The 144,179-nt window shown below is 42.4% G+C and overlaps 2 protein-coding genes across 5 annotated transcripts in view; one reads left to right on the top strand and one right to left on the bottom strand.

Annotated features, from left to right (window-relative positions):
* Positions 1-13,361, bottom strand: part of NTMT2 (N-terminal Xaa-Pro-Lys N-methyltransferase 2) — a 21,936-nt gene extending 8,575 nt beyond the window's left edge. Inside the window, exons 1-2 of the mRNA XM_067532526.1 lie at positions 13,208-13,361; positions 4,337-4,512 (exon numbers count right to left, since the gene is read on the bottom strand). Of these exons, the coding sequence (XP_067388627.1) occupies positions 4,337-4,512; positions 13,208-13,361 (330 nt within the window). The remainder of the gene's footprint in view (positions 1-4,336; positions 4,513-13,207) is intronic.
* A 20,083-nt stretch (positions 13,362-33,444) lies between these two features.
* KIFAP3 (kinesin associated protein 3) lies at positions 33,445-137,796 on the top strand. 4 transcript variants are annotated; one of them, XM_067532441.1, is made up of 21 exons: positions 33,445-33,500; positions 38,302-38,433; positions 39,833-39,987; positions 42,500-42,555; positions 43,059-43,200; positions 44,558-44,657; positions 45,655-45,779; positions 46,277-46,375; positions 48,319-48,497; positions 51,213-51,375; positions 69,512-69,612; positions 74,304-74,412; positions 76,560-76,672; positions 77,808-77,973; positions 78,218-78,343; positions 78,771-78,869; positions 81,750-81,835; positions 95,193-95,382; positions 102,613-102,712; positions 130,141-130,190; positions 134,933-137,796. In XM_067532441.1, the coding sequence occupies exons 1-21, from the start codon at positions 33,469-33,471 to the stop codon at positions 135,097-135,099; spliced, it is 2,490 nt and encodes an 829-aa protein (XP_067388542.1). In that variant the 5' UTR covers positions 33,445-33,468; the 3' UTR covers positions 135,100-137,796. The 4 variants fall into 4 exon arrangements, with proteins under 4 accessions (XP_067388542.1, XP_067388538.1, XP_067388541.1 ...); XM_067532437.1 differs by lacking the exon at positions 130,141-130,190; XM_067532440.1 differs by lacking the exons at positions 130,141-130,190; positions 134,933-137,796 and adding an exon at positions 134,726-134,925.
* Positions 137,797-144,179: the final 6,383 nt, after the last annotated feature.

The following is a 144,179-nucleotide window of genomic DNA, read 5'->3' as shown; positions in this document are numbered from 1 at the left end:
TACATATAAAGCTCTGGCAAGCAGCAGAATGAGGTGCTCATGGAGTGCCCTAGGGTATGACAGTGTAAAAGAGTATCTCTGGGGCACCTCCCTGGTGAGGCTCTGGACTCTTTCCATGCCCACTTACCACCACGGGGTTAGCCCAATACAAGCTCCAGCCTCTTAGTCTGTTTAGTGGGTCCTGCCCTTGTTTGCCTTGCTTGATTTATGGGTGGGGGAAAAGCAAAGGTGCAACTTCAACACAGAACAAGCCCCTCCTGAGATCAATGAAAAGCAGAAATGTCTGAGGCACTGCCTAACTTCAGGGGTGTCCAGATAGCAGCTGGGTAGTGGAGTAAGCCTTTACCTATCGGGCTTGCCCCTGAAGTTCACTGGACTCTTTGCAGAGTTGAGGGCATTTCTGGCATGAAGGTTCTTCCAGCTGTTTTGGGTGCTACTCCAGTCACTCCCTTCTTAGGGCTTCCCCCTTGCAGACTGCAGCTCCCTCCTTTTAAAACTCTTCTCCTTACCATGCATGATCGGCAGGATTACCTTAGCAACTATGGACTGAGGACCTTCCAATCTTTTGGAAGTTACCAGAGAGACTTTATAAGCCAGTAGTCTATTCTATCACTGTTACAAACCTGATATAAACGCTTTGCATTTATTTGTATTTATAAGATCTATTAGCCATTATTAACTCTCTTCTTCTTTTCTTTTATTATTAAACCTTTAGTTTATAATTACTAAAGGATTGGCATCAGTGTGATTATTGGGCAAGATCTGAGTTATATATTTACCTGGCTAAGTGGCTGATCTCTTGGGATTGGTAGGATCCTATATTTGATTAAATTAGTTTTCAGTAACCACTCATCATAATGTCTAGTGTCTGGGAGTTGAGCCAATGGTTGGAATACCTAAGGAGACTGCATTTTTGACTTCTTGTTAACCAGTGGAGTGACACAGTTCACCTTTGTTACTGGCTTGGTATAATCTAATAATAGAATAACCACCAGTTTGGGGAGAGTCTGCTCTATTTGTCCTGAATTTGGTAGTCTCAGCTGTGACCCACTGAACCACGGTGACACCATGCGCTATCCTTCAGTGTTCAGATCCAACAAATGAGCCATGGCAATGGACATGTAATAAACATCTATGGAAAACGTGAAGATAAGATACAAAAATCCATGTTAGAACCCCTTGCCCTATCCTGCAAATGGCTGCTTGCATCCTACAGAACTTCTCTATGCATCCACCTTCTGCTGATGGGATGGCCACGGAACCTCCAGTGGTGCTTGGCCATGCAGGGGCAGAGCACAGCGGCCCCCAATGCCCAGGGCAGCCAGGCTGTTCTGCCCCCTCCCCTTGGACACAGAGCGGCTGGCCAGAAGCTGCTCCAGTGCCAGCCGTGCCCCCAAGCAGCGCGGTGGCCTGACCCTTCTGCCCCCCAGACACACAGCGGCTGGCCAGGAGCCACTCCGGCACTGGCCCTGCCCCCAAGCAACACAGAGGCCACTCCCCCCTCCCAGCTCCACCCCTTCCCTCCACCCGTCTCCCACGTGGGCCCAGCACCATGGCCAGAAGCTGCTTCTGTCCCAAACAGCACAGCAGCCGGCCCTACCCCTCTTGGTGGTGGTACTACAAGGGGTGGTGTTTTATGTTGGTGGTACGCAACATGGTAGAGTTTGGGAACAACTGCTGTAGCACATTGCCCATTCTAATGTCAAAAATCCAAGCAGTGGGGCTTCCACTACTTCCCTTGGGAGATTATTCCACAGCCTCGTACTGTCAGACTTTTCTTTACCCAGCCTATATGTTTCCATTCTTATTTTCATCCCATTATCTCCTTGTTATACACTATGTACCTTCCTAAACAATCCCTCTCTCTTTGGCGTTTAAATAATCAGTAAATCTCTTAGCAAAATCTCCCTTTAGCCATTACTTGGTCAAGCTAATCTCTTTCAAGCAGTTTTACTCTATCCTCATATAGCCTTCCTTCCAAATAACCCTGGTAATTCTTACCATCACTATTTGAATACTGTTTGTTGGATATATTATTAGATGAAGTGCAGCGTAACTAACTGACAAATGCTCAGATCGTATATTTTCTTCTGTTACCCAACCAACTCATGGTTTTGTTCTTCTTCTCTGAATTCACTTCATTTTGTCAATATTTTGCTGATAACCAGCTGCCCCAAATTCAGTGCAATATTCCAGGTGTGTTAGCACCAGAGCTATACAGAAAAGAACTATTATCTCTTTGCCCTATTACATTATGCCTTCACATATACAGCCCAGAAATGTGGATTTATTGACCACTTTCCTCAGAGGTCTCTCTAGGTATTAGGTCTCCCAGACTTTTCCCTCCCATTGAGCATGAGTTTCTTGGTTTATTTTTAACCACCTGTATGAGTGTATTTTGTACACCCCAGAGAGGTAGGAAAGTAAATGTTGTTAGTTTCATGTTACACAGAGACACAGCACTCCAGGTAATGCCTTGATTCCACTAGGGCTGCCTAGGCTGTTGCTATGGGCAGAATTTGGCTAAGGGAGGTCATGTGACATATTAAAAGCTTCTCAGCAAGTCACTGGCACAGCTGGGGTTGAAATGCAGGAGTTCTTGACTCCCAGGTCTATGAGCAATAAACCAGAGCACACAGCCTCTCAGATAAAGTATGGTGCTACCTTCAGTGTAAAGCATCAGAGAACTTCAAAGTGCAAGGTCATAGTTAGTCATCTGATTTTATCCTGATCAGCACGCGAGCAAACCCACTGCAACGCAACCCAGCACGAGACATCTGAAGTGAAAAATCATTCTGCTGCTCTCGATTGCAACTTTATGACCATTCATTAGACACTTACTTAATGTGAAGCGAGCGCATCTAGCTATATAAGTGCAGCATGGTCTAGTGGATTGGGCGGTAGGGTGGGTGTCATCGGAATTGGGTTTGATTTCTGGCTCTGGTGCTGACCTCCTCTTTGACTTTGGGCCAGTCACTTTCTCCCTTGTCTATTTAGGGCAAGGACTTTTTCTTATTATGTATTTGTACAGCACCTAATACGCGGGGGTCCTGATCTGTTTTGGGATCCTTAGCTGCTAGTGTACTACTATTACTACTAAATATTATTACTAATATAGATATACCCATTCAGGCAATTCTGTTGCACTGACCTATTCCCCCAGTAGTTTCTATTGGATGCAATATTCTCCCTCACTTCCTGCCCTACATTGCTATGTAGTGCTGCTGTGTGTTGTTAAACCACCACCACTTTCCATTCCAATATATTTAAACCTGATAAAGGAACATACTTCTTTATGCAAGGCCTAATTAACTCATGGAACTCATTGCCCCAAGATATCACTGAAGCCAAGAGCTTAGCAGGTTGCACAATTGTTAAAGACATTTGTATGGAAAATGAAAACATCCACAGGAAGGTGCTTTTGAAAAACCCCTTGGCCCCCATCTGCATCTTTAGGCACCTAAATAACTTTAAAAATCTGGCCCTAAGTTAGGTTAGGAAAAAATGTCTCTATGGGCAGCTTATTTCTTATTTCCCTAATATGGGTTGTGATGCGGCACTCCCCTATCCCAATCAGGAGAAGGCTAATAAGCTCCTCTGGGCTCAAGCGGTACTAAATAGGCACACCTGCAGAGCCTGCTCCACATGTAGGAAATGAGTTTACAAGGGAGAGTCTGCCACAGGAAGGGGTGGCAACCAGAGGAAGGCTGCTGTGCCCCAAAGGTAGCTGACTCTTGCAACAGAGCTGCTGGAAGGAAAATGGCTTGCAAACCTCTGCTGCATGCAAGGACACTCCAGACCAGGTACAAGCCAACTACAACAGGGAGTGGGTGGAAATAAGCCCTGGGTCTTTAACTTTAATGACAAACCAGACCTCTACCGACTCTTTTGGAAGACTCAGACAGCGAGCGTCCCTGTAAAACTTTTAAGTGGGAAGGGTCTCTGAAAAAACCCTATCACATAGGGTAACTCACAACTTAACATTCAGAAACAGGCTCTGAGAGAGGCAGGATAGTGGGTTAGATGGAGCATTAGACTGATCTGGGATATGATTTCCTACTTCCTAGAACAAATTAGGTCTGACCTGGTAGTAGTTACACAGGTGAAACTCCCACTGAGGCCAGGGAGAATTTTGCCCATGTACGGCCCGATCCTATAAATAGAACCTCCACTGAACCTCCATAGAGCTCTGGGGCTCTATGCAAATCCTTGGGACCACCTACGTGGTGTGCTGTGCAGGACAAGGACATAAGAGTTGAAGGAGGACTGGGCCCGATGCATGTGAATTCTAACCCACGCATCAGCTTCTTACAGAAGACGGGAGTGGATGACTCACCCCAACAAACTTCCTAAGAAATTCCCTGGAGGATTCAATGTCCGTACTGGACAACTCAATGTAATCTCCCATCATGCCCTCTTCCGTCGCTGGCACCTCCCGGTAGAAATGTTTGGCTCTGGCATAGAACTGCATCTCTCCGTTGATCACTTCACTTGTTAAAGCATAAAGTTTCACTGCAAACAGAAAGTGTGTTAATATTTATTTATAACGGGATATTTCATTGGCTGATTGGGGTCTTATTGGAGTTTGTGCGTGTGTCTGGGTAAGATATTTGAATTCAGGAATAAACCAAGAATTTGCAATATTCTCTTCCTAATTAAAAAAGAAAAAAAAAGGATGATTAATTCTGGACTGGCTCTGGCAAGGTGCTGAGATCCCTCAACTCACATTAAAGTCAATGGGAACTGAGGCCACTTGGCACCTCCTGGGAGTTCTCAGCACCTTCCAGGATCAGGCCCTATTTGTGTAAACACATCTCTGCATTCCCAAAAGGCTCCATGTTAACTCAAAATCACAGATTTCAGATCTGACAGCAAACATGCATGCAAATTAGAATCAGAGAGACTGTTTGCTGCACAGCAAAACCATGGATAGCATTAACTGTTGTGCGGTGCCACTTTGTAGACAATGGGTGTGTCTACACTGCAATTGGAGGTGTGACTGCGCACATATCAACATACCAGAGCTAGCTTTGATCTAGCTAGCTTGAATAACGATAGCAATGAAGTGCCAGCAGTACGTACCCAGGGTCCCGGGCGGGGATTGTACAGCCTGTACTGTTGCGGCTTCACTTCTGTAGTTATCTGAGCTACTTCAATCAAAGCCAGCTCAAGTATGTCTACATGTGCTGCAGTCACATCTCTGATTGCAGTGCAGAGGTGCCCCGAGATGAGGCTAATTGGTCTGTAGAGTCCAAGGCCCAGCATCTTGTGTGTTTTCAAAACTGCAAAGTGTGTGACAAGTTGGACTAAAACAGTCCCATCGGTGTGAGTGAGTGAAGAATTCTATGATCTTTTTGGTAATATTTTCTTCCTGCTTGGCACAGGTGTTGGGGTTAATTGCAGGGTCAGGCCCCAAATGACTATATAAGGTGCAAGGCAGTAGTACATCAGTCTCTAAATCTTCATCTGCCACAGATCAAAAAGGATGAGAGATGTGTAATGATGGGGACACAATGAAAAGCTCTTACGTGCCAGAGTTTGGAGTTAGTTTTCACTGTTTAGTTTTTAAATGTTTGGGCTTGATATTATTATAATATGTTATGCTGGTGACCAGGAATACTAGGTTCACAGCTGCCTAAGAAATATGAATCCTCAATTTGATATTTGGTACTTTTCCCTTTCTCTTTCCTTAACGGAGATCTGTACTAAATGTTCTGGGTGTTTTGTACTTACCCTTTTTGAATATTTTTAGGAACTTACAATCTAAGTCAAAGGCAAGGGACGATAGATAGATACAGACAGATAGGGACTACAAGGAGACAATGAGACAACATTGGTCAACGTACGAGGCAGTAGTCTCCTCACACCAGCAGCCTAAATGTTAAGTATTTTTCATAGGCATCAATGCAAAGGAGAGTTGTGAGGAGGACTTTGAAGGCAGATGCTGTAGCTTCTTCTTGCACGAAAAATAGCTGTTCCCGAACATTCCTGTGAATGAAGACCCAATCACATGACTGCCTGTAACTAGCAAGTCATAAAGAGGTAGGGTTGAATCTAACACCGGTTCCGATTTGGAACAAATACTGGTGAGCAGTTTTGCAGTATGTGCCCAGTCCTGCTGTAGATCATGTGTCTCCAGCACATGCAGAACTGGAAGTGAGCAAGTGTCAATGGCCATCTGGTTAGGTACCTTCAGCCACAGTATAACACAGACCTCCCGGTAGACTAAATAAATAAAATGATAGGAAAGGAATGCAGTTTATGTAGCTTGTAGCTGTTATGACTTTGTCTTCTGTGCACTGCACCTTTAAATTTCTGAGGAGTCATTGGCTGTATTATTGCCCGGGCTCTGAACAGGCCCATGAGAAGACAAACAGAGGAGCAGAGTAGGCCACAAGCCATGGATGAGCAGGGGTTGTATTTATTGAGGGCAGGGAGCCTAGTGGTGAATAAGTGTGTGCTAGCCCGTCCTGAGCACCAGAATGACATCCTGAAGGCAAAGGAGGGAGGGGCAAAGGAAGTAAAATAGAGAATAATTACCACCAAAGACCCCTCGGAGCAAAACAGTGCTATTAGGTTACACATCAGCAGCATGCCAGAGATATCCTTTATCCAACAAAAGCAGCACTATCAGCCGCTCTTGTCATCACCTGCTTAAGTTGACTGCCACGTGGATGCTATTAAAGCTTTAATCCATTACACATTTATGTTATGCCTGAGAAATTTATACCACAAGCGAGTGCTGAACCCAGCAAGGGTCCAACCCAGGTTTGATACACTCTGCTGATTATTTTCCATACTCCAAAGAAACATTTTATGAAAGGAAGAAAAATAAGGGCGTGGCAGCTGCTCCCCTGCAAATCCTGACCAGGGTGATTGTCAAACCCTGGGAAAGAGAAGGATCCACTGGCTGTTGTCTCTTCTTCAAGGGGCTATTGCCATTCTTCCCCTGCATCCTCTTTCTCTCTATACTACAAGGGGCTGTTTATGAGACTTGTGGCACTGAGCCCCCAGGATGCTGGCTTTACAAGATCTCACTTAAGAGATTCCATTGATGATTTCTAGAGCAATTTTATTAGGGCTTGTCAAGACTCACGCTCTTCTGCTGGGATGGAAAGGCAAGGAATGAACAGGCAGCTTGTGCATCAGGGCTGGGGTTTGTGTACAAGGGGCAGCACATGTTACTGCTGTTCAGAGCAGTAACACTCGAAGCGTGACCTCAGTGAAAGGGATCACATTGGCATGACATGCTGCTCGGGATCTCAGATCTTTGGGGTCTGGCCCTGAGTTTCTCATGCCCCCTCAGCTTCACACTTGCTGGCTTCCTCTCTCCACTGGCATCACCCCCAAGACGAGCGCAGATCATGGTTTTGCCCACTCATCAAACCAACCAAGGGTTGTGTCAGATACATTCACGTTGTTACTCCTGTTAATCTCCCATTACAACTAAACATGAGAGAGACCAGATCTGACAATGCACACTGAGACTACAACAAAAGACACAAACAAAGATGTCAACATCAACTTTTCAGCCACTAAAAATCATTAGTTTCAATGTGGAGGGGCTCTCTGCGGAGAAGGCCGACAAGCTAACTGGCATGAAAGCAGACGTGATGTGCTTGCAAGAGATGGACAACAAGACAACAGCACCAAACACTCCTGGAGTGCATATTGCTGCGAACATCGAAAGCAACATCTATGGCGGTACAATACTTATACATGACAAAAGACTGATGGGAAAACACTGCTGTGAAACATCCCGGTACAACAGCACTTACCATGGCAGCAGTTTTTGTTTACAAACCACGAGCAGTTTGCATGGCCAACTGACTTTCCCTTGCTAGTAAAACCATATCTTGTCACAGGCGATTTCAGCGCACCAGCTGGGGATTGCTCAACAATGGGGAAGAAATGGAGAAGGGGGCGGCAACTAACAAGCTGACCTTGCTTTTTGATTTCCAAGACAAATGTGCTTTCCAAAGCACATGATGGAACAAGGGTTACAATTCCAACCTACCCTTTGTCACCTCTGAAAATGCAGGCAACTTCAGAAGGGAGGTTATAGCAGCAATAGACCAGTGCACGTGACAATAGAGGATGTAGTGCAATCCAGGAAAACAAAGTAAAAAGTACCTGCCAAAATTCTACTTCAGAAACCAGGCTATCAGGCCCCATAGCCTCAGAAAAGATACAATCCTTGAGCACTATGGCTATCTGGTGTGCCTTGGTGTCAAATTGGACCAAATGCTGACATTCAAAGAGCACATGAAAAAGCTGAAAAAGAAAGTGAGCTCAAGGAATTGTGCAATCCAGAAACTGGTGAACACAAACAGGAACCCAAAACACTCTGAGCAACCACCCTGTGCTACTCAGCTGTGGAGTACCGTGCCCAGTTTGGTCACACTTGAGCTATGCACACAGAATTGAAACAGAACTCAGTTTTGTACGATCGTCACAGGGACCTTGAAACCAACTCCCACACTGTTGCTATACTGCCTCACTGGGATTGCACTGCCATCATTGAGACGGGATGTCTTCAATATAAAGAAGAGACAAAAACAGGTACATGGTCCAAGATGCCCATTGAATGGACACATTCCACCACCTGAGAGGCTGAATTCCAGGAACAGCTTTGCCCTGAAAATCCCTTACCCCAAAATACCACTGTGGAAGGCTACAGAGTAACAAAATGTCAGGAAATGCCAATAACTTTGGAGAGCCTGCTTCCTTCAGAACCCAAGCACAGACCTAGAACAAAAACACTGGTGTGCTCTAAATCAAGCAAGAGCAGGGTTAGCAAAGTTTGGTGACAACATGACCAAGTGGAAGTGAGGAATGACCCCAAATGTGAATGTGGAGAGCCTAGGCAAACATTTGAACACCGCCTGATGTGGTGTCCCCTTCTTGATATCCTATACTCCCAAGGAATTATTCCACATAAAGGGACAATACCACATCTTGGGTGTGGGTTTGGAGTGACAGGTGGTGATGATGATGATCAAACCAACCACAGCTCCTTTCATGTAAGTCCTCCACTTCTGTGCATTCAGGGAAGGACATAGGCTAAAGTTCCTGATTAGACTGATTTGATTGCTATGGGATTATTGATTAGAAGTGAATGAGGAAGCATATTCATTGATACAATGTTTCATTGCAGTGTATGTGTAAAATGGGATCCAGCATCCAGGCCTGAATACCAGACCCCATAGCCTCAGAGAGATTTGGAAGGTTGTCCCTGTTTTTCATGTGTAGAGTTTTCAGGGGTGAATTGCTTTCTAAGTCCTGTTGCTGCTTTTGAGAAGTCATAAATGTTTCTAGTAAAGTAAGACATAGCATTTTTCTATACATTTTTGGTCTCTTAAATGAACGTGCTGGCAAGGATTCCAAGCAGCAATGGTTATGATGTGCCCACTGGAAAGGAGATAGAGACTAGAAATTCATTTCATAAAGATCACTGAACAGTCTATTTTAGTAATTTTTAGTCACTGCCAATATGGTCTGGATGCAAAGTGGTGGCCAAAAGGTGAATTCTAAGCCTATGAGCTAGACCAATGAACATTTGCTAAATGCTTTGCCTCTGCAAAGTCCAGAATGTGATCCTTATTCTTTTCTTATGCATCAATTTAGGATTTTCTTTCACAGACTTCTGAAGTGCCTTTCCTCTGATCAGCGAAATGGTAGAACCTAGTAAGGGTATTGGAGGCACTCCTGGTCTCAGACATAATATCTCACATTTCTCAGCTGTGAGATTCACTCATCTAAAATTGCCTGATGGGAAGAGAAGTTTGCATTTGTGAGCCTATTTTTGTGGCTCCAACCAATGTCCATGAGATACTGATCCAGTTTCACTGTGTGCATTCAGCCACGTGGCCAATTCTTGGTGCATCAGTTTAAATATACATTCAAGGACGTAGGGTGAATTTCATGCCTGCACATCAGGCCGGCACAAGGTCTAGGGGCCACCTTTGTTTTGTCCAAAGGTGAAGTTCATCCCCAAAAAGCCAATTTTACATACAGATCTGGGGTTCTTGGTCCGGAATATTCAGCCCTACAAATGGACAGCATTTTGTTTTGTTTGCCACGGATATCACTTTCTCAGCACTGAGGCCCTGATCCAGCAAAACTCTTAAGTATGTTCATAACTGTAAGCATCTGAGTAGTTCCATTGAAGTCCATGGGTCTGCACATGTGCTTAATGTTATACATGCACTTAAGGGCATTGTTGGCCGGGGGCCAATATTCACTCCCATAATGTATTTATACATGGGAAAAGTGTTCTTACAGTCTGTAAAATCATGACATGCTGATTTTTTGTAAATGGAATAGACACTAACAGGCTCACCTCACATGTAACTCTAGGATGAGAGTCTATGCTGCACCTGTAAGAGGCCAGCACAGGACATGTAGCTAAGGTGACCACCCATCCTGAACTGGACAGGACAGTCCCAAAATAGAGAGTTCAAGTCCCGATCCCTGGGCTTAATGACTCCAGGACAGTATTTGTCCTGGATTCCCTGTGGCGCCACTCCATGCCTACCTGAGGCTCAGGGGCAGCGCCAGCCTCTTCTGAGTGGGGGGGAGGGGGCAGGGCTGAAGTAGGCCTTAGCTCACCCTCACCATGAGGCCCTGCCACTGCTCCTCTTCTTCCCCCCGAGGTGCTGCCCCTTGGCCAGGCCAGAAACCAGAGCTAGGCCATGGTAAAAGCCGCCCACGGAGCTAAGGCCACTGTGGGGAGCCCTGGACTCTCCACCTGCCCTGGGCAGCATGGCTCAGGGGGCAGAGAGATGTGCTGGAGGCTGCTCTCAGCCCCGGACACCCTGCTCAGGGCAGGTCTGGGGCCCCACACAGTGGCCAGGGCTTCCTGGGCAGTTCTGACCACAGCCTGGCTCTGGTTACTGGCCTGGCCAGGGATGGGACCTTGGGGGAAGAGAAGGAATGGGGAGCGGGGCTCCTGCATATGTCCCGCTTTTGCCTTTTGAAAAGGTGGTCACCCTACATATAATCCAGAGAGAAGGGCAACTAACGTGGCTTTAAACCAGCTTTGCACCTTCCTGACTCACCTTGACTTCAACAGGACTCCTCCCCTGTAAAGCTAAGCACGTGCTTACGGGCCTTGCTGAATTAGGGGCTCAGTCCTGTTGCGTAATATTAAGGTTAAAGAAAAAATCTAACCCCACAGATGCTGTGACTCAGTCTGAGACGTTTTACATAGGGTTCCACTCCGGCTGTCCATCCTGCTCAGTCATTTCCATCCTCCATGGAACTGAATGTGAAACAATCATACTGCCTGGCGTTCAGAGCTGTACCCTACTGCCCACCTCCCCACTCAGAGACGCAGCAGAAATAGTTGCTAAATCGGACAAACTGACAATAAGTTGACAAATTGGAAAGGGGTTAAAAAGAGCTACAAGAATGACTCGGGGACTGGGAAAGCTGCTTTACAGTGACAGACTCCGGGCACTCCATCTATTTGGCATAACAAAGAGAAGATTAACAGGTGACTTGGTCAGTCTGTACATATATTTGTGGGGAGAAGATATCTGATGGCAGAGGGCTCTTCAGCCTAGCAGACAAAGGCATAATAAACCCAACAGCTGGAAGCTGAAGCTAGACAACCAACTAGACACTAGACACAAGACTAGAAATGAGGCACAATTTTTTTTAACAGTGAGAATAATTAATCATTGGAACAACTTACCCAGGGACATGGGGGATTCTCCCATCACTTGAGGTCTTTAAATCAAGAGGATGTCTTTCTCAAAGATCTAGTGTAGAGGTTATGGGCTTGATGCAGGAGCTACTGTGAAATCCTGTGGCCTGTACTATACAGGAACTCAGACTAAATGATACAATGGTACTTTAAGGCCTTAAAATCTGAGTCTATTTATAGTTATTTTTGACAACTAAACTGTCAGAAATCTGGCTGAGTTTCTAATACTTTGCGCTTATTTTCAGAACAAATGGAAGGGCTAACATTTTAATGGACTTTTAGGAATTATGTAAGGCAATAACTAAGAGGATCTTTCTTTTTTATTGAGATCCCCCGGAGTTCTTACCCTTTCTCTCATCCTCTCAGAATGACAAGAATTTATTTTCTATGGGACACTTCAGATGGCTGCAAATTTTGTTTGTCTTTTTAGAATTGCCTACACTCTTAAGGGACTTATAAATCCCTTGGTCTCTAGCAGAATTCACACTGGTGTCAATCATGGCAAGTGTTCCATGTTCAGCGAAGGTGATCTGTTGCCATGCACGTGTGCCTGGGAAAGTGGATGAAGCCCTCAAGAACGAATGCCCTGTCAATGCGATAAACAAGATGTGACCTAAAAGGTTCTTTCCATCTCTAACTGGTGTGATTCTAACATTCATTGCAGCCTTCAGAATGCAACTGGCAAAGTGATCATCTTTAAAATAATATGGACCTAAGTCAAAACCTGGCTTCTTTTTGGTTGTCATGAGGACAACTGTGACTTTTGGGAATTAGAGTAGGACATCCTAAAACGTAAATATTCAGGGCCAGACATTTCAGTAGAGCTCAGATCTTATTTCAGCACTATTTCCTAAACAAGTGGCTCAGCACTGGCACTCAGCAGCTCCTGTTGAAATCTGGCCATAAATTAACTCTTCCATCCAGAAGTACTTTGAGACCAAATAAATAATTGGAGTGGGTGACTTGCCAGAGATTTGGGATGACAGAGACGCTTGATAACAGACCCACCCAGCATTATTTCGCAAGCACCTTTCCATCCTGCAAAGCAAGAGTTGGGGTCAAAGATACGGACATATGGAAAGATAACAAATATGGACATCTGACAGCCAGAAAGCAAATCAAGTGTGCTCCAGTTTCTCTCCCGCTTTCTCTTTCATACTCACACACAATACAGCTTTTCATCCTTAAATTGCCAGCAACCCAACACATTTTTTATTTTAACTGTGACCGGAAAAAAGTAGCATTCACTCTATCTGCAACCAAAGGTGAGCTCATCTGCCCAGCCATCTATTTCTATTGTGCTCACCATTGTGACATCAAGGTACAATAAACTGTGATGCCCGATCAGTGGTTGCTGAAGGATAGAACAGGCTAGTTTATTGTCTGTCTTAGAGCTTTACAGAGCTATTTATCATTATTATTAATTTATTTGTATGCTGGCAGCTTGCACAATGCGCTAGTCACTGTTTCCACAGACAGACAACGCAGATAACTCACCAAGGGGAAGCCTCTCCAGCAGACAGAGGTAACTCTGAAAGAAATCATTTCGTATGGCCTTGTGCAGGATAAAAGACATGCTGTGTCGACAGAGCTCCTCATCCGTCTTGTGCCAGCGTGACTTAAAGGCTAAATGGGCTCCCTCACCTTCCATGGTGATGATGGTTTATAGTGGGGGTGGGGGAAATAGCCTGGATGGTGCTCTGAATAGGACCTGTCCTTCCCAAGAGGCTGAGACTGTCATTTAAACCGGGGCAGTCTGCTGTGATTCTAAATTCGTGGGGGGAGTGTCTGGGAATGGAGGGGGGAGAAGTGCTGGCTCTTGGCACTTGCTCAGAATAATCTCTGCAGTGTCACCCTCCTATGCTAGCAGCTGCTGGAAAGTGCTAAAAACCCAAACTGGGATAGTGCTTAGCCAGGGTAAAAGTATATGTGCTCCCTAAAGGGATTGCTCTAATTCGATTAGTTTTTTAAAATCTCTTTAGCTTCTACATCAAAGGATCACAGCCGTTGTGCAGTGGCTCCATCTCCCTCTTTAATATCAGAGAGTGATTTTTGTTTTTCAGGCTCCGGGTCACCTCCCAGCCACATTTGTTATGCATTTCCCAGAGAAGGCACAAAATGGGGAGAGTGCTGCTGACTCTAGAGAGGCAGTGTGGTCTAGTGGACCAAGTCGTGAGATGGCATTTAGGAGACATAGGGTCCTAATACCAGCTCTGCCACTGTGTGATCTGGGGCCAGTCACTTTTCGTGCTCTGTGCCTCAGTTTCCCTCTGCCCTTTGCCCATCTTATTTATTTAGACTACAAGCTCTTCAGGACAAGGGCTGTCTCTAAATTATGTATATGTACAGCATCTTGTACAATGGAGGCTTGATCTCAGCTGGAACCTTTAAGACCCACTATAATATAATTAATACCTCTTCTCAATTCCACTGGTGTAAATAAGGAGTAACTCCACTTGGAGTTAAACTGGGGTGTAAAATCAGTGCCAGTGAAAAAAGAATCAGGCCCTCTGTATAGAGCCTGAATTAATTAAAAAATACATGAATGGAGTTAACATAAAGTCAAGGATGAGAATTTAAACACACACAAAAATGTGTTCAGCCAGGTTCCTTTAGGAGCCCAGGATGTTGCAGGGCCCACACGGACACGTGATCTCTGCCCCTTTGCACACCCGTTCACATCCGGTTCCCTGTTTACATGGGAATTGCACTTGTGTAATTCTAGGCGGCACGGAGCCCTCTCCAACGTAACCCCAAACTTCCTGGACCAGAATCATCCCTGGCACAACTCCTTGGACGCCCCTCTGGCCCCAGGGGTTGAATGACACTTCATGGGTTTTTTTATCTATTTTCGGCCCTATGTTGTGTGGTGTCCAGTGAACTATGTTGCAGGACAGATCTTCTACTGCCTTGGAGGGATGTTGGGTAGGGTCATTCTGCAGCTGACAAAAGAAGGTACTTAGTAGCTCAGAGCCCCCACACGTCTGCTTACACCCCTCTGGTTTGGCAGTGCCCATTGTGCAGCAAGGTGACCTCTCCATTAAAGATAATGGTACCTCCAGATTTCTGCCACTGGAGACAAACTGGCTGGTTTTCTACCTGAGTCCAGGCTTGGAATGGCATCGGGGAAGAAAGCTGTGTGTTCCCCAGGGGAATCCTGACCCTGTGGGAACCTTAACCAAGAATATCCTGGCCATTTTAGTCTGGAAAGTCTCTATTATGACATTAAATTCATCGGCCCACAACATGCATTGTTCTTCCAGCTTCCACATGGAAGTGAGGCTCAGCTACCTTTGTGGCATTGTTCTTACACTCTCCTCTGGTCCCCATGGAGGCTTCTTCATAGAGTCCAAGGTCTGTGACTTCTAGGAAGCTATCGTAGTTTATACTAGCTGCGGATCTGGACAGGTACCATAATGCAAACTCACCAGGGAGTTACAGTTGTGAGGGGATTTTCTACCTCATGAGTCCTTGATTGTGGATTCTTGACATTATTATTTTTTAGCATTTTATTTTTCTGTCTGTGAATGTTTCTGATAAGCTGGGGGTTTTCTGCAGACAGTGTTGTTTGCATAGCTGTGAATCAGGCCAGTCCTGCCCTGCACAGCGACACCGAGGATCCATATAACACTGGAGAAACAGATACTATCACTGTTTATTTTTCGCATTGCGTTAGCGCCTAGAAGCCACAGTCCCACTGTGCCAGGTGCTGTACAGACATATTAACCAAGAGTTGGTCCCAGTCCCAAAGAGCTTACAATCTAAGCAATGCCATTCACATCTGTGCTGCACTAAGCCTCCAGATACGAGCACAGTCAAGTAGGCAAGTGATACTGCTGTGCTAGGAATTTCATCTCCGTTCCTCCTGTTGCTGCCAAAGATGAGAAATGGACCTGGTTGTCAGAGAGAACTGACGGCGGTGAGTGAGTGAGATTGTGCTATTAGAGAAGGCAGCTGCTACACTAGCAAGATTCTCTGCGTGTTTTTTTCAGGAACAAAATCTAAACATTTCTAGCAATGGGCAACTAAATATAACTTTGGTGGCCTGGTGGTGCTGCCTCTGTCTTGTTTTGGCTAGTGTTAGTACATCTCATGGCCTCAACCAGCTGATGGACCCATTGTGCTACGTACTGTACCAGCATATAGTAAATGACAGTCCATGCCCTGAAGAGTGTACAATAAAAAAGGGAGTGTGTTTCTGTTTAAATGGGAAAACAAATGAGTCTGTCCCCCCATCGTCTTCCTCTTGGTGAAACCATGCAGTCCTGGAATGGAGGAGTCATCACAGGTTAAGGTGGGGAAGTCACTGAGGAGAACTTCTGGTTAAAATTTTGACAGCTCCTCTCTACCTGAGAATAACAGGATAAAAACAAGTGATCAGATGAGTCATTACAAGATCCCATGCACTTCCACCTGTCTACGAGTGTATTTAAACCTCCACAGTGTACCTTTACAATATTAAATACCTACCTACTCTGGATTTACCTACATGCACTTGCATGATTCATGTTTAGTCTAGGCTTGGTTAGTCTTGAGAAAGAAGACTGAGGGGGGACCTGATAACAGTCTTCAAATGTGTGAAGGGCTTTTATAAAGAGGCTGGTGTCATCTGGTCTCCATGTCCACTGAGAGTGGGATAAGGAGTAATGGACTTAATCTGCAGCAAGGCAGATTTAGGTTAGATATCAGGAAAATCTTTGTAACTCTCAGGGTAGTTAAGCTCTGGAACAGGCTTCCAAGGGAGGCTGTGGAATCCCCATCACTGGAGGATTCGAAAAACAAACACCTGTCAGGGATGGTCTAGGTTTACTGGGTCTCACCTCAGCGCAAAGGGCTGGACTTGAAGATCTCTAAAGGTCCCTTCCAGCCCTACATTTCTATGATTTAATGATGATGTACATTCTCTTTTGGAGCCACAGTAGCATTCCCATATGCCCACATTTGTAACTGTGATGTAAAAATAACTAGTAGAAAGGAGCATGTGGGGTAAAAGGGTTAATTTCTGGGACCTTCCCCTTTACATAATTGCTCTCTGCCTACAGTATTCTTGATATGCAGTGTGGTTTCTGGAAGGAAAGTTAGTCCAGATTATTTTAGCAGTTTCCTTATTTTAAAACAGGCTCTGTTTAAATCCTTATCCCTCTCCTCACTTAAGACAGCTCACGGTATCAGAAGTAGCCTTGTTTAGAAAACGGAGGTGTTTTCCCATGGATAATTTTGCCTCTTTATTAAAAAAAATATGGAAAATTTTGGGTTTTTACCAAAAACTGAAAGAAAAAGCTGAAAACTACCAAAAATAATCAGTTTTTGGCTGAAATTTTTTAAGTTTGGGTTTTTTGACAAACTATCAACAAATTTCCAGGAAAGTGGACAACTTCCATGTGAATCTTCCTTTTGTCAAAAACCCAATTTGTCCATGGAAAGAAAGTTGACAGTTAATTCTCCCAACAGCCTTATTTGGAGTACGACTACACTGCCATGTAGGAGGGGAATCGGTTCTAGAGAGTATAAGGTTCATGCATACCTGGGCAAAGTGGAGCCATCCACTTCCAGAAGAAGAAGGAGAATTCGGCTTATGAGTCAGTGGTCATACTATTTGTGAGTGTCTGAGCCTGTAGCTGTGAAAAATGAACACAGTCATATGCCAAGGTTATTGCTACTGTCCATCATCAGAGCTGCACCTACTGGGCATCCTTTGTGATTTGTATTTCAGAAGGGAAGTGTAGCAAGGCGCTGTGGCCTTCCTGGGCCTGAGGAAGGGTCACGACGCCCCTGCTGGGAAGAACAAGGCCCTGCAGGCCGAATACCCTGGAAGCAGAGAGGCAGATCCAGGGCAGGAAAGGGAAATATAAAAGGCCAGCCCAGCATCTCAGTCAGGGGGAAGTGGCCACCAGAGACAAACATGTCTTCCCAGAGGCTGCAGTTTGTGCCTGACACAGACCCTGCGGCTGTTCGGAACAACCGCCCCACCAACCGGAGCCTCCCAGACCTGCCGGGCCCGAGTGACTGGAGAGGGCTGCCTAGTGACTGGAGGGGGCTGCTGAGCCCTAGTGATTGGGTAGGGCCGCTGGGCCCTAGTAGCTGGGAAGAGCCACCTGAGACCACTGTGTGGGAAAACCCCCCTAAGGCCGGCCCTGACCTGGAGGAGCTGCCCAATGTTGGGGATCCCCTGGAGCTGCCTGAGCCTACTGAACTGGAAGAATCCCTGGGACTCTGTGACCTGGAGGAGCTGCCCTCCGCTGATGACCCCGAGGAGTTTCTGGACCTGTTGATGGTGAGGAACTCATGGGGCTCCCGCTTGCTGTCTACTCCAATGACCTAGAGGGAGACACCTGGGTGCAGGTACCCAGGGACAGGGTGGGAAGAAGTAGCCCAGGAACAATTGACTAGAGAGTGGCTGAATCAGGGGCTAAACCCATCTGCGTATTGTGGCTGGATCCCTGCTGACTCAGTGGCAAATCACTTTGCCACTGATAGGGCCCTGGGCTGGGACATAGTGGAGTCGGGTGGGCTTGCGTCCATCTCCCCCCTTCCCTAACCACCCTGGGAGTGCTTGGCTACCTTGGAACTTGCCTATCCAAGGATACCGAGCTTTATAAGCCCCACCTGCCTGCAAGGCCGGGGACTCCAGACTATTTTTGCTTGTCACGCCCGCTGGAGGGCCAGGGGCTACTGATTACTTCAACAGCCCTGCCCGACTAGAGGGCTGGGGGCACCAGACTATTTGCTAGCCCTGCCTGTGGGAAGGCCAGGGTCTATAGACTGCTTAACAGCCCTGCCTGTTGGAAGGCCAGGATTATCGATTCCTTATCAACCCTGCCGAACGTGAGGGCCAGAGGGCTACAGACTGTGAGGGAAGCCACCCCGCCCCCACAGGGGCTGGGACTAAGGGCTTCTAATTGGCAATGCTTATTCCCCTAGACCACGGCACTGTGGCCTTCCTCGGAGCCTGGGCCCGAGGAAGGGTTGTGACGCCCCGGCTGGACCATGCCACCAGCCTATAGGAAGTTAATTGTCACAGGTGTTTGGGCATATATCTCTTTGGGTAGGGGCTGTCCCTGACTCTTTGTTTGAACTACATTAAACACAATTGGGCCCTCCTGATCTTGGTTGAAGTCTGTAGGTGCTACTATAATACAAATAACAGCAGGGACCACTGTGATAATCTAATCTGATCTCCTGTATAACCCAGGCCAGATAACTCCCCCAAAATAATTCCTAGAGCAGATCTTTTAGAAAAGCATCCAATCTAGATTTTAAAATTGCCAATGATGGAGAATCCACCACAACCCTTGGTAAATTGTTCCGATGGTTAATTACTCTAACTTTTAAAAATGTTCGCCTTATTGCCGGTCTGAATTTGTCTAACTTCAACGTCTGGCCATTGGATCGTGTTAGACCTTTCTCTACTAGACTGAAGAGCCCATGATTAAATATTTGGGGAAGATTATGTCTGTACCTTGGCTGTGGTGTGTGGTTTGTTTGGATCTGGTGAAGGATTTTCAATTCTGGGTGGGTTTCCATGTGAAATTGCGGGGTAGTTCTTGATAATTCTTGATAAGAAGCATGCTAGCTCTGCCCACAATATCTGGTTTTCACTGAGTTCCAGGGAGACTCCCTCCCTCATTCTGTCCCCACATTTCGTCCCCTGTATGAGGTGGCTTAATTGATGGAGTCTGGAAGGTTTTCAGGGTCCAGCATGGAATGTCTCCTTTCACTGGGATATGGGACTCCATATACAGTACAGGATGAGTTATTTATCTGTTTCTTTTTAAAGCATTTCTTCTAGGAAAGGGGAAGTTAGTGAATAGCAAGCTACCCATCATGCTTTGCACATCTTAACCCCAAACCTAAAGATGTTGGCAGATAGAGAACAATATAAATAGAAAGGTGTTTTTGGCATAACACTTGTCTTGATTTCTTTTCTTCTATAGTCCCCAATATGGCAAGTCATTTAAGACCATGCCTAACTTTAAATCCATCCCTATTCAACAACACCTTTAAGCATCTGCTTAATTTTAAGGATGTGCTGAAGTGACATTGAAATCAACCGGTATGATTTTCAAAAGTACCCAATACTGCAGTATTTAAGGGCAAAGGTGGAGGCCCTTTTACTATGAACATTTAAAACTAGATTGGAAAAAACCATTGTGGGGAACAATCCCAATGAGTTAATCTAAGGGGCCTTTTCCATCTTTAACCTCTGTTGTTGCATGAAAGTGAAGAGAATCTAGTTTTTAGAAGCAGAGAGCCACTACAGATGGACACCTAGGGAACAGGTCAGTGGTACCAGACAATGCCACTACTATCACAGTAGTAGTATCCTTAGTATAATATATGTGATATTTAGCAGATTAATTGGTAATGCATAACTAGGAGATTGCTGGCTTGGACATTCTTCAAGTCTACTTCTTTTATGAGTTGTGTGGGATTTGATCACATCAGGAATTCTGTGGTTAAATCCTACGCACATCTTGGAACATTCAATTAGCATCTGGAAAACTATGTGCTGGCTAGCAAGAGGCAAGAAGACCAACCTATGGACAGCATAACACATGGGAACATGGTTTCCAAGGAATCCAGATGCCATCTCCTGTAAAATACAGTTCATATACAGAGGAACGACTCAGAACCTGGAAAATACACCTTAGTTCAAAACTGGAAATAAAATCTAAAGGAACAATATTGGAAACCATTTTCTTTGAGTGACTGCATTCCAACCTACTCCAGGACTAATGATGTTAAAAAGTAGAATCTGCACGAAATTGTAAAATAATCAAGACATGAAACGTTTGAGATGGCTAAAGGCTTCCTCCCGAAGCTGGGGATTACGGGTCTGGGCAAGTAGCAAATAAGAGTTTCTTCTTCTTTTTTTTAAGTGACCTGACAAGGGAAACTTAAATCTTCTTTTTAAAGGGTTATGTCGTACTAAGCCTTAAAAAATTAAATCCCCAGCTGTCTCCAGAGAACTATATCTCACTAAAAGAGCTTCATGTAAGTTTATCATGTATCTAACACTTAGACATTGGGATGTGGGGATTGCTAGGATAATATTTCCTCTGGATTAGCAAGAAAGCTAGCCAATAACATTTGTATGAGGCAAACATTAAACATGGGGCTTTTTTTCCTGTTACAAAATGATAACATTAAAAAAGTACTTACTTCAAAGGAAAGTTGTTATGGTTTCTAATAAGACATCCCCCACTTTTTTATTAAAAAAAATCTTTCTCTCTCCTAAATGTGTTTAATTTGGTAACATCACTGATTGAGTTATAATGTTTTGGGTCTGTTTTCTTCCTTTGACATTGACTAGTCCCAATGTCTTTTTATGAGCAATCTTGTTAATTCCTTTCATGAGAAATGCTTTTGATTTCAGAGACCTTTGAGATTGGCCGTCAGACAGCATAATACGAATGAGAAAAATTCAAAAAAAGATGCTGTAGTAAACATCTCTGGATTGGTTCTTCTGGAATGGACCTGACAATCTTCCACTATTTCCTTTTTCAACCCTGAAAAGCCAGCAACTCACCTGGCTGTCAGACAATTAATTATGTCTTGAGACCCTTGGGAAATTTTATATCAAAGAAGTTGCAATACTTAGGCTGAGCTGGTTGAACTAAGGATAGAGTTTGTATGTTGCATCTAAAATTTGAGATCCAAGGATGAAAAGTGCTATATAGATGAAAAGTCAAACTCCAACTTAATACATGTGTGCGTGAACATGCCAAAGTGTCTTTTAGTGTGGATGTGTATAGGAGTACATGTGGGTAGGTAGCTGTTTAATGTTCACTGGTGTGTGAAGATAGGCACACAACTGTGCCTGTGGCTGGTGTGCCTATTAGTACTGAAGACGAGCTAGCTGTGCACATATGCCTATGCATTACTCTGCCTATACAGATATAAGACTAGGAGAACATGTATCAAACTGGAGGCATATGTAGCAGCTAAAATTAAACAGAAAAGGCTAAAAGAGAGGAATTACCCAAACAATTCACAGATGGTAACTGAAATAGGGAAAAACATGAGGATCATTTTTTCCAACACACAACTCAACTGAGCAGTGTAGTTTTTGTTTTTATAACCCAGAAGCTCATGAGAAATGGTCACAGCAAGGGCTGAACTTTCAGGTCCAAGCATTGCCAGCTGTGGTGTACGTACGATCAATAGTTCCCCTCTCGCTGACTCTGGCATATCTTCACTGGCTTCAGGTGGTGAATGAACACCGGTGTAAGGAAAAGGAGAATCTGGGACTCAATCCCAGAAAAACACTCCTGAAATAGTGGAGAAATATACTTCTCTGTGTGAGGCACCTTTATCTTCATCCCCATTGTATTCAGCCTTCCCTGTCATTGCTTTATTTTGCCTCTTGGCCAATAGCCTCATTCTTATCAACACATTCTACTTCTTCCTAAGGACTTTTCTCATCTTCACCAGCACCAAGCTCATTGTCACCAACCCCATCTTCATCTGCATCACCATCACTGCTATGCTCATCCTTTGCACCATCATTGCACCGTTGCCACCATTGGACTGGCCAGAACAAAGCAACAAAAAAGAAAAGCATGAAAGATCTCTGTGATACCCTCTTCTTCTTTACTCTTGTCTCAAATTTCTTCATAGATTCAGATACTTTAATACCAGAAGGGACCATTGTGATTATCTAGTCTGATCTCCTAGGTAATGCAGGCCAGAGAACCTCACCGAGTAACTCTGCGTCATGTCCATAACTACCGTTTTAGCTAGAGCATCTCTTTCAGAAAGAGATCAAGTCCTGGTTTAAAGACTACAAGAGATGGAGCATTCACAATTTCCCAAGTGAGTTGTTTCAGTGATTAGTTATCTTCAGTGTTTAAAAAAAAAATTGTGCTTTATTTCAAGTCTGAATTAGTCTAGCTTATGCTTCTAACCGATGGATCTCATTGTGCCTTTTTTTGCTAGGTTTCATATGTGCCATTGTTAAGAGATGGGAATAAAAGGCAAGATTGCCATTGACTGGAAACAGCCTTCAGCCTGGCATTAGACAGGGCTCAATGAAGAATTTTCATCAATTTTTTTTATGAAATGTTCTTTTGAACAACATGAACATTTCTGAGAAAAAAATTCATACTCTAAATTCTCTGATTATTTTTATTAAAATTATTCAAATGTAAAAAATTCATTTTGAACAGATCTGAAACAAAAAAAAATTTGTGGTTTGATTAAAATTGAGTGAAATCAGAGCAGAGCCATTTCGGTTTCTTCCCACTCTTACTCTCACTGTCTCTTCCTTCTTAAAAGGAAATTTTTCATTTTAAATTGTTTCATTGATAACTCAAAAAAACACTGGGGAAAAATTGAACAGAGCGAAAAAAAGGTTAATTTCATTTGAATTATTTTGTGGAAAGGAATTCCCATTTTATGGTCAGCTTTAGGCTTGGTCAGAGGTAACAGATCCCATTCCTGAAAACACATGTGCTTAACTTTTGCAGGATCAGTGCCATGATCAGCCTTTGTGGCTGTGTGCCTTTTTTCTGCATACTGCATCTTTAGATATGAGGTGAAATCCTGAGTCCATGGAAGAAGGTGACCCAAGAAGTCTTGTCTATGGAGGCCCGGGGCTGTGAGATGATATTATGGAATGAGAGAGCTTTCCTCAGAGCCATTTAATTTTATTTTGGATGTTTCTATGTTTCCCTTAATCTAATCTTAAATTAATTTAGACTGAAAGTACATTTTTAGCTCTTTGGGTAAGGAAAACATATTGCATGTTACATTGTTCCGAGTGAGAAAACTAACACAAATGAGATGCATGCATTCTATTGCACTGTGCAGAGAATATACTGAGAATAAACAACCCACTGCTTCTGCTCCTGGGGCAATAGGAAAACTTTTGTTAAGGGAAAAGACTCTTATTTAAAGGATCTGATTCTTCTCTTATTCACACTGGCTTTATACCAGTATAGCACCATTAACTTCAAGGAAGTTACTCTGGATTTACATTGATATTGATAAGCAAGAGGAGACTCAGGGCCAAAGTCTGCTATGTCTGGAAGTTTCTAACAGTATGACAGTTCCCTCTTAAAGTTAGTTCTGCCCTCAAAAGCAAATCTGTAAAAAGGACTTTGTGTACTTATCTGTCTATTGTTTCTCAGCACTGCCTCTGTCAACATTGGAGCGAGAAGGTGGGTGAGGTAGTATCTTTTATTGGACCAGCTTCTGTTGATGAGAGACACAGGCTTTCGGGCATACACAGAACTCTACTTCCTATCAGCATTGCTCAGTTTGATTGCACAGATATTTCTTCCTAACTGCCAGCCCAGAAAACACAGCCTGAGTTTTGAAAGTCAGCCTGGTCAAATTCTTTCTCCCATATTGTTGCTAGCAATCAAGATCCTACACACTAAACTCTGCCCTCCCTGCCACCTCATGGCTGTCTCATTGCCGTCAGTGGGGCTACACAGCCGTAATGGGCTAGAACTTAATAAACAATAGTCCTGGTGAGGCACCAGAAGGAAGAGAGTCCACTCCCACCCCACTAGTGAGCAGATCAGCCTCTGAATACACAGGGGGAAGCAGATTTGCTGAGGAAAATTGCTATTTTTCATATAGTCACTATTGAGAATAGAGCCCTGCTTCAGTGTGTGAGAACTCGGTTTCTTTTCACTTTTTTCACTTTTCTTTTTAAAGGTGAAATGATAGCAATGATAGTCACTTCTTCTTTCTAGTATAAATATTTAAGATGAGGGTTTGCTACTCAATCAGTAAAGGTGAGACTGTCCATGAGAACACCAGGAATTCAACCCCAGCGACAGGCCTGATGCAATCCCTCACTGTGTTTAGTCAGTCACCTTGTCAGATTGCATTATTTTATTTTAGCTAATACAGTTCCATGAGGATTTTTATGCAGATGGTTCATTTAAAAGAGGGTCACAGAAAAGACATGGCAGTCACTTATTTCCTTGAGAGATAGGCCTTGGATTTACCATGCAGAAATGGGTGCAGATGGAGAGATCTTAGAAGTGGAGACTATAAGTCTCAGACTTTATCCATCCTACAAGATAAAATTAATCTATTAAATCTGTAATAGTTTTATTTTCTGGAGAAATGCAATGTTGATTGATTGGTTTAGTTTATTTTTAAGTAAGATCCTGAAATAACTAGAATGGATTCAGACAGGCTCTGAAACAAATCCGATCCAGGCAATCACAGTCCTAGCACTTGTTGCCATGTTTTTTCATACATCAAGGGCCTGCGTAAAACCACTGATGTTCAATGAAAGATTCCTATTGACTTCAGCAGGTTTTGGATCATGACCAAAATGCATCCATATCCTTTCAGTCAGAATGACCTTTGTTTTATATGAAAAGAACAACAAAACAAGAAAGAACGAATATAAAGTCTCCATTAAAGAACACGGTACGTGAGCCTCCCCTGCAGCAGACTGTGTCTGAACTAGAGTTGGCGGAGAAATTCTATGTTTTCAAAAAAAAATTTCAAATGGGATGAGAAATTTTCATTTTGTTTGAAAGTTTGATGCAAGTTTTTGGTCTTTTGAGTACATGAAAACAAAAGAAATGTTTGGTTTTCAGTTTCTGAAAACCAAAAAAAAAGTTGGTTGCTCATTTCCCTTTCAACTTGCTCTCCCATTTATCCTTCCTCCTGCCTTTATTTCTGCCACTGGAAAAGTGGGGAGGAAGGAAAGAAAGCAGAGGAAAGGATAAAAGACAGATACTTTTCTACTCTAAAATTGTAATATTTTGACCAGAGTAAAATTTTCATTTTGGTCAAAAAGCTATTTTTCATTTTAAAGAAAAGTTAGTTAGTTAGTCCCGCATTATGCCTCTGGCATTTAGGCCAGCAATGAAGCTCCTCCACTCCTGTCTGTTTCTGGCAAGTCTTTCAATGGTTCCCCAGCTGCACCCCAGGTGATTCAGCTCAGCTTCCACAGCTCTTCACCATGTTGTTTTCAGTCAGCCTCACTTTCACTCGCTTTCATGTGTCCATCTCCTTGCTATTCTGGTGATGGCATCCCGTCCACAATACAGCAAAGTTTCTCCCAAGGCTATTGTTAATCTTCCTGATCCCATTCATCTACTCTCACTGACACCCAGGATGTGTAATCTCTATCATCTCATCTCTGCTGTGACCTGAGCTAGTTTCCCTGTTTCGCACATTGTCCATATGGTCCAAAAATCAAGTTTGTTTTTTGTCTTGGTGTTGAGCGTTTCAGTCTTCATTCCAGTGGCTTCCTTTCAGCTTTCACTACTGGCAGTCATACGGGTCATTGAATCCGGAAGGCCATCGCACACACACAATGGCTGATTTCTCCGCCGCTGTTTCCGTAACATATTTTGTTTTTTACAGGACATGTTTGTTAGTCCTGTGCCTACCCGCCAACCTGGAGGACCCTGGTGTCTGTTTTTGTCTGGCCTCTCCCGCACAGACCGATCCAGGATGGTTGAACCTACCAGGAGCAAAAAAGCCCCCACCAACACAGACTCTGAAATTGTTAGGGCACGCAAGTTGTCCCGCCACAACAAGGCACAGACACCAAGGGACGGTTTAAAAAAAATGTTTCAGCAGAAACATTTTGACCAGCTGTGGTCTGAACAAAAATGGCAGCTGCATCTGCAGTTAGGATGGAAGACTTCCCTCTGTTTAAGGAACAGTACATAACAAATAGAAAGCAGATCCATCCTACATACAGCACACACACCTATAATCTATAACCATAGTTGGTTAGGGATTCCTGTCTTAATTCGAGATCATTCTTCAGTTCTTACACTCTCCCAGTTTCTCTTTCATCCATTGCACATCTTTTTTTTTCCCCCTCCATCTCCATACACATCACAACATTTCCTTCCACTTTAAATTCTCTCCCTCCTTTCCTGCCTTGTTTCTTTCAATAATACCCACCCTCTTTCCCACTCTGCTCTATTTTCTCCCATTCATAACTCTTTTCTTTCAGCTGCCTCCAACACTGTTTTATTTACAATCAGCTGGTCTGAAATCTAAAAAACCCACACCACCCCCCCCCCCCCCCCCATAAGCATTCAGAGAGCATATTGTTCAAGATACTTTTGTTGTGCAGCACCTCTCCTTTGCAGCCAGCTCTGCTTTAGATTTCACTCCACCAGCCCCATCCGTCCTTATGTGTGCCATTGATATACACCATAAACTGTATGATGTCACACCAGAATGAATGGAGCAGCAGGGACCGTATGATGCAACATGATCAAGAGAATGTCTGTGGAACTAGCACTAGTGCAGCAATTGCCTGGCAACATGATTGTTAAAGAATTTGCCACACAGGGTAAGGTTTCTGATGTTTATGCAGCGTGATCATCCAAACCCAGCATCCTCTGATTCATGGGGAGAGGATTATCTGTTTTTAGCACCACATGTGGCTCAACTGCTACAAAGAGGGCAAAACGGGGGTCATTTTATTCTAGACTCTGTCGGGCTGAGATAGTCTCACTGGCCTTTCAGCCCTGCCAAACAAGACTGCAAGTATCCTGCTTTTGCCCTTGCATGATGATGCACATGCATTACAATACTTGCATTACCAATCACCTTTAGAATGTTCTTTCCCTTGCATTTCTCATGTTTCATTCCATTTTGCATCTTCTGAGTCCTATAATCGTGGGCTAAGTTTTTTAAATGAATGCCTAAAATTAGTTTCCTGTGTCCATATTTCAGCACCTGGAAAAGTGGCCCTACTTTAAAAAATATTGAACACCCCACGGATCCTACTGAAATCAACGGAAACTGGAGCACAAAGCATGTCTGAAAAATGGGCTTATTTAAAGATTTCTTTAGGTGCCTACGAGCTTAACTTTAGGCTCCCACTTTTGAAAAATCATAGTCCTTGTCTGCAGTCATTGAGACCAACTGAAGAAAGCTAGGTTTGAACATGTAGTTACACACAATTTACTTTGCTCCGTAATAGAAGATAACTGAAAATCTCACTGTGCTAAAGAGAATGACGATAACGAACAATATTTTGTTCTAATAAGGCTTTATAGATTGGGTGTTCAGGGGTAGTCCTTTAGATCATATAGTGCATTTTCATTAATGGGATAGGTGCCCAGGGCACAGGATGGGTGCTAATAGATATTTTTATAAATCTGAAGGAATAAATAATGAAAATTGAAAAAGCTGTAGTTTCTATGATATTGTTAGATGTTCTGTTTTTATTCTTAATATCTTGCTACAGTAAAAGATCACATATCTATTTATGTGCCTATTATATATTTCTGTATTCACTATTTGACTCTGGATGAATATTATTTCCAGTTATTTACTCGTTCCAGATCTATCAGTTGAGGCCCTGATACTGCAAAGAGAACTGCACACACATGGGGATCTGCCCCCCTGTTCACTTTGCAGGATTGGGACCTTACACATTTGTTACTTGCTAATAGATACTAGAGCCCAACACCCTCTTCTGCCATCAACCCCCAATCAACTGAAAAAATCCAAACAAACCCTGACATGAATTGTCTCCAAAAATCCCAAATAAATGTAAATTAATAACATTACTAAAAACCAACCAGAAATAAAAATCCGACTCCAAGTGGGATCTTTTCCTGGAAAAGGAAGAAAGGCCAGAGTCTATATGCAGTCCACTAGAGATTTCACTATTGCTATGGATTTCACATGGAAGGTGCTCAGATACTAAGATGATGGGCAACAATACAAAATCCATAGATGGAGAGATACGGTATGCTCACGGAATACACACAGATACTAGATAAAAACATCAAATACCTTTGCTGGAGGATTGCAACATAACCTTACTTTATTCCTTAGAATTTGGAACGATAACACACAAGAACACAAAAACAAAGAGAGAGAAAACAGGCTGCTCCCTACGGCAGGGAGGTACAACTCACTCCACCTTGCTTCAAGCTGGCTCTTTTTGGAGTCACTGTGATCGCACACTTCCCTACAGAGCTCCCACCTTAGCCAGCAAGCAGGACCAGGAAAACCCTTGCTTTTAAAGTGGTAGCTTGCAATTCCAACACATTCTCAATACTCCCCAGGATGAGTCTGAGCTGCCAAGTTCAGATCTGGAGTCCAGTTTTGGTACAGGCCCATCTCAAACAGAGATGTAAGAAAAGGCTGGAATAACTCACAGGGATCCCCAGAACTGGACTGGAAACAATTCCAATAGGAAAAAAGCTCAGTGAAAGGCAGTTTGTATGAAGACATCCTCATTAAAAATGTCTCCTGCCATATCAGGATAATGTAACCCAAATTTGCTTTCGAAAAGACATGCTGCGGATGTTCTATAGGTTGGCTGGGAAGGGGAAGGTATGGAGAAAAGATGGAAAATTCAGTAGCTGCTTGCACAGTGCAGCTTTCTCCATCCTACCCACAGCTTTGATTTGCAACCACAGCTGTGAGTCATAGTGACGTCACAGTTCAGCCAGTTGTGTGCTGGGTATGAGCACTGGTGCTGGTAATGAAGGAAGAGGATTTTGCTTTAAAATGCCTTTTCAACTGAGGCTACGGTAGGGTTGGGATCAGAAATGTGAGCTAAAGCGACAAGCACGGTGGAAAGATGACAGCACAGCTAGCCATAATGGGGGGAATACCAGGACAGGAAGAGACCCTGGATCCTCTCCCAAATATTGTAACCAGGTAACACTAGCCAGCCCTATGAGAACTGGCTGGCCAGGGTGGAAACACATATACAGCTGGCTCCAGTGCTTACTTTGTAATGAGGGAGGTGCCATGGCTCAAGCCATTTTCTTTTTTTTTACATTCATAACTGATGCAGCAAGCCCAGAGGTGCTGGGGCTCAGCCCTGACACAAATTAACCACTCGCTGGCTGAGGCTGAGAACGTTGCTGAGGGCAGGATTCCAGACTGGATAGACCAATGATCTGACCCTGCATGGCAGTGCTATGCTCTTTGTGGTTTCAAGGGATTTCTCCCATCAGCAGGATTCCTTTTAGCCTCTCTCAGAGCTCCAAAGAGGCTGATCATTTCTCTCCTTTGACTCTACATTCACCCTTCCCATCTTTAGCCCTCTACATTATGCAGATTTTTGGTTACTTATTAAGTATATTTATGTATGTTTTTAATAAATTTTTCAGTGAAATCTGTATGAGAGATCATACTTATTAGGCAATCTCTTGTCTGTAGAGAGCTCCTGACAGCATACACAACTATTCATGATTCTACTCCACGTTTATTAGAAGGCCGCCCCAGTAAAGGAGCCTGATCTGGTTGGTCCCTGAGACAAGGTTTTACAAGGTATATTTACATCATGCTTTACAAACACAGAGCAAGACACATCCCATACCTGTTGTGTCTTTGCTTTTCTAGACAACATTACGAATACAAGGAAACCGCAGGGACATAATTGGGTTCCAAATAATCATAGTTCACTAACTATATACAAACATACAAGGCCTAGTAACCTATATACTCTGCTTCTCTGTTGGGTTCTGATGGCTTCTGCAACAAAACACAGGAAGGTATAATAGAGGGCTCCCAAACTAGATAAAGGGACACCACCCAGTTCCTATACATTAAGTGACCTAAATGCTTTACAATCTGAGACAAATAAGAGAAGATATAAGACAACAGTTTAGGTACAGGAGGTTGTGGGAAGACTCTTGGTGAGTAGAGAGTAGGAGTGAAGTTGGACTAGGTCACTAGGACACAGTTCATGCCAGAGTCCAAGTAGCGTGACTGTTGGACCACAGCCATATACTGCAGCCAGTGACAAAGGACAGAGGCTGTATCAGAAAGTTTAGAGACATTTTTGAGACGCATTTCTAGTTTTGTTGGGTCATAATTACTGAAAGCCCAACCTTTCTCAGTGAATTGTGATAAGTCTGCACCTAACTTAAAGCAGGAAATACAGAATGGAGGGGTTAATTTTTCTTCGTTGGAAGGAAAAACACTGACCTGGAATTATGCAGCTAACAACCGACCAGTCTTTATTAGAGTCTGGCTGGGGACACTGGTTATCCAAAGTTGCATTCTGATTGGCCAGCCGGGTCTTTTTCAGGAAGCCACAGCTGTGACCCAACTCCCAAAGGCACTAACTGGGACTCATCACCGATTCCTGCAGCACGGTGGTGTGAAATTGTGCCATGAGAAACTGATGATAAGAAGTTACAATGTGGGCAGGAAAGGAGTTGCGGGGGGGGAAGTGAGGGAGTGAAAGAGGAACAAGTGACAGCTTAAAACTGCCAGGCTGCACTTCCGGCAGCAATTGTGTAAAAGCTAACTTGGGAGCTTTTGTCCAATAGTCCAAATGTACTTTTTGATGAAAGCAAGTGAATTAAAACTAGCAGCTGACCCACAAATTGCTGCTGAAAAGGCAGCTAGGTTTCTGGGGTTACACTGGCACTCTCCCAAAAAAATGTATCTTCTAATATTAGTATTGTGAAATGGATATGGGCAGCTTTCTCTGTATGGTATGGGCATAGCCAGAGCAGAATCTAAAAGGATTGAAATTTTAAAAAAGATGGTATTTGCCCAATTACCCACCTGGAAATTCTTCTACATTCTGTCCTTGTTTGTGTGAAGTTGCCCTCATGTTTTGCAAGATCAGGGCTATGATACTTTCTTAGATGGTAAGGTATTTAGAGCTTACAGTCCCCATCTTTTTGTGCTGAGTTTGTACAGTGCCTAGCAGAATGGGTTCCTGGTTCATGATTAGGTCTCTTAGGTGCTACCGCAATACAAATAATAGTGCATATAAGTAGCATGGACTGCCTTGTTTAAAATAGTTAGGTTGAGAAACAAGAATGTGCATTATATTTGTCTATTTGAGAACAGTTGTGTTTTTTTGTATTGAGAGCCTAATTGGTCTAGTGGACTGAGTGTAGGGCTGGAAGCCAGCAATGCTAGAATGCTAATCTAAATTCTGACACATGTGATGGCCACAGGCAAATCGCTTCACTTCTCTGTGTGTCAGTTTTCCATCTGTAAATTACTACAAATCAAAATTGCTCACATGCATATATTTTGCGGCATCAGGGCCTATGTTTGCACGTGTATATAGCTGTGCTTTTGAGAATTTAAATGAACCTGTTTTAGTATTGCTAACCACAAATGTTCGAAGACCATGAGTCAGGTGCCCAAAAATCCTGAGATTGGCTTACAAATCATTAGATAGATAGATAGATAGATAGATAGATAGGTTTTTTTTTTTTTTTTGGTCTTCAGGTTTGTGGGTCTTAAGGAACACTCAGGTCATTTTCAATCTTTTCTGTGCAACCATAAGAGATAGAAACTTTGTTTTTAAGTGAAAGCTGAGAGTCTCACCTAATAACATGCATCCAGGTAATGGGGCTTTAAGAAAAACACCAGCTATTGTAAGACTTCTGATAAAATTGCCAGAGTTCAGTTATTTGAACGCAAATGAACAAAATATACCATGGAGCTTTCAGTAACCCCAAAGGGAACTTTAACAAACTGCTGCTAATCACAAAACTCTTTTCCTTGCTGTGCAAAAATGTGAGAAATTTCAGGCCAAATGTGATTTGTTTGTTGTTTGGGATTATTTTTTATTTACACTCCGAAGGTTTTTTTAAAAAGCCCTGCACAGATCAGAAATGGTAGCTTAGTGGCTCAAATATCAAGTTTATACTTACACTTCACCGAAACCACCAGGTTAAATGCCCAGGGCTTCTTCTTAGCCCTTCATCCATCCAAGACAGATACATTGAGTTCCTTCACTTTACTCTGCAGGTAGGAGAGCAGGATCAGGAGAGGTGCCGGTTTGGCAGACATCATAGCACTCTGAGGAAGAGTAGCTGTTTGTCCTAGCGTCCTTGCCTCAGGGGCCTGTCTGCAATGGGGATGTTTTCTAAGCTGTTTTAAAAATGGTTCCCAGTGTTGCTGACTCTCACAATTTTATCACAAGTCTTGTAATATTTGGTGTTTTCCCTCAAGCCTCCACTCCTGGAGACAAGTGATTGCATTAGAATCTCAGCTGTCATTAAAAGATATTTCCTAGCCTTTAGGATTGAGGCGAAAAGCTGGAAAATGTCACGCAAGTGTAACCTAGAGTCTCAAAAAACAGAAGGCAAAGAAAAAGGCCCTGAGTTATTATTTATGAAAAGACTCACATTTTTTTCTGCCAGTCATTATTTTTATGGTGCTTGACTCATGAGTGTTGAATGCTAGAGGTTGGCCATATCGGGTGCGACTTACACTGGCCACAGGTACAGTGTAGACCTGGTGCTAAGCAGTTTAAGGCAACCTGAGTTGTTTGTACTAAAACCAGTTCAGTATGTCACATAGGGTGACCAGATAGCAAGTGTGAAAACTCGGGACACTTTTGTTTGGAGAGGGGCAGGCGGGGGGGAGTATAGCTGCCTCCATAAAACAAAGCCCCTAATCTCGGGATATCTGGTCACCCTACCTCGATACCAGGTCTGTCCTATGACTGGAAGCAGGCAGCTGAACTGACCTTCACACCAGTTAGGCAGAGCCCCCAGCTGATGTGTCTTGCTCCACTGCCTGCCCACAGGTGGCACTCGTGGCGGATGTCGCCTGTGTCTCCTCCCTGTCTCCAGAGGGCGATATGCAGCTCCCTTGCCTCTGCGCCCAATCTCGCTCTGCACACGCAGCGCCAAATCAGTCCCACAGCGACCGACGCGCCGGGCCCATCGTCTCGCTGCGCCTGCGCGCTAGGGAGAGCTTCCCGGGCCGGGCGCTGTGTGCGGGCGGGGCTGGCGCTGCTCTCACCCTAGTAACAGCGGCCGCTGTGGACGGAGCCGCCCGCGCCCGCTCGGCCCGGCGCCACCATGCAGGGGGAGGACGCCAGATACCTCAAGAGGTACCGCCCGGGGGCCCCTCAGAGGCCGGGGCAGCGCGAGGGGAGGGGAGGGGAGGGGTTGGGTGAGGTTACGGGGCTGGCAGGAGGGGATGGGTGGGGTTACGGGGGGAGGATGGGTTGCGGGTGGTGGTTGGGTTGGGTTTGGAGCGCATAGCTGGGTGTGGGCTGTATGGGTGAGGTGTGGATAAGGGAGGTGGCTGGGGGTCACTGAGCAGGTGGGATGGTGGCAGAGTAAGGAGGTAGGTAAAGGGAAGTGCTGCATTGAGGAAGGGTGCATCTGAGGGATTGTGTGGATGGGCTTTTTGGCAGGGCAGGGCTGGAGTGGTGAGTAGATGGTGCCATTGTTTGCTAACACCATTGTTTAATGGTGAGGCTGCTCCAGTTAGAGATCAGGGTCCATCTAGTCCAGTGTCCTGTCTTTCAGCAATGACCGATACCAGCTGCTTCAGAGGAAAATGCAAGCAGCCCCAAAAGAACAGTTATAGAATAACCTATCCATTGGGAAAGTTTCTTCCTAGCCCCTGTCAGTTAGGCCTTGTGTACACTGCAAAGATAAGTTGACCTATGTTAGTTGACTTACAGCCACTGCATTAAATACTGCAGTGGCTGATGTCCATACTACCATCCTTGGGTCGGTGGTGCGCATCCTCATGATCAACACTTCCACTGACCTAAGAGGGGCAGCGTGGGAGAGCTGAGAGTTCAGTCTCTGGGCTCTGCTGGCAGCTCCTTGCTGGGAGCCCAGATGCCCCACAAGCTCTTGGGATCCTGGCAGGCTGTCCCCCTCACTCCCCACTCCCCGTTCCCCACCAGGAGCCGGGGGGGAAGCCGCCTGTGCTTCTCCCCTCCCCATTCCCCGCTGGGAGCCGGGGCTAATGCTTTTCCCCTCCCTGTAAGCTGCCTGGGCTTCTCTCCCCATTCTTCTCTGGTAGATGGGGCCTAGCTGCTCACTGGGCTTTAGCTGACCAGCTTTCTTGTCAGAGCTGTGAAATTTGCAAGAATGACAGCCAACAGCCTATGTAAGGAACACAGTGTCTAGTCACCCTAACTTCACTGACATAAGCCCTACACACTTCTCATTGAAGTGGTATTTTTATGTCGGCATAGCAGGGGAGTGACATCAGTGAGAGGAGCATTTCAGTGTGTACACCTCCACTGTTTTGTCGACAAAACTCTGTAGTGTCGACCAAAAGCTGATTTTTGTCGACAAAACTTTGGTGTAGTCCAGCCCTTTGTGGCTCGTTTAGCCTCTGAAGTGTGAGCCCTTATCATTTTTTCTCATCCTGTGTAACTTTGGATATTCTCATTATCCATCATGTTTTGAACCCTTCTTTGCTCCTGGTGGTTCTGTTTCCCCCCATCCCACCCCCATTTTCTGCTTATCTTCTGCATTGTTCAGCAGCATTTGCAGAGGTTTGGTAGGATCTGATGGGACACTCCAGCCACACACAGAGTGCTGTCACTCCGCTGTTGCTTAGACTCTTCACTTGTACACATCAAATGGTTAAGATCCTTGGTTTTACAAATGCACTGAAAACTGTCAGTGATTTCTGATGGCCATTGATTCTGCTGTGAAGATATGATCACAGCTGAAAACTGAGTGATCATCTGTGGTTAAAGTGACAGTGGCCATCTCAAAGTAGTACCTATCTTTAAATGAGCTTATTCTATGCAGACCACTTTTGTGATCTCCGAGGAATTTTCTTTTTAGCGTTCTTGGCAGCAGACGTTAAATTTTTGTGTTATAGGGAAACCCTGCTAAAGCAAGCCCAAGATCACAAGAATATTCAGCCTTGTATATGCACAAAAGTTACACCAGTTTAATGAAAATAGGTTTTGATTTAAAAACCAGATTTAAACTGGAGTAAACCCCTATGTGGATCCTCTTAATTCAATTGACATTAGAGCTAAATTGGTTCAACTTTTATGTACAAACAAGACTTTCCTCTTTTAAGCCTTAATAGAGAGAGATTCTTTTCAATTTCAAGATCCAACTAGGCAGGTGAAGTGAACAGTCAGCATGACATGGCCATATACCAGCAATCTGGCACAATCTTTATCCTGTGATCCTTGATGATGATCCAGCGTTTTAATTTTTTTTCTAGTAGGTGGATGACTGACTACAAAACTTAATAAGAATAGAAATGTTTCATTTATTTTAAAAAAAATTTCCTTTGTGGCATTGAAGATCCAAATACAAAAATTGTTCTGGTGGATAGTAAATGTTGATAAATGCAAAGTAATGCTTAGCGCTTATGTAGTGGATTTTGACTGTAGATCTCAAAGCACATCACAAAATTTAGGCCTTCAGATTGGGAAACCAAGGTATGGGTGAAAGAGCAACTTCCCTTTCAAGGATTGAGCCTGAGTAGCTGCATAGATGCTGGGCCTATGCACATGCATGGGGAGAAAATGGCCCCCAGGCCACAGATGAGAGGCTACTCTAGCCTGATAAGTAGAGCATGGCCTGTAACCCATATGTGGTCCCCTCCATGACATGAAGGAAGAAAAACAGAGGATCTCCACAGCAATAGGTCCCATGCTCACCCATGCCTCCATCCTAGATGTGGGCAGGTTCCATGCGGAAAAAGCTTGAAGGCAGTGCTAAAACTCTTTGTGGGACAACTAATTTGGGGTGGCTAGCTCTTCAACCTGTTCATAAATAATACCAAGTGTGACAGTTAAAAATGGTTTTTGACTCTGTATAGAATATCTAAGGAGAAGCAATCACAGTTAGTTTCTCTGTGTGTAAACATGGGGAAAATTTGGAAGAGAATAAAAAAGCTGGCTTCCTTTGACTATCATCTTGCTACTAAGGCCTTGATCCTACAAGTTATTCCATCTGGATGTACTCCTGCACTTTAGGGAGCCCACCCACACTGAGCAGCTTGCAGAACCAGGTCTGAAGTACAGGATCCACTTCAAAGAATTGTGAATGGTAAAAAGTTGCTTATTTAAAAAAAAAAAATCAAAATTTGGAAAGCTTGTGCAAAATTTGGTTGTCTGTTATAGAGTCAGTGGGGGAAAAATAACTGTTCAGCAATCAGGTTACTTTGCACCTTTGTTTAATTCTTTACGAGGTACCTAGTTCAACAAAAACATCATAAATGCTCACAGTCCAGCTCTTTGTGTGTTTCTTTGAGCTACTACAATAATAAATAATTCAGTGATGTGTCCATCTGCAAAAGAGAAAAAATATCCTGGATAGTAGCGAGAAAATAAATAGAATACATACCTTAGACAGGAGAGAAACATCTGACAGCTAAATTCAGATTGTTACTAGGGTCATACAACTCTTTTAGTCAATAGCTACTCAATACCTTTCTGCGTTTGGCCCTAAGTGAACGTTCTTGGCTGTTTTGGTATGACCTGAGGGTAAATATTGAAGAATGAAACCAAATTTCAACCTTGTAGACAGGTTGTAGGGAAAAAGTGTTGGATATTATAGACTGCAGTTGCCTAAGGGGCCTAAACGAGATAAGCACCTAAATCTCCTCAACTTTTAATGGGAGCTGGACATCCAACTCTCTTAGGCTCCTTTGAAAATCCCTACCTGAATGTTATGTTTGAGATATTTTGTGTGATTTTATAACTAAAGACTATATAGAAATGCACACAGTTAAGGTTTCCTGTGTAACTTTAAATATAGCATTTCTTGACTTTGAGTGTTCAGCCGCACAGTCTGAAGTTGTCTGTTAATGTTTTTGTATGGAAATATAGCTGTAAGGTGCAAATGTACTAAGCCGGGCCCTATTATAAATTCCTTCTACCCTCCGAAGAGTAGACCCTGAATGAAGCAGTCCAAATAATTCCACAAATCTCACTTCCTCTCCCAAACTCCCTCACTCAAGCCCTAATATCTTAAGGGGCTAAGCACAATTAGTTCCCATTGAGTATAACAGGAGCTGAGGATGCTCAGCCATTTATAGGATCAAGCTCACAGAGTTTTCCTGAAATAGCCTCTCACCAAATATCTATATATATATAGTGAAATGGGTTTGGACTTGCTTGATTTATATCTCATGGTGGTGGTGAATTTTAAAAATCAGACAACCCCGGTAACAAACCGTCAAAATCATCCTGAGACACTGAAGTTTGTCTCTTGGAAAAATTGGTACTGTAGGGGGTGTGCTCCAGCAGGAGGGATTTGTGAGTTCTTGTAGAAACAACTTGGTGTTCTTTGTTCTTTTTTCTTGGTAGTGTTTCAGTTTTTAAGGTTTGGCTTATCCTACCAGCACGATATGTACGAAACATTCCTTTAGAGATATATGAGTAATTGCTAATGGCATCAGTCTCTGGGGAAGCTGAGGATTTGGAATACAGGCTTTCAAAAAACGGGGATATTTAGGAAATTAAACCCCTTTTTTATCCTCTGACTTCTCTATGAGGCATATCTTTCCAATTCAATGATTGATCCCTCTTAGTTTTGGCTAGTATAGTTTTATCTAGGCAGGTAGGAGCTTTGAAAGTCAAAGGCACATCCTCCTTAATTACTTAACTTCTCTTGTAACTGAGACCTGATACTGTACTTAGTATTTTTGCACATACTAGAGCCGGTATACGTAGAAATGCCTCCTGTGTTAAGATTCCACCCTGCTGTGTAAGTTGAAAGAATGTGGGAAAGAGAGAGCATGGGCTAATGCAAAGAGGACCAAGAGGTTTATGCTACATAGGTAGAATCTGTTTACTCAGTTATGTACACTGCTTGATCAGAGATGTCCAATTCTCATTGACTCAAGCTCCCAGATAATTCTTGGGCTTCTCATTTGGTCAGTGATTAATTTTTTTTTCTGCTTTGCAGGAAGGTGAAAGGAGGTAACATAGATGTACATCCCTCCGAAAAGGCCCTTATAGTTCATTATGAAGTGGAAGCAACCATTCTTGGAGAGATGGGGGACCCCATGTTGGGGGAACGCAAAGAGTGTCAAAAAATGTAAGTTCATGGCACACTCTTGGGGTTATTTCTTAAAGTTAAAATTTCTAGCCTATGAGTTCTTAAAATTAGTGTTCTATTATATTATTTCTTTTATGTTACCGATACTTTTTCAAACTTTGAAACATTTTATTAAATTAGTGTTAAGTTTGGGAATAATGTATTTGCATAGTTGTTTGCATTGTTCTTGTAGCATATATGCATCGTAATATTAAACTTTAGTTCTTACATAGTGTTTTCCATCTGTATAGCTCATGGTACTTTGTAAAGCAAAGTAATTATCATTCTCCCCATCTTACATATGAGGAAACTGAGGCTTGGAGAAGTGAAGTTACTTGCTCAAGGTCACACAGTGGTGAATGGCAAAGATTGGGATAAAACCTAGATCTTCTGATACTTGCTGTGTTGCTCTATCCATTGGAATACATTGCCTCCCTTATTTGGAGTCTGTGTATGTCCAACTACTGTTAGCAACTTCATTATGCCATCTGCATTTTCATTATACAGACCACAGTTGTTGTGCCTTCTGTAGTAAAGGTTGCCTACGCATATCTGTTGTAAAAGGCCCTTTTCCAGTTTCCTGTTACTTCCTCAGATTTTCACTTTGAAGGTGAAACTTTTCAGGTCTGTTTTTTGCTTGAGAGTGAATCTTTTTTTAAAAAAGATTGAGCATTCTTATAAGAATAAGGAGCAGAAAAAAAACCTTTTCCATTGTATAAGAAAATACTACTATTGCAGATTTTTTGAACACACTAAAAATGTGTGTCTGCTTTGCAGTGAATCCACGCTATTCCATCTAGGACTCAACAGAAATCCTTTCGTTCCACCTCCTGGTCTGTGCTTACAGATATCTCCTCTTGCTCACTCTGTCATGATCTGAGATTTTTGAGTGCCTTATGGCAAAGTAGACTTCTCTGTATGGCTGTCTAATGCAGTGTGGGGAAACTCTTGCACAATCAATACTGACAGCAGATTTTATTTCTGAAAGGTATTTTTTCTATGTTGTACTCTGAGAGTTTCATATTAATAAAGGAAACTGCATGTTACCTCCAGAGAACTCTTTTGGAAATAGACTCCATACTCCTTATTTGCTGCCATGTCTAAGCTGCATGTGAGGCATTTGCTAATGCAGCCATCTCTAAAGCTGCTATTTGATCAGCTGGTGAGAAATGGTCCTACCCTATTAAGGCCATTAGACAGACAGTTGCTTGCTGTTCTGAACTTCAGGGTACGACTGCTTTCTGATCTCGGCTATTCCAAACTGTAGCATGAGCATAAGATGTCTGTAGATCATCTCTGCCTTGACAAACTCTTGATTATACATGTTTAAAGTGAAGTGTTGAAGATATACAAATCTTACATCAAGTGGGGAGAAAACCATCTGACCTGTGTCTTGCAGCATTCGGCTGAAGAGTCTTAACGCAAACACAGATGTTGCTTCCTTGGCTCGAAAGGTGGTGGAAGAATGCAAGCTCATTCACCCCTCCAAGCTAGCAGAGGTGGAGCAGCTGCTATACTACCTACAGAACCGCAGAGATGCCTCTTCCGGGAAAGGTAAGTGGTAGAGAAAACCAGAGTGGATGAGGAGCTGAAATGTAGCAGCTCTAGACATACCCTGTATTTTGAGGTTTCTAATTCAGATGCTACTTTGCCTGATACTCAGAAAACCGAGGAGGGAAGAGGAGTACTTGTTTTATGCTGCACCTGGAATAATTGACAGAATCTTGTGGAAAAAGAGTTGTCATTTTGATGATCGAAGTACATTTTGACTTTTGATTTGTCAAACTTAATGTTGATGCTTCTCTTCCGATTTGTGTATCAGTCTTCTGTTCTAAATGGTGCAGTGGATTATTTCTGATAGTGCTATAAAGAAGACTGATGGAATTATTTCCATGAGAATTACAACCTCCTCTTCTCTTTTCTGTTACAGTCAGTTAATAGGATAGATGCTTTTAAATGCTTTCCTCTGGACGTGATGGGTCAATGCCTGTTAAATTGCAGAGCCAACAGGTTCTTTATAATACCATGAGTCCTCACCCTGTCTGCTGAAAGGGCTGGACTGTTACACTCTCGCTTTGTTTTAGCCTCTGTTTAACATCCTGTGCAGCAGCCTTCAGTCCTGAGGCATGTGGAGATTTAATAACATTGAAAGAATTCTAGCATTTTCAGCTTTGTCTCTTGGTAAGGCACAAAGAAGGCAAAAAATCCTGGAGAAATTTCCAGGCAAGTCCTGGATTCCTTTTCAAAGCAGTTAATTGTTAGGCGCTTACAGGCATATACCTACAAACCCGTGTTCTGGAATAGGAGGTATAAAAGCTTCCAATCCCCAGCAATCTCCTATGTGATTGCAAGCCCAGCTCTTTTGTTATATGGGCACAATGTTCGGTTTTCTTAACTTTTTTTCTGCTGTGTTCTTTTGTGGCTTCTTCTTAGTCGGTTGCATAGTTCTTAACGCAAAAGCAAAAATACTGAGCTTGTGCCAGTTTATAATTTTTTTCTTTTTTTGATGTCTAAAGAATGTCTTGAAATTAAATTATTTTTAAATGCTATTTTTCTGCTTCTTATATATCTTAGAAATGTAGGTCTTGTCTACCTATTATATACTAGAAAATGCTATAGGTGGGTGACCTGAGAATGAATACTTTTTGAAATCATGGATTCAAAGGAAGCAAAACTTGATTAATTGGGAGGAGAGCTGATTTTTGTTCAGACTGTTTAAAACTCTTTCGTTTTCCTCTTGGTCTTATTACTAGGCATTTAGCTCAAATGCTTAGTAAACAATAGGAAGAAAAGCTTTTTTGGATAAATACTCAACACCCTTCTCTTCACCTAAAGCTTGAGGGAATGCCCAGCCCTTTTCTCGCAATCCTTAAGTAGAGTGTGTCAGCAGAAAGCCAGCCACTTGACATTCGACATCGCTATGATAAAAAAAAAAAAACAAGCAGCAAATTTTTCTTGAATCAAATAAAAAAAATCCCCAAACCTTTCAGGCCTTTGTCATAACTAAGCAGAACAGCCCCATGCCCAATGTTTTACCCTTTGTCAGTCACTTTAATGTTTGAGATGCTTTTTGTGTGTGTGTAGAGTTTTGGACTTGCCATACCACAGCATGAGCCAGAACACGGTTTAAAAAGTACACTTCTTACTCCACAGAGATGTCTATTGTGGACCAATGTGTCACGTGCTTGGGTGAAGGTCATTCCATAAAACGGTGCGACAGGCTTTACACACAGGCCTTGATGAGAACGAAGTCATAGCTTCAAGGCCTTCCCCAGAGACAGTCAGAAACTTTGACTATCTTGGTCCATCACAAATGCTTCTTGTCAGTGACCAAAAAACCTGGAATGCTTTACTCTTAAATATTTTGTCAATTTCACCCTTCACCATCATGCACATGCCACAGGAAATAACTTTGGGCCTGGTTCAGCATATCACTTAAGCAGTACTTGAGTCCCATTGAAATCAATAGGGCTTGACTGTTTTGCTGAATTGAGGCCTACTTTACAAAGTGCTGATTAGACAAATAGCCTACTGACAGCCGTTGTTTTCCACCCTTGTGGCGTATATGCCAACAGAAGGCATATACACCACTTTAAGTCTGACCTAAGCTTTCTAGTGGCCCTCAGCACAGGGATAAATTTAATCCTGAAGTTCCAATCCTACATTAAAGTGAGGGTATCCAGGGTCTTGTGATCAAGTCATGACAGACTCTGTTCTAAAGCACATATATGTAAGGGAGCTTCACTCTGAAGTTTTTAATTCTTATGCAGTTAAAACGTTAAGCTTTTAAAGATGCATTCCTTTTTTTAAAAAACTCACAATTTCTATTTGCAGTATGTGATTCTGTAGTGGCAGAATTTTCACCCTGGCTCATTCTTTGCTCTGGCTACAGAGCTGAGCTAAAACAAAGCTTGAGCTTTGTTATATACTTAGATTGTACGCTCTTTGGGGCGGGGATCCTCTTTTTGTGCTATGTTTGGGGCTCAGGTGCTGTGATAATACTGAATATGCTATTGTCAGTGAATATGCACAACATTAGTTATAACCATGTCTTTTATCACTATAGACAAGAAAGAGAAATCCAATAAGCCGAAAGATCCACCACCTTTTGAAGGAATGGAGGTAGGAATCTAAGCTAAAATTTAAAGGAAGCTAAATACAAAGACTTCTACTCTTCTAGAATTGCTATATATATATATATATATATATATATATATATATATAAGATGCAAATCACATGAGTGAAACATTGAATAATTTCTTATTAAACAAAGACCTTGCTTTCAAGTTATAAAATAATAAAATAAAAGTCCTCTCCATAAGTGGTAAAATACTTAACTTGCACATTTACCCTTGGGTTTTTATACGTAGAGGGTCATATGAGTGAGGTTCTGGAATATGGTGCTGGAGACGACAAAGCTGCTACTTAGTTTCATTTGTTTTTGTAATGAAATCTCCTTGTGCAATGCTTCTGTACATAGTGTTTGGTTTTGTTGTTGTTTACATCTTAAGTCTTAGCTACATACTCTCTTTTTCTTTTTCTGCCAAGTAACACTGTTTTTGCTGCATGTTGAGTGAGTTCCTTTTTCTCTGTTAAAGCCCAGCTATGTCTTTGATGCTTTCAGATTGATGAAGTAGCTAATATCAATGACATGGATGAGTACATTGAGTTACTGTATGAGGATATTCCTGATAAGGTGCGTGGCTCTGCCCTTATCCTACAGCTTGCGAGGAACCCTGATAATTTGGAAGAATTGCTGCTCAATGGTAATTTCCAAATCCTCTCATAAAGTTATGCTGGTTTTTTTCCATCTCTGTGGAGCTGTTTCTCTGCTCGGAGAGACTCCTACATCTTTCATTTGAGATGGGCTGTGGTTCTAGTATGAGTTTGTTCTTAGAGCAAAGCAGAGCCATCATACAGAGTTTACTGTTTATATCTTGATGTTGCAGTGGTCCCCACAATGTGTTATGTATGGAGTGGGGTCGGGGAGATAGAGAGAGAATTATAGAGGAAGGCATTTCTTGCCCCAAAAACCTTACACTCTATAAAGACAAACATTAGATAAGCAAGATCCAAGTTAAGGGTTTGTGATAATGTTAGGTTGATGCTCTTTTTCCCTTTCTTTTCCCTTGTCCCCCTTTTCTCTCTCCAGCCATTCCTTCTATCCCTTGGTGCCTCAGCCAAACTGCTTCACCACTGATACTCCAGTTATGTCCTCTACCCTGCATGCCCACCCCATGTCATAAAACAGGATTAGTCTGAGATAGTGACACAGAAAACATCGGGCTGTCGAATGGGGTCATGTTAATGAAAGTGTCTGAAGGTTGAGGACACTCTGCTGGCAGGGGCCTACATGGCCTCACCTGGCCCTTGCACTGATTGTCAGATCCTGCTGCTTGAAAGAATCTGATTGGCAGTCAGGTTCAGTCAGTCAGAACCCATCACTTCCCATTTTCATTAATCAGCAGTAATTAGCATTGGATGAGAGCAAGGGATGGATCAGCATGACAGAAGGGAGGATGGAATGGCTTGGGAGAGGGGATGGAAGAGGTGAGAGAGTTGGGAGAGGGGAAGGGGAAAACAAGATAAAGAGAACGGAAAATTACCAAAGGGCAGGGAAAGGGAAGAAAACAAAGGAGAGAGCGGTTGAAAAATAAATGAGACTTGGAAGTTGCAGGGTGCAGTTTGAGGGCACTTGGACAAGGAGCCCCATGTGGCTGTGTCACAAGCAGGAGGCCTAAAACCTAAAGAGGTTGGGAGCTGCTGGTGCAAATAGGGGACGCTGCCATGCCACTGACCTTAATGATAGTGGCGTTTTCAAAGCTCTAAGGACTTTGGACCTCCCATTGGGGATGATGTTCTCAGCCTCAGTGCTTTCCTCTCATCTCCAGATTTGTGACTGGAGTACCACTTGAATCAAAGCACACACTAGTATTTTAACATAGTCCTCAAATGGAGAATCCCTAAACAGTGTGGCTTGTTAGCAGCTGGACAGGATTCTCCAAGTCTCATGGCACAAAACAGGCAGAATCCAGTGAAAGGTGTGTTCAATCTGTCTGCCTAGCAGGTCGGAGTGAAAGAGGCACTACAGACGTTTATCTAAATCTTGTTTGGTTTTTTTAGAAACTGCACTGGGTGCATTAGCCAGAGTGCTGAGAGAAGACTGGAAACAAAGTGTGGAACTTGCTACTAATATAATTTATATTTTCTTTTGCTTTTCAAGGTAAGTGCAAGAATTTATACACAGAGGTGAGGCGCTTATTCTATCAGTTGGCTTGAATTTTTAGTTATTTTCTGCTCTAGTGTAATTCAGACTGCATCTTAAAGCACTTTTACTAAGAAATATCACTACAGATGGGGAAACTGAGGCACAGAAAGTAAACCTATGGGGATATAGGCCTCAGCAGAGCCAGGAACACAGAACTCCTAGTTTTTGAGTCCTTGTCCTGTCCCCTGGGCTCTTTGCTGTCTTCCCTATAATATCCCACGTAACTCCCCCATCAATGAAAACAGTATTAAAAAAACAGGTATTCAATTGAAATATGAAATGTTCAAGTGTTAGTAACGTTACAGCTTCATTACATCTAGAGTACTGGTGAAAAAGTAGTTGTAACATAGGTGGATTATTACCTCTTCCCCCCATATTTGTGAGAGTGGCCTGTCTGAACCATTTTATAACATACAAGGTAGAGCTGGTTAGAAAAATGGAATTTTCATTCCAAGAGAAATTCTGACATACCAGAATTTTTTTTTGTTCTAAATCAGAACAGAAAAAAAATCCAAAATTTCCTGTGGAAATGAAAATTTCAAAAAAATTTAGTCAGGTCCATCAAATCATTTAGTTTAGATAGCTGCATTTTGTTTTGCCTTTTTGTTTTGTTTAGACATATTAAAATATGAACTGTTATTAAAAATCTAAACAAAATAAATTGAAATGACAAAGTAGAAATGTTTTTACTATATATATCAAAATGAAATGAGTCAACTTGTTCCTATCAAAAGTGTCGTCAAAATTGACAAGTTTTTGCAAAATGCCTCTATTTTGGCAAAACTGCATTTTTTTTATTTTTAAAAAAACTGTTCCATTGACTTTTTTTTGACCAGCTCTAATGAAAACAGTTCAAGTTGTGAAGATTCTATGAGCTCTTACTACCCCAGTTATGAACACAGATTCTTGGCTTTATTTCTGTCATACACTACATATCTTTTTTTTAACTTAGTTTTTCTCAGTTTCATGGACTAATCACACACTACAAAATCGGAGCTCTTTGTATGAACATCATAGATCATGAACTAAAGAGACATGAGCTGTGGCAGGAGGAACTCACCAAGAAGAAGAAAGCTGATATCCTCTCTGTGTGGCTGGGCAACTGTTAGCTTTTCTGGTTCCTAGTGGGTGAAGCAAAATATATGTGCAATAACTCACCTGAGTGCAGCAGATAAGTAAGAGAGAGCAAAATCTAGTTGCAGGACTAGGACCAGATGAAAACCAAAAGTGAAAAATTTGGTTGGAGAAGATGTTTTGTTCTTAAAATGATTTTAACATACGGTTTTGTTTTGTTTTGTTTTGTTTTTTTATTTTATCAGTAGCATGGCTTATATGGATGGGACATTTTTATTACTAGTAGAATCCTTAACACCACTGATTCCTAAACATATTCATAGTGTGGACCATATCTTAATAGAGACATTGTCTCGTGGACAGCCTCTTATTCATTATTACACATGTAGTCCTTCACTGGTGATCAAATAACATCTTTGTGATTAATATTTGTCCCCACTCTGTAATTTTGCTTTGTCATTTGCTGTCTTACTATACAATCCTTAACTCCAGTTATTTACTTGATGAAGATCCTGAGAATCAAACCGTGAAAAAGGACTATGAAAAAACGTATAAAAAGTACCAGGGGCTGGTTGTCAAGCAGGAACAGCTGCTACGAGGTATGAACTCCTAAAACATAAGCAACGGGCAAGGAGATCCGATTCAGTGCTTGTCACAGCATGGACGGCGAGGACTTGCTGAGAACTTTTAACTAGTGTGGAGGATGCTTACTAACGAATTAGAAAAATAAGGCAGTCTTAACCTGCATTCTGTGGCTTTGGCAGTTTTAAACATTATTTAAGTGATTGGCCAATCTCGAAGAGAGAACATTGGTATATGTATGCCAGAGCGCCACATACTGCTGGTGACTTTGCTCCTGCCATTGAATAGTGCTGAGGTTTTGCAAGGATCAGGTCATTAGCTGGTGCAAACTATTATATCGCCACTGAAATCCATAAAGATGCCCATTTGTACGAGCTGTGGCTCTAGCACTTGAATGTGTATATAGAGCAACTTGTATTTCTTTTTCGTGCTACTTGTTCCTTTTGAGTTATCTCGTCAGTGGTTCTTAGCCCAGTTCTACCATGACAAGGGGTACCAATGGGCCCCCTTATTGATATTCTCAATACAGAGGCCCTGCATTAAATGAGCCAGGAAAACTGACCATCCTCATACCTGTATGGGTATTTCATTTAAACTAGGGGCTGAGGATTACTGACAGGAAGTATTGTGGATGTGCCTGCATTGCTGTTACCTATGCTGTACTATGGCTGTTCTGTGTATGGAATAGTTTTTTCCCCCCCCAAAACTGTCGGTCTAGCATGGCGGTTCTCAAACTGTGGGTTGCGACCCCATTTTAGTGGTGTCGTCAGGGCTGGCGTTAGACTTGCTGGGGTCTGGACTGAAGCCAGAGCCCCATTGCCCAGGGCTGAAGCTGAAGCCCGACGGATGACGCTGAAGCCCTCTTGCTTCGGCTTTGGCCTCCCTGTCTGGGGCGGCATGACTGGGGCTGGGACTCAGGTTTTGGTCCCCCTTCCTGGGATCGTGCAGTAATTGGTGTTGTCAGAAGGGGTCGCAGTGCAGTGAAGTTTGAGAACCGCTGCTCTAGTGCTTTACACCAGTGCTAAATTTGTTTTTAAAAGGTGAAGTGATGGTGGTTTTGTAACAATCTTACATTTTCACTGTTTTCAAAATCAAGCTCTGCAGCACTCAGGGGAAAACTGTGCTTAAAGTACTTGGCCTCTGGAAGCAGGCAGTGTGAGTGCTGAGGCAATGTATCTCCCTGTGGCAGCCAGAAAACATGGTGAGATCTGGGAGGCAGGTGCGGATCTGTGAAAGAATTGGGAGAAAAGTAAATGAAGAGAATGCCGTCAGATTAAAAACTCACTTATTCCCAGAAACGTCTTTGATTTTATTAGCAACACAGATAATTATTATAACTGGAATAACTGTAAAAATGTCGGGCCTGATTCTTCACTGTTTTGCAACTTGTGTAGTTATTTACACCTGCCTAAAGTGATCAGAATGATGATACACTACTCCCATTGTGCTTAGAAGTAAGTGTCCCCACAAGGTGCAAATCAGTGGAGAATTAGGCCCCTATCTTTATTTTTAGTGTTAAGGCTGTTCTTTGTTTTGTTTTTCTTTTCTCAGCTTGGATAATAAAAATAGCATAACTGGCTAGTATACAAGTTAGTTTCAGTTCAAATGCATTTAGCATTCTGCTGAAATGTTTGAGTTGCAAACACTGCAGGGGAATGTTCTATTTTTTAATAGTTTCCATTGACATTTTAAAAAAAAATTAAATGTTGGTGGTCATAAATTGTATAAAACTATATATTTTCAAAACCTATGTTAAATAATAAAAGTGGACTTTAATTCTAACTTTCTTTTCTAAGTGGGGATCAAATGCATTCAGCCTTGGCTTTGCTTAAAAGCAGTGGGAGCAGAGTCAGCACTGAACACTTTTGTGAAAATCCCATCCTAAACATTTGATGTTGATGTAGATTGACATAGTTCTGGTATCTTTGACCAATTGGTATGATTGATTTTGATATGTTAGTTGCTCTTTATCTGCTGCTGAACCTTGCTGAGGACACACGCACAGAGCTGAAGATGAGGAACAAGAACATTGTGCACATGCTAGTGAAAGCACTGCACCGAGAGAACTTTGAACTGCTTATTCTGGTGGTGTCTTTCCTGAAGAAACTTAGCATTTTTATGGAGAACAAAAATGACATGGTAGGTCTTGTAGTGATCCCCTGAAATGCTGTGGTCGTTGTTCATGGTGTCGGGGGGGTGTCAGAGATTCCAAGGAAAGTGAAATAAGCCTCTTGCGCCCTGTTCTCTTTTAAAATAATGGTAGCCCTGATTGTAGTACTGTGATGGGACTACAGTAAATACAATACAAATCCCCACAGTAACTACTATAGAACACTACATCTAGAATCATGCAGGGAGCCAGCCTTACCATAACAACATTACATGTAAATAGGACGACAAGAGGAATTGCAAAGACTGGTACAAGTATCTAAAAGTCTGGATATTTATCCAGACCTCTGGAGGTCCCCAAAACCAGCCTACACCAGATCCTCTTTTTGACAAGTAGCTATTAATTTCTACCTCTTGTTGTCTCGGGGATGGAGATCTGGTTACCCTTGAACAGACTGCTAGACCGGGCTGTTGCCTTCCCATGCCAGCAGGATCTTTAGAGGCAGCCCTTCCATGCTGTAGTAGGATGCATCCCAGAAGTATTCTATGCTGCTCTCGCTGGCTCCTAGGGCAGAGACTTTCTCAATAAGCCTTGGTGGGTGGTTGGTAAGAAATTTCAGGTCCTTGGGAAAATGGGGCACTATGATTTTTCTGGTTGGCTTCAAGAGAGCAGACAAATGCAGCCACTCCCTCATTCACTGAATCCCTCTAGCTTTGGGCAAGTCCCTCAACCAGTGTACATCAGTTCACAAATCTGTTAAATGGGGATAATGATCCTTACCTACCTACCAACTACAAAGGGAAATCATGACACTTAATGATTGCATCTAATGTATTTTGAGATCCTGAGTTGAAAAAATCTATATAAATGCAGTAAAAATGAGTTTAGAATTGTACACAACTGGATATTAGTGACTGTCATACTTTTGTGTATTTTCTTGGCTATTACAGACAAGTGTATTTCCCTTATTTGTATGTATATATCTATTTCATAAGAGATGACACTCCCCCGCCCCGCCAAGCAGTGTATTTCTGGGGAATTGATTGTATTTCTTAGGTGGTGAAGTCATTTGCTCTTGAGATCAATCTGTAATCATGCCCTGCCCTGTAACAGTTTACTAGAATAATAAGGATTAGCTGTCCAACCAGCTGATTGGCTGGCACACTTTCTGCATTCCATTTGATTTAGTGTTGAAGCAAACAAAACAAATTAGTGTTTATTTTATTGTTGACTTTTTGGACAGCTATTAATATCTTTTCGGAAAGATCATACAGCTTAACTTAGCACATGCATTTCTTTTTCATAGTATAGATGATTCTTTAGAGAAAAATAAATTTACTTTTCCCATACAGTGAGGAAGCTACTGATAAGGGATATAGGATTCTGAAATGTGTAAGTTTTCCTTCTTACTAGCTTTGTGTAAATAATCCTTGGAGACAAAATGAACTAAGTTTAGCTGCTTCAGGCTTTATCTTGTTTTATTTACTTGAGCAAAACTCCTAATGGTGTGATCATTTAACTTATCTACCTAGGTGTGTGTAAGATGCCAAGGCAATGGACATGAAAGTGCCATCATTCCTAATTAAGTTTAAAGCAATAAGGTAGAAATTCCAGAGAGGTAGCCATGTTAGTCTGTATACAGCAAAAACAACAAGAGTCCTGTAGCACCTTAAAGACTAACAAATTTCTGCAGGCATAAGCTTTCGTGGGGCGCAATCCACTTTGTCAGAATCATCTGCCTGCAGAAATTTGTTAGTCTTTAAGGTGCTACAGGTCTCTAGTTGTTAAGGCAGAAATTGTAGTTGGTCGATTTGGGCTCAAAGATATCTAGTGTAATGCCAATTATTTAGATAATATAGCTTGTTTATGAAGATGAGCAGCGTGGAGCTAACAGTGTTTTCTTTTCTTGCTGCTTTGAGTTCATTCTCTACATTCTTATGACTGAAAGGTTGGCTACAGACACAGTCCTAATGCATATGGTTAGAACCTAAAGGGCTCAAACTAATTTACATACACTTCTTATGGCCAGTAATGGCAGAGAGATGTTGCTTAAAAGATGGTGAGAAAGCTTTCTGAAGTCTCGCCAATCAATGATCAGATGTCTTTTTTTGGCTGGTAAAGAAATGTGATCTCAGAAAATGATACTGCTGCTCAGTCCTTGGATTATATCCTGTAGTCTTAAAGTGATACACATTTCAAGATCACTTTCATACTTCTATTAAATAAAAATAGAGGGCAGCATGCCGTTACCTAGAGCACATACAAAATCCTTCTTTAGCCCTTCATTCAAACATGCAGGGAAAGGTCTCAGATATTCAGATATACCAATTTTGTCTCTTTCTCAGTTGGGTCTCTCTGACTTCTAATAGAGATCGCTCCAAGGTTGTCTGTGTTTGAATTAGACCGTGATCCTGCAAGTCACTCTGCAAGTGGTCTCCTGTGCCAGTTCCCCTTGAAGACTCCCTCCATTCACCCAATACTCCAAAGGTGGCTGAACCCATGAGCTCAATCTTCCTTTTAAAAAAATCACCATTAGCCAGAGGCCATACCTAAAAAAGATGCGAAGCCACAAAGGCCAAACTTTAGGAAAGTGAACCCACTTTGAATAGAGACACTATGGCAACTTTAACTATAGACTTTGCTTTTGCTTTCATTTTATAAGTAGAATTTTAAAAATACTTGCAAATAAAAGCTAAGATTTGGGTAGGTTGTGGGATCGGTGACTTCTCATGCTTCTCATGCAGGTTGAAATGGATATTGTTGAAAAACTGGTGAAAATGATACCGTGTGAGCATGAAGACCTGCTGAATATCACCCTTCGACTTCTGCTGAACCTTTCCTTTGACACAGGCCTGAGAAACAAAATGGTCCAAGTTGGGCTGCTTCCCAAACTCACTGCACTTCTAGGTATGTTTTCTTTTGCCCCATTGCAGCCCTTCCAATAATATTAACGTTGTTATTGAGCAATATATTTTCAGCATTTTCCTATGGAAAGACAAGGTATCAGCTTCCCTCAAAGAAGCAATTGTTAAACTCTTGATCAAGAACTCATCTCTTGCTACTGGCAATCTCTCCAGTTACTGCCCTGCCTAAAATCAATTTTTTGGATGAAGATTATCAAGAAGGTTGTAATAAATTACACACGTGAGTCCTAGGGTCTTTTTGACCCTAGCTAATTTGGTTATTTGCCTGGGTGTGGTATGGAGATGGGGTTGAGACCTTCTTCTGATGAGGAACAAAGACCTGGTGTCAATATACATATGAATCCTGGTTTTTGGTGCTTTCAACCCTTGCCATCTTGGTGTCATCTGCACATTTTATAAGCATACTCCCCAATTCGTTATTCAAGTCATTAATGAAAATATTGAGTACTACTAGACCTAGTACTGACGCCTGTAGGATCCCAGTAGATACATCCTCCCAACTTGATAGTGAACCATTGATAACTGCTTTTTGAGTATGGTCTTTCAACCAGTTGTTCATCTAACTTCTTGTAATTTCATCTAGACTACCTTTCCCTAGTTTGCTTATGAGAATGCCATGTGGGACTGTAACAAAAGCTTTACTAAAATCAAGAAATATTGTGTCTACTGCTTCTCCCATATCCACTAGGCTAGTAACCGTGTCCAAGAACAGGGTTTAGACATCAGGTGCGAAATAGTCTCCCTGTAGCAGTGATAAATTCAAATCTAGGCAAGGCTGGCTTTGTCCCTCATCCTCAAAGAAGATGCATTATATTCCATACATATAAGATTTAAAACTGAAGTTCTGTTGTCTGTGTATGAATAGTGCAGCCTGGGATTAGAGTTGGGTGGGAAACAGTTGTCCTGGCCCATCCGCATTGGATGAAACTGAGACCTTTCAAAATGTTTTGCAAAAAACCAAAGAGAGGGACACCCCAGTATAGACAATAGCCTGGTGATTTGGGGACTCACCTGGGATGTGGGAAACCTGGTTTCAGGTCCCTGATCTGAATCAGGCAGAGCAGGGATTTGAACGTGGGTCTCTTCTATTTCTCAGGTGGGCGCTCTAACCACTGGGTTACTGGCTCTTCTGGAGTGTCTGTGTGGAAATTCCATCCTGGACTCATGAAATCTTCCCGATAAAAGTTTTTTGTTAAAACTGACCCTTTCCTGCAAAAAGTTTCAGGTTTGATTAAATCACATTTTCTGATAGCACTGTTCCACTGAAAAAATTCCCAGCCAGCTCTACCTGTGCTGCATTTTGTCCTGCTATCACCGCACAGAATTTCCCCTCCAAACAGTGCTGTCAAGCATCCTATGTACCATCTGGCTGCAGCCCTCCACTCCAGAGATTGCTGCAGTTCAGAGATGCTGTATAATAGGACTTGGCCTTATGAATTGCTGAGCTTTCAGTGGGAATTTTGCTCTTGCATTACTAGGCCCATAATACATTAAGTGCTTTGGGAAGAAAGGAGCTATGTGAAATGTTATCCCAATATACTGTCTTTATTGGGATATCTTCTAGGAAATGCAACTTGAACTGAATGCGTACGTTTTCTGCATCAGTTGACACTAGCACAGAATCTAACCCCATGAGATCCTTAATCCTGGCTGTGAATGTCAGTGATGAATAAAAATAATTTTGTCCAAATGTTTTCACTTGCAAACAAGGATGGGGTGCTGCATTTAACACCATTCCTCTCTGGGCTGCAAACAGAACGGGGGGAGAGGGGGAGAAGGAGGAGAGGGCAGCATTTGAGAGCCGCCTCCTTTATATCAGTTCCAGATGAAGTTTGGTGATGGTGGGGTAAATATAATTTAGCTATAACTGGAGTGAGGGGTGCTCTTTAAATAGAAAACTCACTTTCTTTAGACCAATGAAGTGCTGCAGGTTCAACTATTGGTATGTCTATTCTGTAGTTGCAGGATGTGATTACAATTTGAGCAGACATCCCCAAGCTTGCTTTAGATCTGCCAGCCCCACAGGTAATTAGCCAGAGTTCTGAGTGGCCTTTTACAGCCTGTGCTGAAGCACATGCTGCTTCTGGATCCGAGTTAGCTAGTTTGGGTATGTCTGCACAACTGCAGTCACACCCTGTGATTGCAGTACAGGTGAACCTTTAACTTGTAAGCTGGGGCAGAGACTGTGTTCTGTGCTTGCACAGCACCCAGGTGCTACTGCAATACAAAAAATCAGTCACGAGGCACAAGGCATTATTCTGAGATGTCACAGTTCCTAGGATAACCTGTTGGAACCTATGGCCATCGCGTATGTATCTGCTTTTTAATGTTTGTATCTGATGCAGTTCACAGGGTTCAAAATACTATTTTTTATGTTGGAAACCATAACTAAAATATTGTAGCCTACTTTCCTGACACACTAGGCCAATTCCAGGTTTCAACAGGATTTCCTTGGTGCAGTAGCTGTTATAAATGCATCACTTTGTGCGTCACAGCTGAGCGAAACTGGCTAGCTGGGTTTAAGAATTAAACTATTTTTTAGTATATAAGTTTACTTCTCTTATCCTGGTTACTAGGGAGTTGAACACATATTACTCAAGTAAATTCCCTATGGTTTACATTTGCAGTTCACCTTCAAGTACTAATGCATCTCAGCAGCTGTTGACAAGTTAATCATACAGTTCCAAACACCACAGAATCAAACTTGTCAGCTCATTAGGCTACTGCACTTTAACATTCATGCATATTGTGCCTTTAAACCTTTAGCACTGGGTATGAAAGGAGAGTATAAATTAAATACAGTAAGCATTTAAGGAGGAAGTTGAGATTGCAGATAGGTAATGGACAGGGACTGTGGGCACATAAGTGGGGATTGGGACACTTGGGGTTGAAAGGTAGTGTTGTAGCATAGGAACTCTGTGGGGTGCTTGTCTTTCTCTAGAGCCATTCAACTGCATAGGAGCAGGAGTAGTAGGATCTGATGTTAGGTATATGCCAAAACTGGAAGTTGATGGGATGGAATCTGCTATGAGAGACAGGCAGAAAGAGTGAAAGGATTCTACAACTGAGCTAAAGAAGGAGACAGAGTGACACAGGCGTTGAAAGTGAAGCATTATTCTTTGTGTTTTCCTCTCACTCCAGTGCCTGTTAGGTGATGAGAGGGAGAACAGGGGCATGGTGCTGGGAGGGTCTCTCCTCTTTTTAAGCCTCTATTTTTGAGTTATTCTCCCAATTTTGAATAGCTCCCAGTGCTGCTTCCACTTGCAGCTTTGCCAGTCAGCAGCAGAGTGAAACTGAACTTGTTGCTTTCAGTGCTGCCCACCTGCTCTGAAGAGTGGTAGTAAAAACAGATGACTCTTCCAGCTTGCTGCGTGTGCCTGAATTAACTGGATACTGCAGAGCTTAGTTATGCTCAGAACTTGCAGAGCTGGTTCCTTTCAGGAAAGTTCAGATTCAGGCTTGCTGGCCAGAAGCCAGGTCAGAGGCACAAGAGCCCCACCCTGTTCTATTTGGGGTTTTCAGGCACAAAGGGAATGTGGCCAGAGACTGCTGATTTTTGTACAATCAACTTAGCACAGGTCTACAGTGGACTTTCTCTTCAGTTGCTAGCCTTGCTGAAACACCTGTGATACAGTTTATACCACAACCTCTACAGGTATCTTGCTCTTCTAATTAAGATGTTCTCTGTAGCTGCATGTTTGCAACTACTGTCATAAGCACTGCATGTGGTTTAACTATGTTTAGCTGTTGTGAACTTGGAGACAAATACCGCCTCCTTCTCCATGAGAACAGAAGGCCACTCACAGCAGAATCAGTTTTCTGTCATTTGTGGATGGTAGGAGGCTACTCGTGCGGGGTGCATTGGGAGTTCCAAAGCACTCTGATGTGGCTAGATGCCAAGCCAGTGATATGGCTGGTGTATCCACCACCAGGATATGAATTTGCTATCATTTGTTCCCTGAAGAGAGGAACCACAGGCATCATGGAAGCTACTTCAGTAGCAAATGTACAGCTGCTTGAGGGGTGGGGGAAGAAGAGAGATCTCTTCCTGCATAGAGATCTGTAGTACAGTGACTCTGGCTGAGTGCAGAGAACAAGGTTTGGTCCATAACATGTAAATAATGTGCATTCCCTAGGGCTGTAGGATGAGGCCTCAATGTTCAAAAGTGTGTAGTGGCTTTGAGTGCCCCACTTTTTTGGTGCCCAACTTGAGACACCCAAAAGGGACCTGGCTTTCAGAAGTCCCGTACCCAGCACTTTTAAAGAATCAGGTCCCCTTAAAGTGTCTCAATTTGGGCACCCAAAATCACTAGTCACTTTTAAAAATCTAGGTCTGACTGAACACAAGTGGTTGGAATAAGATGAAAAATTGGTGAATTACTGACAGCTGGAGTCACTGAGTTGCAGTAATTCATAATAAGCTTATCCCTAGCCTATCTCAACAACTGGAATTCATAAATATTGTGCTAGATGCAAATTTAGGTAATACATTTCCTTCACATTTTGACTTTGCAAGAGAGGCACAGTCAGCAGTTGTATATAAGGTTCACGTTGGGGAGTTGGAGTCTCACCAGTGTGTATACATACCTGTTGCACAGCTTCATGAGATTCCATCTCAAAAGAACTTGAGATGCTCATGGTCTCCTGCCAGAATCTCTAAGTACGCATCCAATTCCAATATAATAAATGAGTTTGTGTTTCATGGGTACAATGATCTGATCGATCCAAATTGGCTATAGGGGTTGTCTTGTGACTAGGGAACATGATCCTTTCTTGATGTAGGTTTTATTCCAGTATTCTGTATACGAAGGTATCCTCTGTGCTCTGGAGACCTTACGTCAACATGCTTTGAGGAACAGGGTCATCTACCTTGTCTTAGGAAGTCATCTAGGGTTCATTGATCGTCTGACCTCTTTTGAATGAGGCAGTCTGGTTTTTCCTTAGTATTGGAGATGGCCAGAGCTGTTCAAACCAGGCTACAACTTTTACCAGCTTTGATCATTCAGAAGTCACGTATTGCTTCCTTTGCTTGTCATCGCTGGTTTCCTTGACAGATGTCCAGGCAGTGTCTTTCTGTCTAAGGCCCTTTTTTAAATCTTCCACAGCGATCTGCCATTTCTTCCCCCTTTTTTTTACACATATGTTTTAATGAGCAAAATCAAAGAGCAACTAAGGAGTCACATTTTGTGCCTATGATGACCAGTTGATGATACATTATGCTACTGAGCTGAGCCTGTTTTCTAATGAATAAAGGGTTGTGGGTTTTTAAACTATTCTATTGCTTTTACAAAGGTTTCTTTTAAGAATGCGTAAAGCGAATGTTTTCTCTTTGAGTTGGCTTAGGCTTTTTGTAGTGAACTTATTATGGAGCTTCACGCATCTGTTTGAGAAAGGAGCTTCTTATAGGCTACTGCAGTGTTTTTGCAATTTTAATAGGCCTCGTTTATCCTGTAAAGAAACATACATTTTCCTGCCTGATCAAGTGAGCAAACAATAGGGGTCAGATGTGGCAAAGACCCTAACAAAAAGCACATGTCCAGCTGTCAGGGTGAGGTAAAGTCATATCGGGATTGCTTGAAAGTTATTAATGGCAGTAAAATTTATGCTTCCTCCTGTTTTCCCAATTAAATTGAGAAATCTTTTTTCCTAAAGTGGCTCAGCAGCAGCTGGTTCCAATACTCGGTGTGTGAACATGGCCTGGGGTGTCTCCATTTTTTAATAGTAGAAGCTGGCTCAAGCACATTAAGTAATGGTTCAGCTAAAGAGACTAGTCTGTTGGAAAGCAGCAATTATTAAGGGATTTATTTTGAGAGCGTTTTTTATCATTTATGGTGAGCATGGCCAAGATTTTCAAAAATAAGAGCCTAAAGTTAGCCTTCTGACACCATATTTAGGTGTCTGAATAAATGGCCTGACTTTCTATAGTGCAGAGAACTAGAGCTGGGTGACATTTTGTCAGCCAATAGTAATCATGCCCAAAATTGTATTTTTCAGGGCTCAGACTTTTTCCAAATTTGGATTGAATTAAATGAATAGTTTCAGCCAGAAAATAAGAATACAAAAAAAAGTCAGCACTTTGTTGTGACCATTTTGAAATGTCTCATTTGACTTTTGTGTTTCAAAATGGTGTTCTATTTTGAAATTTGTCCCATTTTAAAAAAATAAATAAGTAAAGGGTGAAAAACACTCAAACTAAAAAACTTTTTAAAAATTGTTTAGAGTTGACTGAAAAGTTTTGCCTAATTTGAAACAAAAAACTCAGTTTTTGTTTCAGGTTGACCTGAAACACATTTTCTTTTTGTTTGAGTTTTTTGATTCAATGACACAAATTGAAAAAGATTTGGTTTCATTTTGACCTGAACTATATTTTGGGGGGGATTTTTTTGGTTCACCTTCTGAACTGAAAAATCAGTTATTTGCTCAGATCTGCTGAGAACTCAGCTTTCCTGGTGATTCAGAAGGGTGTTGGGTTCACAGCACATTTTAAGACAACTATTTAGACAACAAAATATAGATTTAGGAGCCTAATTTTAATACTGATTTTTTTAAAATCTTGCCTATGATTTTATTATATATATAACTATCAAAGTGTAGAGTCTTCATTATCAAAGCTATGATGAACATTGCACTGAGAAAGGCATTTGAGACTGGGTTTGGCTCCTTTCACTTTATAATGAAATATTTGTTAATCAAAATCACACTGCTTGCAGATAGCAAATAGAAGGAATTGCCAAGAAAGTGTGAATGAAATTCATTGCATCATGTCGTGTTTTTGTTTGTTTGAAATTTTAAGTGTTCCTTTTTTGAAATCCACACTTGTCTCGTTGATACTTTTTTATTCCTTTAGTTTCATATGCTCAAAAATTAGAAACCAAGTATTTTTCAAATCTGTAGTTGTTACCAATCTCTAGTATTGAAGTTACAAAACTTTATTTATGCACAGTTTCATTTAACTATTTCTATGTATGTCACAGAAAGTAGACAGATTAAAAATTATTCATCAATGGATGATGAATAGTTTGCTACCTGAAATGTTGCCATCAAAAACTTCAGACGACAAAACTTGGATGTCTAAAATGTCAGAGGAGAGAAGCAACAAAACTCAATCTTCTGGAGAGTTCAGGATCTCCACAAGAGAGTGAAGTTTGTGCTGCTGCTCCTTTTAACCTTTTGAGAGAGTGTCTAAACCCCATTTAAAAACCCGTGGCTGACCCATGCCATCTGACTCAGGCTTGCGGGACTTTGGTTAAGAGGCTGTTCAACTGCAGTGTAGACATTCTCGCTCAGGCTGGAGCCCAGTCTCTAGGACCCTGAGAGGTGGGAGGGTCCCAGGGCTTGGGATGCCAGAGCATCTACACCATGGTTAAACAGCCCTGTGAGCCTGAGTCAGCTGGCATGGGCCAGCTGCAGCTCTAATTGCAGTATAGACATACCCTCAGAGGTTCACAGGAGGTCAATCTATGCTGCCACAAACTCTGTAAACTTTGCATGAGAAGTGCACCACTCCTAAGGGACAAGTGCTGTTCTGAAGTTGAGGCTTTGCTACTCAGTACCTTAGGAGAGGTACTCCTCTCAAACAGACCTTAAGAGGCTTCTTGATGCAACGATGGCTTCCCAGGAACCTCAGAAAGGAGCATCTGGAAGAGTTCCAAGGAGAGGAGAGTCTGGGGATCCTGAGCTGGAAAGGGAGTTTGGGGGAGGTCTCTCAGCCCATAGAACTTTAAAAGGCATTTTGGGAAAGGGGGTATTTGACATCTGTGTTACTGAGCATCTGAACTCTGCAGGAGGCAGGTGTCTGCTGCCTCTCCTCCAGAGTTCCCCACACTCCCTGCTCCTGTGCAGAAGAGCAGTTGCAGAGTCCTCCTCCTTCACAGCAGTTCAGGTATACTTTGTCTCTTTGCATTTCACTTAGCTTTTTATCCTCACTCCCGCCCCCCTTTTTAGAGGGTACAAAATGAGATTCAACTAGCTAGGGACATGAAGGGAAACAAAAAAAACATCTTACAAATACCTTATGAGCCAAAGGAAGCCCAGGACAAGGTAGGCACATTACTTAGTAAGGTGGGAAAGACAATAACAGAAAATGCAGCAATGGCTAAAGTGTTAAATGCCTTTTTTGTTTGTTTTCACTTAAAAGATAAGCAGTGATCGGCTTGATGAACATCAGTGTAAATGTGTTAGGATCTGAGGCTAAAGTAGGGAAAGAACAAGTTAGGAATTACGTAGACAAGTTAGATGTCTTCAGGGTGATAGGGCCTGATGAAATACATCCTAGAATGTTTAAGAAACTGGCTGAAGAGATCTTTGAGCCACTAGCGATTATCTTTGAGAACACATGGATGATGGGAGAGGTGTCAGAGGACTGGAAAAGGGCAAATATAGTACTTATCTATAAAAAGGGAAATAAGGACAACCCAGGGTATTGCAAACCAGTCAGCTTAACTTTGATACTTAGAAAGGTATTGGAACAAATAATCAATCATTTTGTAAGCATTTAGAAAATAATCAGGTGATAAGTAACAATCAACATGGATTTGTCAAGAACAAATCATGTCAAAACAACCTAATATCCTTCTTTGACAGGGCAACAAGCCTTGTGGATAGGGGGAAAGCAGAAATGTGATATATCTTGACTTTAGTAAGGCTTCTGATACAGTCTCATGTGACCTTCTCATAAACAAACTAGGGAAATAAATCCTAGACAAACCTACTATAAAGTGGGTGCACAATTGGTTGGAGAACTGTACTCAGAGAGTAATCATCAGTGGTTCACAGTCAAGCTGAAAGGGCATATTGAGTGGGGGGTTCCCATAGAGATCTGTCCTGGGTTCAGTTCTATTCAATATCTTCATAAATGATTTGGATAATGTCAGAGAAAGTACACTTACAAAGTTTGCAGTTGATAGCAAACTGGGAGGGGTTGCAAGTCCTTTGAAGACAGATTAGAATTCAAAATGATCTTGACAAACTGGAGAAATGGTCTGAATTAAATAGGATGGAATTCAAGAAGGACAAATGTAAAGTACTACACTTAGAAGAAATAATCAACTGCACAAATACAAAATGGGAAATGACTGCCTAGGAAGAAGTACTGTAGAAAGAATCGGGGGGGTGCTAGTGGATCACAGACTAAATATGTGGTAACAATGTAATACTGTACCAAAAAAAGCAAACATCATTCTGGGCTGTATTAGCAGGAATGTTGTAAGCAAGACAGGAGAAGTAATTTTTTCACTCTAATCAGACTGATAAGGTGTCAGCTGGAGTACTGTATGCAGTTCAGGGCACCACACTTCAGGAAAGATGTGGACAAATTGGAGAAAGTCCAGAGGAGAGCAACAAAAATGATTAAAGGTCTAGAAAACGTGACCTATGAGGATATGCATTTTTTTTAATTGAGTTTTAGGCTGGAGAAGAGAAGACTGAAGAGGGACATAAGTCTTCAAATACCTAAAAGGTTGTTATAAAGAGGAGGTGATAAATTTTCTCTTTAACCACAGAAGACAGGATAAGAAGTAATGGGCTTAAATTGTAGCAAGGGAGATTTAAGTTAGATGTTAGAAAGAACTTCCTAACTCTAAGGATAGAAAGGCACTGGAACAAATTACCTAGGGATGTGGTGGAACATCCATCACTGGAGGTTTTTATGGACAGGTTAGACAAACACCTGTCAGGGATGGTCTCAACCAGTGGTGCTCAACCTTTCCAGATTACTGTACCCCTTTCAGGAGTCTGATTTGTCTTGCGTACCCCAAGTTTCACCTCACTTAAAAACTACTTGCTTACAAAATCAGACCTAAAAATATGAAAGTGTCCCAGCACATCATTACTGAAAAAGTGCAGACTTCCTCCTTTTTACCATAGAATTATAAAATAAATCGATTGGGATATAAGTATTGTATTTACATCTCAGTGTGATACTTGAGTCTGTTTTTCACTTGTGAGCCTTGTCTGAAACCCGAGCCCCAAGCGTCAGGGCTGAAGCATGTAACTTAGCTTTGCAAGTCCCCATGTGACGTGGGACTCAAGCAATAACTCTGTTTGCCACCCCCAACTGCTGGCCCTGCACTTGTGCTCCCCCAAACCAGTCCTGTGACCCCTCTGGAGTTGCAATCTACAGGTTGAGAAACACTGATCTAGATGAGTTGAGTATCCCCTGGAATACCTCTGGGTACCCCAGGGGTACATAGTCCTGCCTCAGTACAGGGAACTAGAGTAGATGACCTTTCGAGGTCCCTTCAAGTCCTATATTTCCGTGATCTCTTTAAGCCCTCTAGTTGCTGTACTCAGGAATTGGGCAGGTGAGGTGAGGTTTTTGCTACCTCATTCATGTGGAATATAGAAGTTCAGTAACATAATTTCTCTCCTGTGTACCTTGAAAGCCAGGTGCCATAGAAAACTTTGTGCCTCATCCTGCTGCCACTGAAGTTCAGGAAATCTAGTTTCAAGGTGCATTAAGTTATGGCAGAGGCCTGTAAACTTTCTCATAATGAGATGAGTTGCTGGAGTAGAAGGATATTTTTAGGCATTTAAAAATTCTATTTTGGTATTGTGAAATGTGGTGTTGATATGGTAGAGTGGGTTTATATAAGTGCACTTTTTAAAATGTGTATTTTTAATTATGTCGTGTAGTAACTAATATGTGCAACTCTTTTATAGTGAGTAATGTAGTATGCATTGCAGTGTTATAGTAGTTACAGGTAAATCCTGGCAACAGGAAATGAGATGCTATAATCCGGTAGTAATTTATTTTGACCCGTTGTGTCTGGGTAACAGGAAAAGAGGAGTAAATAGATAAAATACTGCATTGTCCCACTTTGCAGCGCACTTAGATTTGCACAATGTGCCTCCACGCATGTAAGGACTGGGGTTTTCTTTAGCCTGGACTATGTTAAAAACGCAAACAGTTTTTAAGTTTCAAAATTTCTAGTAACAAACAATAGTTAGTTTCCCACTCCTGTTTGCTTCCTAGTCTGAATCTGGCCTCGAGAACTTTCAGAGCCTGTTTCCTCGCTGAGTGTGGAAAGGAAGAGAGAACTTCAACTTTCAATTCAGAGATGTTCCCATGGCTGCTTCTTTGTCCCTGCACTAATGAGCCCCTAATTAATCTTTTTCTTGCCTAGCTTAGTGAGGGCTATTGCACTCTAATGATATGAGGAATCTAAGCAGCCAGTAACTGTTCTTGTTTCTGCATCATCTGCCCTAATTGTAAAAACTTCACATGGAAGGATTGTGAAGTAACCCTGAATGGTACAAATGTGATTGTTACATAGAGAGAGCAAACCTGGAAAAAAGAGAGAACAATCCCAAGGTTACTATGAAGGCACATGGTAGTCTACACCATGGTTTTAAGTACATCTTTTCTTTTGAGTTTTAATAATAATAATGTTTACAGTATGTTTTTCAGCCACTAGATGACTCTGTTTTTATATAGCAATCCAGACAAACTGTATCCCCCTGGTAAACAAGGCGAGTGAAGCTGGAACTCAAGCTGTCCAATAGTCTGTTTTTGGCTTGGTTTGTATCTTCATTCTTCAATAAATGACTGCAAATTAAGGAGAACCGATAGTCCTCCTCCTTCTCCTCTCACTTCCCAGAAAACTTCTACCCAAGGATGAAATGTGGAATGTGAAATTTCAGGAGATTGACTTCTTTTGGGGGTTGTTAAGAATGTGAGGTTTTAAAATCAGCTTTATAATGAGAAGCTAGCTTTAAGCCTTAATAGAGTGGCACAAGAACGGTTACTAGTACTCTGCCACTGGCCCATTGGGTGATCTAGGGCAAGTCACTTCCTTCTTGGTGCCTCAGTTTCTCCATCTGTAAAGTGAGAATAATGAAACTGACCTCCTCTGTAGAGCACTTTGAGATATAAATATAAGCACTACATTAGAGCTAGGGATTTATTATTAGTATTTAGTAATTCATAAACAACTTAATGTAATATTTAAACAGTGGTCTTTGTAAAAGGAACGGGTTTGCAAATCCTTTTGTGGATTCTTTTGATTAGATAAGTGTTTTCCTACAAGGTTGATATTTGCCATGTGTAAATAAAGTGAATAGGATTTAAGCCATACACTGAATAACCTGATCCAGCTGTCTTAGTTGGTACAATAATGTAACTTCCCTATAGTTTTTTTACTTTTCCTAGCCCCTTTTACTAGAATAGTTTCTTAGGATCACTGCTGAGTGCGACACAGATGTGGGCTTCTTAATGGAAGAACATCACAATCTCAATTGTAATCTTAATAAACTGGTTTCCTGATTCTGCACTGCAAGATAATATGAATATAAGAAGGCCAGCTTCTTGGAATTCTTACCATGCTAGAATCCTTGTTTTAATTTACCTAATATTTTATAGTAAATTTAATACAAGTTTTGATATTTTGATAGTTTGTGCTTGAAGCTGAAATGTAGAATTGCAGTGCCAGTTAATATGCATACAGAAGCTCTCTTTGAATTGCTCGTTTTCCAGTGAAGTGTATTTAATATTTTGCACATGGGTTGTACTGAATATATTTCACACTTAAGGGGGTGATGTTGGTGATTCCATTACAGACTATGGCTACTTGAATTCATATTACACTATTCCATTCTGATAATGTGGTCTGTAACTTGTATTCTTCCTGTGTGTTACTTCAGTATTGTGCAGGGCTAAGTCTGCTGCTGAAATTCAGATTTTCAGATCTGTCCTGAACTAATGCATTTTTTCTTGATTGCAGTGCTAATAGAGAACCTTGGTCTTAGGGTTTGTCTACAAAGTGAGTTAATGCACAGCAAGCCAGGGTGTGAAACTACAGCAGTTAGCTTGCTATGTGGACCCTCCTACGGCGCACTAGAAGTTCTGTTGTCCTCTGGGACGTACTCCTGTTTAAAAAGTCACTTTCAAATGGGAGTACATCAGAGTGGACTATGGTACTTGTGGGGCGCTGCAAGAGGATCCACATGGCCAGTTAGTGTGCTGTAGATTCACACCCCAGCTTGCCACAAGCCCTTAAAGTCACAAACTCATCCAAAATACAAAGCCAGATCCTGAAATTATCGCATAGTTTCTCCTCGGTCCTTACGTAGGCACAATTGCCACTGAAACCCACAGGGTCTATTTGGCTTAATAAGACCTGAGTAAGGAATTCAGGCTTTGGTCCATAGTTACCAGCACATGCTTTCTTGTTAACATTCAAAGACTGAAAATCTGAAACCATTTGGAACTCAGAACCCAATCCTCTAATTTGCAGAAAACTAGTTGTGAAAACAGCCCAAGGGACCTGATATTTTTCCACCCCAGCTGTTCCAGCTGAACTACAGCTGCAAATTTAAAAAAAAAGAAAAAAGTATTGTTCCTATAAACTGCTGAGTGTATTTTATAACAGCAATAATTCCCACAAAATCAGTTACGGCAGTTAATGACCGGTTTGTTAAGGCATTAACTGCCCTCAGCTGGGAATGACCAATTTCTCTGGAATGGTTGTATAAGTACTAAGGATAATTCAATAACACTTTCAAATAATGATTTGGTTAATTACTGTTAAATTCTTGTGGAAATGCTATCAAAGTACTTAAGATCTCCACATTTAATATCCAATGAGTTCATTGTGATTAATGTTTATTACCATAAATACCAGAGGAATCCATAATGACTAGGCCATTATTTTTCCATGGGTGCCTTGACTGCTTTAGGCGATTTGGCTAATCTACCACCTTCAGTCATTAAGTGCCTGATTATCAACACTGCCAGTCTTTGCCGGGCACAGCTTTGGCATATCCCCAAAACATTGGTGACTTTTTATACGCGAACTGTTTGCATAGATTCTTCTGACTTTTCCTAGTTAAGGGAATAATTGATGTCTACTGTATCAGTCATAAGGAAGTCCTTTTGCAGAGCTTGCTTTTGCATATGTGGCTTGGGGCTATGATCAAAAATAGCAGAAAAGGTACTGCACACTGTTCCTTTAAAAATTCTGCATCCAGGAACAGAGCTGTTCTTTGCCCTGGCTCAAAGAACCCAGACTGGGTTGGTCTTCAACAGGTCTCAGAATAATTATGATTGACTCATGGCTCCATTCAATGTTCAAACTAGAACAAAACACAGGATGAGTATCTTCTGCTTAATCTATTGAACAATGATCAGTCACTCACATAAGAATGATTAAAGGATTGGAAAACAAACCTTAAAGTGATAGATTCAAGGAGCTCAGTCTGTTTAGTTTAACAAAAGAAGGATGGAGTGACTTGGTCAATCTATAAATACCTCCATGGGGAAAAAATTGATGATGGGCTTTTCAGTCTAGTGGACAAAGGCATAACAAGATCTGATAGCTGGAAGCTGAAGCTAGACAAATTCAGACTGTAAACAAGGTGTAAATTTTTAACAGCAGTGAGAGTATTCAACTATTGAAATAACTTACCAATGGTTGTGGGGGATTCTCCCTCAATTGCTGGCAATTTTTAAATCAATATTGCATGTTTTTCTCAAAGAGACACTAAAAACAGGAATTATTTCAGGGAAGTTCTATGGCCTGTGTCATGCAGGAGGTCAGACGAGATGGTTTCTTCAGGTCTTGTAATCTATGCATATCCATTTTAGGGAGCTAAAGTCCTTTTGAGCAAGGAGGGCACCTGACTTGTCAGTTTGTCAACACTTCCTTTGAAGAGTCTTATACCATCTACCTTAAACTCAGTAGTCTGGCCAAATACTCAAGAAACTGATTATCGATGTTGCTAAACTTGCAAACTGTTGATGTATTGAATCTTCTTTCCCTGAACGACATTAGAAAGGAAGATAGCTAAAGGTTGTCTCTGATATTTGCCAATATGCTGATGGAGCCCAACTAATTAAGCATTACATCAGAGTATTGTATTGAAACTGTGCCATCTGTGTTGATGGGTGACCTCCTCCAGTCAAAACGTTTTTCCTCGGCCTCTTTCCCTGCAGCATTTGACCCTGTGATTCTTGACCTGTGATTATTTTGCCTGGGAACCAATAGTAATACAGTGGTAAGATGGTTAGATGGCTCTGTTTCTTCCTACCGGGTTGCACCCATAGTGTTTGTGATGCGGAAACTGGACCTCAGGGAAACTTTTGGCAAACCAGCAGAGCTTTGAAGCTGTAGAGACTGAAATTCTTTCCTCCATTTTTTTCTGGTCTTCCTTTACAAATACAGGTAAATAAAAGAAAATGAAAAGAAAACCTAGTAAATTAAATGCAAAAAATTATGGTCACACAACACTACAGTTACACCATCAAGAACTCAAAAGCCAGAAGAGAACAAAGTTGAAGTTCAACAGGCAACCTTAATTCCAGCCCTTTGTGCATGTGTATTATTATAATAATCTTTAATGACATGGTTACATATTGTACATAAAGGTGTTGAAAAAATCATATCCCATTATATTCCAGAATTTAAGAAATGGTATGTAATCATTAAAGATTGTATGGAAATGGATGTGCACAAGGGGGACAGAATGAAGGTTGCCCAGGTCATCTTAACATGAATGTTTAACCATGCAGCTGTAATGATATATGAGGGTTTTTGCATTAAGCTAATGCAAAGGATGGTCAGTCCTGGTCACAGAAACCTTCCTTCCCACCCCCAGGATGATTCCTAATACTGGTGAGTACAGAGGTTAAAGTAGCCATAGGATGTAAGATGGTAATGATTACTTTTTGGTTTCTTCTCCCCGTTGTCCCCCAACAAAGTCTAGTACTTAATAAGCCTGGAATTCTGAATTCCGTAAATCTTGTTTTGTTGCATTGGTTGCCCTTAATTCTCTCCCTCTTCAGCCACTGTTAATTTCATGCTCTTGCATTTCAGTGTAGTGCTGTCACCTCCATGTGCCTTGTGAAGTTTTCTGTATCCTGTGCAGTAGGCCTTACTGTAGTACCTTAGACGCTTTCTAGTTCTAGGTTGAATAGCTGGATTCGTTTTGGGAAATATTGTGTTGGAAATATCATTCAACATGTTGCTTGAGGTGCTCTATAGGCATGATATGAAAACTCTCTGCCCCACAGATCCATCTTTGTGTAAATCTGACTGTGTTGAGAGTCACAAGTAATCCTTTGCTTTCACATTCTACTGTCTCTTTGGTAGGAATTGGGGAAGGGATGGGAGGGAGGTGTCCAGTGACCTAGGCATAAGCGCCAGTGTTTTCCTTCCAAAAGAACACTAGACATCTATATTATATTGCATCTAGAAATAAGCTGCCACTATCTTAATAACACTTGAGATTCAAAGGAAAGATTTAACTGGCTGTTTGGTCCAGCTGATCATTTCTGCTAGAGGTAAAAGTTGTTTTCAAGAATGAAAAGCTGCTTGGTGTTTGTTAAATATAATTGTGCCAGATCCTCAACTGGCATAAACCAGTGTAGTTCCCATTGGCTGACTTCTATGGAGTGATGCCAGTTTATATCAGCTGAGAATCTGGCCCAATTTTGTCTAGTTTATTTTGTTACTACTGTTTAGAGGATCCATCCTCCTCTGCTTCTCTTGGAGGTTCCTGTATTGGTTAGGAAGGCACAAGTCAGGCATCCTACTCCTAAACTGACATGGGGAAGGAAGTTCTGAGAGCAGTGTAAACAACTCCTTATCCCAACCCCCTGAGACTTGAGGGCATGACTCACTCTTTTTAAAGCCTCTAGCTATACATATAGTAGTTTGGCCCTGCACCTTTCCTATTGTAGATGGCTTTACAATTTCACTACATGTAAATACCTAACATCTCTACAAGAAAAAAATAAATGGATGAAAAAAATTGCCATGTTTGCTTAAAAATGGCAGCAGTTACATCTTTGCAACTGCAACATATTCAGGGTGTTGTTTTAACATTAATCAGAATGGTCTCCAAAGCTGAGCATGAGTCTTTCCCCTACCTCCAAGCATCAAGCATTGTACAACCCAGGGAAGGACAATGATGGACTATTAAAATTAATGAAAAGACATTGAAACTGAAAAGAAAAACCCTGTCTTGGACTCCTAAGGAAGAAAGGAATTTCCCCTGCTCTGTGTAACCATGAATGAACATGGAAAGGAGAATAAAAGTCCCTGCAAACCCAGTTTAAAGGGAAGGGATTTGAAGTGAAAGCTATCTCTGGTGTGCAAACTCTGTGGAGTGTGTCCCCACAAAGTGAACTGATAACTAGGAGCTAGTTTCACCCTTCAGGGGTGAGGAACCAGTGGGAAACAGTCCAAGTGTCTGGAAGTTAAGAACTTGGGGAGACTTGAGACCAGAAGGGGATTTTGAGGTCACTCTGCAAGGAGTACCTAGGCTGGTGGGAAGCAGAGTGAAACCTTATGTTTGTGGGCTGGCTAATGGTGTCAGAGCTCTGAGCCATAGCAGCACAGCTTTAAGGCATCGAAATCTATGAGGTGAGCAATGACAGAACTCCTTACTGGGCCTGGTGATTCCAAAATGTCACACCTGCCAATGCAAAAATATGCTCAATTTTCTTTTCTTTGTAGCGTGTTCCATGCAGCTTTTGTGTTGTATGTTTATCTAACCTGTGTTCAGTTGCCTTCCTGCACCCGCAAATGCTTAAATGACACTGGAACACCAGAATATCTCCCCATTATATTACCAGTTTTACTGCAGTAGTTCATCTGTTACATTGTTTTCTTTCCAACACTGATCGAAAACTTTTATTGCGTTATTTATGTAGGAAAAGTTAGTGGTCTCATGTTGGCAGCAACATCACTGTTGGCCTTAATTTGTGCCTTTGCCGACATTCTCGGCAGAGAGAAGGCTTGGATGGGCCACTGAGACTGAATTCTCCTTTCAATCATAGAAGTTGGATCCCTGCATAGTAGGGATGAGGGTACATTCCCCACTGGCACTGTGAGGGAAGCTAGCACTGCCGTTGCCCATGCTATGCATGTTTTGTGGAGAAATAGAAGACTCTAATTCTTAAGGGGCTGTCAGTCCAGCACTTTTCACTCGTACGATCGTGTCACACACATTTAAAAAAAAAAAAAAAAAGAATCTTGTTAAAACGACAGGGAATTTAAAAAGTGTTACCATAGTAATGTTAATTAAAGAATTAGACTCCAAGCAGTGGAGAAATAGGAATGTATAGTAACTACAGTGTTGGGGATTTTACATAATTTCATGTTGTTTTTTATTCTCCCTAGCAAATGAAAGCTACAGACAGGTAGCAATGTGTGTTCTGTATCACATAAGCATGGACGATCGTTTTAAATCGATGTTTGCATACACAGACTGTATACCACAGGTATGTATTTTCCATCTAGATGCATTCCACCACAAACACACTATTTGTCGCCTTCCATGTAGCAGAGCTCACAGTGACACCTTCAGGTGATAATGGGAACAACAATGTTTCTTCCCAGTCAAATAACTGAGCCTGTATAAATAAGGCAAATTAAGCATTCTTACTACCTTTAAGCTGCCCTTCTTAGAAGGAATAGGTGACAGACTTGTCTGTCAGTGCTGCTGGCAAATAAGGCACACCAGTTTATTGCTAAGGGTATAGGCAACCAGGTGAATACCCAATAGAAGATTAGCCATGTTAAAGGGAGATTACAATTGGTTCCTTATATACTTACTGTATAAGTCCTGGAGAGCTTTGCTTTTTGCAATTTCAAAAGGTATTCCTTTCCAATCCCAATTTTAGCATCCGAACTTCATTGTCTACAGTGTTACAGGATATGAGCTGGAAACCAGCCAAGCAAATGTTACATCACTGCATGGACTGACTGTTCCTGCTCTGACTACAGTCCCACTAAATAAAGGACACATGAAAACTGTATAGTTGGGAAAGAAATTCCTTTTACCAGTCTCTGGATTAAGGATTGTTTGGTACCTCTCGCTATCTGTAGTCATAGCCCACCACAGGGGAATAAACAAACAACATTTCATTTAAAAAAACAACAACAACAACCCTGGATGTATGTCAGTTTCTCGGTACTGATTTAAGGGTAAAGCTGAGGATAGAGCCTCCATCTCATCTCATAAGTGTAGAAAGCTCTCCAGTAGTATTTTTTAGAATTGCACCACTCTAGTCTCTTTCCTGCCAAACATCTTTTTAACATCAAACATATCCACAATGGGAAGTTGCCATGGACATTTTTCAGAACATTTCTTGTCAGTATTTCATGGCAAAAGTTGTAATGTTCTTCCAAGTATGGGGGGAGGAAAGAGGATCTGACGGGAATAGCAAGTGTATGTTGCAAAATACTCTTGTAAACATCCTGCTGATTGTTTGTCACAGGATGAAGTTGTATGCCTAGAAGCCCAAATGAAACAGAAAACCCACTACATTTGAATTGTCACTCACCAAAAACAGAGGTTTTATTTTGCGCTTCAGGGCTTGTTCTGATAGGCGTTGGCTGCCCAAAGTCTTGCCTATAACCCTTGATCCAAAGCCCGTTCAAGTAAATAGTAAGACTCCCATTAACGTCATTGGTCTTTAGATCAGGCTCATAAAGCCTAGCAAAAGTTTAAGGCCATCTGTGACCATGATGAACAATTACTGTGCTCATTAAATTCTATACTAGACTATGGCTGAAGACTATGTTCATCCAAAGCCACGCTCTGATTTGCCAGTTGGTCCTTTCTGATGAACATCTGTGCACCTGCAGCAGATGCAAAGAGCTAATTGTAAGGGAGAGAGGCAGGGATGGGAGGGGAGAAAATTAACATTTTAAAGTGACCCCTCCCCTCTTTGCCCCTCAAAATGCCACTCACCCCTCCCTCAGATTGTATTTAACTCTGTTTTAATGTAAAATGAAGGAGCCATCCATACTCCATTGGCAGTGGGTCACATCAGGGTATGTACTGGTGGGCTATTGGTGCACATCTCAGGTGGCTGAATACACTTCTCCTTCCCATTTATCTCCCCCATACACTAAAATATGCTTCCTTTCACCCCAGTCAAGCTCTAAATCATGGCACAAATCAACAGAAGAGTTAGTTGAATTCTCTTTCATAGAAGATTCATCTCTATTGACCCATAGGGATGGGTAGGAGAGGCTGGTAAATGTGACCAAAACAGGGTATAACAGCCCTATCCTGCCCCATTGCGTGGTGAGTGTCACTTCTGTAATGCTGCCAGTGCGTCCTATCTGCAATGGGTTTGGGACCTCGTTCTGACACATTTGCAGGATGCAGGTCCATTGGGTCTGCTTGCCTATGTGTTTCCTTTGAACATTTTAAGCATCCTTGTGGATTCTAGAGGTTAATGGCCGTTATTCTAGTACCACTTAAAAGTGAGTATTAACAGTTCATTCTTGTTTAGACCTCAGCAATGCGTGTTTTGTTTAAATAGGTGCAAATGCCATCCAGATGCTTATAAAAGCATTTATTGGTAATAGCCTGGCCAATCAAAGGGCATGGTTAGGCAGTGATGTTATGGTGATATTTAATATTTTACCACTGAGTGGTGTACAAGGATCTCCTCAGTTCCCCACATGTTTTCCACCACCGTTGTCCTGCTTGGCCCCTCTTTGATCTATAAGCTTCTTTTTAGTTTAATGCTGGTAAACGTCCTCTCTTGACAGCGCCCTTTGCTCCTGTCCGCCATTATCTGCTGAAGTTCAGAAACCAGAGCATCACTTCAAACAGCAGAGTTAGGGAGTTAACCGGTCATAAGAGATTCCTGAGGCATGCAGTTCTGGCATAATCATTCAAAGATGTTTGAGTTGAGGTTGGGGAGGGGGTTGGACAGAGGTGTATGTGAACAGAGAGCTGTGGGGGTTGGCCTCTGGTCACTGGTAAATAAGTGAAGTCAGGTGCCAGAGAGTCTAGACACAGTGATTTCAGTCCTGGGTCTGTGGTATCTGATACTCAATATGGGACTTGTCTGATTGAACACTACTGCCTCTTCATTGCACATGCTGCAGCCTTTTTATTGCCTTCCTGTTAAATCAGTAAAAGATGACAATGGACATAATAAAAGCAGAACAAATTTAATTTTAATATTTCCTATTTGGCAGCAATTGCGCTCCCTTTTGAAGTGGCACGAGGAGCAATCAAATTAAATGAAGACATAATGGGAAACATGGAGTTCAGACAAAACCATTACTTTAAAATTTGAACTTGTTTAATTGAAACTGGAGCATATTTATTTCCTTTTACAGAGAAGTAGCTCAGTAGTGAGACTCTGACCCCACCACATTCAACATTTAATTTCCATAGATTTTTGCATTAAGTGAGCATAGAATATGTTTCACTTTTAAAATATCTATGAATAATTTTGAAGGGGTTTTAAAATGAGAATTGTGGAGGGTAATTTCTGAAAGGCCACATCTACTTGTTCAACTTTCTACAGGATTTATCTTTGCTGGTTAATTCATGTTTGTAATATGTAAGTATTAGGGCTATAGATGTAATAAACTAAAGATCATCTTAGAAGTACATGAAATCAGCTAGGGAAATTTGATTAACTTTTATTTAAGAAAAGGAGGAAATCAGCAGTGGCTTTTATATCACTATGTGAAAGCCCAAAGAATGTAACACATGTAATATGAACGAGAGAGAGAGAGAGAGAGAAATAATCACTATTGTGACCTAGATATGTTTTTATTAATTTGGCAGCCCCTTTGGAATGACAATTTGATATCTGGCAATAGAGAAATATGCTAACTCCCTCCAACGGATTATCTTTGGGGGACTTCCCTGCAGGGCTGATGCCTCCTAATTGTCTTTTATCTGAATATATTTTGGTAGATACTCGCTATCTTGTACTTAATCATTCCACTAGGGGGCAAGAGTGCAACTATTTTGATAGTTACAGATCAGCTCTTTCTCTCTGTCCCCACCCCTGCTGCAAGCTGAGATCCATTCATTACATCTAGTGCCTCTCTATCTGTCCTCTGTGCATTTGTTTTACCCAAGCGTGTACCCACATGACCTTGCATTGTGATTCTGACAGGTCTCATGAGCTAAGTAGTCTGGTTTTGTCAGTGATTGATATGGGGTTGGTTCCGTAATAGGGGCTCTCTACCTTGTGAGTCAGTAACTGAACCAAATCTCCAGCATGGGTTAAAAGTGGAGACAGAGAAATAGATTGATATTTGGAAGCTATTTATGCATTGGATTTGTTGTTTGTAAAAAATTAAGGCAGACTTAAAATGGACAAAATTAGGATTGATATGTAAGCTGTGATAGACCAGTGGATATAGGAACAGGTTACATAGAATGGCAGCAAACCATAGGTTCTTTGTAGCATTCTCAGTGGAGTCACTAACATGTACCACAGCAGTTAGAGCAGACTGTGGGAAATGTGTATTTTATCCTAGGTGTCCTTTTTCCTCTACTGAAAGAGTGGGGCAGTAGTAAAGGAGACTGTGGCTCAGTTCTACAGTATATGACAGTAGCAATGAGTGCAGTGGATAGTAAGTTTGCTTACAGTCAGACTGACTGTGGGAAGGGCACATTGTAGCAGATATAGATCAGAGTCAGTTTAGAGATAGGCAGCCGAGTAGATTTAGCCAGTTCAAAACAGCAAGATTGGAAATGTTATACAATAAAACTATCATCTGCAGTGTCTTATTCCATTAAGCAAACAGAAGTATTCTGTTTTTCACAGGATGAATACATTTAGTCCACAAGATCTTAAACTGTTCACAGGAATTTAACCATTCACAATCAATACATTATCTCCCTATCACTGGATTTTATTTAACAAAAACCTTTTATTTTAGAAAAGGCGGCAAGTGATTGCTGTTCTTAACTGTTATCAACCCTGGCTGTCCACAATCCATAATCACCCCTTGTCCATAATCAACCCCTAAATCAATGTCCTTCCCAATTAATTACCATTAAAAGTTGGTAGCAAATGTAGAGATCCTGAATGTGAAAAGCATTCAAATTAGCACAGTTGGCTTGAGAATATTGCTCTGTTTTTTTTCTTATGCTTTGGAAAGTTGAATAATTTGTGTGTGTATGTATGTGTATTGGTAGTTAATGAAGATGCTCTTTGAGTGCCCTGATGAACGCATTGACCTGGAGCTCATTTCCTTCTGCATTAACCTTGCTGCTAATAAGAGAAATGTGCAACTTATCTGTGAAGGTAAGTGTGCTGAAGTGTCATAGCATATCTTAGAGTCGGTGCCCAGCACCTTGTTGGCAAATTTAATAGTAATACAGCTAATGACAGCAGAAAAACATTCAGCCCACATTTGTAATAAACATGTGTATATGTGCACAGTTTGGTCAACTACTAATGTCACCCATCCCCTCCACTGAGCCACAGCATCTCCAGTTCTGTGGTGAACAGTTCCATGACATCACTGATGACTAGTGTATTGAAAACTTCATGCTTGTCCTGACCTTTATAATGAGGAATGAATGTAACTCTCTATGGAATTCACCTCCCAATCCTACTGCAGGTAACTGGGTTTCTGTTTCTGGGCATGGATTAGTAACACAGGGCCTCTTTTATTTTTTTAAAGGAAAGATGCGATTGGGTCTATTTTAAGACTATGTCCCTCCCAGCTGGTTTTACCATTCTGCCTCCTACGAACAGGCTTACTTTTCTTTCCAAAGCTGTTCTCTCTTTTCATCAACTTCCCGCACTTGATTCACAACTTGAAAGTCAGGTTCTGTTCTGAAAGGACACAGTAATAATGGCACATTCTCAATCAACCATTTTTGCTCCCTGTATGTATTCAGAATCCTAGCTACTAACTTTACTGGTAACTGCTTCATAGGTTTTTAAGGTCAAAAGGGACAGTTATTTATTCTGGTCTCCCGGCATAGCCCAGGCCATAGAATTTATCCAGTGATTTGTGCATCAAGCTCTGTCATTTGTAGTGGAACAGAATTTTTTAAATTGCTTTTTAGTGCTATTACAACTTCAAAGCCAACACCTCTAAAACAAAGTGAGCTGGATTCTGTTCCCTTTTGTGCATCAACAACTGTATTTTTACTAAATTCAAGTGAGTTGTATTTGTGCAAACCACACAGCAGACCGTGGACTTGCACAGGTATCACTGAGGGAATAATTTAGCTTGCAGGATGTTTGTTGCTGATAAGGATGCACGAAAAGGAAAGAACACAGTTTGACATTCAGAACCCAGACTGAGTTGGCAGGGCTTATAGTTAGAGAACAACCTCTTTTTACTTGCAAACTGAGCATATTTAGTTTGAAATCAGTAAAAGATAACCATGGAGTGCAATAATGCCATTTTTGCAGCATTCACCTTTCAGAGTTAGAGCCATGCTTTAAAGACCTGCTGTTGCCTGGTGGAAAACTTACAATTTTTCACCAACTTATACAACTTTGTGTATGCATCACATTTTCTCCTTCTGACTAGAGATGTTTTTCATGAGAACAGGATTTGTCCTCCTACATAATCACCTTTCATTGCCGATTTGCTCTGCCATATCAGATCTCACCCTTTGTTATATTCTCAGTAGGCCTATTTATATATTGACTAGCCTGCGGGCTGCTTCCTTTGTTGGTGCTCTGTCACAGAAAAATAATCCATACAAAAATATAAAAGTAACTGTTGATATTAGATAGACGAGGTGCTCCAGGGGAATCACATCAATAAAGACCATGATTTGGCCCACAATGTAAATGGTTGAATCTGGTGAAAGTACTGTTATTCCTGTAGTGTCCAAAGTGTGGTAAAGATTTATTGGCTTGCGAGGCGTGGGCTAAGTGTGCTTTGATTTATACCCTTTACCAGCTGCCCTGGGCAACATGGCTGTCATATATGAGTACTTGCTATTTAAAATACTCTTGCAAGAAACCTCTCTGGACTCGTACCTCCTCAAGCTACCAATATGAATATGGACAGAAATAGTTTGAGAACTTGACATGAAAATTAAGAGCAGGAGTTTGGGATGCCTACATAAAATTGGGGTAGTTGTAGTGGTGGCAGGGATAGTCTTAACATCTGAGATGCTTTTATCAGAGTTGTAGTTGATAACTAAACTATTTAGTTGGTCAGCTTTCTGCTATGGTGATTAGTCCTAATGTTACATACTTGAAATATTTGCTGTATATTTTGTCTTGGAGTTTATGCAGGTGAAGTTTATCCCTCTAGATATGACCTGGAAGAAGAAAATAGTTTCTGCTTTGTCTGGCTTATTTCCTGTTTGCCTTTTAATCCTTGTTAATAATAAAAATATATAATTCTTTTTCTTTTTTAGCAAAAGACCTGATTCTAACTTTAATTTGATCTGGGAGATTTGCTGTTTTCTTTTCAGGAAATGGATTGAAGCTGTTAATGAAGAGAGCTCTGAAGTTCAAGGATCCATTGTTGATGAAGATGATCCGGAACATTTCACAACATGATGAGCCAACCAAGAACCTGTTTATTGTAAGCACTCACTATACCTTAACCGTGTCCTCCATCCTTTTGCATTGGAAGGGACTTTGGATTTAGACTGCTGCTGCATCTTAAAGGATGGGGTTTGCTTTTGCCTTTACAAACAAAATATTTGCTCCTCTTGAGTTTCATGTGTTACTTAGCATTTGTATATTTATAAGGCTGATTCGGATGGTATTTCAAAGAGATTCTTGATGCCCCAAGGGATTGCTGATTGGTTACAATATAGAATCTTTTTATGTCTAGATCACTAGTTCAAAAACATGCAAGTGTATAAAACTATATCCACGGTTAGCACTCATCTTAAATCCTGGTCTCAGCAAAGAAATCTAGAACAGACTGAAGTGTCCTCTTCCTATCACAGGTGGTTCCTTCTTGTCAAGGTCCAGGTGCGTTGTAAGGAATCTGTCGCTTCTGCTTCTTTCACTGCACCTGTTCTGTAGATTGAGAGACTTAATTTTCTAGGGCTGCCTGTCCAGCACTCCCCTGATCATTAATTGCACACATTGAATGAAATGAAATCTGGAAAAAAATTTGTATTTTAGTATAAAAATATTTTGGTTAAATAAAGACTTAAAATTCTAATTGGCAAATCTCTTATTAAAGCTGGTACTGCATGAAATCAAATCTTTTAGTTGTCATGCACTGACAGTAAAATCCAGGATGTAAACTGCATGAGGTAACTTCACATACATTTCAAGAGGCTTTTTGGGAATGGCAACAACTTCTATGGTTAAGGTTCCATAACATTTTCTATTCTAACCCACTTTTTTCAGTCTGTGGTAGCTTTCTAAAACGTACCTTTGGGGGCTGAAATTTTCCATGTGTGGGGTGTATTTTCTCTACCCACAGTAAATATTTTTGGAAAGTTTGAACAAAAAGATTGGGGAAAAGAAGTGGGGAATATTTTTCTATTTAAAAAATTTGATTTTTTTTTTTTAAGCAGGTCTGCAACCAAGATGTTGAATTAAATTTGGCTTGAAAATAGCCCTCATTCAGGAAATGTGCCTTTTGAATGTCCTGGTGAAAATTAGTTTTGATCTCACTGAGTTAGGAACTTTTCAAAATTTCATGCTGTTCATGTGCAGTATTTTTTACCAATTACCTGCCTATATATTTTGTTTAGGATTATGTTGGTGATTTAGCAGCTCAAATCTCTAACGATGAGGAGGAAGAATTTGTGATAGAATGCCTGGGTACGTTGGCTAATCTGACCTTACCTGACCTGGACTGGGAGCTTGTGCTGAAAGAGTACAAACTGGTTCCATACCTCAAAGATAAACTAAAACCAGGTCTGTACTACAGTGGTTAATCTTCCATGATGTTCTATTTTCCAATTGTAGTATCTTTTGCCCTTATATTGTATTCCTATTGTAGTGTTGTGTTTTGCTACTGTAGCATCTTTTGGATGCATTAATTGGCATAATGTAGCTTGTTGAAAATTAGAAGAATTGTATATAAGTAAGAATAAGAACATACAAGGATTCAGCAAAGTGCTTTCTTAAATACCCAGCTCTCTGCTGTTCTGTTTGCCAGGTTCAGCTGAAGATGACCTTGTCTTGGAAGTGGTGATCATGATTGGAACTGTATCTATGGATGATTCCTGTGCTGCTATGCTGGCCAAATCTGGAATTATTCCAGCACTCATTGAACTTCTAAATGGTATATTACTAAATTTACTCCAGGCCTGATATTCATCTTTTGTTTTTAATTGACCCAGGTGGCACTATTCATTTTTTAGCTTTCAGGATAGCAGTAGGTAGTCTCCAGTGAAAGCATAGTGATGTCATTACTAGCAGAATGGTGATGAGCAATGGTCTAGTCAACTCAATTTTCCTGTGCTTCTCTCATCCTAATTCTCACTGAAGTCAATGGGAGTCTTTCTATTGACTCTAATGGAAGTTGGATCAAGCTCTAAAATTCCTGTGCATGCTGGCAGGGGTGGTCTGATAGATATAAGCCACTAGAAAAATGCATCCCAGAGTCCTTTGTGTCTCCTGAGAGTCCAACACAACTCTTGAGACCTTAATGTACAATAGCAAAGTGCTCTGTCTTGGAGACTTGAGGAAATACTTTTTTCTTTTTGCAGCTCAGCAGGAAGATGATGAGTTTGTCTGCCAAATCATCTATGTCTTTTACCAGATGGTCTTCCACCAAGCCACCAGAGACGTCATCATCAAGGAGACCCGTATCCTCTTATAAAGACCAAACATTTAGAATTATAGTACTTAACTTGCTGAAATTAGAATTTGTTACATGTGTTTTTCTCGTGCCAGAAAAGCTTTACTATGGTTTTATAAACCACCATTGCTCTGTAATTAGAATTAATTTCAATTGAAACAGTGGCTGAATACTATAGACATAGACAGCATACGTAAGATAGTGCAGTGCAGTATAAAGGTTTTATTGGCATGTCTTACATAGGCCATTCCAAATGAGTGTTGATAAACTGTATTGTGCCACACCATTGTATTGTGTATATGCCACATACTCATATTTAATGAGTGTTAGAGATATTTTAATGGGAATAGTTCTTGTACCTTTCCACTTATAAAGCCAGGTGCCTTTGTTACCATGGTTTCACCTCTAGAGAGTTTCAGATGGAGAAAAAGAATGTTTGTCCTTTCACATGCTTGCTGCTTCCAATCTCTTCTCCTCTCCTCCCCTCCCCCTCTTGTTTTTCCTGCTTTGAAGCACACATCTTCCAGCTCTTTTATCTTCTTCTCAGTGATGCTGTCATGTATCACTCTCCTGGTTCTTTCCCATCATCTCTTCTCTTTTCTTTTAATTCTTGGCTCTCCTCTTTCTCTCAGTATTGATGGCCACTGCTACCGCCTGCTTTTTCACTGACCTTATTCAACTTGTATGACCTTAATTATGACTCCTGATCTCCAGTCATCATCATCTCACTCTTTTTCTCGTTTTGTTTTAAGTTGGGGTTTGATCTAAAACCTGTGAGTAACTAAGCTCTTCATGTCAGAGATCTTGTCTTTATTGTGTTTATAAACCACCTAGCACACACTAAGTGCTATATAAAAAATAATGACAGTGCCTCTGAAATTACCTACAGTATCTTTTCCAGGTATAAGACTATTACAGCTTTAAAATCTGATACTTCTGGCCCTTCCAGAGCTAGGTGGAAAACCCTTTTCTGTTATATCAGAGTTTTTGTTTCTTGTTCTAGAAGGTTGCAGGATACCAGCTCAAAAACTTGGACAATGTTCAGCCTTGGACCATCCTGTCCGTCAGGCCAGTATCAGCATTTACTTCATTGTTGCAAAAGCTGCTTTCCCCTAGCCACAGATTTCTCTTGGTTAGCTCACCCAGGTTACATTCCCTTAGTTTAGTTGGGAGAGTTTGAGGTGTCCTGGGACTTCTTGGAGTGATTGCATGCTTGGTAACGCTGGACCAAGTCTGCCAAATATTTATCTTTACTTTTCCCCTAGGAAGCTGTCAGCACATGCTGAGAGAGAACAGAATCATTTGTTGAGTGTGAGACTTTAGAGAGAGAGAGAGAGAGAGAGAGAGAGAGAGAGAGAGAGAGAGAGAGAGAGAGAGAGTGTGTGTGTGTGTGTGTGTGTGTGTGTGTGTGTGTGTGTGTGTGTGTGTGTGTGTAAATCAACAGTTATTTTGGTTTTTTCATATAATGAACCATTCAGTTGGAAACACTGTAGAAACACTGTAGCACCCTGTGTTTTGGGATAGCTATCAACATTTTTATAGCAAGTAAAAATGATAATGGAAGTTGAAAGAACAACATTTTGAGAGCTAGTCTAATCAGTGAGATGTGTACTAATCCATCTCAGACATCCAGGTCTGATAAAGGACAATCTCTCTCTCACAAAATGATTTCACTCCCTTTGTTATAACTTGACATCTGCTGCCTATGTGTTAGTGTGTATGTATTTGACATCCAGCATAATCATTTCCTTGCAGGCATTGTTTACTAAGGTTTAGGCCAAAAATTATTGGCCTTCTCTGGAATGTATTTACATCAAAGTACATAGATGGATCTTTTAGTTGATTTTCTATCATATCTGATCAAAATCTCCCTAAATTATACAACTCAAAATTATTTTCTCTTATATCAGAAATGATTTGTACAACACAAATGGAAATAGAAAGAGAGATCATGTAGGAAATATAGTTGGGTTCTTTTGAATCCAAATTTTGAATCTCTTGAAGAGGCAAAGCTGAACAACATACACAGGCAGGCAGAACTAACTTTATTAATTGGCTTCTCTGCTGAAAATTCTAAATAAACCTGCTGTTGATTTGCTTCAGAACAAACATGGTGGATACTGATCTGCAGTTGTTCTCCTCACTTCTGCTACAGCTTCATGAACAACTTGTCAGGTTATTGATATGCTCCATTGTCTTTACAACAGCCAGTCTTTATCACCCTTCTCTCTCCTCTTTTCTACCTCCTTCACTTACACCATGGCATTTAGGATGCTGCTTAGTTTATAATTCAGTACTTCACCCTTCATTTCCTTGATCTTAAATTAGTATGCATCCTGTAATCTAATTGATTAAAATAGCACAACTCATCTGTTTGTTTTTTAAGAAAAACTCACGTTTTTATATCTACACAGCCCCAAAGAATGCAATTTGTATTACACCTTGTTCATCCACATAAGATCAGACTTGTAAAAATACTGTAGTCTGTCCTATAAGCATGTATCAATTGAACTTCCCTAGGATAAATAGTTCTTCCCTAGGATAAATAGTTTGCAAATCACTCTTTACATTTTATAGCTTTTTAAGGTTTGAAAATATACTAAGCTATGCCCATAGCAATTAGAGAATTTGAACAAAATGTAAGCTGTGTAAAAGGATGTCCGAATGGCAACGTTTCCTATGATGAACTAGAGAATATATTCTTAATAAAAGAAATGTATATTCCTTTTCATTAGAAGTTGAATGTGAATGTATAGCTCTTTATTTAGCACATGAACCATTAAAAAAGGCTGAACTCTTACATGCTGTGGATATTTCCCCGGTGCGATTCTCAGTTCCTCATGCCAGTGGTAAAACCAACATCACATCCTTAACCATTTCTTTCCAGAGGCTCCAGCATATCTTATAGACCTGATGCATGACAAAAATGCTGAGATCCGTAAAGTCTGTGACAATACCCTGGATATTATAGCGGTAGGTTGAGTTCTTTTATGCATTTTAAGAGCCTGTTTGAATGTGACATACTTGTATTCTGAAAGAGGACTAGTAAACACTGGCATATTGTGTGAAAATATGTTATACAAACACACCTTTTTATTACATAAGAAGGTATTGCATTTGCATGGCAAAATTAAATTACTCGTTATACTAGTCTGTATCTAAATTTCCCCTTTCAAACCACACATACATTCTTCAAAATCCAGTACTGGTTAATAGCATACTATAAACATATTTTTAAAATCCAGTCACTCTTATTTAGCACCACTTTGAAGTGTGTGAGGCCATATTTGATGAGTAGTTTTTCCATTATTTTATGGTTACCCAACAGCTTTTTCACTCAGTTATATCTACTTGTTCAGGGATCTTTTCTCTATCTACTGTCTTACAAAGGTAAGTGCACAAGGCAATGTTGGCCACATTAAGCTTGTAAATATTAGAAAACCACTGTTGGTTCTGTCCTGTTCAATGATCAGAGAGGGATTTGTGGATAATTTCTTTCATGTCACTTTAGATTAGTTTGCAGTTTATTATTTGCTCTTAAATATTTAGTGCAAAGGCCTGCAGCCATTCCACCTCATTAGATCTCATAAGCTGGACAACTATGCGTGTGGTCAATGCTGGAATGGAGCACCTTCAGAGAAAACCTAGGTTTCTTCAGGAAATGGGGTTGGCAACTCAGGGGGGCTCGTCCATCTAAGTCGGTACTGAACCAGTGTCCACAGCATGATGATGTTGGGCACTGTGCTGCAGTAGGTTCTGTTTTTCTAGTGAAAAATACAACGGAAGTCCTTGCTACTTGTGATCATTAAAACTTCTGTGCCTGGGACTAAGCACAGTAGTATTCTGACTGTATTCCTTTTCAGGAAATTATTTTTCACCTTCCTAAATTCTTCTTGGCAAATTCAGATGTATTCAGTAGTTTTATTCACTTGGGAAATGTGTGCACTTCTGTGGTGGGTGAAGCAGTTCCAATATGTAGTATATGAATGGTGCTATTTTCAATTCCAATATGTAGTATATGAATGGTGCTATTTGAATGTAAAATAGTGAACATAAAAAGTGAATCGTTATAGCTGAACAGAACTTAGCTATGAATTTGGAGAGTAGTATTGAAAATCTGGTATGACTATTCTCCTGTTTTAACAGGACTTTCCCGTTTCATCCCTCTGTCGTCTTAAGTTGGAAACTATATACCACAGAAACTTACTTGCTCTTAAAACTGTTGTAGAGCTTGTGATATAGCAAGGGCAGAGGGCAGCAGGAGAGTCCACGAAGGGAGGTATGTAAGCCCCAGAATGATCAGGGCTTTATTCCCTGCAGCCTAGCCAGAGTCAGTAGAGGGCAATCAGGAGCAGCTGAGGCCAATTAAGGCCCAGCCAGCTGCCTTATAAAAGGCCACTGCTCCAGAGAGACAGGGCACAAGCTGGAGGAAGTAGAGACAGGGCACAAGCTGGAGGAAGTAGGTGTGCTGTGCTACAAGGAGCGGAATGGAGTATAGCAGAGGTGTGGAAGAGTGGAGGAGTCCCAAGAGAGGTACTGAGCATAGGAGAGGGGGGAACCTGCCCCTGGCCAGACTGAAACCCTGCCCCGGGCACAGGGGCCTGGGTCAGGAAGCCCACCTTGGGGCAACAAGGAAACAGGGCCTGAGAGGCCAGAAGGACTGAGGGGGAGGAAAAGTAACCCAGGGGGAAAAGACTGCAGCTGCAAATATTGCCAACAGCTCCCAGCTGCTACTCATAGGGCCCCTGGTCTGGGACCTGGAGGAGAGGGTGGGCCCCGGTCCCTCCCCCCCTCCCCAGGGAAGACAGCGTGATGGGTGACTCCCTGACCCACTACAAGCTGTGAAGCATGAGAGCCACTAGAAGGAAGCCGGCCGCCTGCCACAAGCTAGAATCTTAGATTCTGATGTATGCAGTAGTAATATATTTTCTGTTTTATTTCTATGTAATAACCATGAGCAATACTTATTGGCTAAAATGTGCTCTAGAGAAGTGCAAAATAGTAGTAATGTTTTTTATATGTACACACATTTTTGTAGGACATTGGAATATTTTCTCTCTCTCTATAGGCTTTGCTTGTGCTTCATGCAGAGATATGGTATGAAATCCTGACTCTATTGAAGTCAATGGGAGTTTTGCCATTGACTTTCAATAGAGCCAGGGTTTCAGCTGAATCCTGGCGTGTATGATGCTCATGAGTCAATCCACGAAGAGAAAAATACTAGTTTAGCAAGACAGAACCCCAGTGGGAGCATTAGATTTGCGTGGAGGAAGATGTTTTGGCTGCTAAGGAAATGGTTCCAGTCTTGCCTTTCTGAAGATTACTTAAGAGTTGAGGAAAACGTGAGACCACTATGTGTGAGTTGTTCCAAATAAGATAATTGTTGTTCTGCTGCACTGCAATGTTTGCCAATTGGTCTACATTGTTTGACATATTCTTTCCTTGCATTCCAGACCCCTCAGAATATCCAAGGCCATTCTGGCAAAGGCCTTGTCTGGATCAATTTAGCTGAAAAGAAAGAAATAAGACCTGCTGGGGAATCTTTAATAAGGGGTTGAAGTAAAATGGACGTCAGGCGTAGTAACTTTTAATATAGTTGATGATATAACAGCAAATCAAAGCACAGTAGATATTGGAAAAGTAACAGCACGTACTCCTATAAATCAGATTCTTCTACTGTACTTGTCACACCTTAAAAACTGTTAGCTTAAAAAGAAAGTGATGGGGATAGGAAGGCTTCATGTCAACCTCAAAAGCAAGAGTCTTGAGTTCAGTTGCTACAATTAGCCTTTTTGCTTAGCTATTAAATATCAAATATCTTGTTTCATCATGCACCATATCGCAGTTACCAAGCTAACTGCATCTCTGAGTGCTCCGCCTCTCAGGCCTCAAGCAGTCATTGTTCTTGGGATGGAATCACTGATTCTCCTACTCATAGACTGGGGGCCTGGCTGCAGTCCCATGCACCAGCCGTGATTGCTTCAGCAAGCCTGCAGACCCTGCATTTCTGACCCTGCAGTTAGGCTCAGACCCTGCAGCTCTGCTTCCTCCAGGAGCAGTGACAGTGGTACTCAAATGACTGAACAGCCTTCTTTGAGCAAAATATTATTTTTTAGAACAGAAGCAGTTGGGAATAAAAGAGACTAGACGTGTCTAGCTTAGCAGGTGTTCAACCATCTTCCACATGGGGATCCTGGTAGAGCTAAGCTTCCTATAGAAGCCCCCCATCCTGAGACCTCTAGGGTCTGACTGGCACAGGGTGTTCCCTTAATGTACAAGCCATTTCTCTCTCCCACCCTCAGGGGAGGAGTCTGTTGCTGCTTAGCCTCTTTTGATCACCTGTCTCCTTTCCTCAAGACCAAGTCACTTTTACTGTTACAGCTCTGTGATCTGTTAGTTCTCAGCCTTTGCAGAACAAGGCTTGCAGCTTGTTGGAGACAGGATGTCCGATCATTGACGCTGATGGCTTTGTCCATTGTCTTTGAAGTGTCTGCTTGGGTGTCCTTTTCTGGGATCATTGTCTTCCTCTTTGTTCTGCCCACAGCTCCAATTAAGCTAGATTGGTGTATTCGTACAGGAGAGTCTTATGTGTCCCAATGTACAATAACTTCCATTCATTGACCAGGTCACATGTAGTGTTCATTAAATTGTCACATCTCAGTATTAGAATATTACTTAGCAGCTCCACAACCATGACATCCATCCAATCTTGGACCCCTCTTATATCAATATTCTGATTCAGCAAAATGCATTTAAATGCTTAGAAGCCTTTACACTGAGTCTCCATTGTACTGTTCCATTTAGTTCATGTTATAATATTATTGCTAGTTAACTGTAATTGTCTGCTTAATTTTCTAACCCACCAAAGTACAGAGGTTCAGAATTTTCTAACACACCATATAATCTTTTTGTATTTTGTGCTCTGCTTTATAATATTATCAACATTTCCGGAATACTTTTATGAGTTCAAATGCACATAGCACAGCTCTGTATGGCATTATTGGGGAAGGGAAGGAAATGTTTAGGGTAATACAGGGAAGTATAATAAACAATGGAGATAATTAAGAAAGGAAAAATCAAGGCTGACTAGATAAGGAAAAAATCCTACTGGAGAGAGATTCTTTCTGGTGAGATCTTCTATGCTGCAGTGTAATCTCCCAAGAGAAGTGATGGTAGCCTTGTTGAGTCAGATGTTAAACACACAACTGAAAAAAGCATTAGCAGATAAACTTCAGGGAGCACTTATGTACTAGCCCCAAGGACCGGTGACCCAGAAATCTCCCCCTCCACTGTGGGGCGGCTAAGAGGCAGTTTACAGCCCAGAAGATGTCATCCCATGCTCCTGAGAGCACAATGCCAGTGTTTCAGGGCAGCCAGAGAAGGCTAGCGACAGTGTAGAGAAAAAAATCCCTTCTCTCCCCTCAACTAGCATTGGCAGGTTGGACGGTGTTTGTGTTCTGGTGGAAGGAGAGGGGAGCAAAGAGACAAAAAGGGAAAGAGTTTCAAGAAAACACAACTCCATGTTCTGTGGATTTTATTTCAACGTTATTGAAGATACTACATCTTTTCAGCTGTAATTCCTGTGGACTGGGAGGGAGAGGAAAGGAAGAGTGCCGTGAGGGTGGATGGGAGATTGGCTTGCTTTGTATGCTGGCAGTGCTGAATGATACCCTGGATCCAGAGAGGGAACAGCAGCAGCAAGATGAGCTGGTGACGAGGTTGTGGCAAAGCCTCAGTAGCCATGGGAATGTTTGGATGGCAGGGAACTTATCCTTTGCTCCCATTGCTTGCTGTTGTCAGAAGCTTGGCACGTAGGGAGGAATTGATCTTACTGGCATATTGGGAGAACTCTGTGCCCCTCTTTCTCAGACATTTGCTACTTTGCCTGCTAGAAGTGGTGTTAGGTCCTCCATAGACAATGTCCTCCCTGGTGCCCATACAGAGAAGGTGAAACCCACTGATCCTTATCTTCCTCGAGAGGTTGGGCAGTAGAGACCCAAGCATCAAGAGGGACAGGAGGAACCACCACATGATGGCTGTACTGGAAGATGGGCACCGTCTTCTCTCTGCTCCAGAAAGGAGACTTCTCCCAAGGCCTGAAGTCCTGAGCAACCAAGTCAGATGGAGATACATCTCACACTGGTGAAGAAAGAATAGCAGCAATGAGGCTGGAGATGCTGGAGATGCCAAAACCTCAGCGGTCCTGTTAGGAGGTGCTACCTAGATCAGAGGCTACGGTGGAGCAGCCCCAAAAGCTACGCATCCAGATCAGCATCGAGACACGATTGATTATGCGGTTTGCTTGCCCTGCCAGGATTGTCGGACTAGCCCTTTTCACCAGTACTAAATTCACAACAACAAAAAAATTAATTAAAAAATAATTTTGCAGACTTTTTGCCCACATGTATTTAACATAAGCAAGTTGCTATGACTATGAGAAATCAGAAAATAAATGTGGGGGGAGAGATTTTGGATACTTAAAACTAATTTCTTTTTAAGGAGACAAACAGGTTTTTCAGTCATCAAGAAGCTGCACATAATGTGATTGAAACAACATTGAGGAAAATTAGATGCCTTGCAAGCCTTGGGGGAAATATGCTTTCTGCTGTAAAGTAATTGTCACAGAAATTATAGAAATGTTACACTAGTGATGATTTGTTTAATATAGTTTGGCTTGATTCCGCCATTGATGAACTGAAACAGATGTGTTGCTTTAGTACGGTATGTACCATGGAGTCATACGGGCCGTCCTCTTTCAGCAACAGGAGAAAATTAGTCTCTGGCTGTTCTTGAATAGCTTCAATTTTCTGCATGTGGTGCTGAGTCCTGGTGTGTGAGAGAGGTAATTTACTAACCCCATAATCTGAACATACGTTTGCTGTCTCAGTTCAGGGACTGAGATCAGCTGTATGCATAATGCATTCTGCTAGATTCAGGCTAATAGATCTTAGTTTTCCATTGAGCATTGACTGTTTTAGCTACTCACTCTTGGGAGCTCATGCACTCTTGATACCTGTGTTGGAAGCCTTTAGAAAGCAGTGGCAGCTGACAACACATGTATACTTGCTCGTAGCATTGAACTGATCAATGTCGTCTGAAAGACAATGGGGCTCAACCCCTTTCCAGTTCCTTTTCCATTGCTAAAGAGAGAGTCTCTGAACTATCAGGCTCATCCTCCTTTTTCTCTTCCTTACTGTATTTGGGCTTGCTATTTAGTTAAACTTTTCTCATTTTCTTCCTTGGTTACTCTTAATTTTTTGTGTAAATCAAACTAGTATAGTGTTAGGGTCCATATTGTGGTCCAGTCAGTTCTTTCCCTTCCACTTTGGTCAATTTCCCTAACACATTTGTTTGAATCCAGGATCAATCCACCATGTCAGATCCCAAATGGTTATAAGAAGCCGCAGGAATGGTTCCAAAATGCTTTGGGATTTGGAATCTAAGCTGCATAAGAAGAAGAAAAAGAAGCTATCCCATTGTTCAAAGAGATCATTCAGATCTCAGCAAGGAAGCACAGACTACAGAGATCTGGTGAGGACTTTGCTCCGAGTGGGGATGGAACTTCACAGGAGATTAATCTTAGTGCCAGCAGCTTTGGTTCCAGCTCAGCCTTGTCCTTCAGTGCAGGGTGCAGAATTGGATCCAGGAGGGGAATTCCTGCCTTCACTCATCAAGCCAGTTCACCTGCTCTTCTCCATGTCTCTCTCCCTCCTACATGCCAGGAGATGGGGAGAAGAATGGTTAGACCAGCTTGGGGAGTGGCGCTAAGAGCTGCACTATTGGAACCAATCTTATTGCTGACCCACTGGTGCTTTGTTAGACTTGCAACCACCCTAATGATCCACTGCTGGTTGGGTGGTGGGTGGGGAGAGTGGCCTGCTGAGGAAGCTGTAACCTGGCTGGGAGTGTGGGTAATGGAGCTGGGAGAGGGCACTGAAAAAGGGATTGGGATGCCCTCACACTTTCCAACATCAAATTTACATTTTCTGCACGTTACACTGATTTTTACATTATGGGCCATGGCAAAAGCTGGTTTCTATCAATTTAATATAGTGAGCCTAATTGTGCTCTCTTACAACATACAATCCCAATGAAATAATTGAAGGTTACACAGATGTAAATGAGGGCAGGATTTGGCCCATTATGTGCTGGAGGCAGCTTGTATTAGGGACTAGGCAGAAACACCACTAAAGATAGCTAGCTAGAAAAACTCTATTCTGGTAGGCAATTACTGATGTGCTGTTAATCTAACCATTCTTACAGGCTATGCATCTTGTTGCAGCTAGTGGACATTTAGGTAACAATCAATGCAATGTATCACTTTACCAGCTACAATCCTAACCTTAACAAGGATTCAACTTACTGTACAGCAGCTTTAATTTAGTACAGGGAACACATTAAATGAACCATATTAGAGACCTAATTAGAGGGCAGCCACATTAAAGTGAAAAGGAAAAATCTGTTTTCCATCAGCTTGATAGAACACAAAACAGATCTGTGTAGCTCTATGTTATCCTATAGTGTGTTAATCAAATACAAGGTGTGACGGAAGCCAGTGACAAAGGGGACCTCTGATAGGGAACAGGCATGCTCTGATAATAGGCCAGTTAACGCTTCATAATGTTTCAGTGGTTCAATAGTAAACAAAGCTGGATGTAGGACTTCAAAAAGGATAGCACATTCCATGCAGAATCGAACCATACATCTTCCAAGACACTGTACGATTTATGGAAACTGAATGCTTAAGATAGTGATGTCCAGGGGGCTCAGAGGAGAATAAAATCAACCTCCAAGCACTCCTCTTGTTATGTAACTGAACTTGCAGTTTTTGAAACAAATTAGAAAGACAAACTGCACCCCTGCTTCCCCAGTGGCCTAATATTTGAGAAGACGGTGGACTTCACTTAGAACATCTTAGTGGCTCTTGGTTTGTGCCATAACCTTAATAGTTTTCATATTTCATTTCTTGATGGGATTCATTGGGTAAAGAAGATGCCCTTCAAGTAAAGAAGGCTTTTAGTGGCTCAAAATTAAGCTCTCCAAGGACACTGTAGAAACTAAGATTTTTGGGGTTGCAGGGAGTTGCTTAAGCTTTTCCTTGATTTATTTTAGTTTTTGTGTACCTGTTTTCTCCTTTAGTTCTAGTTTTCTGATGCTGAATTTTCTCTTATGCTGATGTTTACTCACAGTTTTCTGCAATTGTTCACCCCTGGATATTTTTTTTACCATTCTCTGGAGAAGCCAGAGACTTCATGAAGGAATTAATGATTGAGACCTCCTGGTCTGTGCTATGCAGGAGATCACTTTAGATGATCATAATGGTCCCTTTTGGTTTTAAAATCTATGACCACTCCCAGACGTGGTTCCTTAGACAATATGGACCTTTGCTCTGACCTGGTATGGGAATTCCTTTGTTCCTACAAGTCAAAAGTCTTAAAATGATTTTGAAAACTTTAAAAAAGCACTAAAATTACCTGAGGGGGGAGAAAGTGGGTTTTAGATTATTTAAGACTACACACAATTTACCCAAGAAAAACTACCAGATCCATACCAATTTAATTCACCAGTCAACTGCCAGCTTTATTTACTCTGAGGTGTAAAGAGGAGTATTTAGGGTAGTTCATCTCGTGGAACTTGCGTTGCAGTACATGTGAAGTGTTGAATTTCTTCTGAAAGAAGCATACCAAGAGAGTGTGGTATTCTGTGGATGCCCTTTTTTTTTTTTTTTTTTTTTTTTAAACTACAATAAAGGGGTAGGCAGGGTGGGGGGAATTTAAACTGATACCTTTAGGATGGCATAATAAAAGTCCACATGTCCCACTGTTACATTTTGTAGATAGCATGGTGAATTCAGTCAGCTCAAATAGTGTGGCAGTGAATTTAAAAAAAACGTGAAAGTGAGTTTCACTAAAGATCAAAGCTCTTTAGAAGGCATTAGATTTTTCTATATCCACCCTGCTAAATCTGCAGTTGGGAACTTAGCATTCACCTTTGCTCCTTTTGAGGACTTTTTGAAAGTAAACAAGCCAATGTAAAAAAATTCAACGTTCCTACAAATAATCTGATTTGCTATTTGTTTAGTTTTTCCTTTTCTAGCAATCATGGTTTCTGGGAATAGTTTTCTTGGGATTTACAGAATGGCCTCTGACATTTACAAGGTGTTTCTCTAAAGCTTGAAAGGAGCTTAAGGCTGCTGAGATCTGACATAATAGATAGCCCACACTTTAGCTCTGGCAGACACAACAAAGGAAATGTTTCCAAGATGCTGGTCAGATGTCATCACTGAAAGTTGCACCCTTTCATTTTTCACAGGTCACTTTATAAATCTTCCCAGAGATGAGCTTACCTTTTACAAGGAGTTTGTTTATTTTTCACTGCTAGTTCTTGTTTTTCTTTTAATTAAAAGTGAAGGTGGGACAGAAGAAAGAACTCAACCCAGCCCCAGTGCTCTTTTGCCAAAGTATGTGGCATTTTTATGCAAATATCTGGAGCTCAGGTTGTAGTCTCGGGGTCTTGTGCTTGAGGCTATCAGGGACTGCAAGTGTTTTGAGACCCAGACTGGTGGCCACAGTGCTCTGTGCACACAGTCATGTGGGAGACCTGGGTTAAAATCCTGATCTCTTGCTCACCAAGTGGAGGGGAAGCAGTGTGGTTAGTTTACATGCATTCTCATGTAATACAAATCTGAGATATATCTACAAATATTAATCTTAGATGTATATATTTTACAAAGTCCAAATTTGCACCACAAATATGTCCATAGAGGCCAATGCAGGCAGGAGCTTGCATTGATGTTGTATCAGAATGGAAAGTCCATGTTCTGCCACATGCCAAGAGAAACAAACTGCCATTCTTCCAGGTAAAACAAAGGACTAACTTCCATTTCCAATGGATTAGTAGTAGTTCTGATGTTGGCTCCCCATGAATCATAGAATCATAAGGTTGGAAGGGACCTCGAGAGGTCATCTAGTCCAGTCCTCTGCACTCATGGCAGGACTAAGTAATATCTAGACCAGTGTTTCTCAATTAAATTTGGTCACGAAACCCTTTTGAACTCCATAAATAATTGCGAAACCCCCCAAACTCTTAACACCAAACATCAGCATTTCTCAATTAAATTTCACTTAAATTACACTTGCACTAGATACCCTCCGCCGACAAATCCGGGACATCGTCCCTTTTTCGGCGGCGGCAGCGAACAGCTGCTTGCAGAACCCTAACAGTGTTCTGCGGAACACCAATTGAGAAACACTGATCTAGACCATCTTTGACAGGTGTTTGTCTAACTTGCTTTTAAAAATCTCCAATGATGGTGATTCCATAACCCCCTTAGGCAATTTATTCCAGTGATTAACTACTTTGACAGTTCTGAAGTTTTTCCTAATGTCCAACCTAAACCGCCCTTGCTGCAGTTTAAGCCCATTGCTTCTTACCTTGTGCCTCTTAGGACAGGATAAGTGGATTAGTTGTTGTCAAAAAGCCACCTGACAGGGAGAACAAACACATCTCTTGTAGTGTGTGTCTACATAGCAAAGAAAAACCCATGGCTGGCCCGTGCCAGCTGATTTGGGCTCATGGGGCTCAGATTGTGGGGCTGATTCATTGCTGTGTAGACGTCTGGGGTCCCGCTGGAGCCCAACCTCTGGGATCTTCCCATCTCGCAGGGGCTTAGAGCCTGAGTCCAGACATCTACACAGTAGGGAAACAGCCCCGCAGCTCAAGCTTCACAAGCCCAAGTCAGCTGGCATAGGCCAGCTGGGGATGTCTAGTTGCTGTGTAGACATACCCTTAGGCACTGATCTAGCACCTACGGAAATCAGTGAATCAGGTCCTTAGAGTGTGGAGAGGACCCATTAGGGATTGCTTCCATTTTGGAGAAAGAAGGTTGTGAAATATTATTTATGATGATCTTTTATTTTTGAATGTATTCTGCAGTTCACAGGCCTCTGATAAGATGGATGTTAACTACTGTGTATCATTTAGACTCTGCTGTGAGCCTATTCACCGATGTGGTAGCATTTGGAAATGCACACACGTGTTTCTTGAAGCTAGCACGAGCTCTCTCTTTCCAGCAGTATTAGCAAGTTTCAGCATGCTGCTTATCGCTGAAAAGTGACCACATATGCTATCTATCCCAACTTGGATTTAGCTGAGCTATTCTGATTTCTTTCTTTCTGAAGAACTACTCTGTGTAGTTTGAAAGCTTGTACCTTCCACTGACAGAAGTTGATCCAATAAAAGATATTACCTCATCTATCTCCTCTCTCTCTCAAACATATTGGCATTGAAAGGGCACTTGTAAAGCCAGCTTTATGCTGTAGGGAAAGTTGTGTGTAAGACTGTTCTGTTGCTTCCTCTAAACCAGCACTGATTTCAACATCAGCAGACTGTCATTTTTTTGCAATGTTCCTGTGTAACCAGCTTTTGGAATCATGTTAGTAGTTTGAGGAAATCAAGTTTAATTAGGCTTTTCATTAAATGATCTAGAGATGGTCCTGAATCTTAGCTCTAGAGCTGAACACCCCAGGCTTCAAAAAAGTTTTGAACCAGATCCAAATTTCATAGCTGGCCTTCTGTTCCATAATGAGCTGCTCCTTAACTCTAGATCTGGACACTCCAAACTTGGAAGTTCAGTTCAGGCCTGAACTTTGTGACTTGGACTCATCTCCTAGTATCAATCAGTGTTGCTTGTTGTTTTTGTTGGACATCCAGTATTAAACAGCAGTTGTACAGTGAGATCACGGATTGCAAATGAGTCTTGAATTATTGGAACAGACTCGGGAATGCTAAACGGAAAATTGCTTACCAATTAGGCTGCAGCAAAATACGTATCGATAGATTTTATCAAAATCTTTGGAACTCTGTTTTCTGTAAGTAACTCATTTCTAGTTCATTTTAAACAGGAACACTGAGCAAATATTCCCAATATATTTTTATTATAATAATCACAAAAAAAAATCATCAGATTCATCAAAAATTGTGATGACTGAACTGTCTTGCTTCTAAACGAGGTTCTTTCAGACAGTGTTGAGGCGCGGGGAGGGGGAGGGAAACTTGTGCTGCTGCCATCTGTGCTGTACCTGCTGTGGATAAAGAGAACAATAATACATGATGTCACACTGTCTGGAGTGATTCACGACCATGAGTGCCAACTTCAGGGCAAATTGTCAAAAAAGCAAGGCAGATTGAAACACCCCAAACTGGCAGTGTATTCTATAATTAGATTTCACCAACCCGGTAACAAATGTGAACTACTGGATCATTGTAACAGCCTTACCATGGAGTTACACACAGTTCCTTTCTGCACTCCACCCACCTTGCCACCCAGGCGGGCTGGACTTGTGATGAATGGTCACTTACACCACAAAATATTCAGGTTGCTTCCAGTCCCAGGAGATCAGTCAGTTACCCCACATCAGTTTGTACCTTAGATCTCACACTAAAGACAATGCTGGTAGCAAATCCTATAGTAAACTAACTAAGGATTTATTAACTAGGAAACAGAAATGAAAGAGTTATTTACGGGTTAAAGCAGGTAACATAAACACAAATGAGTCAGTCTGTGGTTCCAAAAGTTGACAGAGATGTAGTAATCTGTCCACTGAATATCTTTTAGGGGTAGCTCTGGTTGACCTTGAGAATCTCTGCTTTTGTTTATCTCCATCCCTTATAGGAGTCCAAGTAGCAAAGAGATAACCATTTCTTCTTGTGAGTATCTTTGTCTTTCCCCCAGAGTTCAAAGCTATAGGACAAGAGCTCCTGTGTGTAACTTCATGGGTGAATTGGGTAATCACCAAAGTTTTTCAACAGTGGCTCATTTAGTCTTGATAGGCTTTCTTGATGGGTGGGGAAGTCACTCCTGCCTAGGTTCACAAGTTCAGAGCAGGCATTTTTACAATCCTAAAACAAAATTTACATATCACCTTATAGCATGGGATACAGACATTACAAGTAATATTAATGCATGCAGAAACTTATAAGCATTTTGTAGTGTCTAAGCACAAAACACATTCTTACAAATCTAACACCTATCTTGAACAATACTAATACATAGATGAGCTGGTCTGGGTTACAGCTATGAATTTGTCAGTGGTCAGCTGACATCTACAGACTTGGCAAGGGCTGGCACCTGGTTTGCCAGCATCACACAAGATACTTGCAACATGTAGCTTTATACATTCAAAGCACCATCAAGTTAAACAGAGGACTTCAGTCTCCCAGGCAGTCAAGCTTGTGTTTTTCACTAGCACTAAGTTCAATCCCATTTACCCACAGAAACGGAATAGTTTCTCCAGTCCTTGGTTAAAAACTTGCTTGGTATTTTTAACAGGAATATGATGAAGAGTGGGCTAAGAAGATCCAAAGTGAGAAATTCCGATGGCATAACTCTCAGTGGCTGGAGATGGTGGAGAGTCGACAGATGGATGAGAATGAGCAGTATGTGTATGGGGATGACCGTATCGAGCCCTACATCCATGAAGGGGATATTCTGGAAAGACCTGACCTTTATTACAATGCAGGTAAGCTGATTGTCTATATTCACCATCTGACCACAACCTCTCCTGTTGTAGCATCTCAACATATGGAACCAGATTCTTAGCGGATTGACTGCAGTGGAGCTGTGCTGACTTACACCTGTTGGGGACCTGTCTTTCATGTTGTGGTGTAGTGTGTGTTGTGTTATGTTGTTAATGAGGGACACTGAATATCACATCAATGATCTGGCAGATCTTTACTAGAGCTCTTGAAAATATAGTGGAGAGTAGGAGAAATAGGCTATCTATGTCTCACTAGCTTATTTAGCAGGATCATGCATATGCATGTAAAACTGGCCCAGTCATGCCTCACACCTTCTTCTTGTGTCCAAAGCTGGTTTGCTTTGCAAACAATACCAAGTAAGTTTTTAGTCCTGTTAACCTCCCAGAGCAGTGCAGCTATGAGAGTTGTAGCTGGATTCTAGTTTGCCTTGTATGTCAGGTAACCTCCAACTGTGGCGTATTTGTTTCTGAGGGTGAAGTAAGACTTAGAAAAAACCCAGCTGGATCTGCAGATCCTGCTTTGCTGGCAGCCAGAAAAATCATCTTTTGACTTGAGGACCTGAAGAAGAGCTCTATATAAGGTCAAAAGCTTGTCGCTTCAACAGAAGTTGGTCCAATAAAAGATATTATCTCACCCACCCTCATCTGTCTAATATCCTATGACCAACATAGCTATAACAATACTGCAAATAACTGATTTGATATGAAAGTCCTACACAAGAGTGTGTTCTAGGGAGCTTTGTGGTTCCCTACTATGAGTAAAACCTTGCTTAAAAGCTATCTTTTTATGCTTTCTGGTTTCCATTTTTATAAATTTTGTGTTTCCTTTAAGAAAACATACTTTGTAACTTGAAAATTAGGGTGGCTGTGGTCACAAAAGTGATGTAAAACTGGCACATACTTACTCAATAGACTTGGTCCCCATGTGTATTCAGTCAGAGCTTTTAAAGAAAAAACACGTTTGCTATTTTTTTACTCACATCGGTAATGCACAGCCATACAAGTCTGGGAGATTAACTGGATTCTATTCTGTGTTGCACCTCATTGTGAAAAATGTTAAATTACAGCTTAGTTAGAAACACAGGAACTGCCAGGCTTGATCAGAACAGTTCACCCAGTCCACTATCCTGTCTCCAGAGGTGGCTATTGTCAGCTGGTTCAGAGGAAGGTGCAAGACAGTCTGCAGATGGCCGTTTTAGGGCTGCTTTACACTAGAGAGTTTTGTTGACAAAAGTCAGCTTTTGTGCACAAAACAGTGGTGGTGTACATATTCAAATGCTCCTCCCACCAATATAACTTCCTTGCTCTGCCAACATAATAAAACCACCTCAACGAGAGGTATAGGGCATATGTCGGCAGATAGGGTGATGCAGTGTCAGTGTAGACACACTGCATTCCTTACCTCTGCTGCTGGCTGTCATTCTTGTCAGTTTCAACACCAAGGAAACCCTGAAATTGACAAGAATGACAGCTGGACCCTGCTCCACTCTGGGAGCAGGTGAGAAGCCTGGGGCAGCTGGACCTCACTCCAGGTTGGGAGCGGGACGAGAATCCCCTGGTGGCTGGACCCCACTCTTGGCTGGGACTGGGGCAAGAAGCCCTGGGTGGCTGGACCCCAGCTGGGAGCGGGGAGGGGAGCAGCCCTGGGTGGCTGGACTGTGGCTCCCAGCTGGGCAGCCTTTTCAGTTTCATGGCTGAGTTGTGAAATTGACAAGGCTGCCCAGCTCCCAGCCTGGAGAGGACAGAGGAATGGGGAGCAGGTAGCTGGACTCCGCTCCCCAGGGGCAGGAAGCCCCAGGAGCTTTCCCCCGGCTCCTGGTGGGAAGGGGAGAAGCCCCGGGCGGCTTCCCCTGGCTCCCACCGGGGAATGAGGGGTGGGGGATGTGGGGGCAGCCGACCAGGAGCTCCAGAACCTTTGGGGCAGTTGGGCTTCTGGCAGGAATCTGCCAGCAGAGCTGAGAGATTGGTCTCCGCTCCCCACACTGCCCCTCTTAGGTTGGTGGAAGCGCTTCTTGTGAGGACGTGCACCACTGACCCAAGGAGGGTCATGTGGACATCAGCCACCGCAGTAATTAATATTGGTATATTATAGTAACTAATATAGGTTAATTTATTTTTCTGGTGTAGACAAGGCCCTAGAATAACTTTCCCACAGGAAACGTTTCTTCCTAATCCTCTTTAATTAGATCTATGAGCTCAGTTTGGCTTTCAAATCAGAAGAAGAATTTGCAAGAGGGGTAGTAATTTAAAAGACAACCCAAAAATCTTTCTATTGTAAACTGGATACATTTTATCTGAAGTTACTGAGAGAGAACAAACATTGAAGCCCACACACCATTTTTACAGATACCTGTCAAAGTATGTCAGCACTATAGTGTGCTGAGGTATTTGATGATATATATTAGCCATAGTGATACCTCATGCTTTATAGATATTCCCTCCCCCCCCTTTTTTGGACACTTTATTTAATCACACTGCCCTATATGACAAACTTTTTGAGCAATTCATAGTATGTTACAGGGATCTCTTCTTAAAGCAATGCTTTTTGCACTTTCTGAAGCGAAATGTGAAAGCATGCCCATTGTGATCTCCCCTTTCCAGGGTTTTATAATAGACCTTTGCTTGTTTCAGTAGACCATTTCTTTTCCCAACAGTGTGAATTAAGGACAGTGTGTGACCAGTAACTTTGAATTTTCTGGCTTTCCATCATTCATGTTACAGACGTAACATTATTTGAACAAAGATTTTTGTGTTGGGCTTGATATTTGACCGAAGGAGGAGGGGCAGATTTCCAGTGATCTGTTCTGCAGATGTTTGAAAAGTCTTTTTGTTTTTTTAAGGTAGAAGAGTAAGTGATTATATTCAAAATACAGATTCACTTTTCAGTTTCCTTCCGGCAAGGGCCACTAATGGTGTGTTCTTGAATTCTTAGATTTATATTCTTGAAACGTGATCAATGTACATACACACAATACAACTTTGAAAAGACTATAGATTATTATACCAACTGGAATCTTTTTTGCAGTTATATAGGTTTCCAAAGGATTAACTATTTGTTCATAAATTCAAAAATACAAAACTTCATTCAGTAAGAACCAGCTTATTTATGAAAGTACAGTATGATACTTTTATAGATGACCTGCTCTCTGATTGGCTGAAGCAAAATACACATCTCTTCTCTCAACCAGTCAGTTCTACAAATCACTAATGGCATGATGAGTTGTTTATTATGGTGCTGCATCAACACCATCACATAAAATGACTAACCCTGAATCAGAATCTAAAGTAACTTTCCATGAGTTCAGTGTTTCCTCTGCTTTGAATATACACATCTCTAGCTTACACTGAATGTATGTAACAACAGATGTCAATTAACCTGTAATAGCATTCTATGCAACTGACATTGTCCATGTGCTTTTATTTTCCTATGAATTCATGCATTTGTTGGCCAGAACTCTGAGCTTTCTGGTTTGAATGTTAGTGCTGTTGACTGAAGAAACCTTAAGCATTGCGTGTTTTACTTCGGTATCAAAGTTAAAATGTAATGATAAGGATGAAAAATGTATTTAGATATTATATTTAACAATCCTGGTTTTAAGATAAGTTTGACATAAAACTGAATGTTTATAATATGATGTTGCTTAATTTGCATATTTAAAATTTTAAAATACCTTTAGTGCAAAGATGTTCATGTTCCATCTAATTTTTTTTGTTTAACAGTTCAGATGGACAGAAAAGGAGACAACATAAGTATTAATACAATTAATTAAATTTGTTTTCCTTTGAATTATTTTACTCCATATAACACACTTACCTTTTGCTTCCATCTGAACAATGCTGACAGATAAGATTATGTATTTGTCAGAATATTTTCTTGTCAGATTCTATTCTCTCTCATGCAGTACACACATGCATACAAATAGCAGTATACTCTTCCACCACATTTTACACTTCTAAAAACACTGTGTGATCATGGCTAGCATTTTTCATTTACAGTCAGTTACATTGTCTTCAATCACTTTCCCATAAGCTATTATTTTCTAAATGAATCTCTGTAGCACCTCATCAAATGTCTCTTGGAAATCTAGATGTGTCAGCTCTATTCCTTTTATCATTTGTCACTATATTATCTTCAAAAAAACATCAGGTAAATTTGTAATGCAAAGGGAGATTTGTTTGAATGCCTGAGTTGTCCTCTTTAAGCCCCTGTCTCTGTAAGTAACTTTCCACTGCTTCCAGCTTAGGCAACTTTAGTAGCTTTGAAACCACAGAGGTTAAGCTAAGTGGCCTGTGATTCCCTGGATCTTATCTCTTTTACTTTAAAGTGGAATGGCATTTGTTACTTCCTAGTCATTAGGAATCTCTGTCCTCCGTTAAACTATTAAAGTATCAGTCAGAGTGCATCTGTTTCTTTCTTGTTTTTTTCATTGGAATGCTTTCTGATCTGTAAGACAGGAGGTCACTTTTAAATGCTGCCTTGGACTCTCATTTTTACTGTATATTTTAATGGAGATACCCTTGTTTTCTCTACTAAAGCCTGGCACATCTTACCAGGTAAAGAACTGTGCCCTTTTTATTAACAGCTAATAGGCCAAGAGTGTAAGAATAGCGATAGAGTTAAACCATTACTTTCATTTCATTGACATAAAGCTGGAGTCATCCCATTCATTCTTCACTGCAGTGGAGAGACTGAGTTTATGCTGGTGTAGCATCTTGGGATGCGGAGCTTGCCAAGCGGTGTGCTGCAGTCTCATGAGCCAGATGCAGAGCCCCTAGACAACCATCAAATCTGGTCAGAGGGCAGTTCTCAGTGATGTGTGACACTGTCTGTCTTTGGCACAGCCACATGTACGATCCTCTCGTTGGCCCCAGGTGTGAAGGCTGGCTGCACATTGATCCTGGCCCTTTCGAAATTGGTTCAGAAGGACCCATGAGCAGCATGGCAAATCAAAGCCAGGTATATGCACTGTCGGGTCAATTATAGGAGATTGTTTTCTGATGTCAGCTACGGAGCATCCTTCACACCACGTTGACATCGCAGAGAAATCTGGGTGGGGTAGGTGGGTCCACAACGGGTGCCTCAACAACAAGCACGTTCTCGGGTGGTTGAACAGATCTGTGTACAGTGGTAGGCTCGGGTTTTCCCTGGTCTTCTCAACTATTTTGGCTGTAGCATCCTCTTGATGGATGTGGGGGAGTTGATGTTGCTTAACGCAGGGAGCCACGGTACTGGCATGGGTTGAATCATCCCAGTTACAGTGTGCATTGTTGAGTGTAGCTTTCTGTTGGCCAACTTGACATGAGATGAATGGGGTTAGACAGAAACACTGTATTCTGCTCCAGAGTAACATAGGGCTAAACTGGATGACCGAAGAGTTTGAAAGTTTGCTTCCCATGAAGTGTCAGCCAGATGTTTTTTTGTTTTTTTTTTAAGAATGTTGTTTCGCGTCCTTCCCTTAGCTGTAGTTTTCCTCAGATGGTTGAGATATGTGAGAGATCTGTCTAGGGTTGCTCTGAGGTAGATTGGGCAGGATTCATGTTTCAGGCAATGTCTATCGAGAAAGATACTCAGTTCTTGATCTGGCATTGTGAAGATGGAACACACTCAAACATGTCTTGGTCACACTTGGTTGTAAACACCACTACAATATTTAGCCATGTTAATCAAGTCAGAGTTCAGGGCATCTTCAAGTTCTGGGAGTGACCGTGCTTGGACACTTACGCAAATGTCATCTGCATACATGAACTTGCAGGACTGGGTGAATGGAAGGTTGGTTGTGTAGGGTGAAAAGCATCGGTGTCAGCACAGAACCTTGTGGTAGATTGTTGGTTTGTCTTTTCCACATGCGAACTCTGTCTCCCAGGTCCACTCGAAAACATCTGTTGCAGAGATCAGCAATATTGACTACCCTGCTGGGAATGCTCTTGACAATTTGACTGAGAGCTACATGTGCCAGACAGTGTCATATGCTGCTGTCAGATCCAGAAATATGGCTCTTGTCTACAGGTTTTTCTGACAACCATTTTCGATCAGTGTTGTCAAAGCAGCACTTGTTGGTGCACATGTGATCCTCTCTAAAAGCCTGCTTGCTCAATGTTGGGTATTGACTTCGCTTGTGGGGAGATGCACTGAAGAATGAGATGCTCCAGCACCTTGAATGGCACAGACAACAGAGATATCGGTTGATAGCTTGCAATATTATGTGGCTTTTCCCCTGGTTGCAGGAGGTCAATGACTTTTGACCTTTGCTATGTCTTCAAAAGTTGCTTTTTTTTTTTTTTTTTTAACCCACATGTGAAGAACTGTGCCAGCCACTGGTAAACACAAGTCTTGAGGTGCTTCAAGCACTCTGGTGGTATGTTGTCATAGCTAGAGCAGTGCTGTTCCTAATATCTGATAGAACTTTGTTGAACTTGGTGGCTGTGAACAGCTGTATTGCCAAGTGGCATTTCTTCAATGGAACGGACACTATTTGTTATGGATTTGTCTGACACGCTTCTCATTTGGGGATTTTGACATATTCAGCAGAAGGTGTAACTGAGAGTAAATCTTAATCCATAATTTCCTGCTCTCTTCTGTAAATCAGACAAGGGTGTGATTCCTTTAAGCGGTCCTGGTGACTTTATAAAAACATGCACCTGCTTTTGCCAGTGGCAAAAGGAACAAAGAAAATTTACTGTAAGCTAAGTGACTCTCCATTTCCTAGAGTTCCCTATGAAAACTGTTTCTAATTAGGCTTGTCTTGTGAAGCATTAAACTACTGGGAAGGTGGGGAAAATCAGGTTATGAAGTTGCCTCCAAGAACTGCCTCAAAAAGAGGGTGGGAAGGGGTCATGGTTGAGGAATCAAGCCATAGGTTGCCTTCCACTGACCTGGAAGTTGGTGTTTGGCCCTTTATTTACTTCTCTGGTCCCACTGCTGTGACAGAATGGGCAGGATTGCACCTTGTACATCTTTTCCAGTCCTGCTGGCAAAAGTGTGAGGGATATGGCTCTGAGCTGCCCATCACAGGAAGCAGGAAATTGGGCTGTGAATGGTGAGTCTCTTGTCTTGTTGTGCCAGGAACTGGCCTTGTTTCTTGCTGCTTGCTGTTGCTCCATAAATTGACCCAGATTGGTGACTTGAGCGTGCCTCAGATAAGGCAGCATTTGCTTTGTGGCTTACTTTTCTGGCACCCCCAACACACCGCTGTTTCTCTCTTCTCTTCATAGATGGCCTGATAGCCCCTGATGGAGCAGTGAGTCCAGATTTCTTCAGTGATTATCATCTTCAGAATGGAGACTTAGTCGGACAGCATCCCTTCTCCAGCAGGTAAAGCTTTTTTGGAAAGAATTTATGTAATCAGGAAATTACATATTCAAGTTTCTTTCTAATGCTTGATTTACATTTCTTCAACTTGAGTAACTTTTTTTTTCCCTTCCAAAATATAAGTTTTAATAGGGTTACATTTTAAAAACATACTTAGGGGAATGATTTACATTGAGAAAGCAGGTTTATGGAAATCATAGATCAAAACTTCATGGTGTTTTGTCACACTGGAAGATTCAGTTTGCCTTTTGAATTACATATTTCTTTTAACACATTAATGTACACATAGTATTTCCTGATAGCTTTCCAAAGACAATAAAAATGGAATAGAAAACTAGAGCGCACAACTCATTACATGTTATGACAATTATTCAAACACTATTCAGGCATCATTGTTTAGAAATGTCTAAGGAGACGCTTGGGGATTTGATTAACTAGCAGAATTGTTTCCAGTATTCTTAAGTTGTTAAAAATAAGTTTCTCAGCTGTCAGGATTGTTTCCTGATTTTACTCAATCTTCCCAGCTAGCACTCAGCTTGATTACTGATGTCATAGGCTTTGAAAATCTTGCTGGATGGGTGAAAGATGTCTGCCTTTTGGCTCAAGTAGTGGATTCCTGGAGCTGTTGGAGACATTTGTCTGAATTGCCCCTCTACTCTATGACCTTTTCTCCCATGTTATTTTAGAAAGCTGTTCAATTTGGATCTCTGGACTGACTCTGCTCACAAAGTCAAATAAACTTGCATTTCAGAGAAGAAGATCCTTGCCTGTCCCCCATGGCATCTGTAGGGTTTAGGAAATGCTCTGTTTTATGGGATATGTATGCCTAATTATGATAGATAGGCATGTGTGACAGAGCACCTCCAATAAAAGGATGTACTTCATACACTGTATGGTAAACCTGTGGGATTCATTTCTGCAAGAATTATTGAGACATGCTGCCACCCCAATTGTTTTTTATTTTTTTTCCTCCCAGAGGACAGAATTGCTAACAACTTTAGTAGCTATTATAAAACACGAGCAAATCCCAAAATGTAGGGCAGTGGTTAGTCTGTTTTGGGAAATTCTATGATTACTACCTAGAATCATCTATTGAGAAACAGTAGCGTTGGACTAGGTAATTGCTCTCCTTTCCCAAGGAGAACCTCTTAGAAAGCATGTGGATTTTCCCCCTTGTTCTCCTTTGTATTTGAAATCTCACATGCATGGCTATTTGACATTGCTCTTTAAGGAGCACTCCAGTTCAGTGCTAGCCCTTTCTGCTCCCTTGCAGCTTGATTGGGGAATGGATTCTTACCATAGAAATGCCACCAAGGCCAGCACACACAGTGGTTGAAAATTAAATGATTTCCCAGGCTTGGCCCTGCTAAGACTGTTTTGCAAAATCTTTCTTAGATAGCAGTGACTTCATTACAATATATTTTTAAAAGTGAAAGCACTTGTGATACTGTGTGATTTTTTTTTAAATGTATAACTCTATCAAAGCCCATGTGTGATGGAGAAACTAAAGAAAAGGGAAGCCAGATGCAACCCCTGGAGTCCTTGGGTGTGCCCATACTACAGTCAGGGGTGTGATTGCACTCAGCACATATAGGCATACCCAACGGTGGGATACCAGTAGCAGAGAAGCTCCAATAGCCCGAGCTGTACAAGCCCACCTGGAATCCTGGGTAATTATTTGGGCAGCTAGCCTGCACAGAAGTACGTTCTGCCACTGCTTCAGTGCTCTGACGTCCCAGCTAACTAAATTAAAGCTAGCTCAGATATGTTACATGAGTTGCAGTCACATCTGTGACTGGAGGGTAGACGTACCTATAGAGTGTGGCTCACAGCCACTCTCAACTTTAATATGAAGGGATGGCCCATGGAGATGACAGTTATCCATTTTGATCAACCAGGATCTAGATGGAATATCAGAGGGACACGCAGTCCCCACTTGCTGCACATTCCTATTAGAGATGAAGATGGCTGCAGTCTGCTTTGTTTTGGGGAAACTAGGAATAACCCCATCAAGATCCTGTCACTTTGCCAATGAAACCCTTGGGTTGGGAAAGTTTGGGTATCCTTGAGCTACAATAAATTGCGGACTCTTGAATTTCAACCTTCTGACAAAAATGTATGTTTGTAATGCTTTGAATCTGATCTCCTTCCAGCTAAAATGAATGGTAAAATACATCACATATATTTTAAAAATAAAACAGCTATTTGTAGAACGTTTTTGTACCTAACCATAAAGCATTAAAGTCTGGGGACCCATTTAAGTGAAAAGAATAAATACAAATTGCAAACCGTGTTAACAGCCCTTTGCGCAGAGCCCAGGCAGATACATTCTGAATTCCAATTAGAACTCTGTTTCGGGGAGTGCTTTTCAATACGATTGTCCCTGGAATAATCCGCCATACATGGAGACATCCTAATTGGAAACAGCATGTACTGTTACAAATGTTCTGTCCCATTTACAACACAGAGAGTTGGGATTGTTTGCTAGAATAGACATGGGCAGTTGGATAGCAAATCCTGGTTTTCAGACGTGTGTCATTATCGTTTTGAACTTCTTGGCACCAGGAGCCAGGATTTCCTGATGCTTAGAGCTAATGTAAAATGCATTAGTGCTCCAGGGCATGAGCATTGCAGAATTGCCAGTCCCATGAGTTTGGAGATTTCAGCTTCTCCAAATTTGAACTGGTGTTCGAAGGTAAAGCCATATTTGCTATAAAGCCTAATTAAAAATAATAGCAGCTAGTCAGGGTTCTTTTTATGTATTATATAGTGTACATTTCATCCATACCATAACACAATTCTGGAGTATTTTTATGCTTACGTTTTAATGCTAACAAGAACCTTATGTTAAGGATTTTTTTCCTTGGAAATCAGTTCCAGCTTTTAATAAACCAGGGTTTCTTGTTATAAAAATGGTTCATTTTTCTATTAATTATTGGATAGTTTCATAAACTAGTTTAGCAAATAAGATGTGAAAATTGTAACGGTCCAACTTTCCTTTTTTTTTTTTAATCGTCAGTGTTTCGTTACTAGGAGAAGTAATGGCCAGTAGTTGAAATGATGCATATTTCCATGTGCTTTGAGTCTGTTTGTTGTGCTTTTTGACTGGTTTAGATGTTCTGGAATGAATAGGAAGAGTTCTGTTGATTTGATGATGGAGGGTGTTGAGGGCAGGGTCCAGAATCATCCAAATTAAGCCTGGCCTGTGAAATCTAAACTGCATCACTACCACTTGGCTGTGAAGAATCCACCTTTTCCTTCTCCTTTCTTTAGTAATATCATGGAGACTCTTGAAACTCTACAGGTCCTATTACCCTGAGGCTATTATTTCCTACAGTGCTGAAAAGGCATAAAGACAAAGGAAGTTCCTTGTCTCAAGGAACCTGTAATCTGCAGAAATCATACAAATCAGATACAAAGGGTTCATTTTCCCTTGACTTTGTGCCTGTAATGGGTGCTTCCATACATGATAACGGGCTCAATTGGAACTGGTGCCCACAATGTAATTACAAAGAAAGGCCTTAGTAGGACTTCAGTGGGTTGTGGTTGCCAGCAATTGCACCTGGCCTTAGGGAGATGGTGGTGGAGGCATGGCCAAAGAAATGGGTCCAACATGAAAAGTTCAAAGGGACACAGCTGGGCTCAAGCTGCTACCTCTGCACAAAAAGTTTCCAGTGTACACTGTATCTGATAACTGTGCCAGGTGACCCAGGCTGTACCAACTGCCCTGTATCAAATCATTAGACCAGCCTTCTTACACAAAGCAACCAGAGGCAAAGGGGTATTCATTTGGCAACAGTTTGAGGCTGCAGCACGCTTCCAGCAGAGGGTCGGGGCAGTCTGTCCTTCTGGAGTATCATCCATAAATTTCCATCAGTACTGTATGAGGAAACACAAGAGGAAACCTGTTAGTCAAAGCAGGGCCCAAATGGGATGAGTGCAGCCAAACAAATAATCACTATAAAACGAGTGTCTTCCTCCCAGTACTCAACTACTGTGGTCTGGGTTCTGTCCTGGTAGACACTGGAGCTGCAGACCCACAGCTGCTGAGGGCACTGATTCAAATAGGGAAGTCAGTTATTGAGGCCAAGAGCTTAGCTGGAATCCAAACTGGATTAGATGCTTAGAGGCACCTGGCCGTTGTGCCCTAAAGCATAGGAAAGGCATGTCTCATTCTAATGTAAATCCAAGAAATTAATATGAATGAGGACAGCCACAGATCCATTAGACTGGATGAAAAATGTTAAGGGCATAAACTGTCTGTTACGGGGTTTCTTCTACTTTCTTCTGAAGCATCTGGCACTGACCACTGTCTCAGAGACAGGAATACTGGGCTAGATGGATCGATTCCTATGCCAAGGCATAAAACCAAGGGACACTGTAAATGCACCAAAGACAGAGGTCCCTGAAATGGCAGGGACTTGATTAAATAAGAAATACCCAGATATACAAGCTTTTTAATGGAATTACGTCCTTGTGTATATTTTTAAGGAACATTTTTAATATAACACAATAAAATAGTGACAAACCTAGAGATGCTGCATGCACCTTTTCCTCCAAGCTTTGCTGGGCCAGAATGCAAACAGATCTAAGGATATGTTTTCCATTGAACTGAAAATACATGGCTAAGGAAGGTTGTTTTGACAGCTTGTATCCAGGTTTTTTCATTTGCTGGGAATAGATTTTTCTTCAAGTGCTGGTTCCTATTGTATTCCACTGTGGGTTATGAATGCACACCGTATAGCTACTTTCAAATTCTCTGACTCCAGCATCTGTTGGGCCATGCATATTCCCTATATCACCTCGGACCTCCACCAAAGGGCAGGGAGGACTGATGGCCTCTTCAGTTACTTCTCGCCACTGCATGGCCTGAGTCAGAACCTGTCTGTGTCTGTAGCTTCAGCTTTGTCCCTTAAGATCAAATTTAGCATCCTAAATAGTTTTTAGTATTTTGAACAGCTTACAGTTATACTGTTTTAATAGATTTTAGAGTTAGATTAATCATTTGGGGGACCACTTCCCCCTCTATCCTGTATGGGTATTGGACTATGCCCAGGATTTCAGGCTTCAAACTCTGCACTACCTATCTGCAATCATTCTCAGTCAGCTACGACCCCCAGTGCTGCCTGTACTGCCTTGGGGAAGCTCACATTGCAATGAGGTGCAGTATCTGCTGCTCGTTCCCCAGCTGTACCCAAGAAGGGCAGGATCTCTGACTTTAAAACACCTCAGAGGAAAGTCCATGAGGCCTCAATTGGACCCAGCAACACCCCATGCTGTGGGGGCTTCCACGTCCCCCTTTAGACTCTTCCTACTTGGCCATATTGGGGGATCTGGGACCAGTACCCCACTGCAGAGTTGGTCAGGTCTGCTAGGGAGTCACTCCAATTCTTCCTTCTCCCCCCTCCCCAAACCTTCAGAAGAGAAAAAGCAATACGTACCAGATCTGGTGGTTCTGCTGGAACCAGCAAGACTGGAATCTTCGTCTCCGGACAAAGTGGTAACTTGTGTGTCTGTCCCCTCTGATGAATTGAGACAGTTCCAGGATCATCTTCACAGAGGTGCTTGTGCACTACATATTCCTCTCGAAGAAGTTCAGGAATCCTAGCACAAACTCTTGGATATCCTCCACCCATTTGGATCCAGCAGAATAGCACTCCCTATTAATGAAGATATAATGGAGCCAGCTAGCACTGTATGGCACACCCCCGCCATCTGCGCTCTCATGCCCAAGAGGGTGGGAAAATGCTATTATGTGCTGGCCAAAGGGGCTGAATTTTTGTTTTCTTTCCCCCTCCCAACTCTTGAGGTATTCCAAGCAGTTTCCAACGGGACTAGACAGCAACACCCCTAGTCTGCTCCTGAGGACAAAGAAGGCAAGCATCTAGAGCTATAGGGGAGAAAGGTCTTTCTTATCTAGACTTCAGTTCAGGATGGCCAATTCAGGCTACTCCAATTTTATGGAGTTCACTGACAGTCTTTCACAACAGAACAGAGCTCATTGATAGATAAAGGCAAACTAATAGCAAAGACTGCTCTCCAATGCACAGTTGATGCTTCCTCTAGAGCCACGGCTACTGCCATTGTTATACGCAGAGTGTCATGGCTTCGTGCGTCAGGGTTCCCTAGAGAAGTCCAGAATACCATGGAGGACCTCCCCTTTGATGAATCACAGTTATTCAGTCAGAAGATGGACAAGTCCCTCCATACCTTGAAGGACTCCAGGGCTACTCTTCACTCTCTGCGGATATATACACCTGCCCCGAAGAGAAAGTTCCATTGGTAATTGCCTAGACCTAGACCCATGGCTCAACAGTTTGGGTTTTTTTCATCAGAGGCCGTATGAACCACCACGTAAAAGGCAGAAGGTTCAGAGGACCCAATTCCATTTATCTTCTGCAACAGACTCAGAATCATAATCTCAATCCCCCTGGTGAGGCACTATTTTTGCCTGCACCTTGAGAGCTGTGCGCCAGTAAGCTCAACATTGCCTAACCTTTATGTGCCATTTGGAGGTCATCTAGCACTCTTCCTCAACACTTAGAGTGCTATAACAATAGACAGGTGGATACTGAATATTGTACACCCTGGCGGTACAATTGAGTTTCCATCCCTACCTCCTCCACAATCCCTTTCCCCTCCTCCCGTTTGGGGACCACTCTCATGAGACTATTCTCAAGCAAGAGGTGGACTCCCTGTTAGAGCAAGGAGCGAAAGAACACGTCCCCCCTCAATACCAAGTGATCAGCTTTTACTTCTTTCCTGATACCTAAAAGGAAAGGCAGAGGGAGATAAATTCACAAACTCAAGTTTAATATGGTCATGCTGGCCTCTAATATCATCCCTAGAAAAGGACACATGGTTTACAGCTCTAGATACTTTCATGTAGCTATTAATCCTGCTCACAGACGCCTCCTCAGATTCATGCTGGGTTCCAATCAGTTTCAATACAGAGTGCTCACTTTCAGTATAGCGACCCACTCCAGAGTCTTCACCAAAGTTCTTGGTAGTGCCAGCTCATGCCAGACATTTCGATCTCATTGTCTTCCCCTGCCTTGATGACTGGCTCTTTGTTGCTAAGTCATATCAAAAGGCCCTTGCATCGACTCTAATGATGCTACACCTACTCTCTTCCCTAAAGGTCAGTATAAACGCTGAAAAATCGTTTCGCACCCCCACACAGTCTCTAGACTTCATCGGGGCCTTCCTCAATTTGGTCACTGTAAGGGCGTACTTGCCCACGGACAGATTTCAGACCATGAACAATATTTTTCAGCCCAGATCACAAACAACTCTCGAGCACCGGTCAAGACATGGATCTCTCTTAGATCACATGGCCTCGTGCACTCACGTCACTTCATTCACAAGACTCCACCTTTGTTGCCTTTAAGTGTGACTTCAGTCTGTATACTCTCTAAACCACCACCTGATGAACTTCATGGTAACAATTCCTGCCAAGGTGGTTTCTTCCTTACTGTTGTGAATGAATCCTTGACAGGTACGTGTGGGCATCTCCTGTCTTCCCTCCTCTCCAGACAGCATCATCATCACAGATACATCTCTTTTCAGTTGGGGAGCCCACATGGACAGCCACACAACACAAGGCACTTGGAAATCCCGAGAGTCCAGGATTCACATCAGCATTCTGGAGTTACAAACAGTCCAGAAGGCATGTGAGGCTTTTCTCCACGCTCGCCACGTCCTGATACTATCGAACAACGTGACAACTGTCTTCTACATCAACAAGCAGCAAGGAGCGAGATCTGTCTCCTTGTGTGTGGAAGCGGTCAGCTTGCAGAACTGGTGCATCAGCAACCAAATCACCCTACCAACAGCCAACCTTCCCAGAAAACAAAGTACAGTCACAGACTCCTTCAGCAGGCAATTTTCAGTCGACCAGAAGTGGGAAATCCACAACTTGGTGTTTGTGTATATTTTCAATCTAAGCAGAACCCCAACCAGGGATCTGTTCTCCTTCATAACAAACAGAAAATGCATCACATACTGCTCCAAAGGAGCCCTAGGTTGCCACTCCCAAGCAACGCTCTATTGTTCCTTTGGTTAGATCACCTGAACTACGTATTCCCTCTGCTACTGTTCCTGCCACGAGTTCTACGCAAAAACCCATTCCCTGTCCTGCTGGATATCCTGATCACCCTCTACTGGCCCAGACAATTTTAGTGCCCAAATCTCTTGCACATGTCATCCTAAGTATCAGTCATTCTCCCAATGTTAGCTGACCTCCTGACCCAGAAGAAAATGGAGATATCCCTCTCATTTTAGACTAAATCCTTTCTCTAAAGACATCAGACCTATCCATCAGCTCCTTATGAGTCCATCTGACAGTGATTAGTGCAGACCATCCTCCTCCTCAGAGTTACTCAGTCTTCGCTCACCCACTGACCACCAGATTTTAGAAAGGCCTAATTAGAACCTTTCCACCTTTACCCCTCAGTAGGACTTGAACCTTGTTCTCTCCGCATTCAGAAGGTCACCCTTTGAACCTCTAGCTTTCTGCTCCATGTCTCTTCTCTCCATGGAGCCATCACCTCAGTTAGAAGGGGTGGTGAGTTTGAAGTGATGATTGCAGATCCTCCTTACACCATATTCCGTAAAGAAAAGGTTTTGTTATGTTTACACCCCAAATTCCTTTTGGAATTTTATTTGAACTAGTCGATCCACTTACCTGTGTTCTTCCCTAAACCACACACTTCCTTGGAGACACTCCATGCCCTTGATGTCCAGCGGGCCTTTGACCTACATAGAACAAGACCAATTATTCATCACTGTAACAGAAAGAATCGGGGACAAGTGATCTCTATCCAGAGAATCTCCATCTGGATCTCTGGCTGCATTCTACTCTGTTATCAAATGTATTGAACCTTCTCCCCTGCCCTTCCACGGAGTAAGAACTCATTCGATGAGAGCACAAGCAGTGACTATGGCGTTGCTTCAGGAGGTATCCTTCCTTGATATCTGTAAAGCAGCCATGTGGGGCCCTGTTCACACCTTTGCAAGACACTATGCACTAATCCAGGACTCCTCTGCTGATGCCTCCTTTGGAACAGCTGTCCTTCGCTCAGCCCTACCACCTACATCCTTGCATCCTCCTCCTACTTAATCACCCACAATGGAATATAATAGGGACTATCACTTGAAGAAGGGGAGGTTATTCACCTGTAACTGGAGGTTCTTCAAGATGCATGGTCCCTATCTGTATGCCACTACCTGCCCTTCTTCCCCTCTGCTTTGGATCTCCTCTTGACTCATGGTGGAAAAGGATCTGGAGAGGCAATCAGTCCGCCTCACCCTTTATCCCCTCTGTATAAGGCACGAGGTGAACCAGGGCACACGCACAGACAAGTGGACACTATCAAATTCTCCGGCTCTGGGCTCCTGGTGAGCATGTGTAACACACAGCAGAATACAGATGGAGACCGCACATCTTGAAGAACCTCCAGCTACAGGTAAGTAACCTCCTCGTTTGTGAGTTAGATTTCCAGTTTTGAATCTCAATACCATCTTCCAGAAGCTAATGAGCATTAGGCAGAAATTGGAAATTTTCATGTTAAGTCTAAATTCAGTATTCCTGGTTCTGATAGCTCTTAATACAGAGTGAAAGCTTTCATTGCAGCATCAGAAAACAAAAAAACTCCTTTCACCTTTGACTAACATGGTGACAAAGCAGTGTCTGAGTTGAAGGGGAGAGAGGATGTCTGAAAGATGTCTTCAGGATTACGTGCCATTTGTTCATTTATCTGCATTCAGATGTTAATGACACGTTAGAAATTAATGACTTTCTGGTTCCAGGCAAAATTGTCATAGCTAAATATCTTGTAATGGAGACTTTTTTTACTACAGGAACAGACAACTTTTTAACCTATCCTGACAAAGTTTAGACAATGGTGTGGACTGGGTGTTTAGTAAGTGCCAATTTCTTGTAAATATGGAGAAACTGGGAATTCTGACTAAGCTATCTGTAACGTTAAATAAATAACTAGGAATGTTGGAACTAGTCCAAGTTTTCAGTTTTTCTTGCAGAGGAGCTTATTGAAATACCCTTTTCTCCAATAGAGGCTCCTATAGCCCTGGACAAAATGAGTAGAGCTGCCATTGCATAGCCTTCCCCTTCTCTTTCATTGAGACAAGGGTTTCTGTATATATTTTGATCCTCTGTGCACTAACATGTCCTTTTAACCGAGGTCTTAACTGTAGCCTCTTCCCACAAAGCAGTGAGGGTCAAACAAATGCAGTTTCATGCATTGGCCATCTATCTCAATGTCTGATTGGACATCTTTACTATTGCCTAGATTTAAAGCCAGGGAATTATAGCTACATTTCTTTTGCTTTGGTGGATCATGTGTTGAGAAGAGTACTGGGAGCCAGAAACTCTTCCGCTCTGCTCTGACTTCACATAGGCCTGGTCCACACTTCAGTTAGGTTGACATAGCTAGCTGGATAGATCAGGGATCTGAAAAATTCATTCCACTAACCGATATAGCTATGCTAACCTAACCCTCAATGTAGACGCGCCTATGATGACTGAAGAATGCTTCTATTAACATAGCTACAGTTGTTTAGGGAGCTGGTGTTCTACGCAGATGGAAAAACCCATTCTGTAGACATAAGCTGTGTCTACATTACAGGGGTGTGCCAGTGTAACTATGGTGTGTAGACATACCCTTAGACTCTGCCTGCCTTTTTTAAGGGGTGTAGTAAAGAGTTACTTATTAAATGTTTGTGAAAGTGCTTTGAAAATGATTATAACTAAATATTACATCCCTACTTGTTCATACACAAATATCCCCCACATTTCATTCCTTCTAGCCCTGGCAATTCTACCGATGTTCTTTTTTTTTTCGGTTAGTGTTTTGCAAGACAGCCATATGGTCCTTGCACCTTATATTTACACAGCACTATAGCTTGGATTTGGCCTCTGAGGAGGAATCCTGCTTCAGGATGTCCTGCAGAATCAGTTTCTGAAGCAGGGGAGCCTACACCCACAGAGGATTGGGGCCAGGGAGGATCTTTCTAAGATGGTTTTCTCTTTTGTGTTTAAAGCCCACTCTATTGAGGCACTGACTTGTCAGTCATATTCTGGTTTTTGGGGATTGGTTTTTTTTTTCTTTGGGCCTTCGCTTCCTGTCAATTCACCAAGTGACCAGATAGTTACAAGTTCCAGAGGGGTAGCCGTGTTAGTCTGTATTCAGCAAGAAACTGCAGAGCTGGAACTCATATGCAAACTTGACACAATCAAACTAAGTCTGAATAGGGACTTGGAATGGTTATCTCATTACAAGAAGTAATTGTCACTGTTCACACATTCTCGCCTTCTAATCAATGGTTGTGAATAGGCCTCATCTACGCTAACTGAATGGACTTTTATACCTACCCTCCCCATTGTTGTTTCTTACCCTTGGATGTATATACATACCTCCTATCTGATTTCTATTTCATGCATCTGACGAAGTGGGTTGCAGCCCACAAAAGCTTATGCCTGCAGAAATTTGTTAGTCTTTAAAGTGCTACAGGACTTTCCTTGTTCAGACAGTTACAGGTTCAGGTTACTTCTGAAAGTGACAGGCTAATGCATTGATTTAGTATGGGCTGGCAAAGCAAGCTACCACACACAGCTTAGTCAATGTGCTTGCAGGCCTGACTGGCAGCCTTTCCTAAGCAGAGGCTGCCTATGGGGTGGGGTTGGGTGATATGGACCCATGTATTGGAGACTTTCCTAAGATTAACAAGTATTTGTTCTCACTTGTGGCCCAAGTCAGACTTAAAGCCCAGTGTACACCAGTGAAAATGTAATGTACCTATTTATTTATGTACCTGTCGCCCATTCGGAATAACTGTGGCCATGATTGTCGATGCAAGGAACTGTACTAAGATCAAGCATGCATTTTCTTTTCTTTGGGAGTGGCGTGGTCCCATAATTACTGGGTGAGGTTCTCTGGCCTGTGCTATGCAGGAGGTCAGGCTAGATGATCTAATAGTCCCTTCTGGCCTTAAGATCTATGAAATAATGCCAAGGATTAATTAGATCTTGAGGGTGAGATTTTGAAAAGCACTGTGCACTGACCTCAGACTGCTGCCATTGAAGTCAGTGATAAAACTTCAGTTGATTTCAGTGGGAGCAGAGTTATGTCAGTGCTGAGTATTTATAAAAATCCCTCCCTGAATATCTAAAGAGGTAGACTGTTCTAAATTGCTAAAACGTGCATGTAAGTAAAAAGTAAATATAAAAATGGCTTCTCTTCCTATGCTGCTGCCATAGACTTTGGAAATCTTGCATGTAGACTGGTTACTTCATTAGCTAAAGCCTCCTTTACCACATGAAAGAGGGATGATTCACAGCTGTAAAATGGAATGGAGGATGGTCTTGTGCTGTAATCATAAGACTGGGAGTCAGGAGGTGTAGCAGAGCCATAAGGAAACCACACAGTGAATCTGTAGGCTGTGGGGTAAATCCCATAAGCTCTCTGCTTTTTGTTTTCCTCTCTATAAAATAGGGATAATGTTTACTTGCCTTACAGGTAGGGTGTAGGGCTGAATGTATTAATGGCCTAAAAAAATTATGTCCTTGGATAGCAATAACTAAAGCTATTTTAATTATGACTTTACCATGGTGGTGTTTGTTCTTACAGTTCCACGTTATCTTTTTTGCTTTATTTAAACTTGATTAATAAGTGACACTTTTTTGCTCTTGAAATGCATTCAGCAGAGTGATATTCCGTTTCTACATTTGGACACTATTCAATTTGCAGTTCCCAAGGAGACTTGAATTAGGTTTTATTAGTAAATTGGGCTTATAACCTTGTAGCCAGGTTTTATTAGTTTATCACACATCAGCATTAGCAAATTGTAAATCCCACTCAGATGAACAAGAAAAAGACCTTAAAGAGAGGTCCAGAACCAACGAAGTTTCTGGAGGAAAAGATTTGTATCCTGGAAAAATGCTCTAGTGTTAACAAAGTCAAATAATACATTTTAACATATTCTAGTATAAAATCATCTGAGAAGGGTCATGAGGGCATCACCAAGTTTGACACATTTTCATATTCCCTGAGGACTGATTGGCTATTGTAAATTTGTGTAACATTAACACCCACCCTGTTCCTAGAAGCACCAGCAAGGAACTCGGCCCATTGTTGGGATTCTGATTGTGTCTCTTGAAAGGCTAATGGAAAGATTCCCATTGATTTTGGTGGATATTGAATTGTAGTCTGCGTGACAATTCAGGCTATCTTGATTTATGCAGTGGGATTTTTCAGGTGTGGGAAACGGTGTAATCTTGTTATATTACTAATGCAGTAGGCTCCTGATTTAGATTTTAGGACCTGTCTATCAAGCCAGTTACAGTCATTGGTAGAAACTGGTAATAGTGTCCTGAGCATGTTATAACACAGTTTGATCTCACCTGTACGGATAGGAATAAACCATGTTACGGTGTGGGCCTTTGTTACAGCCTTTTACCGACCAGAGTCCTGATCCTACAAGGGTCTTTGCATGAGTCAGTGGGGCTCCCCAAGTCCTATGGGTCTGACCACACAGAGCTTCTTGCAGGATTAGGTCCCCATTACTGACTGTAGTTAGGTATTCTCCAAACAAGGAAGAACTAACTTGGTGGTATCCTAATGCAGTGGATTTTCTTGTGATGACAAGCATTTAGGAAAGGCCAGAGGGGACTATTAGATCATCTAGTTTGACCTCAAAAGCACAGCTACCACCTTATTACACAGTAAGACACAGTCCTTGCATCTAAGGGCTGGTTCACACTTACCACGTGATTCGGCAGCAGTCAACGGGAGTTACGCAAACTATGCAGAGTAGTTTGCGTAACTCACGTCGATTGCTCTGCTTCTCTTCTGCGCGCTGTTTACATCGTGCTGAGCCGATGGGAACAGTGTTCCCGTCGGCTCAGCGCTATGCTACTTGAGGGGGTGGACTTACTCAGTCGACTTCCTGATCGATTGAGCGGGTCTCACTGACCACTCAATCGATCCAGAAAGATCGATATGGCGGCGGCGAATTTGCTGCCATATAAACGTAGCCTAGGAGTCTATCATCTAGGGAGAGGCAGACGGTAGAAGAGGCAAAGTGAAATAACACATCCAAAGCTGTGTGGTAGGGCCTGGAACACAACCCAGATCTCCCAACACCTAGGTTGATGCCCTATCTGTTGGACCACAGTGTATGGCTCATAATTGTGGGGGATCATATTGCAATTGTTTCATTAGTGTTGTGTTTAATTGCTCTGAACGATTTGAGTAGTATTCTAATAAATGAAATAGCTTGGTCATGAATATTGTCATTTGTAATCTTTTCAGTGAGATGCAGATTTAATTTGGGAAGAGACATGGCATTGAGCTTTTAATTCTTTTTGGCTCTTCAGTCAATGGATTGTTAGGGCCAGTTGTGCCTTGTGGTGGCTCTTAACGTTTTTCAATTGCTTTTTATTCTACTGTATTCCACTTGCATTCTGACTGACTTAACCAATACAATTTAGATGCTACTAATAATTTAAAAGACTGTTAGAATACTGTAGCAGTAAGATCAAGTCGCTTGGAATGTCTTTACAGCCCTCCCCAAATCTCGATCTGTCTCTTTTGAAATGTAGCATTAATTAATTCCCACGTTCTGTCTGCCGCTCATAGCCCTTCCAGATGTGCTACAAGGAATAGACTGGCTCCTGGGTTACAAGCCATCTGGGTTCTGTAAACTGATTTGCACTTACATTAAACAATAAGTGAACAGAATGTGGAAGAGTTATTAAAGCAAATGTACATTGCCTATAAATATTAAAACACAGTAAATGAGACTGGAATGTGCAAATGAAGACCTGCTTGGTTTTAATGAGTTTAACTCTGACCTTATTGATTTTCACCAAAGAAAATAATTTGATTTTTCTCCTTTAAAAAAAAAAAAAAAGAAAAAGAAAGAAAGAAACTATCAAACTGCTTACAAAAGTATCTGAGACAAAAACAAGGAAATATAATGTTCTAAACTTGACTAGTCCAAACCACTGGAGCTGCTGTGACAGCTCATAAAACTGAGAGTAGTTCTTAACTAGACTCTGTTTTACATTGCCAGAGTGAATTTTCCTAGCAGGAAGTAGCCAGAAGGTTTATTTAGTTTCCAGACTGTGGCTTTGATCTCTCTTTTCTGTCACTGCTCAGGTTACATAGCCCTTTTTCACTGCAGTAAATCTGCAACAGTTAATGAGAATAAAATTTCCTCCTTCTCACTGATCGCATGCTGTTAAATGCCAAACCACAGCCAGCAGCATATTTGCAGAACTCAGCTGCACTGTACAAAAACAGTACAATCAGTTTAATCTTGTTGTCTTTGTAATTCATTTTATTGAGCTTTCCTTTTTTAAGTGACCTGTTTTACCAAGACAAGTGGTTGCATGGCCAGACCTGGAAGAAAGATTTAAAACTATAATAAACTGAAGGGGAGTTTGGGTGTTATGTGCAAGCATGTTCACAGGATTAAAAATTAAAATTACCATGAGTGGTCCTAAAAAGCCTAGCCTTTTTGTGCAGTAAATTAGCGGGATATTTCTACAGGGTTACAGCACATGTTCCGTTTTGCTGTAAACTAGCCTTTTATGTGTAAATTTACTTATCAGATTAATTATGTTTCAGTTTTGGACAGACAGAAATCTAATTGCTTTAAAATTTTACTACCAGAGTTTGTATTGTCAACCTCAGGTATTCAAACGTGAGCCGGGCCCCTGAGATAGTGACATTATTTTAGAAATCATGAGATTTTTAAATTAATAAATTAGGATTTCTTTGTTTTGCTTTCTGGGATTCACATTTTCAAGTTTTCTGCACAACTGTGAGAACAAGAAACTTTTTTTTAATTTAAAGCGAAGATCCTTGCATAATAATGAAACTCCAGTGTCCTGGAGTCAAGAAAAAATTCCATGTGTGCCAGTCTCATCCCTGATACATTCGCTAAAATCATCCAAAACCAGAATAGGGAGAACTTTTGAATGAGCAAAGTTTGGGATTGATTCTTCATTTAAACTCCCCTAAAATGTTTTATTTGGGTCAGACTTTGTTGGAGCCTGCCCTTGTGTGCAACCAGATAGAATTTGATCCACCATCTGTAGGGTCAATAATGTTCTCGTAGTCTTTGCTGCATGCACCAAACAGTGAATGCTTCCAATCCTATGGTAATGTTTCCAAAACGCTTCTTCGCACGCAGTGTAACTCAAAGCAAAGCTGCCTTTTTTTTCTCCCCAGCATTTTTCTGGGCTTCCGATTGCCTTCGTCTTTTCATGCCATGTTTTGTCATGCTGTAGCAGGGCTTATGATGTGAAAGTTTAATTGTGATGTACTGGTTGGTTAATCAGAAGCCTCTGGCACCAGGCTTGGTGCTGGCAGCTGGGGACAACACTGTTAATTAGGGTCATGATGGCATGATTCTCTTTGGGAGCCATTTTTTGCATCATGTCTGGGAAGAATTGCTTTTTCCCCACTTATTTCTCAGCATAGCACTGAGTCTGGGAGGCCTGCATTGTCTGGTCCAGGGGCATTGGTGTAAATGTGTAAAGGAGATGGGAGTTCCGAGTACAGTAACTGCATAGCTTCCTAACAGCGTCTGTCCATGAAAACTGCATTCCCAGAGTACATCTTGGTCGGTACACCATGGGCATATCCCAGCAGATGTGGTGAGAAGTATGTGGAAAATGGAAGAGCTAGTCAAAAGTAAAAGCTTTGAATTAAAGACTTGGGCCAAATTCCAAGTTCTGCCCAGCAGCGTAGTTCCACTAACGCCCAAGGAGCTACACTTATTTACACCAGCTGAGGGCCTCACCCTTTGTTTCCCTCAGGCTGCCATACTGAGCATAAACTTGCCATGAGTGGAGCCCAGCGAGATGTTCAGATCAATCCCAAATCAGCTATAATCCTAGTCTGATAACCATTTTCAGTACTGACATGAAATATGTTGGCCTATCCTTAGCCATTTTGGGGAACTCCTTCCTTGCTCCTCATGCTTTTTGTCCCATTGTTTCGTTACTTTTAGAAATGGACACTTCTCCTTGGTGGGATGACAGCTCTCGGAGCCAACTGGAAGAGGAGCATTTTCTGTGGGGTAGAGTTCAGACTTGAAAGAAATAGTATTACTTGAAAGTCTGGGCTCTTGGACTCTGTTCTAGCTCTGACTCAGGGTGTGACCTTTTGTAGATCATTTAGCTTCTGAACGACTTTCTCAGTCTGCAAAATAGGTGTAATGCTCACCTACCACAAGGGGGATCTGTAAGGCTTGCCAAGTAATTTTTGTAAAATACTTCTGTAATCCTCAAATGAAAGGGTATGTAGATTTGCTCAGGAATATTATTGTGCTTGGTGCAGAATTACTCTGTGTATTTAGCCAATATTTGTGAACGAGTTGGTTCTTGTACATTTTTTGACTGTTTAGTCTTTCTGATGTTTACAAATATTACAGCAGGGTTGGATCTACCTTGGACTGATCTATTATAGGTACTTATGGTCTCTTCATTACTGTAGTATTTGAGCACTCACAATCTTCAATGTGTTTATCATCGTAGCACGCGGTAGGAAAGTGCTATATCTCCATTGTGCAGAGGGGGAAACTGAGGCACGGAGAGTCTAATAACTTGCCCAAGATCACATGGAATCAGCATCAGAGCAGGGAATTGATCCTGGGTCTCCCAAGTCCCACACTACCCCCTCACCACTCAACCATCTTCCATCACTCAGCAGAGATAACAGACTATGCTACTTTTCAGCAAGACTTTCTGGGTTCAGCTGGCTCAGTAATACCATTTCTTAATTCAGAGCCTTTGTTTTAAGACTATTCAGTCGTGAAACATTGAAGAATCACTTCTCAACAGTGAACTCCAGAGCTCTTTTCCCCTGATACATAGCTGGACTCTGAAGTAGCAGACAGCGCTCATTTCTCCACAGTTCTCAAATTTTGCTGTTGGCCTATAATTAAATGGCTGGAACAAGAATGTTTTGTTAAGATGCTCTTGGACTTGGTGCCAAATGGCATCTGGAAACTCGGAAACTTTGCATTAATGCATATTCCATTTAATCCAGTGTTGTGAGCGCCGGACATATGGACTCCTTGGGGTTAATCTGTTTTAATAAGTGACAGAAATAGATTTGATAGGTTTCTCTGATGTGCCTTCTCCTTTCAGATGCAATCACCCTTCCACTATAGGACAGGTATTGTACTCTGGAGACTTGAGTTTCAATTTGTGGAGTCCCCAAGGTATCTACTGGACCAGTGATGGGATTCTCTCTCCAGCAATTGGACAGTCTGTGCTGGGGACCCGCAATATTTATTGGGGGTGGGGGTCCTCCACCCTCCTAGCTTACCGCTCCTTCAACACCCCTGCTGCCGTTGGTTAGCTGCCACCTCAGTGTGCTGCCTCTGAGGGAGGAGACGGGCTGGTTAGTGTCATGCCATTGAAATCATCAGGGTTATGCCAGCAGAAAAGTGGTAACTCAGACCCACATTGAGCACTAGTGGGAAATCTGCAATAGACACCATTCAAGTCAATGGGGAATGCTGCAAATGTGATGGGAAAGGTGGAGCATAAGACGGGACTGTGCCCTGCCCCCAAGGTGAGTGGAGTCTAAGCGCCACACAGTTTACATGGTGGGACATCCCTGGGATCTGGTGGCAGGGGAGAGAAGTAATGCTGCTTGAGCTTCTCTTCTACCTCCCTCACTACCACCCTTTGTCCTACTCATTCATGCAGAAAAGTAGGAGAGCTGATGTGGCTCCTTATTATAGGGGGGCTGGTAGTGCAGCCTATTATTACAGTTGCCTGTCACTTCACATTATATGACCCTGTCTTCAGTGGTTTATAACTTTGCCAGAATTACTGTTTGGGCTGAAATTTTCCATGCGGAGTGTTTGCCTCAGGCTGGATTTTTTTTTGGGGGGGGGGGATGGAAAACTTCAGCCAAAACAATTTAGTCATTTCTGAGAACAAGACTAAAGAAAAATGTTGTTTTGCCCATGGTTTAAAAAATCTTCTGGTGACCTTTTCTTTAAAAAGCTCTTATCACCCCCCATGCTTTGGAGCAGGGAGTGCAAATTTGGCAGTGGGGGGAGGCCCTTTGTATCAGGGACATGCATTTTATTGTCCCTGTGAAAATCCACCCTAATTTGGCCAAGTTATAAGTCTCTGAAAAATTGCAGTTCATACAAGTTGAGTGTAGAGACTGATATATTAGCAGCTAAATTGCCTGAAGAGTGTCCACATTGGGCATGCTCCAGCCTAGAGCTGAACAGGACTGACTTCTTCGAGTGCTTGCTCATGTGTGTTACATGTTAGGTGTGCGCACTACGTGCAGGGTTGCCGGAGGTTTTTCCCCTAGTGGTACCCAAAGGGCTGGCTTTAGCGCCCTCTGGAGCCATGTGCACATGCGCTGATATAAGGGGCACTGCCGGCCCCTTCAGTTCCTTCTTACTGACCCTGACTATTGCTGGAACATATCTCTGGCTCCGTCAAGGCTTCTCCCATTAGTGGTTAATCAACTAGTTATCTTTCATATATTTAGTGTATATAATTATTGTAAATAGTAGTGTAGATCGTTAGAGTTTAAGCCCCGATCATAAAGGGACTTCAAGCCCAATCCCTTTGCCTCCTGCAGGAAGCATGTGTCCATGAGCGACCTGCATGCTGACTGCCTTAAAGTGTCTGGGGGAGTCTCACGGGAGAGACGTGCCATATCTGCTAGGGATTCAAACCCCGCAGGAGGAAAGAACAGGACATAAAACTGAAAGCTATCCTGATGGAAGCTGCCCTAAGGCCTGAGAGCCCAGCTGCTCCAATTCCACCCCAAGCACGTCAGCATCGGTGAGAAATGTGCCGCTGGCCCAGAGCATTCCTGCACCATTCACCATCTCAAGTGCTGAGGAAGAGGCGCCAAAAGCAGTGAACTGACAGAGGGCAGAGGGAGTGAGACCCATACTGAGCCACTCCGCTATCCCGGCACCCATGTCAGCAATGACTCCGCAGAGGGCTTCGAGTCTGGTACACAATCCACTGCCGACTCTGGATGATGCTAATAGTCTGGTGGTCCCATCAATACATGAGGCCTTTCAGGCAGCTAGGGACTTGCTGTCCCTGCCAGTTCCCCCTACTCCATCCAGGCTTAGAGTGCAGGAGGCCCCTGCAAGCAGAAAAGAGCAGGAGGCTCTGAGCATCTTCTCAGCTCCAGGTCCTCAGGCACCCTCCAAAGGCAAGCCTTTGATGTTACCAGTCCCCAGATCCCTGGCGCCTGATGGAGGCGGAAGCTAGCAAAGCCTCACTGTGGTCACCAGGTAAGGACTTCTCCTCAGGCTCTAAGGAAGAACCAAGTCTGACCAAGAGAATATCAGAAGCACCCAGCCTACCCAGCGCCAGTGGGCCTTATTGGAATCCCTGGGGTTTCCCACAATACAGCGACCTCCTTCACACTGCTCAGGGCTTCTGAGAGAGGGGTATCGCACCTGCCCATTCAGCACCGGACTGTGACTCTGGTACTGAGGCCTGGGAAATGCTTCCAGGGGATGTAGTTGAGGTGGAGGAAGAAGAAGGAGCCCCTCCCCCAGCAGAAGCCACCTCGTCCTCCCCAGATGAGACAGTGGTGGGACCTGGCAATCTCTTGCCCCAGGATGATTTCAAGGCCCTCAAGGACCTACTGAAACGGGTCGCTTTGAACTTGGAGATGGAGGGGCTGAGAGAGATCTCGCAGTCTTATAGACATCTTGGCAGTGGCAGCTCCAGCCAAGGTGACCTTGCCTATTAATGAGGAAGTAATGGGTTCAGTCAAGGCCTTCTGGCAGACACCCTCTTCTCTGGCCCCTACATCAAAACAGGCACAGAAGAAATATTATGTCCCAGTGAAGGGATTCAATTATATATACTCCCCTCTTCTCTGGGGTTACGTGGTGGTGGCTGCAGCTAATGAGAGAGACAGGCAGGGCTAGACTAGTGCAGCCCCTACAGAAAGATGCAAAGACGCTGGACCTTTTGGGGAGAGAGGTTTATTCTACAGGTAGCTTTCAGCTTCGTATCGCCAACCAGCAAGTTCTGCTGAGGTGCTACAACTTTACCTGTGGGACTCTCTGAACAAATTCAAAGAATCCCTGCCCCAGGAGTGTAAGCAAGAGCTTGTGGCCCTCCTGCATGCGGGTAAAAGCATGGCCAGAACCTCCTTGCAGGTGGCTCTGGATTCTGCAGACTTGGCGGCCCGAACAGTGGCCTCCACGTTCACTGAAGTGCTGCTCCTGGCTCTAGTCCTCCAGCCTTCCTCATAAGGTTCAGCAATCCATCCAAGACCTCCCGTTTGAGGGCTTTGCCGCCTTCTCTGAGCAGACTGACACCAGGTTGCATGGCCTGAAGGACTCAAGGGCCACACTTCGTTCCCTGGGCCTGTACACACCTCTCCAGGAAGCACTTCAGACTGCAGCAACCCCTGCAGTTTTTGAGGCCTCCGAGACACAAGCTCTACAAAAGAAAGGGCAAGGGTTACAAATGGCTGCACCCATTCCCACCTCCCTCTGCCTCCCAGTTGAGGGCTCAGAGATATCAGGGTGGCCCCAAAGAGGCCTTTTGAAGATGTGCCAGGAGGCACTGTACCAGTCTCCATCGCAACTGTCTCCACTTCAGTTTCTTCTCCCCCTCTATTTTTAGACCGTCTGTCACCTTTCAGCCAAGCATGGACCACTATAACATCAGACTGTTTGATCCTCAGCATGGTGACAGTCGGGTATGCCTTCCAGGTTTTTATTCTCCTGTTTCACTTCAAGGACCCTTATCACGAGCAATTCCTTGTTCAGGAGGCACAATCCCTCCTAGGCATGGGAGCCATGAAGGAGGTTCCCCAAGACTTGAGAGGGAAGGGGTTTTACTCCCGATGCTTCATAATCCCAAAGGCAAATGGGCGACTCTGACCCATCCTGGAGTTGCTTCGCCTCAACAAATATCTCAAGAAGCTGATATTCCACATGGTCTTCCTAACCTCTATCATTCCCTCTCTGGACCCAGGAGACTGGTATGCCACCCTCAACTTAAAGGATGCATACTTTTACATTTACATTTCCCATAGACACAGGAGGGTCCTCACATTTGTGGTGGGCAGTCGCTTCCAATTCACCACCCTACCCTTCGGCCTCTCAGTGGCCCTGAGGGTTTTCACAAAGCGCATGGTGGTTGTTGGAGCCTTCCTCAGGCATCGGGGAATACAGGTCTACCCCTGCCAAGCTCATCAAGGGCTATTCGCAGACTCAGGTGCAACACAGTATCAGCATAGTCTATGCCACCTTCCAAAAGCTGGGACTGCTGATGCTCAACTAGACCCAGGCTAGAACCTTTCTACCAGAGGCTCGGTTCTGGACTATGTCAGACGTCCTCTCCAAGGTCACAGCTCACGCAGTCATGACAGCTCTTGTCTGCCTCAAGTTGCTAGGTCACATGGCGGCATGTACCTGCGTGGTATAGTATGCAAGTCTACGTCTCAGGCCCCTCCAGAAGTGGTTGGTGTCAGTGTACTCCCCAAGCAGACATCACATGGACATGGTGCTCACAGTTCCACCCCCGCACATAAACATCAGAGAGCTCAGGGCAGTGTGTTTGGCCTGCCAGGTGTTCTTCCCCAGGATCTTGGGTATGGTAGTGCAGGTTCTAACAGACCACACAGCTTCCATGTTTTATATCAGCAGGCAGGGAGGGATGCGGTCCTCAGCCCAGCAACTGTGGGACTTCTGTGTGGAACACAGCATTCACCTCAAAGTGGCGTACCTTCTGGGAACCTGGAACGTGCTGGTGAATCGTCTCAGCAGGCATTCTCACCATGAGTGGTGTCTCCATCCAGAGGTCATCAGTATCATCTTCCGGAGATTGTGGTCTCCCCAGGAGGACTTATTCACCATCAGGCAGAACAGGAAGTGCCATCAGTTCTGCTTGTTGAATGGGCACAGTTTGGGCTCCCTCTCAGATGCCTTCCTGATCTTATGGTCACTCCATCTTCTGTATGCGTTTCCTCTGATCCCTTTGGTTCACAAAGTCCTCCTAAAAATCAGACAGGACAAGGCAAAAGTCATCCTCATAGCACGAGCATAGCCATGCCTGCTCTGGTTCGGATGCTGCTGGACCTTTTGATAGCAGAACCCCTCATGCTTCCACTCTGTCGGATCTGATTTCGCAGGACCACAGCAGATTGCTTCATCTGATCCTTGTCTCCCTGCATCTGATGGCATGGTTGCTCCATGGTTAACCCCGAACATTAGAAGAGCCCTCGCCTTTTACATCGAGAGGACTAAGCCCTTCCGCAAGTTGATACAGCTCTTTGTAGTGATAGCTGAAAGGATGAAAGGTCTACCATTGTCAGCCCAAAGGATCTCGTCCTTCATCAAGGCATGCTACAAGCAAGTGAACGTCACGCCTCCAGCCATTGTGACAGCTCATTCCACAAGAGCCAGAGAGTCAGCAGAGTTCCTTGCTCAGGTACCAATTCAGGACATCTGCAGAGCTGCAACTTGGTCATCAGTCCATACCTTCATATCCCACTATGCTATCACTCAACAGTCCTGAGATGAAGCCAGTTTAGGGAGAGCAGTGTTGCAGTCAGCATGTCCATGAGCTCTGGCCCACCTCCAGAGGCAAGGCTTGAGAGTCACCTAACATGGAATGGACATGAGCAAGCACTCGAAGAAGAAAATTGGTTACTAATCTTTCATAAGTGGTGTTCTTCAAGATGTGTTGCTTATGTCCATTCCATGACCTGCCCTCCTTATCCCTCTGTCGGAGTTGCGGGCAAGGAGGAACTGAAGGGGTAGGGGGCCAGCAGTGCCCCTTATACTGGCACATATGCACACAGCTCCAGAGGGGCTTTAGAATGGGCCCTACAGGTACCACTAGGGGAAAACATCTCCGGCAGCTGTGCCCGTGGCATACACATACGTAACATAAAATGGACATGAGCAACTCATCTCAAAGAACAGCACTTATGACAGGTTAGTAACCGTTTTTTCCCTGCAGTTGCAGCTCTGGGCTGCTACAGGCCATTCCAGGTGCCTGAACCGAAACCAAGGAGCCTATGGTGCCCCATGATGGAATTTGTATTTTCAATTTTTTTTTTTAAACCTAGTAAATAATGCACCAACCTACATTAAAAGAACATTAAAGTTGCAAAGTCAAGCACTTAGAAATTAGGATATGCCAGAATTAAGGTCTCTGCAACCTTAATTGAGACTTCTTGTGCATATGTATTATGGTACATATGTATTATGTACCATAATCACATACTACTTTTTCCTTCAGGACTCCAGGCTCACTCAGAAGAAAGACAGTTGTGTAGTGAAAGAGGCTGTCATCTATAGGACCCCTGCCTCATTTGTTGCAGAAGTTGGAAGTAGGGAATGAGGCAGGAGGCTACAGAAAAAAAAATTGAGGGTTTCATGGTTAAAGTAGTTGAATGCTGCCATAGAACATTAGATTCCATTCCTGCCTCTGCCACAGAGTTCCTGTGTGGTGCAGGGCAAGTAATTTAAATCAAACTTCCCACAGGTGGTCACTAATTGTGTTCGCCTCATTTCTGGGTGTCTGACTTGAGGCCCTTTGTCTGATTTACAGAAGTGCTCAGAAGCTGCAACTGGAAGTCAGTGAGACTTGGGCTTTAATATATAAAGTGCTTTGTAATGCTAAGTATTCTGAAAAATCAGGAGTGCCAATCCTATTGCCACTCCAATTTGAGTGGCACTCAAATTGGGCACCCAGAATATATGGATACTTTTGAGCTAAATCTGTGTTTCTGTTTCCCATATGCAAAATGTGGATACTAACACCTCATTTCACAGGCTTGTTGTGAAGATAGACTAATATTTGTAAAGCAATCATGAGCACCATGGAAAAAGCCCTCAGTGAAATTAATAATTGTCTCCAGAGCAGGGTTTGAAAAGTGTTCACTATGTAAGCCATGGGGCCACACATTGAACAGTGAAGAGAAAACAAAATATTGACTAGCTGTTCTTTCAGTGAGTACTGTGCATTGAATGAGGCAGGGGTCCTGTAAAAAAACAACTAGAGACTGTATCGTAAGGCATGTGCACAAGGGAGAACAGATAACCTTAATTCTGGCATTTCCTAATTTCCTTAATGTTAATATAATTGTTTGTGTGTAATTCGTATTTCATATTAGTATGATGATTGTGCATGGCACTTGATGTAGCAATAAAGGCACAGTTCCTGCCCCAAAGCTTCCATCCAAACTGAGTTTGAGACTCAAAATATGTGGAGAATAAACATCAGACAAGGGGGAGAAGGAAGGTGGGGCCAGGAGATACAGAATTTAAAATACTTGTGATTTATTGTATAATGTCATGACCAGTAAGGATCTATACTTACAGAACATGTTATTACATTCTGACTTTTTAAAATTTCTATTCTGCCTCCCAGTCTCCCAGAATTAGCAAACAATTAAGGAGAAACAGAGAAATTAGCTGGGTCAGACGATTATATAGTGGGTGTGTGGAACCTTTCGTCTCTTTGGTTGCCAGAGTCCAAGCAACCAAGAGTAGCTACCATCGGATGGCTGCTCAGGGGCCTGTGTGACACTAGCATAGTGGCCTCGATCCGTTACTTAGTAGACAGGTGGCTGTCAAAAAAAATGATCATCCCAGCTGGCACTAAGTTGATAGTTTCAGCAGAAAGACCAGGGAACTAATGTCCTGTGGCTGCTGAATGAGCCTGCCAGCTCTACAGGTGGTCATTTCATCTGGATTGGGGAGAAGCACGTTGGGAAGCTTGTCCTCGGGCTTTCAATCTAGTACCTTTCATCAGCACTTAAAAATGAGAACTACCAAGAGAGGAGAGAAAATACAGATTGAAACACTATCAAGTCCTGTCTCTTGTTGGCACTCAAGTAGGATACCATTTAGATGCAGTTCATTATTTATGTATTATAATGCTAGGTCTATGGCTCAAGGTTATGGTGAGTGGTGTTTCACTTCCATGGCCTGGGTATGGTACCCAGGAGGTAAAAATACAGTCTTCTACCATGTATTGAACATAATTCATTCTCTAAGTTATCCACATGAACCTGATACCGTTTATACATTATGAAGTTTTATGACATAGGATTTTACAGCAGGATGGCTAGAACTGTAACAGTACCATATATTATCAACAATACCCTCACTGACTAATAGATTCTTTTTCAGACGTGAAATGTTAGGACTCTAAGGATAAGATTATTCTGAATACAAGTTGTGTGACTGGGGAGGGGGAGCCCTTGCATATTTTAAGATTCACCATAATAAGGTATGCAAGAGATTCTCAAAGAGGGAGTGCCATGTCTGTACAGGCAGCACTGAGGCCGAGTTTTCAAAGGATCCTGCATGCTCAAAAACATGGGCCTAATCCTGATTCCATTGATGTCCCTAAAAGCTTTGGTCTCCCGTTTTCAGTAGCCGATGATTTTTGGTCCCTCTGTTTTTGGGTGCCAAACATGAAACACAAAGGCCAAAAAATCCTCAAATTTGGGTCCCTAGAATCAAGCTCTTAAATCCATTTTCAAGCTCTGAAATACAAGTTCCCCACCTGCTGTGGGCTCAGGTAGCAACAGTCGCCAGAAGGTCTATGTCCATCTTCACCTCATCAAGAGGTTGCAACCTCTTCTTCCAGATGTGGACCTGGCTTCCCTCATCCATGCCTGTGTCACCTCACAGTTTGATTATTGCACTGCACTCTGTATGGGGCTATACGGTATCTTTAAATGCAGTCAGAGACTGAAGCTGGTGTAGAATGAGGTTGTCTGCATCCTAAGCAGTATTTCCTGCTGGGAGCACGTAACACCAGTGCTCTGGGTTCTGTGCTGGCTACCTGTGGATTTCCAGATGGATTTCAAAGTGTCACTTTTGACCCATAAAGTCCCAAATGACCTGGGAGCTGCCTCTCTAAGGGCTTGCCTGCACTTGAGGAATTAGTACCCATATTACAGCAACTGTCAGCACCAGTGCTCATAAAGGTCTGAGGACTGGGGTAGACAGGGCTCAGGTGTCTTTACCACTGTCGTGAAAATCTACGGAGAGCAGCTTTACACCAACACTGGCCGTTTCTGCAATACGGGTGCTAATTTTCCTAATGTGGAAGAACCTAGACAGCCCTGTTCTCTGCCTGCACCATAGAGTTGTGACCAGTGGGGGCTCCTGAACTGGAACACCCATCAGAGGGTTAGCGCAGGGTGTGTCTCCACCACCTCCCCGGTCTGAAACAGTCCAATCTTCCAGGCACACTACAAATCCTGTCAATTTTTTCAGGCTTTGAGTGAGGAAGGGATACAATGAGCACAGGTATATGTGGGGAAGGTGGGTACTGATTGGCATTTCCTGGCTTGGGAGAAGGGTGATATTGCTAGTCTTGTTTGATTGTATTTTAAAATGTCTCCTAGGCACCAAGGGCCCAGGACAGGCACATTATTTTTGTACATCATGAATCAAAGTAAATATCAATAAATAAAGCTGTTAAGAAATCTCTCTTCACTCATGCACATTAGGAACATTTTCCCCTTTGGCATATGTTCTTCGGTTCCCCGGCACTACAAGCAAATAGGAAAGTTCAGCTGTCATTCTGGGAAGGTCATAGATCATGCCAGCAGCCTGAGTAATCCAAGAGGTTTTAAGTATCATTGCATTTAGTTTAAAGTGAAATTTGCTCTGACAGGGGCTGGCAGACCAATCGGAAAAAGAAATATTTGTGCTTTGGAGAAGTGCATGTGTAGCGACCGTGAGTATAACTGATGGCTGGAAGTGATTTCAGTCTAAAAAAAACAAATCATTAAGAGAGTGCATAGGGTAAAATACACAGTTCATATTTTAAAGGGTCTCAAAATGAACCAGCAGCTGAGGTTAGCATTACATAATAATTAGTTGTGTGTGCGCCCTGTTTAACTCCATGAGTCCCAGACATGTTGATAAACCCTCCAGTAGAAAACAACAGGGCCTTTGCAGCATGGGGAGCACAGCCACAACTTCTAACATCAAAGACAATTTTTAGGACAGTTTACAGATTAGGGCAATTTCCGAAACTCACTTGTTCCAGGCTCATTACAATGTTGTGTGATCAGTTTCTGTTAAATAACCGTCTGTGCTATGAATGAACTCCCTCTATTTAAACTGTGTGGTGGGAGGTGAAAATGATGGATTTTTTTTAGGGGGATTGAGGTGGTGGGGGATTGGGGTTATGTGCTTGATTTCATTACAATGTGTCTCTGCCTTTTCAGGACGGGTATGTGAAATGCCCGGCACCCCTTTAGGTGCTGTGTACATAATACTAACACCAGTTCTTTCATTAAGAGTAAGTTTGAATTTGATTGCTAGTGTTGAAGTAAGAACTCATGAGGCAAGTTCTCTGTCCGGTCACTAGTGGACAGGTGCCTACATCTTACACCCTACCATCACCAGTGGTTCCATCCTTGGCAGAGGTGTGGAAAGACTAGGGACATGGATACTAAACTCCTTGCTGCGCCATCAAGGAGGCCTCTCCAGGTCAAGGTTGATGCAGAACACAGGCATGGCGTAGCTGCTCTAGGTCTCAGCAGTGCTGGCAAGCCACCCCCGCCGCCAATTATTCCCTTGTTGTCCCTGGGACTCTATTATTTTCTGGGTTCTCCCTCAGCTGAGCAGGTGGGGGTAGGGGAGGCTTTTCATTCAGGTGGACTCTGCCCCCCAATTCCAGTCATCCAAGAGGGGTAGGCTGGGACAGTTCAAGGGTACTAAACCTTGAAAGCAAATATTATCTGAGGCATGGACAAGGATTCATTTATGTAAGGAAAACATTTAGAGAGCATACCATTTTCTGGAGGGTAGTGACTTTAATATCATTTTCTGTTCCTTTTTTTTAACGTGATGTCTGAAGTAGTTATCAGCTGATCCGTCTCTTACATTTTTCTTCAGGACACTGCCATATGTTGGAACAGTTTGGAAATGACTGATGCTGCTCAAAGTTTAACCTGTAGGACCTGTACCTAATTACACATTTATAAAAAGGGGGGGGGGAAATTTGATTTGATGAGAATGTAATTGAAACCATGTTTTTTGCCCAGCTTTTTATCCATTTAAATACATGTAGAAGTTGTTTAAATAAGGGTGACTAACCTGGAAATAGTTGGAAGTACTTAGCAATATAATGAGGAGATAGTGCCATCTAGTGGTTAACAGTGCTTGTGGCCAGCACAATATTCCACTCCTTTTTTTGGTACTGCGTATTAGGATAGACAAAGGCCAGAATTTCTGCAATGCTAGATGCAGCCACTTTTGTATTTAATGAGGAGAATCTGCCTGTAGGGAGTCTGAGTCCAACGATGCCTTGTTTTGTCTTGAGTTAAGTAGCCATGAGGGACCTGCAATTCCTCTCCCCATTCTACCACATTAAAGTTGAAAGGGACTACAGCTGGTTTCATTTTATGCAAAAGAGGTGTGGCCTTTGGGTTTCTGACTAGTTGCCAAATCAGCCTTCAGCCAGCCCTAGTGTGGTCCCTCTGCCATATATACAGTATTTTCCCAACCTAAAATTTTCAGAAATGTTGTGAGTGAGCATCACAAATGTGATGGATCTCAGTTGTTACCACAATAATAAATGGTAAAATTATCCAAAACTGTTACATCGATCACAGACAAAACATGACTGTAAAAAATAAATAAAATGAAGAACTGAGTTTCCTATAACAAATTAGAGAAACAAAATGGGTGAGAATATCTTTTATTGGGCCAACTTCTGTTTCTTTTCAGAAGAGCTTTGTGTATCTCGAAAGCTTGCGTCTTTCACCAACAAAAGTTGGTCCAATAAAAGATGATATCTTTGTCTCTCTAATATCCTGTGACAAACACTGCAAACTATAACAGTTACTTTTTTAAATTATAAATTATTTTACTCCAGGGCCTGAACTGGATATGTCAACATTTTGAGAATTTGTGGGAGGAAAGAAGAAAAAGTGTCCTGAACTGAAGGCCTATCTTAAAGGGACACTGTCTGGTTAACAGAAAGTATGGACTCGATTCGGCCCCATCACTTGTTTTATATTTGTGTAATGCTACTGACATCCAGGGATTTACATTACTACAATGGATGGAGAATAGGGCATAGTCAAAGACATTTTCCCTTACCTACAGTATGTTACTAACTCCTGAGATTATCAGCATGGAAAACTGAAAATTTACTTTATTTTTCACCTTTTCCCCAGCTTGTTTAACTTTTTGCTCTTGAAGGTAGACTAGTCAATTTTATTCTTTTCAAAAGCTCTATATCCTGTACATAGATTAGATGGAGGACTCTTCTCAAGCCTAATTTTCTATCTGCCCTTTCCCAAGGGTCTGTCACAGTAGGATTGAGGTGCTATGCTGTGGAAAGGAAAAAGTCTGGAAGGAAAATCCATGCTCTGTCTTACATTGGCTGTAAATTTTGAGTGTAGTGTTTGTCTTTGATTCTTTGCGGATTGGAGAAGAGGTGTTTCTGGAGATGGTGAGGCTAGGACCCTTCCTGGTCTCATTTGGCAGGGTTTTCCGGAGGCTCAAGCCTGCTGTTGAGAAGGCCATACCTAGTGCTCCCTGGTAGTCTGCTGGATGACCATAGCTGCTTCAGAGAGATCTGGAAAGCGAAATAAAGGCTTGGAGATCACATACCCATCCCCTAATGGGACTTTTGTAAGAGTACCAGAACTTGGGAGTGATTCCAGTAAGGAAGGGGGAGCTAGGGCAGGCTGCAGAACACACTCCTTAGCTTACTCCCACCCTATGCAGCCAGGCATTAAGGCATTCCTGGCCTCTCCCAGGGCCTTGGTGAATTAGTGAAGTGTGACACTACCACTGCTGGTTCAGGAAGAAACAGACGGGCACACTTACAACAACCAGTTACTCTCAGAACCACTACATCCTGTTTTGGGGCAGAGCGCTAGTAGGCCAGGTCTACACTACAGATTCTTGCTGGCATAGCTGTCTGTCAGGAGCGTGAAGAGGTGTGATCCCAGACTGACACAGCTGTGCCAGCAGAAGCCCCTATCGTAGATGTGGTTATAGTGGCAAAACTGCACTCTTATCAATATGATTTATTTTGCTTGGGGGGCTGGAATAAGATGCATCCAGAGTAGGAGTGTTCTGCCACTATAGTATAGTGGTACCAGGGATGTAAACATTCCTTTAATTAACAATACATTTAAACATTCTAAAAATACAACATTTAAATGCGTGGGGGGCGTGTGGGGAGAGAAAGAGCCATGCTGGGCTCGGCCCCTCCCTGCCAAGCAAGAGCTGCACAGCTGCAGCTCTGCATGCGTGGGGGGCATGCGATAATCCAGCATCCTGGCCAACATTTTTTCCCTCTACCTCCTACCTGAGAGTTATTGCTCAGTGTGGAATATTTGTCACTCCTTACTTTGGGACAGCTAGAGAGTGAAAAATAATACTGTATATGAAGACTAAATTAACTTTCAGTCCTGCTAGAGCATAGAGGGCTTTAGTACATGATAAAGCCTGTCTGCTTTTTGGCTGTCAGTCTTACCACATCAGAAACCACTGTATGTACTAGGTCAGAAACCATCAGCTCCATATTTCCAGTTGGCATTCCCCCAATGCCTCTGGAGACTCTCTCCATTGGTCAGAAGAGAATTTGACTATTTGGTTGTGTTGAATATACTTAGCAGAGGGCTTTGCATCAATAGCAGTTTCTAACGATGTTGTATTATAGCAATATATTAAAATCCTTTCAGACAGGGAAGTATTATCCTCATTTTATAGACAAGGAAACTGAGTCATAGTGAAGTGACATACTGCTGAATTAATGGTATAGCAGGATCTAGGACTCCCATCACCCAGTTGTTTGCAGTGCCCACTAAACCAGTTCCAAAAGGGCAGTCCACAGAATGTTGGCTAGTCATATGATGGTCATGTGATACAGGCTCTCCTGTTCCCAGCTGGTTACATTTAATTAAAAGATTCCAACAATCTATCAAATACTTTCCTAGTGTTACTTTTCCTTTTCAGGAGCTGCCTTAATTTCTACAGGGATATTACCTGATCATGACTGGAAGAGGAGGTCTGCAGAATCTTGAGTCCAAAGAGGGATGGTGCTTGAGACAGTATCCACCCTGTGGAAAAAGTTGAGACCCCTGCCCTAGAGCACACTTCCTATATGTGAAACACAAGCATCAACACCTGTTTCTCTCTTTTTTTTTTCCCCCTGACCCCCAGCATTGGAGTGGATGGATTTGGTCAGCCAGCTGGTATTCCTGGCCGCCCTGCAACTGCGTATGGATACCGCCCTGATGAACCCTTTTACTATGGCTATGGAACCCGATAGAGCAGCCCTCTGCATAGGGTGCTGTCTTCCTGCTCCATTAGAAATCAGTTGTATGTAACGGATGTAGAGCATTCCCTGGCTAATGCATGATTGTGCTAAAATGGGTCTGCGTGGTATGTATCCTTTGGTATGTGTAGCTCTAGAAAAACCTAACCCTTTCTGGCTCTACCATTTCAAACACTGACTGTGTTAAACCTTTGGTTTCTCTCTGTTATAATTTTTGTATAGTATTTGCCATGTGACTTGAAAGCAAGTATTGAAAACTACTAGACTGGAAAGTAAACACTACATTATGTATATTAAGCAAGTAATTTAATTTCTATTAAAAAGAAAAACCAGGCAGTCAGTGCTGATGAATGACTGAGCTCCATGTTGCTCTCTGGTTCATGAGGCATTTTTGTAATTGCCTCTTGTGAAACATTTTAAGTGATGTACATGAACTGTTCAAGTACTTGAATAAGCTTCCCACTGGAAATGCCTAGTGCCTGGCATCCAGTGGCTATACCCTGGAGCACTGTTACAGAAGTACAGCACTGGATTCAAACAGCCCAGAGGCTATGGCACTGTACAGCTGTAATATTGGAGGGTAGATGCAAATTCACTCATCTTGAGCTTGAAACAATTTTCAAACAGTTACAGCTTAGTTCAGTTACAGTGAGAGCCATCTCTACCATCTAAATGACCACAATTAGAAACCAGGCTTAAAATGAATGCTTTAATGTTTTAACAGAGTTCATCCAGCCTTTGTGCATAAGGCCTGCAATGTATGAACAACTTATTCTGTAGCTAACGATGGATCTAAGCTAGAGCATTGTTTTTAAGCTGTTCTAACCCAATTTTGCCCCATCCCAAAACACGAGAACCACCCCATTAGCTTACAAGCCAATTTAAATTGTGTCTGTGCACAGACTAAATAGTTGACTAGCGGTTACAGGGTCAAGAGGTCTCCACTTGAAACTAACATATTTGCAGTGCTACAATTGTTTTCCTAGGCCCAGATTTTTAAAGCTATTTAAATGTTGCTGCACTCAGTGTTGCAACACCTAATTGATTTAGAAGCTCATGTTTCATTTTTAAAAGTGATTGAATGGGATTTAGGCTCCTAAATGCCTACATCCCTTTTGAAAATGAGACTTAAGCTTCTGAATCATTAGGCAAGGCTGTGCTGAGCACAGCAACATCTAAATACCTTCAAAAATCTGGGCCCTAGTCTAGGGTGAGTGCAGCACAGTTTAGCTAGCATGAATCCTAAATAATAGATTTCCTGTCCCCAGGGGGTATAGGAGAGCATGCCACCAGCTGCCTTTTCTCTCACTGCAGCATTTCAGACTGATGGTGAAGAGAGGGTCTGAGGAGCTCATTTTTCAAAACAAGAATGACCTCAAACTCACTTTTTTAAAAGTGGCTATTTGACTTACAGATTTTTTTTCAATCCCCTGCCTTTTGATTTCCAAGTAACACTGGGCTCCAAGGCCTGTGTTGTTACAATATTCATCTCTCCTAAGACCAATGTATAGGCTGAGGAAAAGATTTTCAAAGCCACAAAGAAGAGTCAGGGAGTTGGGTATCTAACTGCCACGTATACCTCTGAAAATCTTTCCTAAAATACGACATTGGCTGAAAAACCCTGTGTGAGCTTTTAAAATTGTAGGCGGTCATCACTGCCGGCTTTACATGTTCTGCTGTCCTAGGCAAAATAAAAACGTGCACCACCCCCAACTTGAAAATTTTGAGTATTTGCAGCAGTGCAGGGACTGTCATTCTTGTCAATTTCACTGCAGAGCTGACCCACTGCCAGTGGGGACATGGGCGGCTGCTGCCCACTTCCCAGGATGCTGGCAGCTGCTGCTGGGTTCCTGGCTGCACGCCAGCACGAAGCAGAAGGTGGGCGGCTGCAGCCCACGACCTAGCGGGAGGCAGGCGGCTGCCACTAGGGTCCCGGCTGAGCGTTGGGGCCGGGTGGGAGGCAGGTGGCTGCCGCAAGGAGTGGGGATCAGGCACCTGCCCTTTACGTTTTGCCCCCCTAGACAATTGCCTACTTCGCCTATGGCTAAGATTGGGCCTGGTGGTCATTTACAGTTAGTCAAGCTACACATAGCATTCTGTGCATCTGTGTGAGACAGAGAATGGAAGGGACTTTAAAAACAGCCACACTAAAACCAGACGTCCTCCCAGACACTGCCTCAAACATGATTTTTGGAGATGAGACAGTTACTAGCATTGCTGTTGCTACAACCAGAATTCCTTTTTAATCCTCCAGATCTGTTGTATGTTTCTAAAGCGACCTTTTAAAAAAAAATCTCTTATTAAATTGCTGATGCCTTTTTGTTCATAATACTACCCCTTTCTAGATTCCTTCTACTGATCTGGGCCCATGTTTGTGTGCACGGAGGTGATGCCACATCTGCCCACTGTATCTCAGATCTAGACCTAATTACAGCTGCAAGGGAAACTCCTGGAACTGCACACACCTAGGCTTTTCATTTGGAGATCTCTGCATTCGCATCTGTTGTTTTATAAGATCTTCAGAGAATTAGCATTAAATTTTTCAAAGCAGTTGTCCTTTTTGAATTTGCTTTGAAAATAGTTAAGCGTAGGTTCTAAAGGGCTCTGCATGGTATTGGGGAAACTAAAACTGCATTTAATTGAGAGCTTCAGGTTAACAAGGATTATAGCTAGGCCTGGTATACGGTGCGTGCCTGTAACTGTACTTGCATCTGTGATCAGTCCCAAAATAAATAGCAATGGAAAAACTCTGGCTGCATTTTAATATCAAGTATTGGAAATTTTATGAGAAAAGAAAAAACTAAATGTTCATAGCTTGGTTAAGAGCAACTAAGGGAAGAGAATAATTATCCACAGGCAGGGCTTGGTAAAATTTACTTGCCTGAGGACTGAGCTTGCTAGGCAAGATGAAAAACAGCTATGCTCCTATGTTCGCCAAGGCAGGGGTGTCAAAATCATTCTGGGGAGAGAGACTAAATCCCTTTCCAATTATGGTCTGTGGGCCATGTAAAAATGCATGGCTACATGTGTCCTCAACCCACAGCAGATCTCCCATGGAGGTCAATGGGAGATTTGAGAATCTGGCCTATAAACTAACATTTTAGTTACTCTCATTGTTTATTGTGTTCAATCCCTTAGAGGCATAGTCTGCATCAACTGAAGGAAAATTCTGCTCCCCATTAGGACCCTTGCTATTTCTGTCTTTTGTTGTTCATTCTTTCTCATCCTCTCCCTCTTCCCTGGCTTTATCTTTTTCCTCCTTTCTTCTCACTGTTTCCTTCCCTGTAGAATCTCCTAATTTGTGATACACTCCTACCCCATTCTACTACTAAAGTTAGCAAAGATATAGTGAATACTGGTGTTTAAAGTCTCATTAATTTGCACAGTTAACACCACAATGAGATTAATAGTAGGCAGAGAAGGTCACAGCTCTGATCCAGTTTTTTAGGCTCTCTGCAGACTCAGGCAGACAATTGCACAGGTTATACTGGGTTTGCTGTTGGAAGATTTTCTTCAGAACTATGAAAGCAAGAAACTTTTTTCAAACAATGAAACCTGAGATTCTGCAGATCCTGAATATGCATGTGAGTCGTGCACAGGCTGTGCACCCTGTGGCTTGTACGTTCGATACCTCTGCACTAAAGCCACAACCCCAGCAGTGTACAGAAATAAACCAGTTCTGCACTTATCGTGATATACTGTATTTAACTGCAGTGTGTTTTCAGTCAGCTTTCTATTTAATACTTATTCCATCTCCCTTGCTTCTGGTTTATTTGTATCATGATACAGCTTGGGAGACCCAGTCACGGCCCCCAAGATAATAGGCGCTTGACAAACCCAGAACAAGACTGACTCTGCCCCAAAAAACTTACTATCTACCGTCTTTCTCTGCTTGGCTCTGCCCTACTTCTTTCTTCTCCTTGTTCATTGTGTGTCTCTTCCTGTGTTGCTTTTCAATGTCTTCCCTCTTTTCCTTCTTCCTCTACAAGGTCATCTGCCCTATTTTCCTTCTCTCTCCTCTTCCTACTTAAAGCTCCTTTTGAGAGCCTGATCCAAAGCCTCTTAAGGTTTGTCTACATATGAAATTGTTCCTGATTCACTCCATGGATGGACACTTTTCCAAAACTGGTTAAGCTAAACAAGAACAAGGCACTCTCATTCTGGAGTAAGAGTGTCTACAGATGGAGTTCCTGATTAACCCTAAGTGTAGACAAGCCCTTGGCTTGTAAACCCTTCTGTGCAGGGACTTATCTTTAATACATTTCCTAGGAAGTGCCTAGCTTACTTGTGGGTGTTTTAAAATAGACAACACTCGTTCCTTTCTACTTATAGTGTCATCCACCACCCTCTCATAAGTGGGACTTGAAAAAATGTACAAGATACCTAACAGCCAGAGAATTAAACTGCAGTTGTCCAGGAAAAATGCCTGGGTGATAATCCAAGGCCACCAGCTTCTTGGAAAACGGAACAAACAGATTCTTTAAGATGTTGCTGCTCAACCTTTCTTAGTGGGTCTATGTTTTACGGTCTTTGGTTAGAGACTTACAAGCACTATCACAATATAAATAATAATTTTATCAGTTCCCAAACACCTCTGGCTGCTAGAAAGGGAGAAGCATTCTTTCTACCCAAATCCTCTTGACTGTTGTAGAAGGGGATGGGATTTCTGATACTTTATTCTTCTCCTAGCATCTGGGCCATAGTCCTAGGTGAATAGCTCCAGTTCCTGCTCATGAGATTTCTCAAGAAACAGTATCATGAAACTAGCCTGGTTGTCAGCGTGACTGCTCCCCACAGGGCTCCCAGAAGCAGCAGCAAAAGTGGACAGGACCCTGGTCCGAGGTTTTCACTGGATCACTTTGGGAAAGCTCTGAACAGCAGAAGAGACACTAGAGCAGCTGGCAGACTTTGGATGACTACACTGCATTGTCATGCATTCAGTGCACATTTGGAAGGCTGCATTTGCAAATATTCAGGTTAGAAACTTTTTCAAGGGAAAGCAAAGATTCTGTTGAAGCTGGTGGCAGGTGAAAGCTGACAAGGCTTTTCAAATCTTGTCTGCAAATATACTGAAGGCTGTAACCATGAGAAAATAATTCTTTAGCATGACATAAGGAATTTATGTAAGAAACAAATGATTTGAGAACTACACAAATGATCATGGCAGCAGAAGTCTACCAAAATGTAACAGTACAAGAGGAAAATCAAGTGCCCTGCAGGGACATCAACTCCACTTCAAGCAAGTACCGCTGCACTGGGGAGAGAGGGTAAAATGGGGCCCTGCCATGGTAAGCCCTCCCCATCACATGGGATTGCGGGTTTTGGGAAAGAAATGGCAGGGAAGAGCCAACCAGAGCCAGAAGCTGGCACAGCAGCTGCACAAAGCAGTTCAAGCAGGGACCAATGGACAGTGCTGTCATCAGACTGTCTGCCATTTTCATGCTGAACATTCCCTGTGCCAATTGGCTGTTTGCTTCAATCCCTCCCTCACAAGCTGCAGCCGTCCCTTCCTTTCTTTCCCACTAGCTCAGCGGTTCTCAACCTTTTTTTCCCCGAGTACCACTCGGGCCAGGTACAGTCGGGTCAAGTACCACTTGACCCGACTGTACCCGACCCGAGTACCACTCGGGGAAAAAAAGGGAGGGGACTTGCGGCGGGGTTTCGCGGCGGCGGCGGGAGGGATTTGCAGCGGGGTTTCGCGGCGGTGGGGAGAGACGGGCGGCGGGGTTTTGCGGCGGAAACAATACCCTTCTGCCGTTTCCCCATTTTCCGCGGCAGAGTTTCATATGGGCGGGTGGGAGGACCCTTCCGGCGGCGGATTCAGCGGCGCGCGTACCACCCAGCCTTCCGGTAAGTACCACCGGTTGAGAACCGCTGTCTAGCTAATCTGCTCCTAACATAGCCCCATGGAAAGGATTTAAATAATAAACACCTGCCAATTACAAAACTAACATGACATTTGTTGCCATCTCATTGTTCACTTTGATTGTATGTTCTCTTTTCCCCCACCCTTTGTCTTGTCTATTTAGATTTAAATTCTTTGGGGCAGGGACTTTCTTATTGTGTGTATGTACAGTTCCTAGCACAATGGGGCCCTCTTCTTGTTTGGCGCCTAGATATTACCATAATAAACATGATAAGTGCAAAAGTCTAACCAGAGACCATAAAACATAAACCCACTAAGAAAGATTGAGCAGCAATATCTTAAGAATCTGTTTGTACCTCAGCTTCAGAGAAGTGCAGGCAACCAATAAGAGCCAGCAACCTAAATCAGTAGGTCCAAAACATCACAGAACAGCCAGCAATCGAAAAAGAGACTCGCTTCCCCATAAAAGCCACATGGTCATACAACACCCCAAACTCTGTGGCCATGGTGCATAATGCGACTGGAAATCAGCCCATGCCTGTTGCTAAAAGGTGTTTTCATCATTACTGTGCAATTATCCATTCGCTTCTGCTCCTTTTGCTTCCCCAGATAATTTGCACTGAGGCCAAAATTTTCAAATGTGAATGCTGAAAGTTAGGTACTTAAATCCATATTTAGGCACCTGAATAAACTGTCTGATTTTCGTAGGTGCTGAGCTCCCACAACTCCCGTAGGTTTTTATTTTTGTTCTTAAATTTTATGCACAACTGTTTATCCAATTTTGGTTTAAAGCTTCTGAGCTGCCCACCTCTGCATTCTTCATCAGAGGAAGACCACACTTGTGGACCTTATTTGATGTCCCACTTTGTTATGTACCCAACACATGAGATACATGAGAAGTATGAACACCTGCTGTACTTGACCCTTGCTATCCTTCCCCTTCCCATCAGCCTGCTGGATTGAAATGGTCACAATCATCTTATTGCCAACACATCAGCCCCTGCAGGTGAGGTTGGAAAGTGCCTAGCTCAGATGCAAGCACTAATGATCAATTCTACCAATCTGAGAGGAGAGGTGGATGCAGGGAAAGAAGTCCCTTCTTTCTTCACTTACCTGAATTAATCCTGAAACTCAAATGAGGAGTTTCAGGTAAAGATTCAAGCTGACTCTGTTTTGTCCAAATGGCTCTGCCCTTCTGGATTTGCTGCAGGAAGGTGTGATGCTTGGTTTGTTCATTTACAGCTAATACAGTGGAAGTGAAGCACACAAATATCTTGGAGGATCTTGAACATTGGTCTGTTTCCCAGCAGTGGTGGCATCTGAGTTCTGGGCACAAACTGAAAGCTCTTGTCTCGAATAGGATATAAGGCATGTTGCCAACAAACACATTCTAAAGACTAGTGCAGACAAAGCAGTGTATACTTTGACATGTTAAACTGGTTGCTTTAAATGCCTAGAGGGGAGCCCAGGTGTTAGCACAGTTTAGAACATCTTAGTTTGGTGCCCCTGCAGCTGGGGCTGGGAGTGGGGCCAGGCCCGTTAGCTGGGGGCTAAGGCTGAATGGGGGTGGGGGCCAGGTGCCAAGGCCATGGACTGAGACCACTGCTGGCTGCTGAGAAGGGGGCCGGGAGCCAAAGCCGCTGCTGGGTGAGGGGTTGCGGCTGTGGGGTGGAGCCAGTGCAGAGTGGGGCTGGGTGGCACTCCCTCCCCAACCCCGTGGGGGCTGGCCGTGCCCCCCCTACAGTTTGGGGACCTCTGTCTTAGTTACACGTCCAGCCTCTAAATCCTAATCCAGAAGAGGTGGAAGGGATGGGTGTGTTGGTATGAACCTTGATTTATACTATATTTTAGGTTCATAATGACTGAGCAAACCACATCCTAAAGCCCTAGTGCTCTATGGAACAGGGATAACATTGGAGATGTGAAAAGCCCAGACCACCCACTGTACTATAGTATTTCCTTTTAATGTTCATTCTGCTGTCCAAAATACGCACAGGAAATCTGTCACCTGAGTCACTTTACTATGAAATACAGAGAGCAATTACTTTTAATAGTATTGAATGTATCTTCTTATGATATGTTACATCACTAAAGAAAATGCATGTATTTAGGGGGAAACCTTTCACATACAGACCACCTGCTTCGTGCATGTAGTTTTCACCTAGTCACCCACACTGTTTAGACTAGTCTAGCTGCTATTGCTAGATTCCCTGCCACTCTGCAGGGCGTGTGGGAGACTGAACGCACAGCCCTGACAAGCAAACTGGGGAAGGAAATCTGCTCACTAAAGACAGTTGGAGGAAGTCTGTATATGTAGTTAGGAGGGGAGGCACCTATTCCCCAAACCCCTGGAAACCCTAAATGACACTGGCAAAACTAGTTTTCACACAGGGCGGAGGGGAATTTAGACTAGAGAGCAGAGGCCACTTGACAATCTGCTGCTCAAGGCAAAATTTCAGTGTGCTGCCCTCCTTCTAGAATAAAGGTTCTCAACTGGGGGTGGCCCCAGACTTTCTGGGGGAGGGGGGATGCATGCCAAACCTGATGGTTCAGTGGTTATGGTAGAAGTAGGGTGTGGGGACGAGCACCAGGTTGCAATGCCATTCACACAAATTCGAGTGAATGGCCTTGTGACCTGGCACAGGGGGTTGCTGCGTCACTCAGGTTTCCACTGGCTGCCAAAGGCAGAAGCCTACTTTGTTTATAGCTAGAGGAGCCCCTGCAGAGAACCCCTTTTGCCCATGACATTCTAGATTTAGAGAGCAGTGGAAAAGTAAACAGAGGATATGAACTATCAGTGCAAACTTTGTACTCCAGGCGAATGACCTACAGTGTATGGTCTGAGCCAGAATTTGATTAGAAAGCCTGAGCAGAAGCCATACAAGCAGGTAACCACTTCTGTTCAAGGCACATGCAAGTTCTGTTGTCTTCTACTAGTTACAACTCAATCCACAACCATGAATTTCCTGTTCCTCTGAATTGTATCAGGCTGAACAAAACAAAAATCAGAAAAGCTTGATCATGGTCTACAAGCACCTACATGGGGAAGAGATTTCTGATAATAGAGGGTTCTAATCTAGCTGACAAAGATGTAATGAGATTCCCTGGCTGGAAATTGAAGCTATACATATTCAAACCGGAAATAAGGTGCAAATTTAAACAGTGAGGGTAATTACACACTGGAACAACTTACCTAGGGATGTGGTAGATTCTCCATCACTTGAAGTCTTTTAATCAAGATTTGCCTTTCTTAAAGAGATGTTCTA

Source organism: Emydura macquarii, unplaced genomic scaffold (genome assembly GCF_026122565.2).
Source record: "Emydura macquarii macquarii isolate MOO-44397 ecotype Brisbane River unplaced genomic scaffold, CSIRO-AGI_Emac_v2 contig_3287, whole genome shotgun sequence".
Taxonomy (NCBI): Eukaryota; Metazoa; Chordata; order Testudines; family Chelidae; genus Emydura; species Emydura macquarii.
The sequence above is the reverse complement of the archived record's forward strand: the minus strand, read 5'-3'. Positions and strand labels throughout refer to the sequence as shown.

Excerpts from the sequence above, each read along its gene's own strand:
- KIFAP3 (XM_067532441.1), top strand. The coding sequence starts at position 33,469 with ATGCAGGGGGAGGACGCCAGATACCTCAAGAG. Across the intron at positions 33,501-38,301 it reads GACGCCAGATACCTCAAGAG|GAAGGTGAAAGGAGGTAACA; the intron begins GTACCGCCCGGG and ends TCTGCTTTGCAG. Across the intron at positions 51,376-69,511 it reads CAAACTCACTGCACTTCTAG|CAAATGAAAGCTACAGACAG; the intron begins GTATGTTTTCTT and ends TATTCTCCCTAG.